A 144,179-nucleotide genomic window follows, 5' to 3' on the forward strand; every position below is an offset into this window, starting at 1 on the left:
TGGGTATGCTGTGCCTTTTCATCAAATTCTAGAAAGTCTTTAATTCCTTCGCTGTTCCTTCCCTGACCAAGAGATCATGGAGTGGAGAGTTGTTCAATTTCCATGAGTGAATATGTATGCTTTTTGGTGTTTCTGTTGCTTGTTGAAGTCCAGCTATAATGCATGGTGGTCTGATAAGATACAAGATGTTATTTCAATTTTCTTGTATCTGTTGAAGCTTGTTTTGTGACTACCTATATGGTCAATTTTGGAGAAGGGTCCATGAGGTGCTGAGAAGGTATATTCTTCTGTGTTTGGGTAAAATGTCCTATAGATGTCTGTTAGGTCCATTTGATTCATAATGACTGATAGTTTCATTATTTGTTTTGTTTTTGTCTGGATGATCTGCTGATTGGTGAGAGTGGGTGTTGAAGTCTCCTACTATCTATGTGTGGGGTTTGATGTGCTATTTAAGCTTTAGAATGTTTCGTTTACAAATGTGGGTACCTTTGTGTTTGGGGCATAGATGTTCAGACTTGAGATATCATTTTGGTAGATTTTTCTTTTGATAGGTATGACGTGTCTGGCTGGGAGGTGGTGGCCCACACCTTTAATCCCAGCACTTGGGAGGCAGAGGCAGGCAGATTTCTGAGTTCGAGGACAGCCTGGTCTACAGAGCGAGTTCCAGGACAGCCAGGGCTACACAGAGAAACCCTGTCTCAAAAAACCAAAAAAAAAAAAAAAAAAAAAAAAAAAAAAAAAAAAAAAAAAAAAAGTATGAAGTATGAAGTGTCTGTCCCTATTTCTTTTGATTAATTTTGACTAAAAGTCTATATTATTAGATATTAGAATGGTTACTCCAGCTTGCTTCTTTGGTCCATTTGCTTGGAAAACTCTTTTTCAATCCTGTATTCTGGGGTAATGTCTATCTTTATTGCTGAGTTTTGTTTCTTATATGCAGAATAATGCTGGATCCTGTTTTCACATATATTCTGTTAGCCTGTGTGTTTTTATTGTAGAACTGAGTCCATTGATATTGAGAGATATTAATGACCAGTCATTTCCTGTTATTTTGATGGTGGTGGTGTGCATGCACGCACTGGCTTTCCTTGGTTTTGCTGGTATGATATGGAATTACTTATTTCCTGTGTTTTTTGGATGTAGTTATCCTCCTTGGGTTGGAGTTTTCCTTCTAGTATTTTCTGTAGGGCTAGATGTGTGGATATTTGAATTTGGCTTTGTCTTGAAGTATCTTTTCTCCACCTACAGTATTTGAGTTTTGTTGGGTATAGTAGTCTAGGTTGGCACCTGTGGTTGTTTTAGAGGTTACAAGATATCTGTCCAGGCACTTCTAGCTTTTAGTTTCTGCTGAGAAATAGGGTGTAATTCTGATAGGTCTGCCTTTGTATGTTTCCTGGTCTTTTCCCCTTGTCAGTTGCTACTTTATTCTGTAGATTTTATGTCTTGATTATTATGTGTGGGAGGATTTTCTTTTCTGGTTCCATCTAATTGGTGTTCTATAAGTTTCTCGTGTATTTATAGGTATCCATTTCTTTAGGTTGGGAAAGGTTTCTTCTATGATTTTTCTGACAGTATCTTCTGTTCCTTGGAGCTGGGACTCTTCAACTTCTTTATTCTCATTATTCTTAGGTTAGGTCTTTTCATGGTATCCCGGATTTCCTGGATGTATAATGTCAGGAATTTTTTAGATTTAACATTATCTTTGACTGATGTTAATTTCTATTGTATTCTCTACACCACAGGCTCTCTCTTCCATTTTCTGTATTCTATTGGTGTTGCTTGCATCTGTTGTTCCTGTTTCTTTCTCTAGGTTTTCCATCTCTAAGGTTTCCTCAGTTTGTGTTTTCTTTATTGCTTCTATTTTCACTTTCAGGTCTTGCACAATTTTATGTCCTTCACCTATTTAATTGTATTTTACTGTATGTCTTTAAGGGATTTATTCGTTTCCTCTTTAAAGACCTCTATCTGTATGTGTTTTCTGTATTTTTTATGGAATCCATTCATTTCCTCTTTAAAGGCCTCTATCTTTATAAGATTGGATTTTAGATCATTTTCTTATGTTTCAGTTGTGTTAGGTTATCTAGGGCTTGCTCTATTGGGGTAGCTGTGTTTTGGAAGTATTATATTGCTGTCTTTTTGTTTGTTTGTTTTGTTTTGTTTAGAGACAGGGTTTCTCTGTGTAGCCCTGGCTGTCCTGGAATTCACTCTGTAGACCAGGCTGGCCTTGAACTCAGAAATCCACCTGCCTCTGCCTCCCAAGTGCTGGGATTAAAGGCACGAGCCACCACCGCCTGGCATATATTGCTGCCTTTTATTGATCATGTTCTGGATGGTTTTAGTCCCCTGGTGTTCTTGTTGTAGTAGATATTGGTAGGGTGCTAAACATCAATGGTCCTGGTGTGGCAGGCCTCTGATGGGTATGCTTGGGCTGTATGGTTCCAGATTTGCAGGTCTGTATGGTTCTGGACCTGCAGATCTATATGGTTCAGGAGTCTCAGGTCTCATGAAGGTGGGAGGAGAGATAGCAGGAGAATGTAGGTCCCCATGGGATAGCAGGCTACTCAGGGCTGCTTGGCTTGGTCCAGAGTGCTCAGCCAGCAGGGAAGATGGGTGAGGGAAGGGAAGCTAACCTGTATGGTTCAGGAGTCTCAGGTCTGATGAAAGTGGGAGGAGAGGTGGCAGGAGAATCTAGTGATTTGGTTTTAAAAAAACTGTTGATCAGATTCATCTGTCTGGCCTACAGAAGGAGTAGAGAAGGAGTACAGGAGGTGGGGGAATCTATCTCATGGGTGGCAGCTAGTAATCTTTAGCTTTACAAAGAGTCCTGGGTAGTGCTGATGTTCCTATGGTTTAAGTTTTTCTACTGAAAGTATCATCTGGGGACCAACAGCATCACCATCAGATGGAAATCATTAGAGATTCAGAATCTTAGCTCTGAAATACTGACATGAAGTACTTCACGAGAAGTACTGAGTCAGAACCCAGTTTTAAAAACAGAGTCTCCAGTGATTCAATACCATTTCAGCAATATTAGGAATACCTCGTGGGCTAGGCTCCATATTGGCATCTCTTGGGGATCTCTCAAGTACCCTAATGCCCCAGTTATATCTTCAATTAAGTAGAATTCAAGCATTATGGATTTTTGTTTGAATATTTGCTTTAATCTCCACTTATGATTTCAATGCATTAATCAGTCCTTTGTCAGAATTGGGCTTCTGGAACAAGCTATCTGATGAAAGAGAATTATTTGGTTCTCACATTTGGTTTTAAAAGTTTCAGTCCGTAGTCCTTCTCTCCATCCCCTCTGAGTCCATGATGCAGTGGAAGCATGTGGCAGATGTTATTAACATAGTGATAGCTAGGAACCTGAAACTGTCCAAAAGGATGTAAGGAAAGGATACTGATCCCTAGGACTTGATCTCATTGATTTACTTCCTCTAGCTAGCCCTTGATGTTATCATCACTTTCCAAAATGGCACTACCAGTTGGTCACCAAGCTTTCAATACAGGATCCTGTTGGAGGCTCCGTATATATAAACCACAACAAATAGGTAGCCAAACATGAGACTCATTGGCTTACCCTTTACTCTTGAAGCCTCAGCTGGATTCTCCACAGCACTGAATTTCTACAGTGAAGAGGCTTCAAACAACAACAGAAAAAAGAGAGTCCTATTGTATTCCTTCATGTCAGTGTTAGGGTTATACTCATGGACAGGGCCTTCTGGATGACAGGTGGGCTTCTAAAGCCACCATATCCCTCTTCCATATTCAGTTTCTCTCATTCATCCTTTTCCTTTTCCTCCATCACCTCCTATTTTCTCCTCTTCCCCTCTCTTAAGACATGCCACCATGTAACATCCTTACCAAAAGTAAACTAATGCAGGTGTTGTGCCTTTGAAAGTTCTAAACTGAGCTAAACAAATATTTTTTAAAAGTTAATTGCCCTGGTTACTGCACTGTAGTAATGCAAGGCTGACCCATACAAAATATAGTCTATTAAATCATATTTAATACCCCTTAATACCTTAAATAAGGTACTTGATCCTTATCAGTCTTGAGATTCATCATGTTAAAGAAATCATAGTAATATATACTTGTCAAAAATAGATCAAATAAAGTACTAAGCATATATGAATGTATTTTATAAAAGCTATAAAATGTTATACACAAGAAAAATAAATAGAAAGGAAAATACCACAAGGCATATCCTCTAGTTGGAGTGGCTGTATATGTTCAAACTGGATACTTCCAGAATATTTTGTTTTAAAAATCTTGTGTATGCATACACAGGTGCAGAGTCCGGACAGTGGTTCTACATCTCCTGTTCTTTCTTTTTTTCCACCATATTCCCTTGAGATAAAAATCTGTCACGGAACCTAAAGCTTGCCATTTTTTACAGGCTGTCTGTTCAGTAAGCTCCCAGGCTCCTTGTCTCAACCTTCCGTTTAGAATAGGTAAAAGCATGCCCAGATTTTTATATAAGGGCATCAGGATTCAAACTGCCCACATGCTTGGGCAGTTAATCACTCTTACTCACTGAGCCTCCTGAAATATTTTTGATACAAATACTGCCATGACAGGAACTCTCTGGTTAAGTGGTTTCTGACCAGGGTAAAATTCCTCAGAAGAAAGCATGGCAGTGAACATTTTGTGTAGCACCAATTTTATGGATCCATTGACTACAGTATCTGTAGAACTAGACATGACTTTGTGGGGTACTATCTTTCTACATTTTCACTATATATTAGTGACTGTGTTCAGTCTTCTGGCCCCTTGCCTTAAGCCAAGAATGACAGGCCATCACTACTATCACTCTAGCACATGAACTTGGAAATGTTTGTGGCATGTGACAGAGCATCAGGACTTATCAGTACCAGGTGGCTTATCTACTGCCCAGCCACATGACTTTGGACAAGACACAGCTGCAAAACAAACGAGACAGATAAGAAAAGCACTGAGTCCTCAAAACTCCTGTATTCTGAGATGCCCAGACATCCTTGACATTGCACAAGATGAGATGACTGACAACTTAGACACTTTCCTATGATTTCCTTAAAACAGAAGAAAAATTTAAGTACAACTCAACAGAAGCACACATTTGAAATAGAGAATTAAAGTTTTTTTGGATACATTTAAAATGAATACATAGAAAAATAGATGTTCAATTCAGAAATATTTTTATTTTCCACATAAAAATAAAATTACAATTATAAGCATGAACCAAGAAACAAACTGTAAGCATAAACTAAATCTTCCAAGGTAACTTGCTACATAACCATGATAATATTATGATTAAATGTCCCATAAGTTCTAGATTTTGCAATTCAAACACAATATTGGTACTTTATTATAGACAAATGGCATATTTAAAGATTCTTTTTCTTTTCTTTTTTTTTTTTTTTCGTGCATCTACAAGTACTGTGTGAAGGTGCACACAAAAGCCACAATGTACATAAGAAGGTTAGAGGAAACTTTGCGGGTTGCTGGTCCGTTCCTCTCACCATGCAGATCCCAGGGATAGAACTCAGATCAGCAAACTCCGAAACAAGCACCATTACCTGCCAAGCCATCTTACCCACTGGATGTCGAAATCTTAAAAATATTGTTCTCCACATTTTTCAGTTTGTTTTCAAAATAAAAAAAGCTTAGCATACAATTACAGGCATTGACTTTTTAAATAGAGATTCACAGTAACTTCAAGATATATTTACACTGAGATATACAGACAAAATAGTTGCTGAGTCGAAAAACCTTTTCCCTCAAAATGAATAAAATTGAAACTGTGAATATGAACCAAGGAGCACATGTCTCACAAGGTACCTGTGGTTTACTTTACGTTTGAAGATACAGACATGTACAATACTTACAGGCATTTACACTATTTTTTAAAATAGCTTTGTTGTCTAAGAACTGACTTTCAGTAATAAGCTTTGATAGACAACTGGTCTAGTGGATATCAACTCTGTCATAAGCAGCAGCAAGTACATATAATGGCTTCTTCTCTTCCCCAGAAAAACTACATAAAAGGAGACACCTTTAAAGAAGAAAACAAAACAAAAACAACAAAACCCCCACAACTCCTCCAAATGCAAATGATTAAGAACCAAAGAATATGTTTACAAAGAAATCTAAAAAATCTCAATTACTTTTCTCAGCAAATGGGTTAATTTACATATCTGCCCCTTTTACTACCTCTTGATTTCAAATTCTAACTTCATTCTTTATTTATTTTGCTAAATACTGGGAAAACAGACATCTTGTGGTGTAATTTTAAGAACTAGCTCTTGGGGGAAAAGACGAATCTTAGCTTACTCTGCAGCTTCTACAGTGTAATTAGTATGGAGACTACATGGCAACACCAAGGTGACAAACTGGATCTGCACTGTCTGAAACCTAACAATCACCTCTCACAAGCTATTAAAAACCACTGTGTGGTCACCAGTGTCAAAGTCCATAATCTCATCAAGTGTGGCCATTTCGGAAGATAGATAGAAATATAACTTACAATAATTATTTTTAGCACTAAGCTTTCAAAGTTAAAAAGTAAACGAAAGTCTACAGGATTTTCCTACCCTTCTACTTGTTCTACTAAACTTATTTCAGGAAATTAAAATATATCATACTTGAGAGAAAGTAAAGGGCAATAGAGTAAGAAGAAAGAAAATACAGGACATTCTAAGACATATGCTGATAGTCATGTTTACAGGTCTTGTGTTTACAGATGGAAAATCTTATAAAAGCAATAAATTCCATGTTCTTTAAGTCTCTTCCATTTAATTTACATGTGCTGTAGATCTGTCTCAATCTCTTTGACTCAGCCCTGGTGTGATGAGCTGGTCAAGGCACGTACTGCTGCATAATACTGTTCATACAATTGGCTCATTAAAAAGCAGAACTAAATTCCAGTGTCTAAAGCTGATCTTAGGTATAACTACCTGCCTTGTATCAGATCTTGGGTAACTGCCCGTTGGGGTGGCCAGGGAATTCTTCTGGTTGCAAAACATGGAGTCTGCAGGTGGGGCATGTGCCCTGTTGCATCAACCATGGTCTAATGCACTAAGGAGCAAAATGATTCAAGTCAGAGTTTCAAATTTAGCCTAGCAGAGGCAGCTACCACTCTATATACTGTAGACACCAACCATCACATCTTCTGGTGGACCGGAAAGCCGAGCCATCTGCTACATGTGTGGCTCCCTCTCTGGTTTGCTAAGCGACATACCAGGCAACTGCAGAGTATCCTTAAGCCAATCTCTTTGACGCAAATTTTGGTCTCACCCTATTTTAAAAATGACTGGTACGTCTTCCTGACAAACATGCCGGGGGAGCTTGCCATAGTCTCTCTTTTGTCAATTTTATTTATATGTTGTTTTCATTTATAATTCACTTAAAAAAAATCACAACTAAGCATATGAATGTTACCAATATCCTTCTGAGGCACTAAAGCTGAAACTCCCCGGAGGAAGTCTTCTGACTACTCTCTATGATGACAATGACAGTAATCTTGAACTATAAAGTATTTGCTTTGTTTTGACTCTACATATTGACACCAAACCCAGGTGTTTTTGATGTTTGAATAATGGAGAGCCAAATCAGGTTAGGATTATGTACAGGGACTGTTTGAGGCCTAATAACTAACTCGAAAGAGTAACCCGAAGGAATCATGTACTTGTTCACTGTGAAGTGGGTGTATGTTCTGTTAAACACTCTTTTATAAAAATCATCATACATTAAAATTTCAAAATGAAAAAGCTGGGTGGCTGTGTCATCTTGGAGACCTCTGAGATTGGTTATTTTTCATACCTCTTCAGATTGAAGAAGAGAACACAAATAATTTTGCATCATGTACCACACACTGTATCTTTGAAACATGGTTTGAAAAATCCAAGAAAACACTTCTTGTCTAAGATATCTTTTCTTTTGTCAAGTCACAGGAGGACCTGGACCATCCATTACATACAACAGTTATACAGCAGCAGCTGCAGGTAATACATGGGAATACCAAGAACACAAAAGACATGCCAGCCTTACACTTCTCTAGATTAGCACTCCAGGATCTGAACCTTCGCATGTGAACACAAGAGCTGAGAGAGATTACTAAGGAAGTCTTCTGCTTTAAAGTGAGAAGGGCCATTATTACAGAAGGACAACAGACACTGTAGAATTTATAGCAAGTCGGGGTAAAGTGGCACTTCTTTGTTGCTAGTCTTGTCACTCACTGCTATGTCAATCAATATTTCTCCTAGTTCTGTTCATGGGAACTGTATACTGTATACCATTTAAATCTCCAGGCTGTCCTCCTGAAAAACAGTAGCACAACCATGACTGTATACAGTGAAAAATTAAACGTTTTGTATGGTGCCCAGAGTGAAGTGTAGTTATGCCCAGGGGGACTGTGAAATGGCACTGGATGCTGATGGACCTTGTAAGTAAGGTAGTGATCTTGCTTAGCTGATTAATGGTAAAATGTTAACAGGACAAGCTTAAAGGTTTACCTGAGAGTGGAACTTGTGAGCACAAGGCAAAACTGAAAGGTTTTCTGGAGACAAATTCTCATGACAGATTACACAAGGCTCCTCTTCTTCCTCTTCATTATCCTAGAGAAAATTAGGATAAAATTTAGGCTATTCTTTTCCTCTCAGATCTAAATGTGTTCATAATTAACAAGTTCTGTCTCACCACATCTTTGGCTCCTTCCCACGTGGCAGAGCCCTGTGCTGACTTGGGGTCCTGGGGAACATTAGGCTGTGATGCAGTGTGGCTGGGTGAAGCACTGTTGCCATCTTGAGCAGACTTTTCTTCATTCTAAAAATAATACTAACTTTTAAGAATTATCCTAAAACAGTATCAATTTATAGAACTGAATAGGTTGTAGCAAAAATTACCAAAAGCATAAACAATATTCATGATAAATCTTGAAAAAATGCTGGCAATATTTCTTAGAGCTATGTAGAGTACTTTTAAATAAATCATTCCAGAAAATTAGAAACAAAACCAAACAAAATTTGCATTTAGACTTACTCAAGGAAGCCATTAGAAGATGAAAAACGATCAGGCTTATTCTAGTCTGATCAAAACCACTTCCATGTAACTTGTCAAGTAGAATTTGAGGATTTACTGCTAATCAACGATGTCCTATGATTAAGCTATTGATTCTTGATTCTTTAACATGTTGTGAAACTATTACAGAACTAAAGTTTGTAGTTTTTTACTTGTTTACCTCGGATTTTTTGGGCTCAATCATTTGAGAAATTTTGTAAACAATTTCATCAAATGTCAGTCGAGACACAGACTTCCCATGAGAATCCTTTAATTGTTGTAAGAAATCTGTTAGCTCCTTCCTGGAAGATATCAAAAATAGCGATGAGTTAGTTTTTCCTACTTCTTCAAGGTTGTGCCCTCAAAAATCAAATATAGAATTCTATTCATGAGACAGTCAGCATACAGACTAAACTCTAGTCTTGAATCTAAAAATATCATCTGCATTTATTTGCAACCAAAATGAAAACTGTTGTGTCCAGAAGTGATATTTTATGTATTTACCAGTAAAAGCTAACGATATTTGAATTTACTATATGAAAATTGAGTTGATTTATTTCATATTGAGAATTTTGTATCTAAAACTTTATTCAAGACTATATTATTCCTTTTTAAATAACTATTTTAATAGTTATTATTACTATTGTTTTCTCAACTTTATTATACTTAAATGTTTTACTTTTAAAAGACTCAGACCCCAAAAAATTAAATAAAGAAGGAAAGCAAGTACAAGATACCTTCATGACATGATAAAGTAACTAACTTCCAAGTATTTAATCAGTATTTTCCCTTTTAATCCTCTATTGCCATCTGTACATCTGACAGAAGAAGAAGAATGAAATAATTTTTCTTTTTTGCTTCATGATTTATTCATTCTATAATTATCTATTTATAAGCATATGATAATTCTGTTTTCTACTTATAATTATGAAACTTATTAAAACCATAATCTAATTTGATAGCAACAGGATATATTTTCAAATGAAAATACAAAGGGAAAACTAGACTTATTTCTACAAATATAAAAGCACAGATTTTAGAATTTTAGATTTAGTTAATTTTAAATCCTGTTAACGCCAGAAAAATCATGAATTATTATATTGAACTGTGTCTACTCACACAGAAATCATAAGAATATCAATAAAGTAGAAAAAAACCCCAAACCTAAAACTGAAACTTGATGGTGTTGGGGCTTAGACTCCAATTAACTGAGAATTTACTTTGGTGACCTGTTACTAAAATTATTACTGTAGCTGGAGGCATTCAAATTAGATAAGTTTACATCTAGTACTTCTAACAAATGAGCAAACATAAATTTAAACAGTTATCTTTATATGACTTAAGAGTAATAAAATGTAAAAATGTTTAGCATTTCTATTGAGCAAAATATCTTCTTAGTCAATTTTATTTTACTAAGGAAAATAAAGTAAGGAAATATTTGTCCTTGTATGTGTATGAAATATTTCATTTCTACAATTAGGGCTATAAAACTGAAAAATACACATGTAACCAACTAAAGAAAAATTAAGGTACCTTGTCTGTTGTGGAAAAGCAGTTTTCAGCCTGTCGGTAATCCTTTCCCAGTTTATCATGAGAGGTTCACTGCACAGACTTGCACTGGGTGACACAGTATCACCTATAGGTGTTGGCATAGCCCAGGTTATACCAGGCATCTGTAAAGGGCAGAAAGTTATAACCATCAGCTTCAGTTATCAGGCAACACTGCATGCCAACATAACACTTTGATGCTTTAGAAAAAAAGCAGAAAGAATGAAAAGTCATAGTGATACTTATATTGACTTCTTTCTTTTCTTTTTTTTTTTTTTGTAACAAATACAGTATTGCTAACTTTCTATTACTTAATTTTACTTACTTTAAAAACAGGGTGTTTGCCTAGCACATACAGAAACACATACAGAGTGCTTATTATTGAATTAAAAAAAATAGTGAAAAGTTGAAAACTGCTTAAAGCCTGCCAACAAAGGAATGAGTAAATAAATTACAGCAAATCAATCAAGTTCTTACAAATAGGTGTATACGTTTAGGTATTAGAGATTCCATGGAATATGTTTAGTTTTTTCAAAATAGTATATAGAAAAATATTTATGGTGTGATTCCTTTAGCATTAAAATTTTTAATAAATGCATGCATTTAAACATACAAAAGCATTTGTAAGCTACACAATAATCTTTAAATGTTGATTTTTACCCCCCTAGGGATTGAACCACAAGGTAATTTTACTTGCAAATGTCTATATTTCTCCATTATCTACATTTTCACAACTATTAAATATATGTTTATAATTAGGAAAAAATAAAGATAAAAATTTTAACTGTACATAAAGATGATGCTATTACTAAAAGCGCTTTTTCCCCATGTCTCAAAACTATCAGAGACAACAAGTGTGGGAGGTACAACAGCATATTAGAAAGAGCTTTGTTGCCAGGCAGTGGTGGCGCACGCCTTAAATCCCAGCACTTGGGAGGCAGAGGCAGGCAGATTTCTGAGTTCGAAGCCATCCTGGTCGACAGAGTGAGTTCCAGGACAGCCAGAGCTACACAGAGAAACCTTGTCTCAAACACCTCCCCCCCCGCCCCCGCACACACACACACACACACACACAAATCTTTGTCACCAACAACATTTTTTTTGTATATGTCATGGTTTAGAAAGCTGATTGGGTCACTAAGGCAATTACATCATTTACCTAAAGCTCTATGGCTCACCTTGAAAAGTGAGCAATGACCACCAGTGATTGGAATCAAACAAGATCTGCCTCAGTGTCTACCTTTCCTCAGGAACCTGAAGATAATCTTAGGAGGTTAAGAGATTTCAATGTTTTCAGTAAAATTACATTCCAGTCATTATAGACTAACAGCAAGCAAATTGCATAAACAACACAGTTAATATGGTGATAGAAGATGTACTACTTGCTTAAAATGTTGAGGCTTACATACACAACTTTTGTAGACAACTGGCATAGACATAAAGGAATCCAGATAACTATATATTTCAAAAAGAAACTGAGAGCAAGATACAAGAACCATATAGTACTATACATATGTGTGTGTCTGTATGCTACACATGCAAACACAGAAAAACACACACACACACAGACATGCACACACACATATGCAGGCACACATACTCAGGTTTTAAAATGCCCGGAAGTTCCTTTAAGAAAAGGTCAGGATTAGAACATTTTTTCCCCCTAGTTATATCTGACATCAATCTTTTGGAAGAATTTTTTTTCTTTCTTAAACTTTAGTCAAAATGACAAATAATAATTCCAGCCATTTTAAATGTCTTTATTCCTTTAGGTTTGAAAAAAAAAACTTATCTGACTATCTACAATTAGGAAGATTGGAAACATTTAGGGTTATGTTCCAAGCTAAGGTTACTTAAGTTGTTTGTTGCAAATACAGCTGAAACCTCTGGGTACACATGTAACATTAGTTTATTGCATTGTGACTTGCTGTCTTTTCCTTCTTTTTCTACACAAGTAAAACTGCAATTTCAAGGACTTGGTAGTATGAAAACAATCTATCTTAATTTCAAAACTAAGACTGATTATATGAGGCAAAACAAATATTTACTCAATTACCGTTTAATTGTCATCATCGCCAGTATTACCAACATTATCCTACCAACAAATGGAATCCCATTTTACTTATAAAACACTAGTTAATATTTCACCAGAAAAGGCTCTTACCAGGGGTGGTCTAGGTTGTACAGCTGCAGAGATGACTCCAGGGCAAACTGCAGGCATTTGAGGAACAGTAAGTATGGGTCTAAAGAAAGATTCCTTCACAAGGGGTCTTCCTAAGAATTGCTGTATCTAACATAAAAAAGGCAAAACAAAGCAAAACAAAATGAAACAAAACCCCGCACATATTTCTAGACTTACCTGGCCAATGATGTAAATTCACGGAGCTATGCAGGGTTTCTAAAATACTGGCTTGAAATTCAGATATAAAGTACATTAAAAGCAATGTGTGTCACTGAATATGACCATATGTTTTTTAGGTTTATAGTTGTGTTAAGAATCTGGAAATATTCGACAAGAAGAACTCTAGAATACTATAAGTAGAGTTTAATGAGTAATTCTAGTGGAAATTGAGAGGAACAGAATGGTTATAATAATGTGAACAGTAATGAATTACAATCATCAAGTTTTAGATATAAATAGGACTGTATTAGGAACTGGACAAGACACCATTTATGATACATTCTAGCAAATATGTGGTCTTTGTTATACTCAATGATGAGTAGAAATAAAGTTTACAGAATTACCAAAAGCCATCTGCCCCTCAACATCTCACCTTTCTTTACTTTTTAAAAAAACATTTCTTATTGAATATTTTATTTACATTTCAGATGTAATCTCCTTTTTCCCCCAACCAGGAACTCCTTTTCCCACCCCACTCCTCCTGCTTCTATGAGGATGTGCCCCCACTCACCCTCTTACTCCCACCTTCCCACCCATGATTTCCCCTACACTGAGGTGTCCAGCCTTCACTGGACCAAGGACTTCCTCACCCACCTATGCCCGACAGGACGATCCTCCCCTACATATACAGCTGAAGCCATGGGTCCCTCCCTATGTGCTCCCAGACCAGTGGTTTAGACCCTGGGACCTCTGGTTGGTTGGTATTGTTGCTCTCCTCATGGGGCCACAAACCCTTTCAGCTCCTTCAGTCTTCTTTCTAACTTCTCCATTGGGAAACCCTTGATCAGATCAGTAGTTAGCTGTGAGCATCTGCCTCTGAATGTGTCAAGACTCTGGCAGACCTCTAAGGAGACAACTATATCAGGTTCTTGTCAGCATGACTTCCTGCCATCCACATCAATGTCTACCTTTAGTGACTGCACATGGGATGGATACCCAGGTGGAATGGTCTACAGACGACCCTTCTTTCAGCTTCTGTCTTACTCTTTGTCTCCATACTTGCTCCTGTGAGAATTTCGTTATTCCTTCTAAGGACCGAGGCACCACACTTTGGTCTTCCTTCTTCATGAGCTTCATGTGGTCTGTTAGGTGAATCTTTGTTGTTTCAAACTTTTGGGCTAATATCCACTTATCACTGAGTAAATACCATGTGTGTTCTTTTGTGATTGGGTTACCTCACTCAGGATGATATTTTCTAGTTCTATCCATTTACCTAAGAATTTCTCAAATTCATTGTTTTTAATAGTTGATTAATATTCCATTGTGTAAATGTACCACATGTTCTGTATCCATTCCTCTGTTGAAAGACATCTGGGTTCTTTCCAGCTTCTGGCTATTATAAATAAGGCTGCTATAAAAATAGTGGAGCATATGTCCTTGTTATATGTTGGAGCATCTTCTGGGTATATGCCCAGGAGTGGTAGAGCTGGGTCCTCAGGTAGTGCTATGTCCAATTTTCTGAGGAACTGCCAAACTGATTTCCAGAGTGGTTGTACCAGCTTGCAATCCCACCAACAATGGAGGAGTATTCCTCTTTCTCCACATCCTTGCCAGCATCTGGTATCACCTGAGTTTTTGATCTTGGCCCTTCTGACTGGTGTGAGGTGGAATCTCAGGGTTGTTTTGATTTGCATTTCCCTGATAACTAAGGATAGATATTGTACATTTCTTTAGGTGCTTTTTGGCCCTTTGAGTTTCCTCAGTTGAGAATTCTTTGTTTAGCTCTGTACCCCGTTTTTTAATAGGGTTATTTGGTTGTCTGGAGTCTAATTTCTTGAGTTCTTTGTATATATTGGATATTAGCCCTCTATTGGATTTAGGATTGGTAAACATCTTTTTCCAATCTGTTGGTTGCCGTTTTGTCCTATTGACAGTGTCCTTTGCCTACAGAAGCTTTGCAATTTTATGAGGTCCCAGGAGGTCAGCATGTTGAAGAATGCAAATCAATCCATTCTTATCTCCTTGTAGAAAGCTCAACTAAGTGGATAAAGGACCTTCACATAAACCCAGATACATAGAAACTAACAGAAGAGAAGGTGGGAAAGACCCTTGAATACATAGGCACAGGGGAAAAGTTCCTGAACAGAACACCAATGGCTTATGCTCTAGGATCAAGAATTGACAAATGGGACCTCATAAAATTGCAAAGCTTTCTTTACTTTCTATACCCAGACTTATAGAAAACAAAACAAAACAAAACAAAACAGTATTACCTAGTAATCACCTCCTAAAAGTTCACAAAACCTTTGTGTGCATTTCTGACATTAAAGTACTCTTATCTCTAAAGTACACATAAGTACATCTGGTTAAATCTAATGGTCCCTAATAAGGAGAGAAGTAGTGTTAGTGGAAACTGCCCCTGTAGTCATAACCACAGGAGATTATAACAGCTAAAGAAAAAGAAGTCCAAGGTAGAAGTAGAGGGACTGGCTCTCTAGTTAGCTTTCTGGGGTATTATGCTCGAATATTTTACTTATACAGTGCTATGGAAAGCAATGAGAAAAACAGGTGTCTCTCATAAAGTATGTAAGTTTGAAAGGATGAAAATAACGTTTATAATTCAAATGCGTAAGTGCCAGCTTGAACTAGCCTCTGTCAAACTGTACCCCTGTTTATAGCATTAGCATGGACTGGCCATCAGTGGCAAACTGGTAGTTAAAACATGCACTTAGCTCCATCTGAGGACACACCAAACACACTGTATACTCTGTATTTTACACCTTGCCATTTATTAAAATGAAGACAGAAACTTCCTAAAACGCTATGCATCTTACCAGTATCTCAGGACTTGGTGGTGGTGGAGGAAGCTGGACTGGAGGCAAGGTACTCAAGGCAAACCCCTGCTTCACCTTGTTGATCTGTTCATTGTACTGTGTCTGACAGAAGATAAATATATTTCAGAGCAATAAAATTAACACACTTTAAACAAAGAATTGATATTCGATATCCATAATTTTATTTATATAAAAAATTACAACTCTGGCTTGCTCCAGTTCTATAAATGTCTTGTTCTCTTGGAATTTGGGAGTGGGTAAAGGGAAGGCTGGAAGAAGAGGGGAACAGAGGGTGAGGGGGAGAACAGAAAGAGAGGGGAGTGGAAGTCTAATTTTGGGAACTTTTGTGTTTTCAGTTTTTGGTATAGTTCCTAGTTTTCTTTATTCATTTTAGTGAAAAACTTATGAGAACAAAAAATACAACCTTTCAAACAAAGCATTTAGTAATTTCCAAGATGAAAATGGACGTGAATGAAAACAAGGACAGGAAATAAGGAGCTTTTGGGTCTAAAAGTCTGAATACACCTAAAAGAAATTCTAAGTAGCACTACGGACAGAAGGACAATGATTACAGAGAGAAAAGGCTCAAACCATCACTCTAAAAGCAGAAAAATATACAGTTCTCAGAGGCAACTTTTTTTGCAGCTGAACACCACTGCTTCATTTACAGATGTCGATGTAAAATCAATCAGTGTTCACATACAAGTCTGAAGACTATCTATTCTATAAATACTCACTAGTTTAGCCTTTTGATATTTTCAATTCAATTAAGTCAATAAGTAAGAGTCTGCAGTGTGGAACAATTATATATAATTTTAAGATTACAAAAGAATATAGCCTTATTTGATATTTCACTTAATTCTATACATATAAAATTATTGGTGAATTCTATAGCTAGTTAAGACACTTAATTTGTTTAAAGTGAAAAGAAAACTAGGTAAGGAGCAACTTTTGAGTTGCTTTTCCTGGGATAATGAACTAAAAAGTCACATATATGAGTCTATAATTCATATCTAACATTAATTATATGAAAATAATTACAAACCAAGAGGATAATTTTTGGTAACTGAGATGAAAAAATATACTTACGTTTCTTGAGCACTATTTGCTTTTAGTGTTAGATGTGCTCTCACATGAATTCTGCCAATGCAAATATACTCAGAACTTACCCTGAGGAATGCAATCTTGTTTCGAACATCTGCTACAATGGCATTCCAGCTATCGACGGCAGCCTTTAGTTGAAGTGATTCTAGGTTGCTGATATAGAAAAAGAGCCACAGAGGAACCTCAATTTATATATAACATTTAGATACTCCAAAATTTCAAGTGCTCTCAAGTATTTATATAAAATGAAAATTAACCTCAATACTAGCAATTACCTCAAAGGTTAAAAATACATGGACAAGGCCTGTTATTAATAAAACGAAATCAGTGATACATGCATCCTTCTTAAGGGAAAATATAACACATGCTTTTAGAAATCGTTTCCCCCCTATCTCCAGAATGTCATTTCTTTTCTATCTTGAAGTTACTATAAAATTTTTTTGTTTCAAAATATCTCCAATAAAGTAGGGAAGCAGAAAAATCCAAACAGGGAAGTTGCAGGTGCATTCTCATGAATGTTGACCCACCTTGGAGGCAGGTTTTAGATGACCTTCATTTTAACCCTGATATCACGGAGCCAGAATTGATTTATCTGGCTCTAATATAAATTAGAAAATTAAACTGCTTCTGAAATGACAAACTATAAAAACAAACACACACACAAAATACAAACAGACAAACCCAATCAACACTTTGCTGTGATGACGAATGCTGTCACTGTCCTGATGAAGAACATCAAGCGCACCAGTTCCCAACTGTTTACAGATGCACGTCATAGAAACACTTAAGGTAGGAACAACTCACAAAGCTTTAGCGCTTACTGTCTCTACAAGAAACTTCCCGTGGATTTCCAAAAGAGCTATCTACAGTAGCATCTACATCATGAGCCTAACAACTTACAAAAGCAAAATAAGCCATCAGTAATATCAGGCAAGAAGTAGCTTCACAGCACTCTAATTTTTACAATGTTCTTTCTCCTGGCAAGCAAAGACAGACCAATTGGTCACAATAGTACTGTCTCAGCTTGATTGTACATCAGAATTAAAGAATAATGACAATTTTAAAAATGATTATCATTATGAAATAATCCTTTGAAGAGATAATCAATTCATTAAAATTAAAAGGTATACCCTTAAATTTATAAATTATAAATTAAAAAAATTTCATTGAACTCATTTGAAAATTAGTAAGAGCACAGCAGAAATTGCCTTATAACATGTAGCATTAGGTGTTGTTACTGTATTTTTTCCCAAATATATTACAAAGGTACTTAAAATCAAGCATCAGTAGAAAAACAAATAGAAAGCAGTTTTCCAAGGAGAATCTATCTTGGACACTCTGCCCTTCACACATGCCTGCCAGTGGGGAGGAAGCTGCCCCTGGATTCAGTGCTTGTCAATAATTCAGCAGATAAAACAACATACATCAAGAATAAAGAAATAAACAAACCTGAGGTCTTAGCAGTACCCCAGTGACTGTGTTTCACATTTGTAAAATCCATCACAGTCAACCATGGAGACATCTGTCCCTCTCGGATGTCATGGTGAGTTAGGAAAGAAGAAAACCTTACCTTGCTGCCATGTGTGTTACCCTGGCCAGCTGATTGAGGCACTCCTTTTCTGTCTGCTCCAGGTGCAGTAAACCAAAGTCTCTACGACATTGTAAAAAATACACCTACAGAATTTTAAAAGACAAAGGAACTGAAGGAATTTTAAGTGAGCATTCTCTTTTTAGTCATCTTAAGTAAACTCAAAGTGACTTTTCAATCTTTTCCAGGAACTCTGTATTATCTGATAATCCAAGAAGCATCATAAACACTTTCTGATCAAAGCAATTCTGCAATTATACTTATTTCATTCAATAGTTACTATGTTAGTAAGGGTAAGAACATCACTTTTCAACTTTTTTCCGACATATTGGACTAATCTTGGAAACTGTGGAGTAGTGCCTTGGTCCCAGAGATACTAACTTGACTGATAATAAGATAGCATAGACGTCAGGAATTTTAAAGTCCTCACTAAGTTAATTCTAATATGGAGCTAAGTTTGGGAATATTTAAAAGAAAACCTGCTGTTTATATGTTCATGAAGGGCTATAGAAATAATTGGACTACAGAAAGGGCATAGTCCAAATGAACCTCACAGATCGGCTTCAGTATTTCTCTCCCACAGAAGGAAGACTTTCAACAGTACTACTGATAGACAATCATTTAGTCTAAAGCTTTAGCTGTTAATACCTGCTCTCAGAGAGTAATGTGGTAGAAAGTGCAGGAGACAGAAACTTTTAACGAAAAGCTCTGAAGAACAAACATGCATGCCCTTAAGATAAGGCCAGCCTTCCCTTTGTTATGGTAAAGCTGCAGCATCAATGCCTAGCACTGCTTGGATTCACTTCTAAGTTGTTGTGGAATCCCAAGAACTTGACTAGAAAAGAGAAATGACAGGTGACAGATTTGTAATGCTTTCTAATGTCACCAGGTTCTTCAAACAATGTGCTCTTACTATATAGCAAGTTTCACTAGGTATAAATAAAAATCGCATGCACACATACAATATTATTTCTTCTGAGAGACCCCAGCTGTGGTATTCTAAGCTAACTTTAACAGTATTAAGAGACTTTCTGGGGTTATGGGAAGTTGGCTTTTGATGTTGAGCTTATGATATGTATGTGTTTTTGGAAGATCTGTATGGGACACAGCAGAGAAAGTGGTATTACAGCAACAGATAAATGTTATTCTTACAAGTATGGCTTAAAGACCTAGCTTCCTGGGAGCTAGTCTCTAACTATAAATATTGCGATTTCTTGGAGTTGCTGAAGGAAAGCAACTTAACATTACAAATACTCAAGCAGACACGGCAGTGAAACACAAGGTCTGAGCTTAAGCGGTAGTATTTTGAATGATACTAAGTTTTATTTGTGTTTATTCCAAAGCCAATCTTTTTTCAACTCTTTAGCTATACTAAAGTAAAATTATCCTTCCCCTCCATCCCACCACTTTCCTTTTACCTCAGCTGTTAAGGCTCTGCTGGTTTCTGCATTCAGTTTGTTTAAATATGTTTTAACTGTGCTTTCCAGATTATGCTTCTCCATTTCCCACTGAGATCTGAAATCCATGACCATAAAGAATTAGCAACATTATAATGATAGCCTTTTCTAACTTCTCAGAAGGAGGAAGATAAAACCATTACAATGAAATGTTTTCTTGGAAAAGTATACATAGCACATGAAAACAAGAGAAGACATTAAAACATACAGTTATTCCGTTATTACCAAAAGTGCAGAAGTTTTAAAATTCCTAGTACAGAGGCTATGACCTATATTCTGAATCTATAATCATAAATGAATTTTACCTCCATAACCTATTAAATATAAAACCTTACTCAAGAACAACGGATGGAATGTTTGGGTTCTCCTGGACGTACAATTCATTTCTTGAAAATTTCACCCTGTTGTGTAAGTTTCTTTTGAGATTAAAACTACCATCTTGCAGGAAACTTATTGAGTAGTATGGTATAAACAATTCAAAACAGCTTCAGAAAGTTCCTGAAATCAAGCAGATTCACTAAGCCCCTCCCTCCCAGAGTAAGCAATAAAAGATAAGAGTCTCTCAGAAGAGCAGAACCAATGCCCAAAGAAGACTCATAGCAAGCAAAGTTGCAAAGACCAAAGTTGCCACCAGACCAGCACCAGGAAGAAGGTTAGACCAACTGAGATACCAGGAAAGGACATTCTCCAACCTGATGAGCTGCCTCGGACTGTGTAATATGGTCCAGGATCTCAGTTTTGTTTTCTGTCACTCATGCTGAGGTTGGCCTTTGTGATATAGTTGTTTTTGAGTCATTTCTGCTCCTATAAGCAACCCCAATAAAACTCATAAATAGAGCATGTTGGACTTTGGTGGTACCTGTACTTTGGTCTGTTGTGGATTCCCTATATTGGGTTGAGTAGATGTGTGTGTTCCATCTCCCCAGGATAAGTTTTGTTACATAACAAATCCCAAAATGAGGACCTTAGAGGAGGCAGTGCCTTTTCCTAATGATTTGTACAAAGAACTTTGGGATGTGGTATGATCATAAAGATGAAGCCTTCATGAATTGAAATAATACTTTATTTAAAATGGTGCTTTGAGATAGCTATGTTGTCCTTCTACTATGTTAGGGTAAAATGACAAGATAAGCAAGATCTTCTATGAAGCAGAAAATCTTTAATAGATATCACATTGGTTGTTATCCTGGTGTTGGGGAAATCAGTGTCTGCTGTTAATACCCTGTCAATAGTTTGTTATAGCTTATAGTGGAGGAACCACTAGAGCAAGGTGCTTAGCTCTCTACTTAGCTTCTGTACATGTGGAAATGCAAAGTTTTATTACTTTAAAAAACAACTGATATAAAAATAATTCAGAATATATATATATATATATATATATATATATATATACACATATATAACAATATATATAACACTCTCTGTTTGGCATTAAGTACTAAATGTTAGTTATTGTTAATAAATTTGATTTAATATTGTCTACTTCTGTGTCAACAGCAGAAGCATGTAATTTTCCTTCATTATAATAAAGAAAGTCACTGCAATCAAACAGTTTTCTAGTTATTTCAGTATCTGGGTTTCATACCTTAGAATGAAATTAAATTCCAGAGTTTGAATGGAAGAGCCATACGGATCCTGTGCAGGCTATTACTGATATTGGAACTTCTGAGGTTTCTCTCTATTTCCTCTTATTCTTTCTCAGGTTCCTATACTGAAATCTCAGAATCACATAACCTATAAACTAAATTCTGCCTTTAACAAGAACAACTGAAAATATACCTTTATAATAAGGAATATCACAGAAACCATTTTTAATGTTTTGTTAAGAGAAATACACACAGATGTTTAAAAACTTTAAAAAAATATTAATGGTGGAAGATGACAAATATATCCCATTAAAGGCAGTACTTATTAGAGACAAAAAAAAAATCATAAAATGTTTAAACTACCACAACAAATATAAAGTCTGCCTAAAATAAAAAAAGTTACATTCCATCAAAATTAAAAACTGTTGTACTTTAAAGATATTAGGCAAATGGAAAGACACCTTACAGAACAGGTAAACATGCCCACAGATCAAAATGTTATACAGGGCTGGTGATAGCTTATTTCTAGAGTATTTCCATACTATTCACGAGGCACAGAAAAGTATTACTTGTACTAAACATACAAAGAACTCAACGTCCTCAACAGTAAAAGATTTCCAGCTTTAAAATAGCTCAAGAAATTGAATACATTTACTCAAGAAGATACAGTGATTATTAATAAGCACTTAAAATGTTGAATCACTGAAGTCAGTGGAAAAATACAAACCAAAATAACTGACTGCTCTATACTTAACATGTACCAGGTAAAGTTAATACAATCTAAAATGTTGTGGTGAGAAAGGACAAAAAGGAGAACTAGCCCACCAACACTGCTGACACTTTCATTAAAAGGTATAGCCTTTTGTACAATAGCTTTGTAATTCTCTAAAAAGTAAAGTGTGAAGTTTATTGATGAGCCTGCAATTTTACTCTTGGTATGTAACAGGGAGAGAACAGTTCTAAGAATCCTCATATACGAGTGCATTTGTATGAGATGTTCAGAATGAGCAAATCCAAAAGACACATTTACCAGAAGCTGAAGAAATAAAGAGGGAATAACTTTAAAGTTAACCTAAAATGTCTATTCTAGGAGTGACAAACACGACCTGGAAACAAGGCAGTGGTGGTGGTTGTCTACTTCAGTGAATATGTTAAAAAGGCAGAGGGCCACATGCATTACCCAGGTGAGTTTATGCTATATGAATTGGTTCTTTGTAAAAATATTTACAAATTATGCTCAGACAGTAGGTGAATCTGGGTAAAACTCTGAGTACTACAAAGTACTTGCAACTAGAACTACTGAACAGAAGAAGTTCCTGGTTTTGGTAGTAATTTGTTGAATCTGTAATGTTGCTGACTGGGCTGTTGTCAGTTTTCTCTGGACAGAGCTATGATGGATATATCTTCCAACCGGTCTATACCTCTTTCTGATTTTATCTATTAACCAAATGGAGTTACTTATATTACTCAATCTCCTGTGCAAAAATGCTATTTGGATAATAAATGATTATCCCAGCTAAAGATGTTACGTTTCAGAGAGGGAGTAAAAGAAAATGAAAGAAAATGGTGTACCTTTTCATGGAAAGTTGGTCTTTAAGGTTCTTGATTTCATCATCTTTAGCATGGATTTGGCGCTGTAATCTAAGCAAATAAGGAAGTCATAAAATGTTAGAAATAATTTCTCATTAACACAGAAAAGCCCCACTGTAGCTGAGAAAGGGACCAAGTATATCCTCTATAAATCCTGACCTTGAAAACAGCAAATAAACTCCTATAGCTCATCCATTAGAAGTTTATCCCTGACTTTTTGTAACTTCTTTAAAAAAAAAAAAAAAAAAAGCAGCACATAGGAGCCTTTGTAATTCCTACTGTGCAGTCACACTGCCACCTAGTGGCTGCAGGTAGAATAAAGCTAAAAAAACCAAATTCTGAATTTTCACTTTTATCAAATTTTGTACTTACTTGGACATTTTATTGATTCCAAAAGCCACTTGTTGGTTAAGAGATACAATGATTTTTTCTTTCTTTTTGATCAGCATTTGATTTTCTTGCCATCGAAATGTCACTGTTTTCAGTTGCCTTTTGTAATCCTGCTCAATGAAAAATAGTTTCAGTATTCAAGTCACCAAAAATGGAAAGAACCAAATCCACACTGAGCTTTTTAATATAAACTTTATTATAAAAGTACTTGTAAATAAAAACATTATACACCAAAATTAAGCAGACCCAAACAAAGTCTATACACTTACATATGATTAGCATTAGCGTGAACACAGAATTAGGAAGCGTCACAGTACATATTCTACGTTCAGTACTAAACATTTTATGCACTTAAAACTACAAAAAGAACATCATAATCTCATTCATAACTCATGTCCATTATGTGCATTCAGTCCCTCACCATCCCCTTATTCGGTATGTATTGAAAATACATATTTTTCTCATATACAATATCCACATTATTATCCTAGTTCTTCTCCTCCCTCTACTCCTCCCAGGTCCTCCCCATACCTCCTCCAGTCTTGATCCACTCCCTTCCTGTTTCTCATTAGAAAATAGGCTTCTAAGGGATAATAATAAAATGTAGTATGATATCAACTAACTCATCAGAGTTAAATGGACTGCTTCCCAAATTTTTATGCTATCCTTGCACAGGAGCCATGCCAATCTTCTATCATTACAATTTTAGTATATGTGCCACCAAAGCAAGTACCACACCAAATTTCCACCATTCATTCATTCATTCATCCATCGATAGACAATAAGGTTGATTCCAATTCTCTGCTATAGTGAATAAAGTTATCAAGAAACATGGAGGATGCAGCTCTCTCTATGGTAAGGTGTGGTGTTCTTGGGCATATGCTCAGGAGTGAGAAAGATGAGGCACACAGTGGCTCTGTTTTTAGATTCCACACTGATTTCCACAATAGCTGCATTAATTTGAACTCTAGCAAAAATGGGTTCTTTCATTGAACTCTTTAAGACAATGCACCACAGAGTTTAACATTTGAAATATTTGTTCTCTTAGACAAAATACTCACTTCACATTCATACTGCAACTTATAAAGCTGATGCTGATGTGCAAGCCTTTCCTTTTCAGTTTCTCTGAAGTCTGTACTTTCCTTTCCAGATGAGCCCTTAAGCAAATTAACAAGATGTTTATTTCTCTAAAAAGACACTTATATTTTCTATTTACACATTTTCCACTGTATATAAAGTTGCCATTTACAATAACTCAGATTCAGGCTTTAATTCCCTAATAGCACTCATTAAATGACACAACAGTTTTAAATTGCTGCTACTGCTGATGACACTCATGCTTGTCATTTGCAGTCTCTGTACTGTTCTTAGGTGGATAGGAATCACAAAAAGGCACTTGTTATTCTCATGTCAAGGTATTAAAAGGAGGATGTAACTTGCCTAAGATTACAGATAGTAAATGCAAGAGCTAGAATTCTAATTCAGGCAGTACCAATTGTCTCTCCTAATTACAGCAGTACACTAACTTATTTTATGTTCAATTTCTCTACTATATTATAAACAGGATACTAACAGGAAACATACAATATAATACATGTTACTTTGCAGACAGTTCAATAGTTTTTATATAAGTGATTACACTTTTTTTCTGCAAATTTGTGCCAATTTGATTCTCATTTTGAATTCTTCTGGGTTACTGACTAACATTAATGGCTGAAATTTAAATTTTAGTTAAAAGCCAAAGCTATGTCAATTCAGTTAAAATATTCATATTGTAACAGTAACTGATTGTGACACATTCATATTTTATACCATGTAGCAGCTCACTGAACTTCAAACACGTTACATGTGTGTGTGTGTGCTTCAATCTTTTACCTACTTTGTACAAATTGTTCTTTTGAGGAGTAATATTCTTATATTCATAGGTATATCACTTCAAACAGTGGATGTTACCAGAAAAGGATCCAGAAAAAACTGCTATACACTAGAACTTTTTAGAAAATATTTCATCGTTGCAACCACATTTAATAAAAAGAAACAAATTAGAGTAGTTTTGATTGCTTAACATGTATTTTCATGACATATCAGTGGGATTGTGCTAGTTTTTAGTGTGTTGTCATCTCCTCTCTCTGCTCTTTCACACTCTTCGGAAACCTTTTACAAGAGGCGCACTTAAATGTGAAGTATGTAGTCTCAATAGTCTCAATTATATTTTAATCCCCATTTTTTTTTTAAATTGTTGTTGCTTTTCTTATCACGACAGCATAAACTGCTAGGCTTTTCAAAACATACTTTTCAAAACTAGGCTTTTCAAAAATACTGCTCAAAGAATCTGGAGAAAACAAAGTTAACAATTTTTTTCTATAAGAAAGCAGATAGGGCTAAGCCCTCTCCAGTGCTCACCTGCTCTACCATATCTAGAATATGCAGTTCGTCCAGGCTACAAAACTTGTCCTCAGCTGCAGAATCTTCTTGTGCATCACTTGTATCAGTTTTCATGTATGTACTGAGTGTGTTCACGTCTACTTGTTCTGTCTCCAGCTGGTCGTCCTTTTCTACCATATATGAGCTATAGTGGGAACACGATAATAAGTCCTTTCTCAATGGCATAGTGCTTTTCGCATAAGCTACTGCTTCTCAAATTAGCATTATTCTGCCTCATGAGACACTGCATTAGAAGGGTCCGTGGTCAAAGTCTGGACAGTGCTCACACTTTTCTTTTGAACATTACCAATGAATATCAACATATCTGACAAAGGAATTGCTCAGGGCCATTTAACTGTGCATTGCAATGTTTTAAAGAATTATGAGATCAAAGGGTTTATTTTTCAAATTATAGCTACAGATCCTAAGTGTTCAAACAGCTTTAATATTATATTATCATCACACTTCATAATTTACCCTAACCAAATAAATGTGTACATATGTCTGTCCTGGTGATAATAATGATCTATCCTTTGAAGTTATGCTTTAGTCTAAATGTACAGGTGTAACTATTAGTAAGCATTTAAGTCAGTCTCTGAGTGAAGGACTTAATGTTAGATGACTACTAAGGATCCTTAAAGAAAAACATCATAAGACATTCTTTTCTTCCTCAGTTAATAATGATCTGATCTACAGAAATATCACTTTATTAAGACAAAGAACTATTTTTCCCTTAGAAGTTTCTCAAAAGAAACTTATGTATTATTGACAAGACATACCTTATGAAAAACTTAAAATTTACATACTTACAGTTGCTCATCTTCTGAATCCTTATCCTAAAAAGCAGCATCACAAGAATTAGTATCTGTATCAACTACCTCAGCTCAATTTTGTATCATGATGCTATATGTACTTGTATATCTTCAGTTAACTATAAAACTCAAATGTGACTTCTTTAAAGTACAATCTATGCATAGAATGTGGTTTTTAAAATTCCTACTGATTCTGTTTCTCTTTTAAAATAGTGTTTGTGTCTCATTAAATTTATTTTATAATTCTGAAAATCACAGATTGAGATAATAGAGGTGAATACTGGATTTCAGTTTGTAACTATTAGGAAACCTGGGGACAGAGTGTCTGTAATACCCACTATTTCTACACTAAATAAAGGGATTTTTGAAAAAGAACAAGAAAAAAGAAATCAGCCTGACATGTGAAGACTAGACATGCAGAGGAGACCACAACTGGAGGGAAATTAAAATCCTTATGTTTTCTGTTTACTAAAATCAACTAAAGCAGCAACATATCAAATAGAACCCATTAGATGACACTCAATCTGCATGAATACAACCCAAATTAGAAGTATGAATAACTAGGAGTATTGACTTCTACTATCTCTGAGTCTGAGTTTTCTTTACGGGTATTAGGTTGTACATACAAATTTGATTTCTCATCTTTGTAAAAACAATTTTCTTTTACAAATAGAAATACTGATTTCCACCCTGGTTCACTTGAGTTGAATACTTGCTATGAAAAGACCGTTCATACTGAATGTATCTAGTATCGTTGATCATTTCTCAAAGTCCTCTATAGCTCTTCCCTTGAGAACTTGATGTCAATGCACTTCAGCCCCTTACTCAAGATAAATTATAAGCTAAATATAATTACTTAACAAAGAAAGAGAATATAAAAAAAATCCCATCTCTAAACATACTTAAGTGCTAGCTTATGGGGTATAAGCTTGAGACTTAGTATTGTTTTATAAAATGTTAATGAATGCTGTTCTACCACCTTACTAAATAGGAAATAGTAATAAAAATACTCATAATTTTATTTAATTTTCAAAACTATTGAGAAATGTTATAACCATGTCACTGATATTTTACTTGGTGGAGTAAAATATAAATTGTTTTATTCTTAATCGTAGTATTTTACAAACTAATTAAATTAAATTTAATTTAATTTAATTAAATTAAAGAAAGAGAATATAAAAAAAATCCCATCTCTAAACATACTTAATGTCTCTATATTTGGCACACAAAATTTGACAGTTTTCTTCCAGACAGTCCCGACAGCCATGTTTACGGCTGTTGTTATATTGCTATGTCCTTATGTTACAAAAGCAAAACAACAAAGAAAGGAGGATACAGCTTCTCACAGAGGCCTTGTCATCATTTTGCATAACACAAGCAAACTTTCATGTGCCAACCATCTTTATGAGAATTCTTGGTTAGAACATTACTCTGATGGCTATTCGGGGCTGGCTGTATAGACTACCAAGGACAACTATTTGCACTTATAAGAACAGTGAGTACACAAACATAAAATACATACAATAGGAATTTTTTGGTATTAGCATTTGTAAACTGTTTAAAACTTAATAAACATAAAATATAACAAATCTGTTTTCTAATGACTAAATGTCATCTTAATAAAGTCGTCATTTTCAAAAAGTATCTTAATTTCTTTAATAAAACTCAACTACAAAAACCAGAATGTTAAGAAACATTCATTAAATAAATGCTAGCTTATGGGGTATAAGCTTGAGACTTAGTATTGTTTTATAAAATGTACATCATTAATGAATGCTGTTCTACCACCTTACTAAATAGGAAATAGTAATAAAAATACTCATAATTTTATTTAATTTTCAAAACTATTGAGAAATGTTATAATATAACCATGTCACTGATATTTTACTTGGCGGAGTAAAATATAAATTGTTTTATTCTTAATCGTAGTATTTTACAAATTAATCTTCATTAACTAAAATGTTTATATATGTTCCAATGACTAGTAGCAAATCAGAAGACTGTAGTTAGAGAAACTACAGTCAGTTTTGATACACAGAAGCATCAAAACTTTGAATACACTCTAGATTAGAAAACCTACACTTTTTTTTTAATCACAAAGTTTACACTGAAAAAAATATGAGCACCATACTCCAATGCAGGGTCTTACCTTCTTATTACTCTTACTTCTTTTCTTTTTCTTTGTTTTACTTTTGACCTAGAAGACAAAAAATAAGGCAATCATTTAATATGTTATTCAAACCATACAATGGATTTTATGCAATGTTTCGTCTAACTACTACTATCTTTTTCTTCTAATACTTATTTTTCTAGATTTTTGTGTATTTTTCTGGATTGTATTTTTTCTACTTTTTTTATGGAAAAAGTATCAGAGTTAATGTAACATCAATGTTCTACCCTTGAAAAAGAACATAGAAAAAAACACATACAAAAGCCAAAACAAAAACACAGGAGAAATATATGTTTTAAAGAGCAACAATATAACTATACCTATAACTTAAAAGCTTCAGCCTGAGTAAGTCAGTATCTGTATGGTAGCTACTTATCTGCTTAGCACTCAGATTTCATCCTGATTTATTAAACTTTACTTCCGAGTTAGAGAAATTGAAGTATTTCATTATTCTTAGTTTTTCTCTCTTCTACTTGTCCTACATCTCCATTCTTGCCTTCCCAAATGCACTTCCATTGGTTGGGACTAATATACTCCAAAAGCTAACACAGTGCTTGACTTTTGGCAAAATAATTACTGAAGGAGAAGCTATGGTAATGAGGAGAAGTCATGTGGAAAGAGTCACTTCAATGCAAACTCTATGTGAACACTACTGCTTCAATGCTTGAGTGTAGTGCATGTAACACCGGAAAGTGCAGAATAAGTTCTTCACGGTCAAATATTAAACCTTATACCTCCTGAAGATCTTTAACAGATTCTGTTGAAGATTCACTAGGTATCGAGGCTACATCTTTATTTAATTCTGCTAACTGTATTTCAGTGTTTGATTTCACATCTATATTGTATTCCATCACAGGTGGACTCAAGTCTTCTTCGTCATTCTGTAACTCCTCTATGTCTATACCTAAGTAACAAAGAGAAAAATTCATAATTTAGCGGCAAAGTTCGAAAAAGTTTAGCCTTTTATTATAATTATAAAAATATTTGCTAGGTTGGCAAGCTAGTGCTATGGGTAAAGGCTTTTGCCTTCAAGCCTAAAGACCTGAGCCTGATTCCCAGAATCCACATGGTAGAGGGAGGGAACCAACTCCAGCAAGCTGTCTTCTGATTTCTAAAATTGCACTAAATGGGAACAAAATACAAACACTTCCCATTGACACATGAAAATTGCAATTCTTACCCAAAAATCACAGGCACCAATGAGCCTGGAACCAATTAGTATAAGACAAAATGATATAATATCTCATTGATATTTATATAGATTCCAAGTTTTAGGTACTTTAGAATGTAAGTACAATCTAAGTACTAAGGTATTAAATTTTGCTGTTGACCTTATCAGAAGTACAACTAACATTATTTTATAGAATAAAAATATGAAACATAAAGCAAGGAAAATCTAGATCATTTTGCATTTCCCTTTCATAAAATTAGTAACTGCATTAATTTTGTTTGAATCTTTGCGCTTTTTCATTGTCTCAAAGACTCAGCCTTAAAATTTCCAGAGATGACCCAACATTTAACCTCAAGCAAACCCATGGTACTGTTGTCTAAAAAATAATTTTAGATTGTAATTGTATTTTTAGTTTATATTTATTTAAGATTTGTGTGTGTGCATGCTTCCATGCTTGCATCTGTGTGTGTGTGCCCATGGAGGCAGCAAGAGAACGGCTTTTCTCGGAGCTAGCTGTAGAGGTAGTTGTGATAGCCTGATACGGGTGATAGAAATTGAAGTGGGGTCCGTTGCAAGAACAGCGAGTATTCTTATTCAGTGAGCATCTGATCATCCCCCAAACTTTACTGTTTAAAGTCTCTACATGGGAATTACTACACCAGGAAGGGAGTCATGTGTTGCAGTCACAGATATCTACATAGTTGGAAAGCTAACACAGGAAAGTTGCTTGAACATATTTGGGCAACACTTTATAAGAACAACAACAACAATAAAAACAAACACCAAAACAGGTTTAAAGAAAAAAAAAGAAAAAGAAAGAGGACACGAAAAACAGCAGTTCACCAGAGTCCCCTGAATGCAGAGCTATAGAAAATGGGTTATGCATACACTAAAGTCATACAGAACAGCACAGCTAAGCAGGCAGAGTAAACAGACTGCAGTTTTGTCTGTTGAAGTATGAAACTCTGGAACACCATCCTTGGGTAAGCACTAAAATCAAATCAAAGTAAAGCATATATACTAGATTTAGCTGCCCAACAGTAAGTTGATCATATGATTTTCTAAGCTTCTCGTTAATGTATAGCTTATGATATAGTTTATCTAAACACATGTCAACAACATATTTATGCCTTAGGGATTCTGAGTTAAAAGGAGAAGTATGCATTTTGAGTTTAAATAAACTTACGCTGACTGCCTGTTATTGACTGTAGAGTAATTCCTATGGCAAACAGAAAAAAAATAATTAGAAATGTAATTGCAAGCACAACGATCAAATATCTGATCATAATTAAGACAGCAGAAAACCTTTAAGGAGCATTAGTGTATTCCACAATTATCTAGAAAAGAACCAGCACTCCTGACTAATGCAGTTTAGATAAGGTATAATCTAGTCTATCATATAACAGCTATAAACCCATGGAGCAGCAACAAATACTTTATTTTTTTAAAGTAAAATAGTTCCATCATGGCCCCTTCCCTGTATTCCTTCCTATGCCAAACTCCCCCTCTCTCCTTAAAATCACCTCTTTCTTTAGTTAAGGTCACATATGTATACATATAAACAAAGCCTGCTTAACCCATTTAGTGTAACTTGTATGAGATTTCAGAGCTGACCACTTCGTACCAGATAAACAATTAGGGAACTTATTTCTGAGGACATTATTTCTCTCACTCTTAGCCGTTCGTTATGTATATATATAGTTTTTAAATCTAGAGGTGGGGGTTCCATGAGATTTTTCCTTTCCATGTCAGCATGTCTATTGGCGATGGACTTCTTCAGTTCTTGATTAAGTAGTTATATTGTTAGTGAAACTTCTCTGCCATTCCTATAAAACACAATCTCCCAGTAGTTTTCCTGGTCCATTGGCACTTACAATCTTCCTGTCCCCTCTTCTGGAATGTTCCCTGAGCTTTACGTGCAGGAGTTGTTTTGTAGATGCATCAGTTGAGGCTGTCCACCCATAGTCACTTCAATAAGAACTTTAAACTGAGCAGCAATTCTTATTTAATATTAGTCTAAGACTATGAAGAAATGTTCATGAAATGTACAGCGAGTTTCCACTGAAGGTTTGATTCTTTCAAGCCATACAGATTACCCTGATCACAACTCCATTCCTGTCCTTGCCTGTCAGTCTACTGAGCATCTGCAATATGCAAATGTAACAGGCTGTATTAGGTCCTACAGATTAAATAGTAAAGCTGAAAGAGAAAAAAAAAATCTTCACACAGACATAGTGGCGATAATGGATGTTGTTGGATCTGTAAATAAAAACTGAAATTTTAGTGATTAAGAGATAAAAAGGTACCATGAAAGGCACTATTAAAAGTATTTAACATAAGCTCTTTAAGTGAAAATTGCTTGAAATGGTCTGGACTTAATTAGTGCTCAAAGCCTTTTCCCCAAATGTATGCGTGTATATGTATGTGTGTGTATATGTATATATATATGTACAAATATATATATATACACACATACAAACACATGCACACATATCCACATGCATTATAGATATAAAACATTTTGGTTACATATATTGTTACCAAAACATTTGATTAAATGTATTGTTTAAGGCTTCCAAATTATACCTTAAGGATTCCTTTCTAATATCTAACATCATAAAATTTAGTGTCTTCTCATACTGAAAAAGGGCTCTAAAACCCTAAATAGGAAAACAAAGAATCCCTAAACACAGAACAGACACTCAAAAATGGTTTGCTGGCTAATGTAAGTAATTATTTAGTACCTTGTTGATAGCAGGATAACATCCTCTGGATGATTTCTGGTACTGGTATGCCTAGATAAATGGACAGCTGATGATAATCAAGGGAGATATTCTCAATGGGATTCTCCTTGACTTTGTCAATATCATCTTGTTTCATTCCAAGGCGCAGAAGAATATCAGAAACTTTTTTCCAAATTGAATTGAACTGTAACTCAGTGAGACCATTCATCAGAATCTCACTGAGAAGGATATCTCTGTACTTGCAGAGCCTCAGAATATCTGCAGACTTAGAGAGATCAGAAGATGGTGGCTCCATATCCCAGCCTTTCCTGGGTGCAGGGAATACATTCAGATGTTTAATGAGCGCTAATAAGAGGCATAAGTCAAACTGTTTGGACTGTGGTAGCTCCTTGTTTGGGGGATAAAGCAGATGCCATGATCCGCCCAAAGGGTGATTGGTCCAGAGATGATTGTAGTAGGGTTCCAGCACATTCTTGTGTATAAGCAGCTCTTTTTTCAAAAGAGTGGGTGGCATAGCCTCATCAAATATTTGCCGGACAATGTCAGTACCAGAAATAATTATTATATGAAGCAGATGATAGAAATAATTATAATCAAGTTTGAAGATAGGCACTTCATCTGAAAATGAATTTGGAGAAGTCAAAAAGTCCACATTAATGCTCTTTTTCTATGTGGTCTCTCACACTGCACCCTAAGCTCCTATAGGGCAGGAACTGTTTCAAGGAATGAAGGACAGTAGAAATTCACCATAGTCAGTGCTCAACAAGCATGCTGTTCTCTGGCTAGCTATCAAAAACTCTAGACAAAAAGAGCATGCTCCCAAGCAGAAGGAACTGCAGATTCTCCTAACCCAGAGGCTTTCAACCATCTGTGATTTTATCCAAGTAAATTAACATTGGCAACATAATGGCAAAGTAGTTCTAGAAATCCTGGAATTAGTCAGAAATAGTAATTTTTTAGGTATATTATAATCTACATAAATGATTCTATTTATATTTTCTACAAAATCATTCCATACAGAACTTTGCGTGTGAAAGTGGTGCATGCATGGTCTAGCACTCATTGAGTATTGCTGTCTGAGTGAGCAACACCTAAGCTTTAAAGGTTATTTCATGTTAAAGTACATATCACTACTGTCTATCATATTAGAAGGTTCAGATATATACTAGCCTATGTAGTTATCTAAGGAGCTGTGGTCAGCAGACCAGAAAGACTGGCACCTACTTGAGGCTTTGAGTCCTGCAGAAGTTTGGGTACCATTGCAAACATACCCACTGAATGGACATCTGCAGTTTTGTTTATTTGTTTGATTTTTTAAATCATCAGATGATAGAATATAAGAAACACTTATCTAATAAACTGAATAATTACATTTGTATTTCAACAATGAAATGGAATGAGACAGCAGACTAAACTATTTAGTATTTTCTAGTTTATTAGTACTTCAAGAGGAAATTGGGCTGAAATTAGTGGGAAGTCAGACTATGATAAAATTTAGTTCTTGAATGAGTAGTAAACAATATGTTTATTATAAAAAATATTATTTTATTCTTCATGGTTTCTTTTTAAAGAAACTTTTAAATTAATAATTTTGCTTAATATAATTGATATACACTGTGAACACATAATTTAATAGTAAATGTCTCATAAGGGCTTCTCTAAACTGTCAAATATAGAGCAGGTTAGCAGTAGCGTCATCCAGTCTCCCTAGTAAAAAGTGCTGATCAAAGTTGTCTTCCATGAAACCAGGGGCCTATATGGTCTCCAATGCTGAACAGACTCCTTCCTTGGACACTCCTAAGAGCTGGCATGTGCATTTAGACTGCCTGGCTCCAAGATCCAAAATGTTCATTCCTTGCATTTTAGATTGCTTTCGTACTTGCTCTCTTAAGAGAGAATGTAACGAGGAGAAGGGCTAAATGAAAAGTCTCCTGAGGTAAATCCTACTGTATATTCACAAGCATGTTCCAGAGTTATCATGTCTATCCAGTGCCAAAATAATATGAGCGCCATATACTTGCTGATTTTTTTTTGGCTATGAGTTCTAGTATGCAGTAAGCACTGTTCGGTGATATAATCCTGAAACTTGTAAAGGGTAACCAGAAATAATTGCACAACTGCTAACAGAATGATATTTTACAGAGACAGCAAAAAAAAAAAAAAATAGTTAATAATATTTTCAGCAGGAGTCATAAAAATAAAGTAATACCTTTTGTGTTTGGTTTTAAATTGAATTTCGGTCTAATATCAGTGTCAGTTAATTCCAGAGACATCAAATTCTTGTAACTGCAAGTGGAAAAAAAAATGTTATACTGAAAAAGTACCAGAGTTAGTCCAAAATTTTAGAATAAGCAACAGTGGATTTTCCTTTACTTTCAGATTAACAAATTAGAAGCAAAAACATAATCTATGTCATCCACAAAAATAAAATCAACTTTCAATGAGATATACAAGTTGAAATGAATGGATACAAAATAAGTGAAATGTTACTAATGGAAGAAAAAGAGACTTGATGTAGGATTGTAAGGGATAATGGGGATTTTATATACAGGGTTGCATAAATGATATGCTTTTAGCATCTAGCAAAATGGCTTAAAAATAAAGAGATAAGGACAAAGTACAAACAACACACAACTTTTTCAAAGTAAAGCAAGTCAAGAAAAGATACCATGCTCTGATGTTTCAGGCAATACTTTGCATAATGTGTACAAACTAGTAAGCAAGATCACATTCTTGCCCTCACTGAGATGACTGTCAACTGCTTATCTTCTAATAAACATCAAATGTTTTGAGGTGCATTAAAGGAATTATGAGAAACCCCACATTCATTAACAAGGCAAAAGTAAACAGTATCAGTGCTAGCTCTGAGGGTGAAACCAGTCTGCCTCCAGGTAAATCCCAGACATTACTTAAGATGACACAATCAAGATGCTAAAAGCTCATTATATGCAGTCAAAGCAGAGATGGCAGAAGATATAGTAAGGTCAACAAGACCTAAGGCTGTTAAGAGCAATGCGAAGTCTCTGAAATACTGTCAAACACAGAAATTATTTGTTTGCATTTTCACCATTAAAAAAGTTCTAGCGACAGTTAAATAAACAACAGGCTTTAGAAAAAAGCAAGGATAAGGACAGACTTGTTAAGAAGCTGTTTTAGAATGGCCATATTATGGAAAGCATCCTACAGGTTCAATACAATACCTACAAAAACCCTTTAATATTCTTTACAGAACTTGAGAAAAGAATCATAGAACTCACGTAGAAATAAAGAAGACCCTATAATAGACAAAACAATTCTAAGCAGAAAGAAGAATGTTGAGGATTTAGCAATACCTGGTTTCTAATTACACTAAATAGTCAAAGAAGAAAAAACATGGTACTGACAAAACAGACATATAGATTAATGAAATACAGCATAAAAACAACAAATAAACCATGGTAGCTGTACCCACTGGATTAATGGCAAACGTTCAAAAACATGGTAAAGAAAAAACTAGGTTCACAAACACATCTATCTCCAGCTCAAGGGGATTCAACACCTGTTCTAAACTCTGTACAGATGCACTCAGACATATAAACACCTATACAGACAGTAATATATACATATAATTTAAAAATAAAAACAAAAGTAAATCTTAAAAAACAACAACAACAAAAGGAAAACTTGACACCTACATGAATGAAACTAGATCTGTATCTGTCACCTACACCAAAAATCAATTTAATATGGAGTGTGTGTGTGTGTGTACGCGAGTGCGGGTGTGTAAGAAAAGGAGAAGGGATGAGTTAGAAGATCATTTTATATTACAGCTTCTAATTTCAACAGCAATATTCTCAGCCTCTATAAATGTCATGCTTAACATATATATCAGTATTATTCAGCAACATGTTTTTCTCACCCAAGAAACAGAAAGATCAAGCTTTGAAGCCTACATGGCTTTGAAAAATAAGTTTTTATATTGTAACAGTAAACTTATGTTATTTTAGGAAAAACATGTTTATATTCAGGAAATCATTAGTTTTATCGTTAGTGGTAACCATAGGGTTTTCCTGTTTACTTTTAAATGTAAATGTCCACAGGGGCAGGACTAGAGAGGAGCAAATGACAACTCCCTGGAATAGTTCTTCATACTCTTAACAAATAAAATGGTGCTGTAAAACTGGGAGAGCACAAGAGCAGCAACTCACACAGCTCAGCCTGTGAGCAACACATTCATGCTCAGAAAAAAAATGAACAGAAAGTTTTATTTCAAGCTTACCTTGCTCCTAAGTTTTCAATGGTTATATATTCATCCTTTCTCACCACTTCAAACTGTAAGTGATGAAGAAAAAGAAAAGTCCTAAAATAGTTCAATTTTCAAAATTTTTTAAGTTCGTAGCTTCCACATTTACAAAAAGATAATTAGAATAAAACCACATAGAGTATAAAACAAATGACACAATTAAAATCTATGCAATATAAAATGCCACTCAAATAACAAACTAAAATCATTAAGAGCAGCCAATTTTACATAATTCGTATGACTTGAATGCCAATGTTAAAATATGAAAGCATAAGTCAATAAACAGCATGGTAAATAATAGAAGTAAGATTCATTTATTGTCTTAATTTTATTTGATTTACCTTAAACTAAAAATTTGAGATATTCTATTACTTAAAACTAAAATGAATACTATGTTTTATTTAACATATTTATTTAACTTTTTTTATTTAAGATATGCAACAGGCATTAGGAAGTCATTTAAAGACTAAATAGGTTCCAGGTCTGGAGATACAGCTCAGCAGTAGGGTGCACTCTGAACATGCACAAGGCCCTTGATTTAACTCCAGGGCCATCAAAAGAGAAAAAATAAGATTCAAAATGGCTCAAGTTATTTTTAATTTAAGATGGCAAAAAAAGCAGTTAAATTATCACACTTTATCTTTCTTGGTCTATAATACATTACTCAACTGTAGTTCACTGATGGTGTATTTATCTGTTTATATTCTTACATTTTCTACATAGAACGCAGGCAAGAAAAAAACTCACCAAAATTTTGACAATTCCAGGCACATCACATTGTAGCATCCTGACCATGTCACCTGGACATCCTTCTTTCAAACATTTTTGCCCACTAAAACTCTAAAATTGTTCATAGAAAAACAATAAATATAGAAAATCAGTACTATACAAATCTGAGCCACTGAAAAAATGAAGCAGATAATGTCAAATGACAAACTGAAAGATGGGAACAACCAGTTCCAGACCGGCTGCTCAGAGCATTTATTATCAGTGTGTGTGTACGTTGCAACAATCAGTTATAGACAGGCTGCTCAGATCATTTTATATCAATGTGTATTTATGTTACAACACTTTAATTATGTAGACTTCAAACTCTTTAAGGAGCCATGTTACAAGTGCAAGTGTACATGGCAACTGTTCAAAGAAACTTAAAGCAACATGTACTGACTGAGCACAGAAAGTACTGAATTTTAATAAGCTAGGTAAGGATTCTAGAGAAAGGGGAAGAATAAAAACAGGGAGTTGTCTGGTTCTGATCCTGTGATTTCCTCTGGGTAACTTACTTCTATTTCCTATACTTCTCTCTTAAATACTGAAGAATATCAATTGCTCCATGAACCACATAATCTAAAAAGTATTTATCTATTATTTAAAAGGAGTTGCAATGCCTTATGTTTTACTTTTAATGTGTGACATACCAGTTTAATTGTCTTGTCTTTTCTTTCCATATACAAACCCTATGAAATATGTACAATATGTACACTTTACTATCATTTTACAGCTTAGAAATATTAATCATAGCAAGTTACCAGTCTAATGTAACAAAACTAGCAAGTAGCTCAAGCTAGACTTGATTCCAGATCCTCCACCCCATACCCAGTGTTTTTTATTGTATCATAATGGCTTAAGGGTTTTTCCTTGTTTTCATAAGATAAAATTTGTAGAAGTTATAAAGCAAATGACCACAAAATGAATAATAAAGAATAGGGCTCTGAATCTCTCTTTAATGTTAGTGGTAAGCACTCAATTTATCATGACTATCATAACTAAATAGAAGTAATTCCATATCTGAACACTAAATTTTCTTATTTTCAATCTTTAACATAAAACTTATGCATAAACTGATGGTGACAAGAGGTTAATCACTGGAGAACTGAGAGTGAAAGAAGGGGACTGAATGGGAGGCGAGTGAGTGGGAAGAAGAGCACAGAGCAACAGGGAAGAAGGCAGAGATGTGTGGTGGAGTGGCAGCTTTATGGAGGAAGACAGTGCAATACCTGATCACTTTCTCCTGGATACTTTAAGTTCTTGAACTTTTTCCAACAAATTTTATGGAAGTAAACACAACAACTTTTACTGCACATTAGCTGAAAAAATCCCTTTGGGGGAAAATAGAAATAAAGTTCAGATAAACAAAGAAATAACTTTTCTTATTTGTTAATTTATAGAATATTCTTTTTATAATTCCATTTTACACAACATTCAAAATTTCCTAGAAAAGCCCAGAGAAACCAAATGAACTTCTGATATTCCAGAATTACTAAAGTTAGAAAACTAAGATCACAAGGCCAAAACTGCTCACGGTCCTACCTTTTTTCCTCGACCAAAGACTCACAATGAGAGCAATCATTTACTTAGTGACATGAGCCCTGAAAATTTCCCACTTCTTAGTATATATGTCACTATTCTCAATTTCTACCATTTCTCGTTATAAAGTAGAAATTATAATCTTAGTTTTTGAGGACTTCATACATAAGCATTGCATCTACATTAGTCTTGACCCCCTCCTCTTTCCCAAATTTATCTTTTACTTATTACTATACATACATATGTACTTGTGTGTGCGCGCGCACACACACACACACACACACACACACACACACACACACACCTGTATATACAAGCTACTGGCTCCATTCAGTGCTGCAAGTTTATGCTTGTTCCCTGGGCTAACTCCTTAGGACTGGAAATCTATGCTAGAGTTTGGAAACTAATCCTTCCTTTTTCAGCAGGCATTGACTACAAGTAGCTCTTCATCTTAGGGTGGGACTATGTGGAATTTTCCATTTGCACTGGCAGATCAACTGTTGTTCATTATGCCAGTTGTGTTTAGGCAAGCATACATTAAGATCTCAAGGACGGCTTTTGCCCTTCAAGTCTACGGGACACTATGGAGCAGCAAGAGTTCTGAGCTTCAGGTTCCTACGAACTTTCCACCTCCTTTCTTCTTTATCCAAAGAAGAACTAACCATTGCCATTTTCTAACTGTATGACCAATATAATACCTAATTGTAGTCTTAAATTTTTATCCTTATTCCCACAGACAGTGTAGCTCTCAGTCCTCATCAGAGAAGCTTTTCTTTCTAACAGATTATTTCAGAAATCCACAACTGGTCAAAATATAGATAATAGATTATTTTACTGTATGAATAAAGGGCAAACAGTCATAACTTCAGAGGCAGATGAATATTATAAAACCAACCTATTCTACTGACTCAGAGTATAATTAATATTGATTGTGAATGGATATTCTCAGAAACAATTTATTTCTTAACTATATTATCATTATAATTAAAGTAAACACTGTTCTTTTTTTTCCCCCAGTACTGGGACAAGCTCCAAGAGCCTACACTTACCTCAGTACAGTAGAGTGCTGCCACAAAGCCACATACTACACACTATGTAGTATTTTGATATAATAATAATAAAACCATTTTAACTGTTTAATTTTATAAAATTTAAAATGAATAATTGGTTGTGAATAATATCAATAATAAAATGGTTAATAATTATGTTACCTTATAGTTGGTGTTCTTTAAAATGTCAGCTTCACAAGAACGCTCACAGTCAAGATAACTGCAAATGGTCTCTTTCACTATGTTATTTTCAGTTGTTTTGATAAAATTATCGAGACTATCCTAGAATTTAAAAATGCACATTCTTATTAAATAGCTATAATAAATTAAGTCAGTAATACAACCAAAATTTACTTTAAGTCACATATATAGAGATCCCATTATACATACGGTGTGTGTGTGTGTTTCTGTATAAATAGTAACGAGACGTATTTTACCCTTGTCAAAGTATATAAATAGAAAAGCTGTAAATTGAAAAGAATAGATTCCTTACAGGGAAAAAGTAGGCACAGGTATATTTGAAGCTATATTTCTTTTAATTATTTTAACTCACAGTATATTCCTACAAAGAACTGTATGTATTTGTGTGTATATTTGTCTGTCTGTCTGTCTATCTATCTATCTATCTATCTATCTATCTCAATTAAAAATGGAGCTAAGCAAGATACATTGACAGTGGAACCATTAGAGTAGTGTAATATGACAATGATATAGTAGGCAGAAGTATCATACAGAAATATTTCTACAATGTCAAGTACTGCCTGGAATACAATTTTTCATTTCTAAGTAACAAAATGTAAGCAAAGAACATTATCTTATCTGAGTTAGATTAAGGGCCTTAATGCTTTTTAGAGAGACAATCTTGTAAGATATCAAATGGTACTATTAGTAATATACCAAGAGTATATATACTATACTTTATATAAATAACCTTTAAAGGTTATTTAATGAGCAGCAGTAATACAACTGAAGATATAACAGTAACAAAAACAATAACAAAAACCATTATAAAAGCAGTAATATTAGTGAAATAGTCCAATACTTAAAGAGTATAGGCAATAAGCACCTAAGAAATTAAAAACTGATACTTTATCTTGAAAAATTCTTAGTAAATAAAAAAGTAAAATAGGTTATATGTAAAAGGTTAAAAATTAAAATAATATCAGATTTCTTTTAAATGAAATTAAAGGACAGAAAATAACAGTAAAAAATTATTAATGTGTCCAGATGTCTGGCTGATACGTATGTCTGTCTATCTGTACACCATGTGTTGGCAGTGTCCATGGAAGACAGAAGTGGACACTGGATCCCCTGGGACTGGAGTTACAGACAGTTCTGAACTGCCGTGTTGGTTCTGGGAATTGAATCTGGATCTTCTACGTGAAGAACCAGTGCTCTTAATCACTGTACCATCTCTCCTGGATCCAGTAGAAATTTTTAATAAAGAAAAATTAATTTCAACGTACAATTCTATTTGTAGATAATACATAAATAAAGTTCACAAAACACATGATTTTGACAACTGAAAGATCTCAAAAAAGTTACACCATTCAAAAATGGGAGAAAACCTAGAATAGGTAAAACTTCAGTTCTAATATATATAAACTTTTACACAAAGAAAGATGAAAGAAAAATAAAGAGTGAGGCCAATTTAATAAAAGCCAGGCAAGATGGGAGAACTGTGTGCATGTGTGCACAGGTGGACGTATATGTGAGTTTTAAGGAGATGTTATATACATAAAGGAGCTCTCTGGTCCTGCACCTGTTATACTGAAATGGCCACACACACACACACACACACACACACACACACACACTCAAATACTAGTATAGTTTTGTGTAGATAAGCGGGTGTGGGGCTGGGGAGGGGTGGCTAGAGACCAGGAATTACAGTTACATACAATGAAGGAAAAAGTGAATTTTTACATTTTAAATTCTTCAATAAATTGCTTCTATTAAAGTCTTTGCGTAAAACAAAATTTTACTGAAAAGTTTGTATATAAGGAAAATATTTGAAAGGAGAAAAACAGTAAAAATTTAAAAAAACTGAAAATGGTTTAGATACAAACAAAGTTTAAAATTACAAAAATAAACAAAATTATTATTTAATAAGTCAGTTAAAAGTTCTACTGATGTTGACAATGGCACAAAGTCATCAGCAGAGTCTACTGATTACTCGAAAGGCTTTTCCATTGTGATTGAACGTTTATAAAATTTGTCCTTTCAGTTCTGACAATCGATAATGGCTAGCTGACTCTGAACTTCTATGTAATATGCCTCTTTCTTTAGCTTTAAAGCCAGCTAAAATGTAATTATTCAGAAAGGTTTAAAGTAAAAGTTAAGGAAAAGAATTGCTCTTGGAACATCTACCAAGAGAAACATGAACAACAGAACTCATGGTTTTGAACAAAAACTGCCTGAAAAGTAACAATACTCAGAAGGTTTGTGGAAATAGAAGCTCTCATATTTTTTAATGAATAAACACTTGTCCAACTGTTCTAAGAGGAAGAATAGAACTATATACCAACTTTGTAAGCCTGTAAGTGCTGGCTTCTTGATTACCATTTAATGTTATTCTAATGAAATGGTATGAGAAATATACAAAGATCATTTTATATAAGAATGAAAAACTGAGTTTAGGTTAAACTATATATATATAATAATAAATTACTAAGTATATTAAAACAAGATACTAGCAAACACAAATAAAGCTCAGTGTAGGATGCCTAGCTACTTAACATTAAATATGCATTTCAAATTTAAACATAAATGCATGCGCCATTATATCAATTTTAATAAATATACAGGGAATTATTAGCATGTATATGCACATATATATAGAAATCAAGACAAAAATGGTTTCTCCATTGGAATAAAAAAATAATTTTTTAAATAAAAGGGTAAGTATTCTAAGCAAAGTATTTTGTATTTTGTAAATTAAGTTAAAAAATAAAATAATGCCAAATATAATTTAAAAACAAGCTCACTATTACATGTTGGTTAAAAAAGGCAAGTATTCATCTTGTTCAGCTAAGTCTTCTTAGGAATTGAAAATGATGATAGTGTTTCTTCTATTTGTCTGAGTGTACTCACACTCTGCACCAGGTTATGAAAATAAGGTTTTCTTACACAAATAACTAATTGCCAATAAAGGAATGTACTTTCTTTAGATTAATATTAGATACTTGATTTTAAGGTTACTTGCTAAAGATGATTCTCATTAGTCACAGGTGGCCAACTATTTTTAAATTCTTACTTTGAAGGTTGTAGGTAAATCTTCATCATCTGTAGGATCTACTTCATACCAATTATCATCTGTATCTCCTATTTCTTGTAAGCTTTTGTAAAATTCTAGTAGGGCTCCATTATATCTGCAAGGAAGTTTAAAGAGAGGTTAGTTTGAACTAGAATTTGGTACTATACAGTTTATGAATGAGGAAACAAGAAACCCAAGGAAGGTGGTGATAACCTCTGGCATGCTGTAGAAATACAAATACTAGGACTCTCACCTGTGGTAGACTGGGATGAAATACAGGTAGAAGGGGAGGCACTAGGTTATGTAGTAGCTCAAGCTTGAACAGTATGGGGACCATGGTAATTAAAGGGGTTGTAGAGTTGGCTGGCTTTTGTTAACTGTCTTGGAGGCCTTGAAGAAAGAGAATGACAGGTATAGGTCAGCCAGCTCTTAATTTAGCATGCACTTTGAAAGCCATAAGGCCTCTAAGGCAGCATTTAAATTGATTCTCATCTCCTATACTCAATCTGTGCTGAAAATAAGGGCCAAATTTAATTATAAGATAGGACAAACTGTAAGTGAGAACAAATGCACAGCCCTGGCAGGCTATTATCAACTCAGGACAGCCCTAAGTTGTAGTACTCAGTAGTAATAGTAGTAGTAGTAAAAGCTAGAAGGGTAGTATGCTATGGTAAATTTAAAGCATTCTAACAGCATATTATGCCAAACGTAAGGCCAGAATTTTATGATTAAAAAGTAAAACAATTGTAATCGAACCTCAGGCCCAGCCTCAATGGGACTACTTGCTAAAATCAGGGTTCTGATAAGTAGACAGAGATCTGAAATGAGGCTACGTTTATGAATGTGCTCAGAAATCGCAATTTGACAAGGAAGGATATTTTATTCCTTGCCAGAGGACAATGGCCTCTCTTAGAGATCATGAAAAATTGTCATTAGAGATTCACATCCCAAAAGAAGATGACCACCTTCTTCGGATCGTTCACTCTCTCCACTTACTGCCCCTGGGCCCAGGATATCTAGGGTCAGGCATAATGGCTCAAGACAGAAAACAAAGCCTAAGTTTAGGAAAAAGAAGAAAACCATATTCACCTAGAAAATGCACACTATGACTGACATGAAAGAAGAAACGTGGGAGTAAATCCTAAGGCTGTGAAACGAAGGTGCACATACAAGACTAGATGAGGAAAGGACAATGATATAGACAACTCACAGAGACATCACCATTCACTATTCGCACAGGGACACTTGTAGCCAATCCTAACATGCTTCCAAAATTGGATACAATTATGGTCAGCAATAGAAGAGGTACAAAGCACGGCTGCTATGTAAAACCCATCACTCACAGGGAGGGACTAAAGCCCGGAGTGAGGGAATTCCTGAGGGAATGTGGTCACAGCCCTGTCAAAGATCCCACAGACACAGGTTCAGAAGGATGGCAAAGCCTTCCTTAGAGGACCAAGTGTGAGTTCTGACAATCGTGTACAGAAAATATACAACAAAACTTTTTGCCTCTGGATATTTATAGCTTTAAAGACTGCTCCCCTCCAGAGACTGTTCTTAGTTACATTAGGTAAACCTTCTCCTTGATCCAGTTATAAACTCTGTTACTGATTATCTAAATGTAATGACCCTGCCTCCTTGTTCAGCTCTATGTAATAATCCTGCCTATGTGTTCAACTCTATATAATAAATGTGCTGAACTTCCAGGGAACTGTGCTTTCTCTAAGTAGGAACCCAAACCTCCTGATCCCAGTTTATGTCCATGTGTTTGTCTTTTTTATTCCCTTGCTGCCCCAGGTACGTGTGTTCCTGGAGTTGGGTAGGACATGCCAATCACTAGGCAATGCTCCTGGAAGAGACACTGATGAATGCTGTAGGAAATACAAAGGGCATCAATGACTTGGAGAAGCTCAGTTCTCGATATCCTCTAGAGTTCAGGGAAGGACCACAGTCTCGTTCCTTCTACTCAAGCTTTTACAATCTACTACTTCTCTTATTCACCGACATCTATTTTTGTTTATTTCTAATTTATTCCAAGATTAGTTGTATAAAATATTATTTTTGACAACTTGATTTATGTAATCTAGAGAGTCATTACTATAACACAAATCTCTGTAACCTACCATTTACAAAGACAAATCGCACTTGATTCATTGTTGAAATTCAGAAAAACAACTTAAAAATAAAAAGTAATGATTTTGACATTAAATGGCTTTTTAGTGCTAATGATATAGAGAATAGATTCTTTTCAACTCTAATCAAGGCAGAAGAAAAAGTAGTTTGCCTTTCTGAGGGAAGGTAACAACATACATCATTGTGTTGATTTGGGTTATGTTAACTATCTGACAGTGTCAGAAAACAATCCTTCCTGTTTTTATCTTTACATTCCACAAAACATCATACTGACCCTGGTACACTGAGGAAGGATGTCATTCTAACTAAACCCAGTGAACAGGAAGTGAGAAGTTCCTGATTCCCTAGTACAAGATTCATACTAGAGGATAGGAACTAGACCCTAAATGGAATAAAAACTACCTTCTATATGGTGATTTTAGTCATGCAGGGATTCTTCCCAGCTGCAATCCTTTCACAGTAGCCTTTTATATCCCAGCCCACAATTTCATCCTCAGACATTTGTTAATTTTCTAAACTGATTTGGAATACCAATAAAAACCTTTGATTATTCACTGTACTTTCCTCTATGGCTCTTCAGCATGTTTTATTTTTCATTGAGTATTTTTCAATAATTTTTATATTAAAATCTATATCCTTCACAATACTTTTAGTTCTGAGGACAACTGTCTTACTTTGCAAATTATTATATTCCTGGGATCCAGCACAAAAATCCTTGGACTATAATAGATGCTTAAGAGAAATATAATGAATGACTGATGCTACAAAAGCTATAAATATTCACAGAGGAAGTGAACGGAGACTTTCCATAGGATATGCTGTATAATTTTACCTTCCTAAAATATGTAACATTCAGGATTCTCACAGCCACAACTTGGACCTTTCAGATTGCTTGTTTTCATTTGTCTTTAAGTTCTTAGGAAAAAGTCTGACTTTATGGTTGAGGCTGACCATGATCTCATGATCCCACTACCTCTGCCTCTGTACTACTGGCACTAAAGGTATGTGCAACCATGTTCAACTATCTTCCAATTCAGGCCATTTATACTTAAAAATCTCAGTGGTGAGAATGTCAGTAACTACAATCATCATTTGTTACGTACTGTATTACTGTTTTGTGCACCAGGCACTATGATTTGCCCTATAAATATTTTATGTATATTTTTTGTGATATAGATACTAATTTTTGTTCCAGTTTAGATATTAGAAAATTAGGCTTAGCAAAACTGTTTCTTATGGTAAATGATAAAAAAATATATTTGAATCCAAGTTTGTCAGATTCTAAAGCCCATATTACTAATGTCAATGCTGGGCTGCTTCACACTGCCAAGGCCTGTTAAGGTCCATACTTAATATTTCCAAGTGCATGATTAACCACCAGAAATTAGAAAAAGGAAAGGAACACCACAAGACCACAAATGTTATGATCAATTGTATTCTGTGCAAAGCTGATTCCTACTTTACAGTATTGAAAGGTATATGTAAAGATATACCTATAAACACAATGCTTACCTCTTCTGAGCACATCGAAGTAAACCACGTCCAAAATAAACTAAACACATAAAGTTTTCACACATCTCACTTTCTTGGATCACCATCTTCATCACCAGAAATTTATTTTCAGCTTCTATGCAGTCCTATAGTGGAAAATGGGGTTGGCTGTGTGAAAACTAGTTTTATTTTTTTCCTTTAAAATAGATATTAATTCCCAAACTAGAAAATTTAGGACACATTAAGAAAAGAATGATGATCCAGTTATATGGTCATGTATTAATATCTGGAATCTTAACATCTCTAAAAATGACTATAAAGATGAGGTACTAAGTATTTAATATCATTCAAAAACACTAAATCTTTAACTCTAGATTTTTAACCATTTCAACAGAAAGTGTAACAATTTGGGGATAGAAAATCACAAAAAATTGTCAACCAAAGAGAAACATGTCTGACAATTATAAGAATGTAATTATCATATTTTTAAAAATATCTGATCACTGCATAATCTTCCTAGTTTTTCAAAGAGGAAATAGGCAACTCACTGATTATAGGTATAGTTTCTTCTTAGGGGTAAAACACAATATAGACTTGTAACTTAAGACTAGAATCAATTCTAAGATGCTTCAGTTTTGGGTGTGTTTGTGAGCACGTGTGCATGTGTTTATGTGTGTGTTAAAAAAGTATCAAGGCTACAAAAATTTAAATAAGACAATAAAAAATTAAAACAGTAAGATCTTTAGTTAATTTCCAGATTCTAGTCATCTGGTTTCACTTTAATTTGACAAAATAACAAACTGAGCCCAGCACTGTTGTTGATGCGTGTCTTTAATCCCAACACTAGGGAGGCAGAGGCAGGCGGATACTGCCAGACTGCTCTACAGAGAGAGTTCCAGGAAAGCCAAGGTTACTCAGAAAAACCCTGTCATAAAAAGCCAAAAAAACTAACGAACAAAAAATGTTGAAGTAAAATTTGTATTTCACTAGAATAAGATTAGAAAAAAAAATTAAGCTTCATTTGAAATAGAATATGTGTTATTAAGAATACAAATAAGCATTTAAAGATAAAAACTGTCTTAGAAAAGAAAGTTTAAGTATAAGCTAATATTATTTATTCTTTATGTTTAATAACAACATAAATCTTCAACATAATTATTCATAGGAGTAAGATAGAAAAGTTATAGGAAACCTTGAGTTCCAGAATTGGTAGTTTTCAATCAACACTATCAATTGCTACAATGAAACCAAGGTATACAAAAAGAGTTATAAGGTAAGTAATACATGCTACATACCTCTTTCTTTCCTCTTTCAGTGAGTGCCACTCCATACAAAAACAGTAATGTCAAGTAATACCCAACATTAATTTGTTGTGCCTACAAAAAGATGTCAATTGGTTATTTATACCAAGCTACAGGACCAATTAACAGGATTAATTGAAAATCCTAGAATTATTTAATAACTATAAAAATGGTAAAAAATAAAAAAAAATAAAAAAGGTGAAAAATTTCATTTTATTACTCATCATTTGCTAATAACCACTGAGAAGCATGTCATTTTTATTTGATAAAACTAACTGCAATAAAAGCACATTTAATCAAAAGTCCTAAAATTTAGCTTTTCAAAAATAAGCATCCTCACTTTAATTATCTAATATTCTGGTTATCAAAAACCCTTATAGGGTAACAAACGAAAGCCCCGTGTCAAGAATCGGTTACCTCTTTATGTTGCTGACCAATGAGTTTCTGTAGACACTCAAGAATTATAGGCTATAGTCATTGCTACTGGTTGTTTTTCAGAACCTTACAGTATTGCTGAAGACACCATATACTTGAGTGACAGAGCATGGTATTATCTAGAACCATCATGTCCAATGGCTAGCTTTCACAGTGCTGGGAGGTGTTATGCATACTACTGGAGGAGAAAAGTAATCATCAATGCTTCCTAGCTGTGAACTCTATGAGCTACAATAATGTCTGGCCTGTCAAGACATATCCACTGGTTCAATCTGGCATGAACATCTTGTGAGTAACCAACAACTTTCCAATTGTATTTAAGTCCTGCTCCACAAGATGATACTCGCCTATGGCACAACTGTCAGGCCAAGAACTTGTGGCCAGACAGTCACAGGCCCTCATTCCTTTATGCTCCTAAATGGACATAGTATTAAGCTGACTCCTAGTAACTCATCATTATAATAATAAATCAATGGATTTCTCAACCTTCATCAGAGAAACTTTTATTTGCAGTAGACAGTAATTAGCATGAAGATCTACAATTGGCCAAAGTGCTAGGAATAAAAGACCATGGAATGTTCAGCCCTGAATGGGACATCTATTTCACATCCCTTCTCCTAAGACTCAACGATCTTTGTAAGCAGAGCAGAAAAATGATAAGAAATGGAGGCGGTGGCTGGATAAAAGGAAATAGTGTTCTGCAGACACAGAGGAGTAGTATAATAGAAGTATAAGTAGGGAAAGGAGGGGGATTAAGAATATTTTTTTAATTGACAAATGTACATATACTTATAATTTACAACAATATTTGAATTACATATATATTGCAGAATTCAATATATGTAAATATATGCAATAAATATGTAAATATCATTTTTGGTAAAAATTTAGTCTACTTTCAATCTTAAAAATGTAATTCATGGCTATTAACTTGTATCATAATAAGGTTTACTAGCTCTTTTGAACATTTTTCCTCCCATCTAACTGAAATTTTGTATTGTTTGTTCAATATCTCTCGGGTCTTCCCCTCCACCCTTCCCTGATGACCATCATTCTATTCTCTGTCAACATTTTTGACTCCTTATGTAGCTGTTTTTCTGTTTTTCTAAAAGATTTTCTGACGTTTATGACTGTTTGTAAACTGGAATTTCCAGTCCCACTAGTTGAAGTGTCTTTTAATCCAAGAAAAATAGAAATATGCACATGCTGCTCTTCTCTCAATAAAGAAAATGTTATACAAGCCCATGAATTCAAACATTCAACGTAAAACACTCACAGTATAATTAGAAGCTTGAATGTTTCTAAGTGCTGTTTCCAGTTGTGTTATCAAAAAATGTAATGTTAAAGCAGGAACAACTTCTTCCCCAGTCTGGCTATTAGTTGTAACTTCCCTCTGTGAAGAATAATTGAAATGATAATTTTTGTAAATTAGGATTTCTAAATACATAATACAAAAAGAAAAATGTATAACCCATGTTGAAGACAAAGATTTTTTAATTACCTTAGTAATATACATTATTTACATATTTGTTTATTAAGCTTATTATTAACCAATCTAATTAGTCTCAGTAGGTATTTTCTTAACACCACACACACACGTACACACACACACACACACACACACACACACACACACACACCACACACACACACTTTAGAAAAAGTATGGATCCCACTTTCTTCTAATGCCTCGCATTTTCTAGCACACACACAATGTCTGAGATGCCAGGTAGAGCTTTCAGCAGCTTTGCATCTAGAGAAACAGTTTTGCATGGCTGAGACAGAAAAGAGGCCAAGGTTAGCACCCTGTTCTTTTGGTAGTACTTCTGGTATGGATAGACACCAACAGGCTCTGTTGTCTGTGTCTATTTTCTATCAGCAATCTAACATCGCTAACTATAAAATCAAAATACACAGCCAGGCATGGATTACATATCTTTAACTACAACATGTGGAAGGTTGAGGAAGAAAATCTCTGGGAGTTGAACGACAGTCTTATCTACAAAGGGAGTTGCAGGACAGCTGGGCTAAATAATAAGATCTTGTCTTAAAAACGAAACAAAACACCCCCCAAACCACAAAAGAACAATACGTGTATTGTTTTTAACTATGGAAAATTTAACTGTATAGTAGCAAATATTCTGTCAAGATTTAATTCTTTGTATAAAAATGAACATCTACCTTATTAGAATGCAAACGTACTACTATTTTTAACAAATGTCAAATTACATTTATACCAAATAAATTTATGTTTTATTGCTATTAACTATTTGATATGCATATTATATATCCAGATGATGTAAAAATTTCTCAGGTAGAAAGTGATCAAAAGATGAAATGTTTAAATTTATATATTCTGTTTGGAATAAATTTTATTAATAAAAACATTTTGGAAAAAATGTCATTATTTTTTAAATTAGGAAAACAATATCAAAAGTAGTTCCTGGCCAGGAGAGATACATTTATGTTACTGCTGAATCAAAATAAACACAAAATTCCACAGTTTACTATTACAAACATATATTCCTATGACTTTTAAAAGTTCTGTTAACAAATCTATAGTCCAGGTTGACAGCAAAACCTTTTGCAACTATCAGATAGAGATTTTATGACTCCAATTATAACATATAGCTTTAAAAGTCATATGAAGAAGTGTTTACAACTTCACTAAAGAGAAATTATGATGTTACCTGTATAGTCTGGAAGGAGAAATCTTCTTGAATGAACTTTTCAATGTTAGGGAACACACCTTTGGGAAGAGCATTGATTGCATTTAATACCTTCTTTACTTCTAAAAGTGGGTTAAGAGGCTCAGGATCAGTAGAGATATCCATTTTCTGTTTGTCCTATAAGACATTTAATTTATTAAATTATTTAATGTAGTTTCATTCATTCTAGTGATAAAATCATTAAAAGTATTTTTAAAGAGGTAAAGTTCTTGTGTATTTGTGTATGTGTGTCTGTATGTGTAGTGGTTAAACCACAAAATGTAAGAATAAGACTGTCTCTGTTTAAGAAACTTATGTAGATTATTCTACACCATAGTAGGAAAACTGTTTTTTAAGTGGTATGGCTGATCTTTCAGATTCTAGATCCATAGAAATTTTGAATGAATTAAATTCCAGGACTTTAAATTAAAAACAGAAATAGAATGATTTATTTGAACTCAGTCAGAACTGAACAATTATCAATAACTTTGAGATTTAAAGAATTAACTTTTAAAGACTTAATATAGCCATCATTAATGGTTAATTGTTAACTAAAGAGTCAAACCCTGATAGATTGATTACCTACTAACATTAGTTGTGAAGAGCCAGTGAAGAACAGAGAAAGACACATGGACACAACTGACAGGTGGCAGCCCCTCCTCAGGAGAGAAGCATTAAGAATATGGTGTCATGGTTAGTGTCTGAAAATCAGAACAAAGAGCTTACTACAGACCTACAGAGATCGAGTTACTAAAAATGCTCATATGTGGAATGTTTGATTCTTGGATCCCTAACAGAGCAATAATCAGACAGAAATGCAGTTAAGAATCAACAGAACCTACTGCAGCATTGTCTATACTGTCTCCTCTAAGGCTGAGTCTCAAAATTACTCTTCCATCGACAGCCATTCTGAAGAAAGTATACATGTTATACTCCACAGTACCTTCCACATGACAATTATGTCCCAAATTGTTTTAAAAGTATGCAAAATCTCTTTGAAAAGTGTGCAAATACTTATTACAGAACTATTGACTTGAAATTCTTCAAAAAGTTTTAAAAAGCCCACAAAGTAGATTTAAAAATCTTACAAGGAATGATTATTACCTGTAGTACATGTATGTCAAATTAAAAATCAACTCTATACCCAAAAGTTACTAAAGAATCTGACATGGTTAACAAATTTACACACAGACATGATTATGGCATGAATACACACTTCTTAAGGAAATTTCATAGATTCAAGGATGTTAAATATTTACCTTGTATCACAATTTTAACATTTTAAAATTTGCTATCAAAATTTTATATGCCTAATTCATTTTAAGAAATTTATTTAACATCTAACTCAAGCTGAGATTGAACTGTATGTATTTTGAATGAGAAGAATTAGGAGGTGTAGCCTTATTGGAGGTGGTGTCTCACTCTCTGCTACCTGTCTGTGTCTCAAGATGTAAGCTCTAAGCTACGCTTCTTGTGCCATGCCTGCCAACCTACCAAACTCCCTGCCATTATGGCCATGGCCACTCACTTCTGAAACTCCAGCTCTCACTAAATGCTTTCTTCTTTAAGTTGTCTTGGTTACAGTGTCTTATCACAAAAATAAGAAAGTAGCTAAGACAAAGTGTCTACCTTTTCTTAATTTTATAATCCTAATATTTATTTACAACTTTTTTTTTTTTTTTTGGACCTAATAGCCCTGGATCCTGCTTTTGCTCAATTGTATAACCTGTGTATAATAGAACACATTATAACTATTCTGAACTATTTTCTAGTAATAAACTCATCCTATTATGGTTATTTTTATTTTCCTCATATATTATTAAAAAACCATTCAAGTTGTATTAGCATGTGATATCAATCATTAAGGAAAACTTATAGGGACAAAACTCTATGAGAAGTAAAATTGTACTAACAAAACAAACTTCTCTTCAATTTTTCCTTGAATATAACATATTCATATAAATATTTTAATCTTCTATAATTATACTCACTGTTGATAAATTTTAAGTTTTTAATTTAAAACCTTTCATTAACTGAAGAGATGGCTTAGCTGTTAAAAAAAAGCTAGGCTTATAACCCCCCAAGAAAATTATACATATTTTCCCCATATGTATGTATGGATACCATGTGTGTGCTTGAATGTACACAGAGACAAAAACTGGGCATGGGATGCTCTAGAATTAATGTTACAAACAGTTGTGAACTGTTATGTGGGTGCTGGGAACTAGATCTATGTACTCTGCAAGAACGCCAACTGTTATCATCATTAAGACATCTCTCTGGTCCCTCATCATCAATAAGAGCTTTAAATTAATGTACAACTCAGGCTCATTATCTTTATACTTAGGAGTTCTAAAAGTAAAAATAACAAAAAAGAAAATTAGTTTCAAAGATAAATCAACACAACTTTTCCCTAAGAAAATTCTGGATGTGTATCTTCCTTCATACATACATATATGTTGATTTTGCTTGACTATTCCTTTTCATACATAAATGAGGTTAAGAGGATATAGTGCTTGCTTGCCTAGTATGGCCTCATCTACATTATTACAAAGAAAAAAACATTAACAAATGAAGCCTGATTGTTAAGATGTTTCTGAGTGAAACAGTTCATTTTCAACAGATTTCAACTTCTCCTGAGGATTAGCATACAGCAATACATACAGCAGCAATAATCCCAGAAAAATCTTAATTATGAAAAAAATCATTTTTCAGAAAGTGACTTACTAAAATTTTACAACTAGTCTTTGCATTATAACTTTATATACAAATGAATCAACTCCTTACTAATTTACTAAACATTAATCAATTTTTTCTTACCAGCTGGCTGACTGGTTTCTCTACTATATTCTCAGTTTCTTCCTTGGTCTGTTCCTCCACATCAGGATTTCCACTTTGAAAGAAAACATATATATTAAGGGCATGTCCTCACAAAGATCACAATTGCAGCAATAAAGAATCAAGGAACTAAGACACTATCTCAAAGTTTCAAAAGGATCACAAATGTGTATCAAAGCCTGAAATAGGAATGGATACCACATCTCTTTGGAGGCTCAAGTTAAAGAACAGTTATGCTAAGCCCTTGCTTGATATAGGAGAAAACCTTATTAACAGAACTAGGGAAGTGGGTCAGTGGCTAATATGCTTGCTCTGCAAGATTAAGGTCCTAAGATTGGATTCCTAGTACTCAAATGAAAAAGTCAGGCACGGCAGCACACTCCTATAAGCCCACTTTGCTGTGGTGGGGGATGAATAGAGCCCCCTGGCCAGCCTGCAAAATAGAAAGAGGAACTCCATGTTCAGCAAGAAATGCTGCCTCAAAATTTAGGGAGGACAGTGATAGAGAAAGCCACCTGACATTGATCTCCATCTTTTACACACTTCTCAAGGGCTGAGACGACACACCCTCAGACCACACACACTCACAGACCATACATATAAGCTCATAGCATTATATTAAGGTAAAGATGTCTTTAAAAAGGGTTATTTTCTTTTTGCGTGTAGATGTATGAAAATCAAAACATAAAAATGGCTAGGAAGATGTGTGTATAATACACATATGAATATATATGTATGAAGAAACATATATGCATATATACATATGTATATATATGTGTATATACACACACAAACACCTATTTTGTTGGAATGTTTTTCTTCTCTTTTAATTTTACACAATGTTATTTCCTTCTCCCAGTTCCTCCCTACCTTCCTCCCCACCAAACTTTACATTTTCTCTCTCTCAAAAATAAAATAAACAAAAATCAAAACAAACAATTAACAGGTATATGCCACAATTAAAAAAATAAATAATCTCAATGTTTCATTTAAGAGCTTCTAAACTTAAAATTGCCCAGTTTTTCAAAATATATTAATTTATGGAAACTATCACATTTAGAAATCCTAAGTTGCTTTGGTAATAAGCAATACCTCGACAGCTTTTCCTTTTAATACTGACTCCAGTTTTAACATATGCAGTATACTATAATGATCTAAAAGATTTACAAAATTGTTAGTAGCATCATGTAGGATCTCTAATATAGGATCATACATGATTTCTGCGCTCTTCGTACTTCAGTAGAGTGGTACATATAATATTGAGATGAAAAACACTGATTTACATAGAATTAGAATTTATAAAATATTATTACTTCGTGTGTGCATGTGATGGTCATTTTTCATTTATTATGTATAATATGATTTCATCTGAGGAAACAAAATTTAGAAAAATATTTCAAATTATGACTCTCAGCACACTTAGTATGTCATGGATAAGAAAAACATAATTTAATTAACTAAATTAATTAACTTTTCTTTAATTTTCTAGTTGCTTAACAAGCTCATATTGTCTGGGAATGAATGCCACAGTACTCTGAATCCTTTCAAGACCTGAGGGAATACAATATGTCATCCAATAAATACTTGCTAAATCTATTTCATGATCACTCACTCTTTAAAATAATAGTTATCACTTCCAGACGCATATTAAAATCAACTGCGACAGCTTGGAAACATCTAGATGCCCAAAGCTGTCTGGGCTGACTAGTTTTACATCAGTTTGACACACAAACTACAGTTATATGAAAAGAGGGAAACTTAATTGAGAAAATGTCTCTATAAGATCCGGCTGCAAGGCATTTCTGAATTAGTGCTTTATGGGGAGGGGCCATTGTGGGTGATGGAATCCCTGGGCTGTTGGTCTTGGGTTCTAAAAGAAAGCAGGCTGGCAAGCCATGGGAAGGAAACCAGTAAGCAGCATTCCTCCATGGCTTCTGCGTCAGCTCCTGCCTCCAGGTTCTTGTCCTGTTTGAGGTCCTGGCCCGATTTCTTCAATAATGAACAGTGGTGTAGAAGCATAAGCCAAATAAGCCCTTTCCTTTCCAACTTGCTTTCTGGTCATTTCTGGTGTTTCACTGAGGCAATAAAAATCATAACTAAGACACTTGCTTAAGAGCTTCTAATACAAATATCATTAGCTCCTATATTTGCTCCAAGTTCCACAGTAAAACTAAGTACATACCCCAATGAATCCTGAATCCTTTACAGAAAACTCCCTATCAAGTACAAATCTATCATTAGTACTCAGCAAGTAAAACACCCAAACACCTAAAAATACTGTTTTCAAAGTGATGACTTTGTATCTTAAAAAAAAAAAAAAAAAAGTCTCCAAATATGGCACACTATTAGGCCCTTAGTTCTTTAGCTAACGGAGAGTCTCTAAAGAACTCTCCTGAAAACTGGACTTCACTGAGTCTATAATTCCCCCTAAAAATAGTTGCTAAATTGCCCTGAAGCTTAGTGGCACTTATTTCACAATAGTTTTCAAAGTTTATGGAGAAAAGTCTAATGCTATATCGTCTTTTGAAATATTAACAAATGCAGTTTAGTGGTGGTAACCCACTCTTTACCTTACAAAAAATTCTTCTGTTAGAGAATCCATGTTGCACAACGTTCCTTTACAAGAGTTATTCCAATGATTGCAAACTGACTTTTGCTATGGTCATTAAGGCTGCAAGAAAAAACAGTATTTTTAATAGGAAGATCCAAAGATTTTTTTACTCCTCTATATAGACCAGTATATAACTATTTATAAAAATTTTCAGTGTTTCCATAAAATAATAACATAGGTTCAATACTCAAATATAACCACCATCTAGAATTTACATTTTTTCTAGGCATAGGAATATTTTATCAATCTATAATTATATTAAAATCATCTATTCTTTTGCAGCACTGAATGCTATATCAAAACCATCTTTTATGGTATTTTAGTTTCCAATATTAGAAACAGTTATTCATTGTTTTTCTAGTACTGGGAACTATGCTTAGAACCCTGTGCATACTAGACAAGTGCAGTTCCACTCAAGTTCCATTCTCTACCCCTATTTGGTATTTCATTTTTAAAAAAAAAAAAAATTCTATTAGTTCTTTGGTAAAATTGCACAACACACTTTGATCATATTTACTTCCCAAATATTCCAGATCACTCTTCTTTCTCTACCTAACGTTGATGACATATATGTATATAAGTATTTACACATATTACCTACTGTTCCCCCACCCCCATATATGTATTTAAACTCATCAAGACCAATTTATACTATATAAATACTCATGGACTTGATTCAAGATCTCACAAAGATGCTCAGGTTAGCTTTGAGCTCATTATGTAGTATAGGCAGGACTTAAATTAGGATGATCCTGTGTATAGGGGGTGGTTCTGATGTTTTCATTGGGAATCCGAGTGTGAATGCTGAAGGTTCTGTTCCCCAACTGGTTCTTGATTGATCAATAAAGATGTTAGTGGCCAATGGCTGGGTGGAAGAGGCAGGACTTCCAGGTTCCCCCAGCAGGCTAAAGGACACAGGAGGCGAAAAGAGAATTTGCATGCTTCAGAAGGAGAGAGAGCCACCAGCCATGTGAAATCCCTACTGTGCCCGGGGTAGCTGGAGGCAGATTACAAATGCAAATAAGCTGAGGCCAGATTTAGGGTAATGAGCAAGGAGAATGAAAACATGCAACTAAGTTGAGGGATGATTTACAGGTGTTGAGTTAGGACTGAATGTAACTGAGCAACTAAGCTGAAAGGTGTTGAGCTGGAAGTAAATGTAAGGACACGTTAGCCGCAGGAGGCTTAGAAGTGCCAGGCCACTGAGATAAAAAGCACATTAAAAATAAGCCAATATGTATGTGTGTGTCTTTCATCTGCGGATCCAAGAGAACCAGGGCCACTATTGGTAGCGTTGCTTGCCAGGAGCTTAAAGTAGGCTAGTAGAAACTACTGGCTACAACGTGCTGACTGAATGCAACAATGTTTGATTATGGTTTCCTTGACCATTTTCTTGACCATCGTTTTGGTCTATAAGCCTTTTACTGTATCAATGGTATTTCCTTACAGTAAGTTCACAGTAGAATTGCTAAAGATATATTATTGAGTTAACTAATGCATATTGTCAAATGGCTTCCCACAGAGGAGTATCAGTTCCTGCTTAATTATACATTTCTTTACTGTAAAATTTTCCTTACTATAAAAATGCTACATAGCCACATTTCTCCCAAAACCATACTATACAGTTCCATAAAATAAGAAATGAGTTGTAGTAAGCTCTTGTATATTCTCCAGCTCAAACATCAAAGAAGTTTTGTAGATCTTTCTCCTCTCTCAACCTTGTTAAAGACAGGATCTCACTGTGTAGTCCAAGAACTCACTACAAAGACCATGCTGGCCTTGAACTCATAGATTCACATGCCTCTGCCTCCAAAATGCTGTCGTTAAAGGTGTATGCTACCATGTTGCTCTCTTTGTGGATGTTTCTTGAAAGAGCAAAAATATACAGACAATATAAATGAAACAATATGAGACTAAAGTGTATTTTTGACTATTTATTTAGCTGTATTCCAAGAACAACTTTTCTAAAATTAGTCCCACTTGATGTCTTCCTTGGTTGTCCATGACTTTAGACTCAGGACCCTCTGTTAGGCTGGCTTTCTTTTTCTGATCCCATTTGGTAAATTCAGGAACAACATAGCATGTAAATGTAAAACTGTTGCTAGATGCTCTGGAACAAAGGAAGAAATAATGAAAAAAAAAGGGGGGGGGGGTGACTGAAAAACACCAAAACAAATATAACAGGATCTCCATTTCTTTCCTACAGAATACCAGACATGACAGTACCTCATTTGTTGCATTAGAACACTTATTTCAGTAACTAGGTATTTTCTCAAACAGCATATTTGATACATTGAAGATTGGTAAGTTCTCCTTTAATTAGGAACTGTGAAGATCATAGGAAAGATTTATGTAAAGAGGGAAGAAAATCTTTTGGTTACAAGGCAGAAATCCTCTCTAAGCTGTCTGTATTGATGAAAAGTGGTGAGACTTTGTAAACCAAAAGACATTTAGATGCTGAATTTAAGAAAGTCTGGTAGCTCTTCTGCCTGTTCAAAATACAACATGAGACAATCTGTATGAGGAAATTTCCAGGAGAGCAGATTATCAATGTTTAGAAGGTAAGTGCAGGTAGCAGCAGTAGACAAATTTTACAGCCTCTGCTGGGAAGGCCTAAGTGCCTAGCAACTAAAAGGAAGCAGCCCAGACTAAAACATTACCAGTGTCCAACTATAATAAGCAGATACTTAACTTTCTAGAAAAGGTCAGAAGAAACCTTTAAAGTCAGGATTAACATAAAGGATAAAAATCTAGATTTCCCCCAATGCATTCATTTCAATACTTTCCTGTCTTAGGAAAGACAATTCAGTGTTTTCCTACAACTAAGACTCTTTTTTGCCAGAACTTTTCAGCCTTTTGCTTGTTCCACTGTAAGAAAATTGACATACTACTATCCTAAAAAAGGATTAACTTTTTTAATTCTTTTAGGAGAGAATTAAGCTTTTGGATATGAAAATTTCCTTTCATATAAAAATATATTATGTGATTTCATTATAAGATTTCATCAGTTCCTGTGTACAACACTATGGACTGTCTAAATATGTACACTGAGTAAACATTGGTCTCCACACAACTCTGAAGGATATTACTGTAATTCATTATTAAAAACTGCAAAACTAAGACTTAGAATTAGTCATTACTAATAAATAACTGAGAGCAAACATGCAAAATGCATGTTCTTTCCACTGTTCTCCATGACTTCTAGACATACTTAAATTTATATAAGCTAAATATGCAAACTGAGTTCAGCTAGGTCTGCACATGCACAATCAGAAACAAAACTATATGAGCCTGATATTGGCCAGCAAATAATATGCAAATATAATTAATTATATGTAATCTTTCATAGTGAACTAGTCATATTCACCTTTGCTAGGGATTTTTCTTAACAATGAGGTAAATCAGAACAATTAGTGCCAGACAGTTACCTGTAGTACTGGAATGAATAATTGAAACCTATCTGAATGATCTCTCAAAGTTAACCAGTTTTTTAAAGAGAAATATAAATTTTATTTGCTCACATATCCCTAAAGCATTAAAAGTTTGAGAACATACTGAAAACATAAAAATCAATTAACTTGTTAATTATATGTAGGTATTAAGCTTACATAAAATAAGAAAAAAACTAAAATTTTATTATTTGTTCCTACAATTTCTCTACATAGTTTTGACATCTCTACTGCTTGCTTGGAAAAAGCTTCTTGTTTTAATTCACAAAACAAGAATCTACTTATTCCATAAATTTAACCAGAAAATTTTATGAGCCATGCAAAGGACCTTACTCTATTCAAAGAAGCAGGCCTTCAAAAAGCTATTAAAAATGATTATTAAACTCTGACATGTGACTCTCATGTGTTTTTACTTTTAGAAACTGAATTAAAAACGTGTATTAATTGTGTGAAACAAGCAAAAGTCAAGGCAATATTTGGACTGTAATATATAAAATTAGATGCGAAGATGGGGGAAAACATTTATTTAAATTATTAAGACTTCTACTCTTAACACAGATATGAATTCTGTAAAATGTATGGAAAGAAAAGTCTTAAGTACATTTCAAAAGTGAAAAGTGAATTTTATGGCTTTACCAATAAGGATAGCTAAATTTTAATACTTGTCAGTTGGTAAAGGAAACAATATTCATATACCGCTTATTAATAGGGATACCAGATATATGTGTCATTGAGTTATCTCACTGTTGCACGAATATTGTAAAAGACCATCAATACACACTTATAAGGCATGACCTCAATATAACAGATTGTATGTGTATGTTGGTAAACAACATACATATGAAGACACTTCTAGTTTTACATGGCATTTACTATTAAGCTTTTTTTGGATTATGAATACTAATGGTAATGATAGAAGTATGAATCAGTAAACACATGAATCATTAGTGGTTTATTTGTGCCATGCATAACAGTATGTGCTATACTTTCATATGATGTCACTATGTGATGTGTTGCATTATGACAATGACAACCAAGATGTCACTGGTTCCTGGGAAGAGAACATTCAGTTTTCAGTTTCGTATGATCTTACTGGACCACCATCACACACACATCAATGATCAAAGCATCATTATGGACATGTGCCTGTTATGTCAATGGAAGAGATGATTTTTTTTCTTTTTCTTTTTAGCAGTTGGCTTTGTAATAAAGGCTAATATTTCTGAAAAAAATTAGGAATAACATTCTAAAAATTTCATTTAGGAGGCTCTGAGTAAAGGATCAAAAGCTCATCCTGGGTAAAGTTTAGGATCAGTACTTGAAAAGTTTTTGTTGTAACAGGGACATGCATGGTTCTAAATAACCACATGCTTAAACATCTGCCATGTTCTACTGGATTTCTCTGCCATTGTATTTGCTGTAAATGCCTATGAATAAACCCCTTGTTTTGGAACTTAAGCTAATGAAACATTTGTTCTATTTCCAGTTGATATCTACTAATAATCCCCTTGTTTTAGAATTTAGACAAAAAACCCACCATTTGTTGTCTCTACTTACTATATAATTCCTTTTAGATTTGGCTCATTAGAATGTAAGTTTTGCAAGTCAGAAGGTCATTTGTAATCTGACATAATTTACACACTCAATATTCACTTAACACATGTTACCTATCTCTCTGCATACATCAAAACTTGTAAAAGCAGAAGATACTGGCAAGTAGATTAAGACTGTTCTGCTAACCCAGACTTCTTTAGTGGTCAAAAGGCAGTAAATAGGCTCTTTTAGAAGTAAGATGGGCATAAGCCAAATAAATCCTTTCCTTCCCAAGTTGCTTTTGGTCTTGGTGTTTCATCAGAGAAATAGAAACCTTAACTAAGACAATCCCTTTGAAATATTTGATGGATATTTAACCTAGCAGGTTAATATGATTATACATGTTTTAACACAAAGTGAAAGACCATCACTTGAGCTAGTGTCTTTAAAAATCCTTTTGATACTGAAAATAAAAGTTGGTTATAACAGAGCATGCTAGTAATCCCAGCACTTTCAACAGGCAGAAGATACAGAAAAGAATCCAAAATCATTCTTGAGTAAATAGTAAGTTCAAGGCCACCTGGGCTACATGAAACTCAATCTCAAAAACAAACACATATATGTACACACATTATACCTATAGAAACGTACTACACTTCCAATTTTTACAAAACTGGAAAAGAACAAGTAATGACTGTGTGTTTGTCAGAATAAAGACCAAATAAAACTGGTAATTCTGGAACAAAAAAAGTACTAACAAAATGCAAGAGAATGCTTGTAAAATTAAGTAAAATCAATAAAGTCCTCAAGGTAACAACTAAGAGAACTAGTCAAAATGGAGATCTAAAATTAGAGACTGAGAAAATAATAAATACAACTTTATATCAATAAAAATTTAAATACGGAGAAAGAGTTGACATTTCTCAAATTTAGTTTACAAGGACAGAAAACTAGAACTTGACATTTGCTGAAGTTCTATTAATGAACATGCTATGAAGCTTAATTTTACAGGCCAATAGATTCTGCCAACAAGGATCAGATAATTTTGTGTTTTATAATTCCATGTCATTAAAAAAAGATAAAACGAACTGATTGAGGCTCTTCCTGGCACAGTTGTCAGCTAGTCAGTATTTCCTCAAGTAAGTGTGTGTGTGTGTGTGTGTGTGTGTGTGTGTGTGTGTATGTGTGTTTCCAGTGAGGTCTATTCTGACCTTTTCTTTTCCTGTTCTGATCACCATTATTCTAGATTATTTTTTCCTTATTACATTTCCTGATGTTTTATTTATTTGAAGACATAATATTACAATTTTATTAAAAATTTCACAGATGAGTTTACATACAAACTCATTCATTATCTTACTACATTAATCTATTACAAGGGACTATGACTTTTTTTTTTATTCGATATTTTATTTATTTACCTTTCAGATGCCAACCCCCTTCTCCATTCCCCCCACCCATTAATCCCCTATCCCATCCCTCCTCCTCCTCTTTTGCCTTTATACTGTTTAAATTACATGCAAGTATTAAGGTCAGTTCTAGGTTGAGGAACTAGCAATACATTTTTTACTACCAGAACATTAAACCCAATGCCCAGATTAAGTACACAGTGACCAGGAACAGTGACCATCCCACTATTAACGCTGAAAAAAGAATTTATTGGATAAACTATCATGTGAAACTGACTACTCTTCGATTTTACCTCACGAAACGACCAAAGCCGTAAAATGTAGACACAAAGACAAAAGGTGCAAAAACATTTTAGATGCAAACTGGCTCTGTGTTTTATTGATGACGCACTTCTCATTTATGTAGTGAATGCCAACAGTACTTTTCTATTTAGACTATTATTAGATGGTTGCTTCTCCGCAGGCACCACGTCCTCATCTTTGTTCTGAGTGACAGTCAATCCCTAGCCCGTTATACATACATGTTTAAAATGGAATGAATGAATACATTAGCTACAAATTCTTACGTGAATTATCAACAGCACAATCATCTTCAGCCATCAGTTAGCTTTGCTTTTACTTTTTTAATATGAAAATAAATGACTTCTTTAAAAGGTACCAATGCAAAACAAAACAAAACAAAAACGTTTCCTGAATTCACACATTTCAGATGATCTTAGTCAAATGGGCTATTTACTCTATGCCTCAACCCAGCTTAAGCTCCTGAACCAGTTGCTGACTCGCTTCGTTAGACATATACCCGGTGCACATTGCCTTTGATTAAAAAATAAATAAATAAAAAATCTCAACAGTGCCATTTTTTTTTTTTTTTTTTTTTTTTTTTTTTTTTTTTTTTTTTTTTTTTTTTTTTTTTTTTTTTTTTTTTGTCGCCACAGAAATGTGCGAAACAGTCATGCCAGACACGACCGGGCCCCTTTGCCTACAGACATCAACGCTGACGAGAACACACTGGGGAGCAACATTGGGGTGCTCTCTCTAGGGAGTTTGACAAATCCTATTGTAAAGCCACGGCTCACTTGTCACAGAACCCCGACCGCCACTGGTTTTCCTCTGCGACATCAGTGGGCACAGGGACCCGTGCTGGGGAGCCTGAGGCCCCTCCCCCTCCAAACCTAAGCCCCACCGATACTGCTCGGGGTTCCTCACCGTGTCTAGACTAGGGGGATGCGACCGTGTCTCGGGCAGAGGCTGAGGCACACACGGAAAGCCGACCCCGCAGCGCCAAGGCCGAGGAAGCCCCGGGAACCGAGCCCGCGCGGCACAGGGACCCCCGTGCGCCCCGGAGGCCCTCCACAGCTTGAGCCGCACCAGCGTGTCTCGCGAGATCGTGCGTCTTCGCGGACCTCCAGCTGAAACCTCGCGGCCTCTCCGCCCGAAAGGGGGCTGCAGGGGGGGCGGCTCCCTGCCAGCTTCCCGCAACCCCCGCGCCTTGAACCTACGCCCACCCTGCCAATCACAGACAGCGGTCCCAGAGGCAGCTCAGAGATTTCCGGAATCCGACCGGAACAGGAAGCGGGCTGGCGCGAGAGGGGTGGAGCTTAAAAATCAAAAAAAGCGCGGCGACGGCTGGAGAGTGAGGTTGTGTTGTGTCGGTGGTCGCTGACAGTCCGGCTTGTCGGGATGGATTCCACCGCCTGCTTGAAGTCCCTGCTCCTGAGCATCAGTCAGTACAAAGCCGTTAAGTCGGAGGCGAACGCCACTCAGCTTCTGAGGCACTTGGAGGTAAGGAGCTTCGGGGTGCGAGTGGGTGTCCCCCTTCAGTAGGCTGTGTTCCTGTGGGGCCGGAGAGTGGAGGGCTTGCCCGGGACAGCCCTGCCACTTCGCTGTCCTTGCATTGGAGGCTTCGGCGTGCATGCCAGCGCAGTGTGTGTGTGTGTGTGTGTATTTTACTGATCTTTTTTTAAGGTGTTTTTTTTAGTCAGGGTTCTCTAGAGTCACAGAACTTATGGAATATCCCTTTATACTAAGTGGATTTATTGTAGTGACTTAAAGTCTGCACTCCAACTAACCCGACAACGGGAAGTTGTGAATGGGAAGTCCAAGAATCTAGTAGTTAACACTCACAGTACTAGTTGTTTCAGCTGGTCTTCTGTATAAGTTGGAATCCTGAAGAAGTAGGTTCTAACTGGAAAGTAAGTGTAAGCAGGCACAGAAGAGTGAGACTTCCATCTTCCCTTGTCCATGTGTAGGCCTCCAGTAGAAGGTATAGCCCAGATTATAGGTATGTACCACCACATCTGGATTTGGAACTTGCTGTATCCCGGGCTGGCCTTGAACTCAGGAGACTTACCTCAGTCCCCCTTGCCTGGGCCTAAGCTTTGCATGCCTCTTGGATGCCTCAAGATCTGGATCAAAAGCACATGTCAAGATCTGGGTCTGAAGCCTGTGTCTTCCAGCCTCAAGATCCGGGCAGATGTGCCCTCCATTTCTGGATTGTTGTTCATTCCAGATGTTGACAACCGGAATAGCTATCATAAGTTCCTATTTTCGAAGTCCATTTTGTTTTCTTTGTTGACTGTTGAGTGGCTTCATTAACCCAATATAATTAGGGCAATTCATTCAGGTTGCATGTACTAACAGGACTCTTTTTTATGTTACATGTAATTACATTTATGTAGATATTCCACGGATCCAAAAATCCATTTGGATTTTTTCCAGAACTGGATGGGATTATGAATAAGTGCATTCCAGTCATACATTTTTATTATGGTTGAATGCAATCACTTTTTATAAACCTACCAGTAGAACTATCAGGTCATAAAGGCTTATGTTCACCTTTTGTTCACAACGGGAAGCTGTGAACGGGAAGTCCAAGAATCTAGTAGTTACTCACTCCCACAGTACTAGTTGTTTCAGCTGGTCTTCTGTGTAAGTTGGGATCCTAGTTGGTCTAGTCTAGTATTTGATAATGGTGTTTCACATCACTGACCGTGTGACTAGTTATTAAAAGCGTAGATTCAACTCTTTGGGGTATAAATCTGAGTTGTGCTTCTTTATCAGCATTGTATGCCTCAGTTTACTCAAAAACAATCAGAAAGCAGTCAGAAGCACCTGTCTTACCAAATTATGAGGATGAAAAGGAGTTACCAGGTGTAAAGCACTTAGGTCAGTGCCAAGGCCGGATTAAGTGCTATGTATTATCATGGAAGTAAACTAGTTTCCATTAGTAAGAATTTAATTTTTACCTTATATTAACTAATTAGTAGATGCTAGACTATTGTTGAATTACATGTTTGATCCCAGTCATGTTTAAAGCAGAAAATGTCTCATCTTCTAGAGAGCTAAAAATAGATGAAAGAAACCATGTTCAGATCACCAAGTTGTTGACTCCAAGATAAGTTAACAGTTTGTGTGATTTTTTTTACTTTGGACATATTTTTCCACCTTACAAACTAATTAATCTTAAAACACATTCTACCAGGGAATAGGTAATGTGAAACTCCAAGAACAAAGCTTGGTAAGAAAGTAGGAAAATAAAAGGGAGATACAAAAGGAGGTATTAGACTCTGTAGAGGGTTACTGAAGCAGTCTGCTTTAGATGTGACCTTTTAGAGTATGTATATGAGATGAGTTAGTCTAATTCTAAAATAGCAAACTGTTTGACATTAGATACCAGGTTTGTATAGAATCTCCCTCACTAAAATAACTGAATTGAAAAGTAAAAATTATTAATTTATCTTTGCTATATTTTAAAATATTCTTTATTAACTTTACTGTTTCTGCATAATTCCCTAGCTTCTAGATTCAACCTGAAAGCAGCCATTAGTTGTCCATTGGGCTTCAGATTTCATATCAAAATAGATAGAATGAGTATACTGGGCTTCAGAATAATATAGTTGGTTCTAGTACACATTTTAGTCTGTGTTCAATATCATATAGATAATATAGGTAATTCAGCTGGAGAGGGAGGAATTTTGTATGTGGGCAGAATGAACAAAAGATGTGAATTTTCTAAACTGGAAAAGAAAGAGCCAAATAGCACTTTAGAAAATTGGTTTATTTGAAATGGAATTGAATAGAAAGCACCAGCCATTAACGCATTTGCTTCCCATTTTATAGGTAGTTTCTGGACAAAAGCTCACACGACTGTTTACATCACATCAGATACTACCAAGTGAATGCCTGAGCTGCCTTGTAGAACTTCTCGAAGACCCAAACATAAGTGCCTCACTGATCTTAAGTATTATCAGTTTGCTGTCTCAACTGGGTAATGTATTCATAGTTTCTTATTAGCGTTTGGAAGACTATAAAAATATATTTAAAAGGCAGATAGAATTATAGAATTTCTTCAAGAATGATCTACATTCAAAAAATTTCTTTATTGTAGAGCCTTTTAGCGTTAGTATTACAGATCTCTCAAAGTCCCTACAGACAGACAGAAGGATAGATAGATAGGTAGATAGATAAGCACATATATGTATATATATGTACATATACATATCATGTTTTAAAATTATTGGGTCAAAGAGTCTGCCACATGTCAAAGAGTTTTGTGTTCCACAGAAAAGAATGCATATAGAGAAATGACATTCTATTGAATTTTAAAATAACCAGAAGCCACATGAACATAGTTCCAATATTAAGGAGAACAATCAGAAAGACATACCTGCCAAACAATTATCCTTCTGTGATAGACTACATTTAACTTAGAGCCAAAGATAAACTATAGCTGCTTTTCTATTCCTTTTTATGTTTCATTTTAAATGTTCATCTGTTAGTCATTTCTCCCTTGATTTGTGTGTATGCAGAGGTATTGGTATTTTTATATATGGCTATACTATTCAGGTATGCCTAGTATTGAAGTTTTAGCAGAGACTGACATTGCATTGTTTAGCAGAACAATCAAAGTATTATTGGTGATAAATATTCTGAGTTTGTATTGTCCTTCCCTTATAAGCTTCTTAACATTTAAAGTCTAGGAAGCTGAATCTCATTCTAATTGATCTTCATTTAAATAATTTCATATTGACAAGTAGCTGTCATATTTGAAAACACAGATAAGAGTAAAACGGTACTTTTTATTTGTTATTCCAGCTTATCATTTCTACCTTTAGGAATACAATCATAGTTAATGGTTTGATATGTATCTTTCTAATTTAGATTGTATTTTTTTAAGTAGTAGGCTTTATATTTTAAGTATTTGGATTCATAAAAGAACTTAAAATGATAATCTGACTGTTCATACTATGTAACCCAGACTGAGCTAGAACTCAAAATTCTCATGTCTCAGCCTAAGTGTGGGAATTACATATATCACCAACCCATCTGTTATATTATTTTAAAAGCCATGTATCTATTCATATGTTAAACAAGTTTTTTCTTTGATATTCTATGTAGAAAAATTATTTGTTCTTTGAAATTAGGGAGCACTAATTAAAAAGAAAAGAAGAAATCTGTCTTAACCAGCCATGGAAGATTAATCCTGTAACCTCAGCACTCCTGAGGGAGAGACAAGAAGAATTACTATGAGCTTAGGGCCATTCTGGGCTACAGAGTGATTTAAAACCACAAAACTGAACAGTTAGCTCATGTCCTGTCTTTAAAGATGGATAATATAACAAATTATTTTACTTCTTGTTGAATGATTTCTACGTGTAAAAGTGATATATTTTATGCCATTTTATTTTAACTTTTAGCTATAGATAATGAAACCCGAGACTGTCTTCAGAATATATACAATCTGAATAGTGTGCTGTCCGGAGTGGTTTGTCGGAGCAGCACTTGCCACAATGATTCAGTGTTTCTACAGGTATACAAATCCTCATAGTACACTGTTACCTGGTCTCCCTTCGCTTTCCTCAGACCAGAATTGCTAACACCTTTTACTGCTGTGTTGCAGTTGATGATGACATAGCATGATCATATACAGTTCTTGTTAGGATTTGTTTGGAGACATACTGAATTTGTAACTATTTCTCAAGAAGGGAACAAAGGAAACCAGATCTGCATTATCACCACTTTAACATACGACACTATAACTAACTTAAAAACAAAGATGTATGCATTTTGAAATGTGAACTATTTGTCTTAAAATTACAATTTGGTTTGATATGTAGTATCAGATCGTTGAAAAAAAATCAACAAAATTTAGAGCTATGGTTTTGCTTGTTTAGCGTATTTTGAAAACTTTCATATCCATCATTTTATTGAATGTAAGATTTAATCATCTGCAAAAAAAGAAAAGCATCAGCAATTAAAGTGACAGGCAGTTATAGAAATAAATTGTGGAGGGAAAAAATATATCCTCAAGTTAATTCAACCCACACTCAGTTTTAATGTAAGTAAGGGAACAGGGCAGATGACTGGTCAGGTGTGGTTACCACAGCTGAGTACTTGAAATAGTCCATTTGATAAAGGAAAAGATGTATTTATCCCATAGTTCGTTCAAGTGCATGCCATCTACATAGTCATAGATCAGTAAGAGGCTCTTCCGGCTATAATCATGGCAAATGGGAAGGGTGGGAACGTGATCATATCTCAGGTAAGATAGAGATACTGGGACCAGGTTTATTCTGTTTAAAACTTTCTGCTCTTGAGAACTACCAACAGGCTCACATGGGAAATACATCATTCCTCCAGTGACCTAAGAACCTCTATTCAGGCCCTAACTTCGAGAGGTCTGCTCCCTGCAGTATTACCATCCTGAGGAACTAAGGCTAAATCACAGAACCCACCCTTTGTAGACACAAATGGTTACCACTACAACCATAGCAATGACCGGCCTTGAGATAAAATATGCAGAAATGAATAAACATGACTTCCAACATTCTTAGAAAATAAGTTTCAAATAGAATAAGACTTATGAAATGACATGGTTCTTCCTCTGTTGTTTGGTTCCTCAGTGATGTGCTAAAATGTTTACAATAGTCTTTTTTTTTTTTTTAAGTAGCCAATCTGTTTTCATCTGTTTACTTACAATTATTTTCTCATTTTCAGTGCATTCAACTGCTGCAAAGGCTAACATATAATGTCAAATTTTTCCATTCTGGGGCCCATATAGATGACTTAATTACATTCTTGATTGGTCATATGTAAGTATGCAACAAAACATATAGTTAGATAATTTGTTGGTTTTAAACTGAAATTGTGGTAGATAATTTCTCCTTGAGTAATGTTCTCTATCTAGCTTTTTTAAAAAAAAAAAAAAAAAAAAAAGATTTATTTACTTCTTTGGTGTATATGTTGTACCTGAGAGCATGTTTGTGATACACCATGTGTGTGCAGGTACCTGTAGAGGACAAAAGAGAGCTCAGGTTCTTTGAAGCTGGAATTACAGGCAGCTGTGTGCTGTCCAATGTGTGTGCTGGGAACTGAACCAGGGTCCTCTACAAGAGCAGAACATGCTCTTAACCCACCGAGCCATCTTACCAGCCCCTGATTTCTTGTTTTTTAAACTAAGATTGCTGTTTGTTTACTCCACTTCGGTGATTTCAAGGTTTGAGTATCATAAACCAGGTTTAATTTTTATAGGTAAGATTTAGCAAATTTATTTATAAAGAAAAATATTAATCAAGGTGAACATTCTGTCTCTTTTATAGGTGATCATGATAAACTATCATGGTCATTCTGACAGTTATCTCTGTGGCACAGTTAAGTAGGATAATTTAGTTTCAAAACATAAATAGTATTATTCAGAATATGATCATCTTGTTTTTACATATAAGAAGGAACTTAGATATATTAACTCCTTTCTAGTTTTGACTAATTAGAGTGACCACCATGCTTTCTGTTCTTACAACAGTCAGTCCTCTGAAGATGAGCTAACAATGCCTTGTCTGGGACTATTGGCAAATCTTTGCCGGCACAATCTTTCTGTTCAGACACAAATCAAAACTTTGGTAAGTCTGGTAGTAGCTTCTATCCCTAAATTCTCCCCAAGCTTTTGTTTCCTCTTTTAAGCTTGTTTGTTTGTTTGTTTGTTTGTTTCTTCTTTCCTTCCTTCTTTCCTTCCTTCTTTCCTTCCTTCTTTCCTTCCTTCCTTCCTTCCTTCCTTCCTTCTTTCCTTCCTTCCTTCTTTCTTTCATTTTTTTTTTTTTTTTAATTTCCATTGCTGAGTGTGAAACCTGGGGCTTGCATGTGCCATTTGGGCAACTTTACAACTAAGAGAAAACTTTCTGCTAGATTCTGTATGTTTCAGTCTTTGAATTTCTATTCATCTCTGTTCTAAAATTTTGTTTCAGAGCACTTGTTTTTTAAGATTAACAATCATGCATTGGAAAATTCATAGTAATGTTTAATAAGTTTGTCTACTGTGTGCACTTGGAATTCATTTTCTTTTCTCCTTCAGAGTAATGTGAAATCTTTTTACCGAACTCTCATCAGCTTCTTAGCACACAGCAGTCTGACTGTGGTTGTGTTTGCACTTTCAATATTATCCAGTTTGACACTAAATGAAGAAGTGGGGGAAAAGGTATTTTTTTCTATTTATGAAAATAATTTTGAGCTCATAGTGTTTGACATTTTAAAATTAGTAAGATGTTAACTTGTAGTTTCTTGTCTACAATAAAGTTTTCCTATTTTTTTCAAAGCTATTTCATGCTCGAAACATTCATCAGACTTTCCAACTAATATTTAATATTCTCATAAATGGCGATGGTACACTAACAAGAAAGTACTCAGTTGACCTACTCATGGATCTCCTTAAAAACCCTAAAATTGCTGATTATCTGACCAGGTATGTTACTTATTAATAACACGTCTTTCTTTCAGATTATTTTCAATATTGTATACATGAGTGTTCCACCAGCATGTATGTTTGTATGTGCACCACATGTGTGCCTGGTATGTGTGAAACCAGAAATGGGCCTTGCATCTCTGGAGCTGCAGTTAGAGACATGTGAGCTGGCTGCGTTGTAGGTCTGGGAATTGAGCTCAGGCCCTGTAGCAGAGAGCACTCCTAATGGTTGAGCCGTCTCTCCAGCTCAGCAGCATTTATGTTTGTCTCCAGGTCTTTCTTGTCATATATGTTGTAAGAAACTAGGGAGCATTTACTTTTGAAGACTTCATAGCATTAGAGACTTACCCATAGATTTTCAAAATTGTTTGCAGTTTATTTTTTCTTTTTTGGTATTGGCTTTTGCATATATATATATACATGTATATGTATATGCATGTGCTTGTTCCCTGTGGAGGCTAGATGAGGACATCACATCACCTAGAACTAGACCCATGAGTGTTGTGAGCTACCCAGTGTGGGTACTGACAATTGACCCCTGCACCTTTGAGAAAGTAATACCCATCCTTAACTACTGAACCATCTTTCCAGACCTTGATTTTAATATCTTATTTCTCAGTGCTTAAGTTGTATTGAGATCTTAAATTAAGAAACTGGTTCAGAAAGTTTAAAAAGTAACTCATCTCCAAATAGGAAAACATTTATTAAGTACCTGCATTGTTTATACAGTGAGAAAAATTGAGTCTTAGCACTGGTAGGATGTTAAATAATTCTTGATTTTTCAGAAACAAAATCAAGAAGTTTAATAAATAGACCTAGAAGAAACCCTACCTCCGATAGCTAGAGTTCTGCAAAAGAAGAAACATTTTTTTTCTTTCTTTCTTTTTTTTTTTAGCATTCCATCTTTTCCTAAAAGTCTGTGATAAGAGTGTGTATTAAGTCAGTGGTTCAAAGATAATGATATTTTGGTTTTCCCTTTAGTTATCTTATTTTTATCTCTTGTGAGTTTTTCAATACCCATATGTTTTTATTCTGGCTGTCACATAATGCTTACTTAAAAACATTGAGGTAAATTGAAATTTTCTCTTAGATGTGCTCCCTGGAGACCAGAGAAATGACTATGTGTCCTATCAGTGTGAGAGTACAATCAATTCCTTTGTCTCTCAGCAGCATTCTTTTCTTCTCCCTTCTGCGCAGAATAGATTCCAAGAACCACATCTAGCTTATCCTCTTATTTTGATGCCATACCACTTTGTTAAAACCCCAACCTTTATTCTTTCTGAAGTCTTAACAGTATTGGGTTTCTGATGAGATATGAGAGAATCACAGCGCTTTCCCTGGGCCAGACCCCTGATATTTACTCTGTTCGCTTCCTTTCTTGACTCCTCCATTGTCTCACTCACCTTTCATGCACAAGCTTGCTTTATCATTGCTTCAAATCCAAAAAAGAAGACAAATTCCATCTGCTTAGAGCTCCCTCATACTTGTACGTCTAGACAAATTTATTTTTATATTTTTTCTGCTATACTTTTCTATTCATAAACATTTCATTTTGTGTGCTGTGAGCCACATTCTGTCATCTTCAGCAGAGTCAATGCTTCCTATTCACTTTTCACTTCTTTATATTTATTCATGTATTCAAGCTTTAACTGTTTTCCACCATTATGTCACTTTGGTAGGGTTCAAGGTAAACACCCAGATCCAAGCCTTGGTCACACTGCAGCTTGATTTCTGGCCTTATAGAGTGCTAGACAGTGGCTGGAAGCTGCAGCTACAAACCAGCCCTCACACGATGGTGAACAACCAGCTAGCTACGATGTACTGTGTTGCTATGCTCTGAGGTTGTAGGCAACATAATTTTTACTGGAGTAGTTTAAGTTGAGGTGGGTTTATTGGTATAAAACTGTCATAAATCAGTGAGTGGATATCTGTGTAAACATTGTAGACATTTGGTGTATCATTTTTTTTAACTTGAGAATTGTGTGTAATAATATCTTGATCAAATCATATTTCCCTTGCCCACAGTTCTTCCCCTTTTGTCACTTAATGTGTACCCTTAAACCTAGGTATGAGCACTTCTCTTCATGTCTTAATCAAGTACTGGGACTTCTAAATGCGAAAGACCCTGATTCTTCTTCAAAGGTATGTAGCAGCATTACATTTTGTTTTATACTTTTTAAAAAACTAAAATGTACAGGAAAATCTAAGTATGGTGCTCTCTGCATATTTAGAAACTTTCAATTTTTCTTTCAGAATGTTGCATGTGGCATTTTTAGTGTCATCATATGCTTTATCAAAATCCCAATGAAGTTGGTGTTTAATGAAGGCTTTATATTGCACAGGTTTTAGAATTACTTCTTGCATTCTGTGCAGTGACTCAGCTGCGCCATGTACTCAGTCAGATGATGTTTGAACAGTCTCCATCCGGCAACAATGTTCTGGGAAGCCGTCCTAAGAGCTTAGAGCCTATCGTGGCTCTACTGCGCTGGTTAAGCCAACCCTTGGATGGATCTGAAAATTGTTCTGTGTTAGCATTGGAGTTGTTCAAGGAAATCTTTGAGGTAAAGGAATGATTGACAAGTAGACTTTTGTACTTTCATGATGCTCATTAACATGTTTTATAACTTTCATGTTATAAGCTTCCAGTTGTCCACACATGGGATAAAATTAGCAATTATAAACAGGACTGTCTGGAATTCAGCTACTAAGGATTTTTTTCCCTGCAAACTCACATGTATCATTTTGGTTCATGTTTCTACTGAATTCTTTGTATTTATTTGTTTTTTATATACATACATATGTACATACATATAGTTTGTTAAACTATATCTATATGATTTCTTCTTGTGTGGATATACGTGCTTAGATTGTTTTCTCTTTATCTCAGATTTTGTCTACTGTTCATTGTTCTGGACAATATGGGTCTTAATTAGTAAAATGAGACAGAGCATGCAGACAGCATGTAATACACTTAGATTGAAGATAAATAATCTTAATAATGTTACTGGGCAACTTATCTGCTGTTTACCAGCTTTTATTTTATATGTATTTAGCTTGTCCCAGTCTTCCAAATTTTTTTTTCTTCTCATAATTGGATTCTATGCATGTACATATATGAGTGACTAAGTGTATTTATTAAAATTTATATATAAGCTGCTTTTGGTATTTTTTTTAAAGATCTTATTCATTTTATTTATATAAAGACACTGTATTTGTCTTCAGACACACTAGGAGAGGGCATCAGATCCCATCACAGATGGTTGTGAGCAGCCACTATGTGGTTGCTGGGAGTTGAACTCAGGACCTCTGGAAGAGCAGCTGAGCTATCTCTTTAGCCCTGCTTTTGATATTTTAACTTGATCCTGCTGTAACTGATTTTAGAATTTTAGAATTTAAAAATTTGTAATTTTACACTATTTGTAAAGTCAGACAATCTCTTACTATTTTAATTACATTTAGTAAATTTGGGGTATTGCTGTTAAATTTAGTATTGCTAGATACTAGACATATTTAGAATAACATTTAAATTGTGGAGTCCTTTAAAAGTGTCTTTTTTTATAAAGCTTTATTTGATTGACTTGAGGAAAGAATCCAAGATCAGTCTGAAAGCTGGCTAAAATAGTAAAGTGTAAACAGTAGTTTTCAAAAAGGAGACGAATAAATGAATATTGAAATAAATGTAAAAAACTTGAATATGTTATAGATCAATAATGACTTTTGTGTTACATGTTCCATCTTTAATTATACTTGTCTAATTTCTAGGATGTCATTGATACTGGTAACTGTTCCTCAACTGACCGTTTTGTGACCCTTCTGCTTCCTACAATCTTTGATCAGCTTCAGTTCACAGAACAAAATCTGGATGAGACCTTAATAAGAAATAAATGTGAAAGGATGGTCAAAGCCATTGAAGTTTTATTAAATATCCTTTACCATAAAGAAATGAAAAATATAAAAACTCAAGTTTTCTGTCTATTTGTAATCTTATAATATCTCATGTTATATCAGAAATAATACATTGAGGGACTGGTGAGATAGCTTAGTCAGTAAAATGTTTCTCCTGTGAGAATGGGGGCTTGAGTTCAGTCCCCAGCTGCCACATGAAAATATCAGGCAAAAATGATGATGTGGCTTTGTACTCCCAGGGCTGAGATTGCAGAGACAAGAGAATCCCAGGGGTTTTCTGGCCAGCATCTAGCCTAATAGTCCTGTAAGAAACCCTGCTCAAAGTAGATGGACTATGATTCTGGGGATGGCACCCCAGTTGTCCTTTGGCCTCCATATATGCATGTGCATATGTGCACACTGGTATACAAACCTATGAATATCTACATATATATCCAGAAAAAGGATATTGAACTAAAAAAAGTTTCAAGAATACCTGGTTTGTTTCTCTATGTTTAACATTTAAGTACATTTAGAACTCATTATTTTTTTCTAGATACATCTTTGGGTGCATGTGCCTACTGCAGAGGATCGAACTCAGGACCTCAATAGTAGATCAAGCATTCTAGTGTGTCCATTCCCAACCCAATAAATGTGCAAAAGATAGGACAGTTGCTGAAGTAGCAGTTTGAGCTTTGAAGGTGCACTCTGCGTGGAATATGTGGCTTTGATACTTACTGCTCCTGTGAGTCACTGGTTGGCATACCAGTGCATAAGCAGATAGTAAGAGGGGTTTTTTTTTTTTTTCATGCTTTTGGTCCCATACTCTGTTTGTTTGTGATTATTTAACCCACCCACTTGTTTAACATGAAGCCAAGGCTGGAAATCACTGCTATAGAGGTATGCAGTTGCTCTTTTTAACCTTAAAGTACTTCATAATTTGGCCTTTTTCTCTAATAGATATTCATAGTAACATATATTATGAGAAAATAACTCCTGATAATGCATCCAATATTTATTGAAATATTATAATCAATGCTAGCATAAAATGAAATAAACATCCAGTGAATAAGTACCCTTTCTCTGGTTTTACCATGTGTCAGACACTTGTATGAATTCATCTCTTGCTATTTCCCAAGCACTTCAATACTTTTGAGTTCCACTTTTGTGACATGTCTTAAAGCAATTAAAATAATTACACTGTATTGCAGTGATAAGGTAACTTATTTGGAATTAGTTTGAATATTGTAAGTTATGTATGGCCACACACTATATACCAAGTATTTGAATGTCTGTATCTTAACCAAGTTTAACCTCTGTGTGGCGATGACACTCTGAAAATGCATGTTGTAAAAATACTGACTACCATAAAGTGCACCACGCTTATAGAGCAGCAGTTTGCATACGGCAAGATTGACCTTGGGTTTGGAACTAAAGTAGCGGATTCTGAATTGTGGTGAGTATCTCAGATCTACAGTGCATACTATAAAATGTAGTTACCATATTTAAGAATCATCCCCAGTTATGTTCTGTTAACTCTAAGGAAATTTTTTTAATTCTTGAATAAAAAATTTAATATTTGGATTGTATACTTCTGAAAGGCTTTGACAGCTGTAGCTTATAAATCTTTTGCACTTTTATTTTTCTGTGTGTATGAAAGAGAAATTATAAACCTCGAATATTTCTCTTCTGAAACTTCCTTTTGACATTGCCTTGGTAATTTAATTTTGCTTCATTTAATCTTACATTTTTTTAAAGAGAAGAGCAGGACAAAATGGATTTTTTTTTTTTAAACAAGAAAACCAATCCCTGCTGAAAGCTACTTAATAACAAAGACAGCTCTTCGCCTTCACACTTCAGCGCTTTGGTTAAAGGTAGACGCTCACTGAGAGCACGAGCAGTTTATTTATGCCCTTTCCTCTCGTGAATAAGGCCTCCTAATGAATATTTATTGAGAACCTGATAAATTCCAGACACTATAATTTGTTCACATTTCCATAAATGGCATAACTGTCAGCAGTTGTGTTTTTGAAGAGCAAGAATTATCTTTTCACTTGTAAAAGTTTTTTGGTGCATATGTGCGTACGTGCGTGCGTGCGTGCGTGCGTGCGTGCGCGCGTGCGCTTGGCCACAGCATGTGTGGGTGTCAGGACAACCTGTGGGAGTCCCATGGATTGACCTTAGGTCACTAGGCTTAGTGGAAAACACCCTTACCTATTGGGCCGTCTAACCAGTCCTCTTTAATTTTTAACTTTCTCAGATGCAAAGCAGGAGCGTGTGGTCATGGATCATTCAATCTCTACATATTACTTTGGGTTTTTGTTTTTTGGTTTGTTTTTAAAAATAGTTAGTAAGAATGAAATGAGCTACATTCTAATATTTGTACTTCCACATTGTAAGACTTGTACTTCATTCAGCAGGAATCTGAATCACATTGGAATTTTTAAAGAGTAGATAACAGCTTGAAATTTAGACTCAATACTGGGTTGTTTCTTTTGGAACTTGAATACTAAAAATATTAAGTTTTTTATATTTTAATTCTTAAAAGTAATACTTTGTCTTCATGTCTTTGTTTTTGAATATTTTATTTACATTTCAGATGCCATCCCCTATCCCCAATTCCCCTCCCTAGAAAACCCCTATCCCATGCCCCCTTTTCCTTTCTGCTTTTATACAATTTTTTTTTAAAATGTTAATCAAAGGCTTTATAAGTTTGGTAATGCTCAATCAGAAGTGTAACCCAATACCCAACCTAGATATATAAACTATCTTTGACTGGTGGAGACACGTGAACATCTGCCTCCATGCCCCCCTCTTTCTCTTTCTTTCTCTCATCACCTATCTTCTCCTCTCCTTCTTCTCCTCCTCTCCTTACTCCTCCTCTCCTTACTCCTTCTCTTCCTTTCACCTTAGCTCCTCCTACATATCACCCTTCCTGTTAAAGTAAAACTTTTCTCTCAAAATACAGTTAGAGCATAATTATTCCTAATTGTACCAGTGAGGTACAAGATAGTCCTAATACCCAGGCAATCATTTTGTTGACTAGCCAGAACCTCTGTCATCTCTCCTAACTAAAACACTTAGTTTTGATCTTGGCTTTTTTCTTGGCTTTAGAATGAATGTCAGCTGAAAACCATCTACTCAAATCTTTTCTCTCAAAGTAAATAGCCAGGATTGGCTATGAGACTATATGTTTTCAACCCTGTCAGAAATCCAGAATGACTGAGTTAACTGAAATTATGGGAAGCACAAAACATAGCTTCTAAAACTTTGCCAGTTTATAGATACCGCTGAACACCTGGACAGTTCGTGTACTACAAAACATTGGAGCATCTGATCTTCAGCCTTCTGGCCCAGGATCATCTGACAGACCTTAGTGCTGCAGAATTATAAAGGGCTGATTACTCTGTGTAGGCAGATATAATCAGTAGACTATTCTGCAAGTGTGTCCTTTTCTGGACTTTAATTTGTCTGTAGATGGAAAGAGGCAATTCTTGCCTAGTGGCTGTCTCACCACAAGTGGAGTAACTCCAAAGATGCTCAATTTCTTCTTAGAATCCAAGACAGGAAGCTGTCAGGAGCAGACAGGTCTTTAATCAAAATGAACATTAATACAGAAATGTTTGTAATGTCAATTCTGTGGACTTCTGACTTTTTGAAAACCAACTATCCATGTAAGGTAATCTGGACTGTTGTCTGTTAACTCCTCTCAGCTATTTCTAAAGAAAATATAGAAAACACCCTAGCAATAAACTCTAAGCCATGAATTTGCTATAGGCCTTTAACTCACAGGCTAACCGTCTCAAATCAGTTAAGAACATTAAAGAAGGACTGGGTCTAAGCCTTGTATTCCTAAATGTGTTATACAGGCACAGTGCCTATGAAAATAACATTTGTCTCACTTTTGTATCAATAAGAAGCTCGTACCAATGGAAACCTTAAATTTGAAATCAAAGTAAATTTTGTACCATTTAAGAAATTATAACTTCATCTTGATATTAATTATACATATTTCTACCAATAGGTTCTGGCTATGAAATAAATCCTAGCTAATCCTCCCTGTTCCAACAGAACCACTACTTTCCCTAGAAAGACAGCTCAATATTAACCACCTTAGTCCCCAAGCCCAGGGCATAAGGGTGCTGACTCTTCATTAACTTATTCAAGCTGATTACGGGCGTTGAGATATTAGAAGAGGGGCGGGAGGAAGAGTAAATTGATAAGCCTCTGACGCTGTGTCTTCACTGCATCCAGATGGAATTCCAGGACCTCAGAGGTTTGAGCAGGTCTGCTCAGCTTGCCTGATGAGTAGATACACCAAGGCTATGTATTCTGCAATATACAATTCTCAAAACAAATTTTAGTATCAAGATAATTTTTTAAGAGGGCTGACATTTTATTAAAGATGTTGGTTCTAACAACTTTTTTCCTTCTTTATTTTTATTGTATTTTATATTTACATTTTAAATTTTATCCTCTTACCCCATTCCCCCCACCACCCAGGAGCTCCTTTTCCCATCCCCCCTCCTGCTGCTTCTATGAGGGTATACCCCACCACCCCCCACTCCCTTCATGTCTTAAAAACAAATTTTTTAGATTTTTAACTTACTTTAGATGTATGGGTAAAAATATGCTAATTTTTAGTTACCTAATTTAAATGTCGCTTTTATTTTTAAAGCAAACTTGCTGCTGATGTAATTTTGAAAACTCTTAATTTGATGAACAAACTTAAACAATTGGTTCCTGGTATGGAAGTAAGCTTCTACAAAATCCTTCAGGTAACTTCAGACTTTTCATGCATTTTATTACTGGTTGCTTCCTTGTGTGCAGGTGTGTGTGTACGTGTGTGTATGTGTGTATGTACACAAACATGCACATATACATCTGTACCTATGGGAGATGTATATGTGTGATAGCCTGGAGATGACTTTGAGTGTAATTCTTTAGGCCTTCTCCAGCTTTTTTTTTTTTTTGACATGATGTCTCTTCACTATTCTGAACCTTACCAAGAAAGGTAGGGTTGTAGCTAGTGAACTTCAGGAATTTTTGGCCCCTCTCCAGCATGGCGGTTAAAAGCACATTTGTTGTGGCTTCTCCATTTTAAATTCAGATTTACTAACTGGGCCATCTTCCCTAGGTGAGCTTTGAGTTTTAATCAGAGTTGGTTACATAACAAGTTTCTTACAAGTTTTTTGTTGTTGTTGTTTTGGGTTTTTTTGTTTTGTTTTGTTTTGTTTTGTTTTTTGCGACAGGGTTTCTCTGTATAGCTCTGGCTGTCCTGGAACTCACTCTGTAGACCAGGCTGGCCTCGAACTCAGAAATCTACCTGTCTCTGCCCCCCAAGTGCTGGGATTAAAGGTGTGCGTCACCACCGCCCGGCTTAAGCTTGCGAGTTTTAATGACAGTAGCTGAAAAGGTCTAGATGTTTTCAGAAAGCAAAATTATAAGGCTTAGTTTATAATTTTATTTCATACTCCCTCTTGTTTCTACCACAAACATAGGACTTAAAATAAGCCACACAAGTACTCATTTGTAGGGCTACACTGCCAGTCCTCATTTGCTCTTCAAGAATCAGGGAACATCTCATTTTGTCAGTCATAAGTATTTTTAGCTGAAGTGGAGGAGGTGAGTTTTATAGGAAGAAGGAAGGTTTCATCAAAAGAAAAGTGTCCCTGTCTGTTACTTTCCTTATAGGAAAAATGTCTTCTTATGCAACTACAATATATTTTGTTTGGGGGGAAAATGGAGCCTGACTTTAGTTTGATTGTGTAATATTTAACCGAAAGGACTTCATCTGGTTCTATCTGGTTTTCTGTGCCTAGTGCAGGGTTCATTATTACCCACGTTAATATCTGTATTACCTATCTTATAAGAATCATTTAACAAAAATGCAAATATCTTTTTCCTGAATTAAGTTAATAACGCAGCATAGAAAGGGTGACGGTGACTATTCAGGTAGAATAGAAGCCAGAACTAGAGGCAGCGGCCACATGTGCACTGTAAGAGCCTGACACTTGAGAGGCCTGGTTCTTAGTGGGATGAACTAGTTGCTAGTCAGGGTAGGCTTGAGCAAGTCATTTTTCATGTTTGTACTTCAGGTACCTTTACTACAAACAGTATTTAATGATTCTCCACTCTGGGAGAACTTGTGGCACGATTTTTTTTTCAGTTTTGAAGGTTGATTTATACTTAAGTAAAAGTAAGCATTTAACATTTGAGTTATAAAGGCTTTACATATTGATATTTTCCTCATTAACAATTTTTCTCTAAAAAGTTGAGTCAGGAATGAGGAAATGGCTCAGTGAGTAAAGTGCTTAAAATTTAGATCTTCAGAACCCACAAAAAAAGTGAATGTGACAGAGTACATGTGAGTACATTCCAGCACGGAGAGGCAGAGACAACAGTATATCAGAGGCATTCTGGCTAGCTGTTCTACCCAGTTGCTTAGTGCACTGGGTCTGCCAGTGCAAGGTCAAGCAATCCTCTGAAGGGGAGGGACGATGATTATAGGAAAGATAGAAAAGTAGACTCAGAGACAAAAGTTAGAAATCGGGAGGGTTATTCAGTGAATACTGAAGCAGCCCCAAGTTTAATTCTCTTAGGCTTCATATACTTACTTTATTGGAGATATGAGGCCATCCTGTTCCTTCATCCAAAATTAACAGAACATTCAGCCCCTTACCTTGAGCTTCAAGTGTATCATCTCCATGCATCAGCAGGGCAGGAAATTTGCCAGTAGACCCAGGCCTGCCTTGACTTTGCCTGCCAGGCAGGCTTTCACAGAAGCAAGCATAGTGGCCCCTGACAGGTTAACTCCAGGTACAGTGAGAGACTTTGTCTTAAGAGAAAGTAAGATGAAAAAAAATGAAAAAAAAAAAAAAAAAAAAGAAAAGGTAAGATAGAAAGCCGTAGAGAAAGACATCTAACATAGACCTCTGGCCCACATATACATATACATATACATATACATATACATATACATATACATATACATATACATATACATATACAAGACACAGAAGAGTAAGTTGGTTTTTTCATTTCAGCGTTTAGTTTTTTTTTTATAATAGATTATTTTAGAGCCTTTGGTACTAGTGTGAAATACTGACACAACTTTGAAGTTGATTGCTTCAATCAGTAGATTTTCTGATTTGCATTCACTTTAATAATTTATTTGATGCCTTTAATTTAGAAATGGTGGACCAAAGTTTTATTTTTTTAGAAATACAATAGTAACTAAATACCATTTGATTTTAAAAAATTAAAATTCATCAAAATATATAAATAATTCCAAGAGGCATTATTTTAAAAGACTTCATTATTAAAACCTTTTTGGTAGGTATTTTTAGTTTATTAACATGGGTTGCAAACATTGAAGCCTTTTTGGTAGATACTTTTAGTTTATTAATATAGGTTGCAATATGGTATAAGTAGCTACAGGGCAGTAAAGTGTAACTCCATGTAAAAATTAAGTAGGAATCCTTCCGAATATGCTCACTTTTGACTAAAGACTTGGCAGTATGTGTGCTCTTCCTGCCTCTTACTTGCTGTTTCTGATTTGTTTAGGATCCACGGTTGATTACTCCTTTAGCTTTTGCTTTAACATCAGATAATAGAGAACAAGTGCAGTCTGGATTGGGAATATTGCTGGAAGCTGCTCCACTGCCAGATTTCCCCGCCTTAGTGTGAGTTGTAACCATCTGCAATCTCTCTAAATGCAGTTTGAATGTCATCCTATGTTTCTTTATCATCCTTCATGCATACTTATTAATAAATTGAAGAACTGCAGAATTTACTGTAATTGCCAGTAATCTCTCAAACAATTAAAAATTTGATTCCTTTAATAGAGAAGGCCAAATGTTTACTTTCTCAAAGAAAGCATAGATGCAGGTTAGTCATGTTGGTTTTGTCTCCTAATTGCCTCTTCTGAACAGGGACTCTAGACACTTAAGCTTGAAGTTTTAGTTCCTTTTGTCAAAAGAACTTTATCTTTCTGGTGTATTTGCCAAAGACTGTTAAGAACTGCATGAATTCAAACTACTGGGAAAGGTCAATATGAGGATTCTGAAATATTAAGTGTTTTATCATAAAATGCAGTAGATGATGTGCAGGCAAAAATATTTACTATATTTAATTTCAGATAATAATATATTTAAAATGGTGTGAGTTTTGTTTGTTTGTTTTCATTTATTTTGTTTTTACTTGATTTTGTTTTAAATTGGGTTAGAGTATCAGAAGATTCCCTCCTTACCATAGTCTGTACTTGGGATTTAGTTTTTAGAGCTTGGTAATTTATGTAATAGAATTTATAAAACTCACTTGAGTAATTTGAAACCAGAGGTCAGTAAGCAGGCCAGTGAACAAGCTGTTCCTTTGTAATAGTTTTATCACACCAAAGCCACCACATTCATTTTAATATTATCTCTCTTGGCTGTGCTGTTTTCACTCTCTAAATGTAAGAGATGAGTTTGCTAATCTAGGCTGTCTGTTGTTGATTGACTTTAGTTGCATTTTGTAGAATTATTCATCTAGGTAATCAGAAATTAAGAGTTAAAGAACTATGAAATGTAAGCCCAATATCAGTTCAGTAAAAATTCCACTCCTTATTGTATTTGACGGTAGTGGTGTGGAGGGAGAAAGCAAACTCAGTGCCTCCTACATGGCCTAATAAGTATTTATAATAAAAAACCCAACCAAAGAGTAAAATTTTAACAAATATGTTTAGCAATTTTTTTATTTCTGAGATTATAATGTAATTATATTTCTCCTTTTCCTTCCTTTCTCTAAGCCTCAGATATCCCTCTCTGCTCTTGTTCAAAGTCATAGTTCCATTTTTCATTATTTCATTAGTTATTATTGCATTCATTATACATGTAGTGTGTGTGTGTGTGTGTGTGTGTGTGTGTGTGTGTGTGTGTGTGTGCATTTAGCTTTATAAGGACATGACAAAGTGCACTGGGAAAAGCCCACAAAGTCTCAACCCTAGGCAACTGAGGAAAGCTGGGAGTGGGATAGAACTTAGATAGTGGGAGAGTGAGTAGATAGCCCAGGATCCTAGGGTAAAACCAAATACTACTGTTCTTTAACCCAAAAAAAGGCAATAAAATGACTCCTAATCTATTTGCTTGTACATCAGTGCCTTGCTCAGCAGTCATTAGAGAAGCTAGCTCCTCCAGTAGATGGGACAAATACAAATGGAGAGCCATAGCCAGACAGTATGGAAAGACAGTGTGAGCAACCTAAAACAGGATGTCTCCATTAAATCCCTTCCCTCAGACCTTAGTGAATCTTGGAAAGGAAGAGACAGAAGGAATATAAGCTAGGGGGGCGGGGCAAGAGGGGGTTAAAGGACATCAAAAAAGTAAGGCCCTCTAAATCAACATAATCTAAGCTCATCTGAGCTCAGAGACTGAGGCCGTTGCTCAGGGCCTACACAGGTCTGTACCAGGTCCTCTGCTAATATATTATGGTTTCCAGTATTTTGGTGGGATTTCAGTATATGAATGAGTTGGTCTCTGATTCTTTAACTTCTCTTGAGCTCTTCTTTTGTCCAATTCTGATGTGTTAGCTTTTGTTCTATCTTATATTTTATTATGTTATTATTTTAGAAAATTGAAAGTTCTTATAAGGCCTATCACTGTGGAAAGAAGTGACTCGTTTTTCATGTTACATGGGGCATTAATGAAGGCCTCTGGGGTGGTAGATTTAATCCAAGATCTTAGGGTAAGAAGGAACCAACCCTATTCTGGTAGGAGTGTTTCAGATGATTGGCTTTCGGTAGAACAGACTAGAAGTCAGTATGATGAAGACATATTGGGTGAGAAAAACAAGTGTCAGGGGAGAGAATAGATGAGACCACGGGATAGCATCTATGAATAGAAGGTTCTGAGTGATTATTACAGCTAATCCACACTCACTAAGTAGTGCTAGTATGCCTCCACACTAAACATGGACTAGTTATTGTAAAGGATTCTAAGTAGAAAAGAGCTCTTGGAAAATTGAGAATGTTTCTCCAAACGTTATTTTATCCTAGTTGCCAAAAAGATGATTTCCACTATATTTGGAAACTTATAGTTCCCAAAAAAGCTTTATTCCAAATGATACCCATAGTTCTGCAACAGTTCTGACTTTTGCTCTGTTTTTGTGATTGATTTTTTTCTTTACTCTTATTCAGACTTGGAGAAAGTATAGCAGCAAACAATATATACAGACAGCAAGAAACTGAGCATCTACCCAGGAAAATGTCTTTGCAGCCTTTAAATCTCTGTTTTTCAACATCAGCAAAGTGTTTAACACCTCCTCTTTCAAAAGATAATGCTTCTGCATTGAACATTGAAGACCTCATAGAGAAACTTCAGGCTGGAGTGATGGTGAGTGAATAATAGTACTGTAATGGGCTTGTGCTTGGGACCAGCCAGCTAAGTGTCAGCTCTGATTACAGGTTAGTTAAACAACTTCACGTGCGAATTTTATCACTGTAATTTTATGCTTTGACATAAAAAAGTAAAATCTGGTCATTTTGCAGGGGAAAATAATTTACAAAATTAAACATTAAAAAAACAAAAAGCCAGCTATCATTTCTTATTCTAACTCTTTCCTGTCCTGCCCACAGGAATAGCAAGTATTTTTAAATCACTGTATGAATGCTGAACTTCGCTCTGATATCCAAATTAGTGAATTATGTGTAACCTGCCTGATACAACATACATTTTATTCTTTAGCTTTAATGATTTAGTTACAAAGTAATTTTCCTTCTTTCATTAAATTTATAATTTTCTGAATTGAATTCTGTTAAAACCAGGTAAAGGATCAGATTAATGATATAAGAATATCTGACATAATGGATGTTTATGAGATGAAACTTTCCACATTAGCCGTGAGTACATGCTTGTTTTAACTGTATAATGATCTATGCATTTCACACGTTTTTCTAAACAGTGGACATTAACTGTGTGTTTTCTTCTAGGCTAAAGAGAGCAGGTTACAAGATCTCCTGGAAGCAAAAGCCTTGGCTCTTGCCCAGGCTGACAGGCTGATCGCTCAGTATCGCTGTCAGAGAACTCAAGCAGAGACAGAGGTCTGTAAACTGTATCAATAAAGCATGTCTGACTAGTAGAAAACTTGATTAGTGAAATGAAAACCATGCACAGTACTAGTTACAACTGTGTTACTAACACATGTATCTGAGGTGGTAAGATAGAGCAGTAGGTAAAGGTCTGTCACCACTCCTGATAAGCTGAATTGAATCCCCAGGATACATATGGTATGTTCTCCACAAGCTAATCTCTGACCTCCACATATGATAGTATGCATATACCCAGACATAAATGTACTCACACACCCCCAAAAATAATTCAGTTTTTAAAGGTAACTTTGAATGCTATCATGATGTTATAGTTGAAAAATGCTTCCTATGGAACTATTTTATACACAAATTTAACTTCTGTAAAATTACCTTCTGCTTATGTATATGAGGAATGTGAAATACAAGTTTTGTGTTTAGATGTGAGTTTCATGTATATTATATATGTGCAGATGCCTGAATTGGATATGAAAGAACTAAGAATATAAAATGGATATAATTTTCTAAACTGAATAGATGCTGAATTAGATATTTGGTAGCTCTTTTAAATTGTACAATTTATCGATTATAATGTGTGCTCATATTACACACATGCATTTTTTAATACAGTTGAGAGTAGTGTTAGACAGTTTTGTTGTGCCAACATCACATAGTGTACTTAAGCTAAGATGACTATATTATAAGTAGGCAAAATAATGCAGTGGAACTACCACCACCATGTGATGCATTTACTCCAAGCATTACAATATGATGTATGCATATGTGATAGTGGAAAGTGCACGTTTCGTTTTCTCTTGAGGCACGAACACTTGCGGGTATGTTACGGGAAGTTGAGAGAAAAAACGAAGAGCTTAGTGTGTTGCTGAAGTCACAACAGCTCGAGTCAGAAAGAGCCCAGAATGATATTGAGCAGCTCTTTGAACACAGTAAGAAGTTGGAGTCTGTGGCTGAAGAACATGAAATTCTGACAAAGTCCTACATGGAGCTTGTTCAAAGGTAGAGGATCCTGTGTAAGGTTAGAACCTAAATGAGGTTTGAAAGTTATAAAAGAAAACATTTTCTCAACCCTGAGTTTGAAAACATTTCTTAAGTTGATGTGACACCATTAGGTAAGTAGTTCGTAAGAGATTTAAGACCTCCTAAGCATGCTGAATGAGGACACAGACAAAAGACATGAAGTGATGATATTTTAGAAGTTATAGCAAATGAACTGTATTTCTCTAAATCATTGGCAAAGTTGGAAAAAGTCAAAACCTCATTTACTTTTTTAATTTATTTGTAAAATCACAGATTATCTGCGATGTAAGATTCTTAAGAACAAGTTTCTTTGTTTCAGTCACTGACTGGTCCCTATGACCTAAAACAAATAGTGCTTGATACAGAGACATTGCTGTGCTCCATCATTAAATGAGGACCAGCAAGACAAGTCAGGTTGTATCCAAGCCTGACAACCCAGGTCGGTTCCCCAGGACATTCATGATTAAAGGGGAGAGTCGATGTGCTCACACATTCTCACATTCACACCATGGCACGGACGTACTCTGTGTACATACAAATCTGCATAAAGAAATGATTGAATCATTTAGTTGTCACAGTATTAAAACTGACAGTTGGTCATTTTAGAAAGTTTTGTTAAATATTGGGAATTTCATGTCATTTTACCTACTGCCACAGAAATGTGTGTTGCTATTTAATTTGCCTTTTATTATCATTGAGTCATGCAGTGAGCTTTTTATATAAACTGTGTATGTAGTTCAAGAGTGTAAGTATAGCAGTTACATTATGATAGGTACTTCCAGATGTCCATGCTGCTTTCCTCCAGGAAGACACTAACACATTTCATTGTCTTCTTAGAAATGAAGCTACCGAAAAGAAGAACACTGACTTACAGACTACCTGTGAATCCCTGAATAAACACATTGAGACAATGAAGAAGTTGAACGAGTCGCTCAAGCAACAAAATGAAAAGTAAAACCTTTAGTTCCATATTCTAATTATTTATAATTTTGAAAGAACAGTGACTCTCTCTTTAAAAAGAATATTGGTTTTTATTGATAGCTAGTAGAACTCTTCTTTTAGATAAAAATATGAATTTGTCCTATTTGTGGGTAATTACAGTTCTTATGATTTGTACTTCATACTTTTGGAGGAAAACCAGCATAAGTAATTTGATTGAATAATTTTTTCTTTTATAACTTCAGAACTATTGCTCAGTTGATAGAGAAAGAAGAACAGAGAAAAGAAGTCCAGAACCAGTTAGTAGACAGAGAATGTAAACTGTCAAGTAAGTTGCTTTGTTTGGAACACTGAAAATGTTTTCAGCATATTTTGCTTTTGAAGAAAATCAGAGCATGGTTTATCCTACTTAATTACTAATATTTACTTTCCTATTTTATTTTAAGGATTTTGTCTTTATTATTCTTATTCTTCCTGTGTATATGGGTAGTGGGACTATGTGCTTGTTGCAAGTGGCAATGGAAGAGGTGATGGATAAATTTTCTGCAAAAGTAGTGTCTGTTCTTAACTGCTGAACCATCTCATAAGCCCCAACTTCTCATAGTTTTTAAATTTTAAATTACTTCCCAAACAGTTTCCCTTCTCTTTGAACCTTTACAAAAGCATTTTCATTTATGGGATTAAGTAGCAAATATGGCTTTCTATTTCAATTCAAGGGGTTATAAGAAATGATGGCCCTGTTAAAAATAAAATGTTTAACATGACAGCAGGTGGCAGTACTGGGTAATGTACAGTTACTAGTCTCTAAGTCTGTGAAGTGACTTACACAGCCAACACTGTTTTCTTTCTTAGTATAGAGAGGCCGAGCCATGGTATTTTTTTGTCATGATTTTTGCTCTCAAGTTTCTAGTAGCCATTAAGCTCTGTGTGTTTCCCTCCTCCCTATCTCCAGTGCTTGCTTACAACAGAGACAAAGACTTGCTGTTTTATATAGAATCCTGGTCAAAGGAAAGAATTTGGGGGTATTATGTTTATTCATTTACTTATTCTTTACATGGATTGGGTGGGATAGGGGCTGCCCATGTGTAAGAGGATAGCCTAGGAGTTAGATCTCTTCTCCCACTGCGTAGGTTCCAGGGTTCATTCAGGTGGTAAGAACTTCTACCTTCTCAGCCATTTCTCCCTCTCTTGAGCTGTTTTTTTTTTTTTTTTTTTTTTTTTTTTTTTTTTTTTTGTAAATTTTATGTAAAAAAACAAATAAGTTTTCAACAAGGCATTTGATTTTCCTCATTTCTTTTATACTATCTACTTAACTTTTTATAAGTATGGTTAACTGTTTGTTTTTAGATTTGCATAAAATAGCAAAATCCCAAGAAGAAAAAATTAATGTTTTACAAAAGGAAAAGGAAGATAAACAGGAAACCATTGATATCCTTAGAAAAGAATTAAGCAGAACAGAACAGATAAGAAAAGAATTGAGTATTAAGGTAAGACTCCTCAGTTTTCCTTGAGAGAAAAATGAACATGGGTAGATTAATTTCTTTTTCTTTTCTTTTCTTTTTTTTTTTTTTTTTTTGTCATTTAAAGTCATTAAGGATTTCTTAAGTGTGTACTTACAACTTTTAAGTGTGTAGAGACTGTAGAAAAGGTTCATAGGTTTTCATGAGGCATGCTGGTAACTTTATATAGGTTGATAACTCAGTCTCTACTTAGACGAGTTGTTATGATTTTATATTGTTTAGAGCCTTTTTATTTGCAAAGAATTTTTTCTTAATTATCTTTTCTTTGACATATATAAATATCAAAATATTAGCACTTATAACTTACCAGTGAGAAAATGGAGTATGAATTTATATATGACCCAAATAATAGATAAATACATTGTAAATTTTAATCTACTGTTTGTATAGTTATTATGACTGTATAAATTGTGCTTTCTAGCCCATATACTGTCAAAAAGGTAAGACTAACCCAACTTCAAAATTGAACTTTTGTAGAGCAAATGTAACACAAGGAGCTTTAAACCTGAGAGAATGTTTAAGCCTGAGAGAATGACAGTTTGGAGATAATCTGCATTGACATAGTGATTTTTTAAAGTACTACATAATATGTAATATCTTGCAGAAAAAAAAATGTACTGCTATATTGGCTGTGGTGTGTGTGTGTGTGTGTGTGTGTGTGTGTGTGTGAGAGAGAGAGAGAGAGAGAGAGAGAGAGAGAGAGAGAGAGAGAGAGAGAGAGAGAGAGAGAGAAACAGGTCTCATTTTGTAGCCCTAGCTGGCCTGACACTTTGTATGTTGACTAGTCTTGCCTTGAATGTACAGAAATCCACCTACCTCCTGAGTGCTTGCTGTTATCATTAACTTAAAAGATTATTTAAAAGTTTCAAGTTCTATTATTTTTGTCTTAAATCACTATATAATTTTATATATATATATATATATATATATATATATTCTGTTCAAAAATGACACAAATAAAAATTAAAGGACACTTAAAATATCTTAGATGAAAAACCTTTCTGACGTATTTATTCTCTATTTTTTGTCATTCTTTCCTTATGTCTTAGGCTTCCTCCCTAGAAATGCACAAGGCTCAATTAGAAGGTCGTTTGGAAGAGAAAGAGTCTTTGGTGAAACTTCAGCAAGACGAATTGAACAAACATTCTCACATGATAGCAATGATCCACAGTTTAAGTGGTGGAAAAATAAGCCCAGAAACTGTAAACCTTAGTATATAAAACATTCTGACTTTGGGGAATTTGTGCATGGATACTTTTGTTGTACTTAAATATTGTAGGTGGCAGTAAACGAAGGGAATCGTGACTTCAAAACAATTATCATTTGTTTGCTGTCTAGTAACTTAGTAAAAATCATAATTTCATTGATGGTTTATTTATTCTTTGGAATTGAATTTTTTTTAGATTTTTTTCTATCTTTACTCTTATATGTCTTATATATTCTCATTTATAATTATAGTCATGGATTACTTAATATCAACCATGAATAAATTTGCTTAAATGTGCTTTTAAGCACTTTATTTATTCTGTGAACATGCTAGAATAGACACACAGACTATGAGGAATACAGGGTCACTAGGCTGCATCATCTTTATGATCAACTAATAAAAAATGTTCTGATACTACTAAGGAAATTTTTCTCTAAAGTTAACAGAAAATAGATTGAGAAAACTTTATGACTGCATTGAAGATGAAATAATACATAGCTTAAACTCTAAATTGGAAACAGTGCTGTAGCTCTAAGAAATAATGTTTTAAAATGGGAAAGTATCCATTACATTTCATAGTTTCCTAAAATTAAAAATTTGTATGATTATTTGCAACTTTAGTTTGGCTTTTGTTGTTGCTTTTTTTTTTTTTAGATCTCATAGAGTAATCTGAAGTGGTCTTTAATTCTCTCTCACTTTCTGTTTTTATTTTTTGCTCTTGTTCTTTAATTTTGTTGCTTGCTTTATAAAATGCAGTTTCTCTCTGTATTCCAGGCTGATCTTGAACTCACTATGGAGCTCATGCATATCTTAACTAATAGTGATCTCCTGCCGTGGCCTCCCAATATCAGTATATATATTAAAAAAATAACTATTTCTTAAAATGTTGTATATTGAAAAACCCATCCTCATTTTCAAGAGTAATTGGATTTCTATTCTAGCTAATCAGAAATGTTAAATGTCAAATGTTTTCTTGTAGTACAGTACACATTTAATGTATAAATAGTTTTCAACTGAACCATTGAATTTTAAGGAAAAGTTATGTATCCTTCTTTTGGTATTTCATTCCTACAAGAGAATTTTTTTAGTATTTTTCATTTGAATAAAACGTTAGGTGTGGTGTGGTTAAGAAAACATTTTAGATCAGTACTTTGGTTTTTTTATTATGCTATTACTCTGCATTCTTCTCCATATATGATTTAAGTGAACTTAGTTTTCCTGACTTTTTTTTTAAAGAATTGTTTATTATATTTTATGTATATAAGTACACTGTCTTATAATTGTTTATTATATTTTATGTATATAAGTACACTGTCTTCAGCCATACCAAAAGAGGGCATCGGATCTCATTATGGATGGTTGTGAGCCACCAGGTTGTTGCTGGGAATTGAACAATTGAATTGCTCTGGAAGAGCAGTCAGTACTCTTAACTCCTGAGCCATCTCTCCAGCCCTTGCTTCTGTCTTTCAATCATAGAAAATATAAACTTGTGTTTAGAAGTTAATCATATATTTGCATTTTAATGATTGCATTAAGAATTATAAAGAGTTGCTGGGCAGTGATGGCGCATGCCTTTAATCCCAGCACTTAGGAGGCAGAGGCAGGCGGATTTCTGAGTTCGAGGCCAGCCTGGTCTACGGAGTGAGTTCCAGGACAGCCAAGGCTACACAGAGAAACCCTGTCTCAAAAAACAAAAAAAGAAAAAACCAAAAAACAAACAAACAAACAAACAAAATTATGGCCATGCTGTGATGGCACACACCTTTAATCCCAGCACTCAGGATTCCACAATTAGAATAAAAAGTTAAAGAGTAGAAATTAGTGAATTAACCAAAAGTTCTAAGGACAATAAAATAAAACTATACAATATTTTTAGGCACTGTGTGTGTGTGTGTGTGTGTGTACATACATGTAAGCCCAATTCTATGTTACTTCCTAGAATTGTGTGTGTACTACCTAATACCCATTAGTTATACATTCTGTTGAGCACTTAAAATGTGGTATATGGAACTGAAAAGTTGGATATTTAACTTGTTTTAATAGATGTTCTACTGGATATCTTGACATTGTGATATGAGATCATCTACAGTATTTTGAGCAGTATTCATAGCAGTCCTGGGTTGAATGCTATCCATGGGACCCAGATTAGACTTGCCTAATGTTTCATTTTGTTTCCTATAGTTTCAGTTACAATGATAACCTTTGAAAAATAGAAATAATAATACATAAGTTTTAAATAGCACATGATTCTGATTGATGTAATCTTCTGTCTTCTCACAAAGAAAGTAGGCTAAGTATTCAATAGTATTTTCAGATGAATACTATAATTAAATAACTTACTACATGCCCTTTTATAATTACTATTTTTTTAAATGTCAATTGTTATTTCCTCTTAGTACCTTATTTATAAATTAAGCTTTGTTTATAGCTAGGTATAATGATAGGTCCTATGACTCTCATACTTTGAAAGCAGAGACGAGTGGATTACAAGTTTAAGGTCAATCCAGCTGCACAGTGAGGCCTTATTTTACATAAGGATGAAATGTTGGAGGTTGGTAAAATAGGAATTAGCTAAGCTTTATAATAGGTATTTTGTTTCTGGTTCTATGTACCTCAAATTTGAAAGCCAAAGTTTGTAGAGTGTGTGTGTGTGTGTGTGTGTGTGTGTGTGTTTATGGGTGTACATGTATATGGGTGTGTGTATGGGTGTGAGTGTGTACTTATACATACACAAACATACACACTTTTCTAAAAAGTTTTTAATCAGTTTCATGCTATTTTACCGTAGTTCAGGATTTAGAGTATATATACCATGACCCAAAGGGGGGAAAAAACAAGAAATTAATTACTAGTTTATACAAATCTGCATATTTTTGTGGGATATTTTCTAAAATATACAACTATTATATTTTCTTTTACTATTTATAGTCAACAACTTAAATACTTCTGTGGTAGTGTGCATAAAAATGGCCCCATAGGCTCAAGGACTGTTACTACTGGGAGGTGTGACCTTGTTGATGTAAGTGTGGTATTGTTGAAGTGTGTCACTGTGGGCATCCTTTAAGGTCTCAGTTTTTCTGCTGCTTACAAATCCTGATGTAGAACTCTGAGCTCCTCCAGCACATTGTCTGGTTGCATGCTTCCATCCTTTTTAGCATGATGACAATGGACTAAACTCTGAACCTGGGAGAGAGCCCCAATTAAAGGTTTTTCTATATGAGTTGCCGTGGTTATGGTGTCTCTTCACAGCAATAGAAACTCTAAGACAGTGCTCTTAAAACTTGATTGATTAAAGTTTATTCTATGCTGTTTATTAATTTGAGTCTAAAGAAAAGATGGAAGGTTAATGCTGTATCTTTAAGAAATCAGATTGATGTTTTTTTGTGGTCTTAATGTCATAAAGACTATCTGATGATTGGAAGGAGATTGTATTATAGGTAAAGTTTGTTATTTTAGGATGTGGGAGACAGAGTCACAAGTCACACTATTAAACCCTGCAATAGTAGCACAAAAGAAGCCTTGGGCAGTACATAAGTAAATGTTCCCAGCTGGGTTCTAGTAAACCTTATTCTTAAAACTGTCAATGAATGATTTGCTATTAAATGTTGTATTTACCCACTAAGAAATTTGGGGATCCTTCTGTGATATGTTTTATTTACTAATAATTGCTACTTAATTTTTGTATTTTCTCTTAGCTGATATTGCTTGGAGTCATTTATTTCTGTGCATTTATATATAAAATGCATGACTTGTAAGTACTATATAACTAGGGCTGACTTCTTACTCAGTTCTGACAATAACTTATTTTAATTTCATTCTCCACTTAAGAATTTAATATTGTAACTCAATGTGGTTTGAATAGGAATAGCCCTCATAGACTTTTGTTTGAATGTTTGGCCATAGCAAGTCGTGCTATTAGGAGGTGTATCCTTTGTAGAATAGGGGTAGCCTTGTTGGAGGGAGTGTATCGTTGTGGAAGCAGACTTTGGATCAAGTTATGCCCAGTGTGGCACAGTCTCCTGCCTTTGCATTAAGATGTGGTCCTTTCAGCTCCTTCTCCAGCACCATGCTCACCTGCAATCCACCACGTTTCCCACTATGATAATAATAGACTTAATCTCTGAAACTATAGGCACGTCCCAATTAAATATTTTCCTTTATAATAGTTGTGGTCATGGTGTTTCTTCACAGCAATGAAACCCTAAGACACTGAACATTCCAATATAGAATGCAAAGCTTCTGTAGAACTATTTATCACATCATTGTTTATGTTATAGTTGATTGTCCATGTACATAAATAATTCCTGTACAGTTTTACTATATTTGCATTAAGTAGATAAATGGAAAAACTCCACTTATCAATAGTATTTTTATCTATTTTCTTGGCGTGATGCAGAGTCATTTTTTATACCATGATTTGTGGGTTTGGGAGTAATAACTAAGTTGTAGACAGAGTCAGCCAATACCTTTTTTCTCTTCCAGGTTTTATATATTTAGATTAGACCTTCTGTTTCTAGTTTTTACCTAAATCAATTATTAAATTGATGGTTACTAATTTTTTTTCTTATTTTTAATGTCAGCAATTAAACATGGTTCAACATACTTAAATAGATAAATGTAATGTACCACATAAACTTGATCACGCATTAGATGTTCAAAATTCCTTTGACAAAACTGAAGACCCCTTCATGGTAAAAAGTTCTAAGATTAGGACATGTCTCAACATAATCAAGGCAGTTTACAGCAAGCCTACAGCCAACATCAACATAAATGGAGAAAAAAAGAAATTCTACTAAATCAGGAACGAGGCAAGGTTATCCACTCTTCTTTATACCTATTCAATATAGTACTTGAAGTCTTACCTAGAGCAATAAAAACTGAAGGAGGTCAAGGGGATGCAAATTGGAAAGGAAGAAGTCAAAATATCTATTTGTAGATGACAAACTAGTGACATAAGTGTCCTAGAACTACAGCTGATAAACACTTTCAAGAAAATGGCTGGATACAGAACTAACACAAAAATCAATAGCTCATATACAAATGACAAACACTATTAATGAAATTAGAGAAACAGCATGTTTCATAGTAACCTCAAATAACATTTATGGGGTAATTCTAACCAAGCAAGTAAAAGACTTGTATGATTTTAAAAAAAATTAAGACCTTAAAAGAAATTGAAGAGGATATCAGAACATACTCCCATGCTCAAGGATCAGTAGGATTAATATAGTAAAAATGGCAATAGTACCAAAAGCAATTTCCTCATCAAAATTTTAACACAATCCTCACGGATCTTGAAAGGACAATTTTCAGTTTCATGTGGAAACAAAATGGGATAGTAGAAACAGTCATGACTAATAAAAGAACTGTCTAGGTATCACCATCCTCGATTTCAAGTTGTACTACAGAGCTGTAGTAATAAAACAATGCAGTATTGGCACAACGACATACACATTGATCTGTGGAATCTATATTAAAAGATCCAGACATGAATCCACACTATTAACACCTGAATTTTGATAAAGAAGCCAGAAACATCCTAGAAAAAAGAAGCTTCAACAAATGGTGCTGGTCAAATTGGATGGCTGTATGTGGAAGAAGCCAAGTAGATCCTGGACACTACAAAATTCAACTACAAATGGTTCAAAGATCTCAGCATAAAACCAAATACACTGAACCTGCTATGAATAAGAAAATGGTGAATACCCTTGAACTTATTGGCACAAAAAAAGACTGAACGAACACCATTAGCATAGACTCTTAAAAAGGAATTGAAATGCAGTATGGCAAAGGACACCATCATTCAGATAAAGAGGCAGCCTACAGAAAGGGAAAAGATTTTTACAAGCCACACATCCAATAAAGAGCTAATATCTATAATGTGTAAAATCAAGAAAACAGTCCAGTTTTTAAAATGGGTATAATATAAACAGAATCACAGAAAAGGACACTCAAATGACTAAGAAAGAAACATTCTTAGCCATTAGGAAAATGCAAATCATTACTTTGAGATTTCAGCTTACACCTGTCATAATGGCTAAGATCAATAAAACAAGTGATGGTTCAAGCTTGTGGGAATGTGAAGTAAGGGGAACACTCAATCTTTGCTGATGAGAGTGCAAACTTGTACAGCCATTATGTAAAATCACTGTGGTCAGTTTACTCAAAATAGATCTACCTCAAGATCCTGCTGGCATAGGATGCTTCATCCACGGTAAAGATACCTGCCCAGCCGTGATCATTACTGCTCTACTTCATTATAGGTACAAATTGGAAACAACCTAGGTGTGCCTCAGGAGAAGACTAGTTAAAGAAAATGTTCCATTTACACAATGGATCATTACTCAGCTCTAAAATATATATTAAAGAAAAAAAAACCTGAATGTGGTGGTGGTAGTGCATGCCTTAAATCCAGCACTCAGGAAGAAGAGGCAGGCAGAGATCTCTGTGAATTTGAGGCCAGCCAGGTTTGATCTTGTTTACACAGCCTGGTCTACAGGGCAAGTTTCAGGACAGCCAAGGCTATACAGGGAAACACTGTCAAAAAAAACTAAAATTAATGGAACTAGGGCAAAAGAATCCTGAGTGAGATAACCCAGACCCAAAAAGACAAAGATGATATGTACTCTTATATGTGGTTATTAGGTGTAAAACCCATGATAAGCTACAATCCATAAAAACACGTAAGTATAGAATAAAGGGCTAGAAGAGTGATATCCCTAGGAAGAAAAATAGGGGTTGATTCAGAGTGAGGACAAGAACATGAGGGAAGTAATAAAGGCTGAGACAGCTAAAATTAAGGGCAATTTGAGGGGTAGTCCAGACACCTAATACAATAAAGCATCCTAAAATATATACATATGTGATGGTGACCTAAATGAAATTGTTAAATAATGGGGGAGGTAGAACCCCAACTGGACATGCCTTGTTACCAAATGAACCTTCATTACCAGGAATGAACTACAATACTTAGTAGTTAGCTAAAGGAGTCCCACAGGAACACCCCAAACAACCCAGGCTGTTTTCAAGATTATAGATTGCTCTCCACAAGCTAACAATGCCCTGACTGCTACACAACTCATTGAGAGTGGAGTAGTCAAGCTGGTACTTCTATGGAGTCTTCACCCCTGTGTGCTATTGTTGTTACAGGAAGGTACCCTGTACACTACCAAAAGAGAACTGTACTTGCCCTTAGATCTACAATGGTGTCCTGCCTGACATATATGCTAGGATAATGGCAGCACAAACTTGTGGGAGCAACTGATTTGATTGAAGGCCCATTCCATGAGATGGAACTCACCTGAAACTTCTCGGGTGGTGATGAACCTGATACCAAATAGCCCAAAGACCTAGCGTAATACAATACACTGGTTCTACTAAAAGAACATAGCAATAAAATGACCCCTAATTCTATTCTGTTATACTCATAGATCAGTGCCTTGCTCAGCCATCATCAAAGTACCTTCTTCCTGCCTCCTGCAGCTGATGGGAACAAATACAGAGACTCACACCCAGACAATGTGCAGAAAAGTGATAATCACTTTCAGAACACTCACTGGTAAATGGGATGTCCCCATCAAATTCCTCCTCTACATCTCAAGGAGCCCTGTAGTAGAGGAGGCAGAAATAATGTAACAGCCAGAGGGGATGGAGAACACCAACAAAACATGGGCCTCTAAATTAGCAGGATGGATATACATAAATCCACAGAAACTGAGGCAACACACATAGAGCCTGCATGGATCTGTACCAGATCAGTCCTAGAGTTGAAAGAAGTGGGCACATATCTTCATCCCTAACCCAGAAGACATCTTCAATTGATAACCACTTGCAAATAAAATTTTACTACTTCAAGGGAGTCTCCCTGGGGAAACAAACTACTCTTAACTATAGATGGCATGCCCAACAGTAGCTGGCCAACAATAAGCAAACTCAATGGTATATTTAGAAGTTCCTTCTCTCATAATGCTCTGTCAGGACATTTTCTTTTCAAACTTTAACTTTATTTCATTTATATTTATTTTTTGCTCTTTTTACTCTACCTGCCTTTTTCTATATCTTAAAGATTCAAGCTTAGCATTTTTATGAGATAGCCGAGTGTGCAGACAAGTGGGTCTCTGCATCTACATCAGTTTGATTGTTCCTTTTTTTTTTTTTAGCTCCGTTCCTTCTGTCTGTTTTGTCCTATTCCAGTGTGTTAGTGTTTGCTCTGTCTTATTGTTTTTTTAGAGACTTACTTGTTTTCTAATGAAAAACAGAACTGTGAAGGTTCTAGATGGAAGGGAGGTGAGGAGAGACTGGGAAGAGTAGAGGGAGTGGTAAACATAATCCGGATATAGTATATGAGAATAACATTTATTTACAATAAAGAAAAAATTGAATGTTAAGGATATTTTGTTTTTCAAAGCCATGCTATCCACAGTGTATTAGTTTTTCACACTGCCTAGTTTAAGGATTATTAAATCATGAAGTTTTATATATTTAGGTATCACATTCCTTTGTTTCTCAATGATTACCAATAAATATTAAATGTGTATATTTTTCTCTTGTAGGTTAAGAAAATAACCTACAATAATAATATATCTTTTGAGCTTTCATTGAACTTAAATTCAAAATAATTGTTTTTTTTAAGTGTGGACAATATAACTGGGTATTTTGGTTATGTAATTTCCCAATGACCCAGTCTTTACAGTGTCTTGCTCTTTCAAAAGAAGATAGATAATCTTATAATACATTTAAAAGGGCTTCTAATGTGAATCTGATAAGAAAGTGACATTTTCAAAATTAATAGGGAAGATTGAATCAGTTTCATTGTGTTATTAAAAACTAATCTTCCAGTAGCAGCATAGTATTTGGCAGTATGTTACTACTCAATATGAGTTTACTCTGTGGTACTTCATAGACTGATATTTTAAGAGTTGTATTTCATCTTAATCTCAACAAGCCAAAAGATTTAATATATTAGGTAGTGTATCTAGCCTTATCCTTTTCTCAGACTTCAAATAGGACAGCTTATGACTAAGCCCTAGGAAAAAACAACACTGTTCCTGTTCAATTATACCCACAAAGCCTATATAATTTGTGAAATGCCCATAGAAATGGTTCAAAGAAAATAGTGTGTCCGAGCTTCTTGTGTTAAAAAAGATTGTTAAAGTTCGTTTTGTATATAAGGAAAAGTACCCCCATAATTTAAATACAAAGTAATACATGCTCAAATGTTATGAATATTCTTTAGTTATAGGTATTTATTTTGAATTAGAATGTCCACTAAAGTTTAATCACAGTAGTAGTATTCATTACCAATATTGTTATGATAATTTTAAAAATCTATATATATAGTAAAAGGAAATTAATTGATCAGTATTAAATACAGTCACCTAGATTTTTGCAATATATTTAGGTATGTAAAATTGTTATGGCATATGGAAAAAATAGTAAATCAAGTATTTTGAAAATGAGCTATGTATATATATATATATATATATATATATCAGATATACATATATATAAGTACATAATAAACAGTGGTAGGTTCTTATTAAGAAATGGCTGACTTTTGTCTATGTTCTAAATACGTGTAATACTTTAAGGTATTTTAAAAACTATAATATAAATTTAAAATGTATTTTGTAATCATCTGTATTTGACAATTATGAAATAAAAATATTGACTAGTTCTAAAAAACACAGAATATCTTTTATATCCTGGTATATCCAATACTCAGCCAAGATTTAATCCTTTTTGTAAAACTAAGAAGGTACATTCATCTCATTAATATTAAAATTTTCTTTCATCTTTAATAAATGGTAAAGTTATATGTATACCAAATATTTATTCCAAAATAAATTTTTTATGAATTATTACTGCTAAATGTTTTATTTGTGTATTTGTTTTTAAAAACTTCACTTCCTTATGAGTGTGAGACTGGAATGTGGTAATTTACTCAAGTTCCAGACCTTCCTTCAAGTTTCACCTACAGGAAGAAAGGAAGAAAACAAAATTTTGTTGGGAATAAGAATGTATTTTGTTTTTGAGTCCAGCCTCTAACAGCTGAGCCATCGCACCTGAAATCCCCATCAAAATTCCAATACGATGTTTCACAGACCTTGAAAGTACAAATATTTTCAGCTTTACAGACACACAGTAAACCCAGGATAGCTAAAACAATTCTGAATGATAAAAGAACCGTGGGAGGTATTATCATCCCCAATTTTAAGTTAATCCAGACTAAAGTGATCCAATTAAAATTTTTCTAAACAGAATTCTCAAAAGAGCAAATTCAAATGGCTGAGAAACACTTAAGATGTTCAACATGCATAGCCTTAAGGGAAATGCAAATCAAAACTACTTTGAGATTTTATCTTATACCTATCAGGATGGCTATGATTAATAACACAAGGGACAGCTCATGCTGGTGAGGGTGTAGAATAAAGGAACACTCATTCATTGCTTGTGGTTGGAATGCAAACTTGTATAACCACTATGGAACTCAGTATGGCACTTCCTCAGATAGGAACTAACAGAAAGATAGGAATTAATGTACCTCAAGGTCCAGCAATGCCCCTCTTGGGAGTATATTCAAAGGACTCTTTGCCCTATCACATAGACTCTTGTTCAACCATTCTCTATTGAATTTGAAACAAGCGTGATGTCCCTCAACAGACGAATGTATTGATTAATGTTGGTCATAAGTGCTACAATAGAGAGAAAAGGCTCATCAAGATGCAAAACCTTTGTTTTCCAAAGGAACATAGGGGTTCAGGCTTCTTGAAAAAGACTGACACTCAGCAAACTCACTCCAGTTACTTTATTCAAAGCCACTATATTTTTTACGAATGGGAAAGGCTCCAACTACCAAAGTTATCTTGTGATTGCTGACCATGAGAACAGACAACCCACACAAATCTCAGTAAAAGTAAGAACTCCAGGTTTGCCAAGAGGCCCAAGATCTGTTCAGCCGCAGGCTCTCACATAGAACCAAGTGCAGACTTTCCAGAGAAATATTTCTTCAGGGTTCAAAAACTCCCAAAACAAGTTTCTGTCTCTACAGATTAACCCAATCATAGCGAAGGCTTTGCTGAAACATTTCACTCAGTGCCAGACACAAAGGCTTTACTATACATTTCATTTAAAGTGAGATATAAAGTCTTAGCACATTACTTCATGGATGGATAAAGAAAATGTGGTATGTTTATACAATGTAGTATTACTTAGCCATGAAAAAATTGAAATCATAAGTAAATAGTTGAAGCTAGAAAAAATAATCATTATGAGTGAAGTATTCCAGCACAGAAGGACAAATATGGTATGTGTTTGCTTATGTGCGGATATTAGCTATTAGGCCAATAAAACAAGCTGCAGTCTATAGAATCAATAGGATAGGTATAGAGTAAGGGATTATATAGGTCTCAGGGAAAAAATAGAATACACAGTTATGTGTGGATTGGGGTTGTGTATTGGAACTGGGGGATCAAGTGGGAGGAGTAAGATGGAATAAAGAAAATAATGCAGACAGGGCTAAAATTAGGGGCCATTTGAGGGGTGGTGTGGAAACCTAATACAGAAGAAGCTTCCTAAAATAAATACACATGTGATGGCAATCTAAATGAAATCTTCAAATAATGAGAAATGACAAAGATGACAGAAGAAACCACACCACACAGTAGTTACAACTGTATTCTATGTATTGAAGTGAAATTACACGCCAGAGCCTGGGATTACTGTTCTCATTCATGAAATGTTGGCTAAAGAACAAAAAAATCATAGAATTCAGTGGAATTCAGCTAAGTAGCATTGCTATAGGTTACTGGAAAGAGTTGAAGTTTTTCTTTTTAGCAAAATTCAGCATGAAAATACTTTATTTTTAGAAAGGTTGAAAGATAATGAGATACAAGATAAAACTGAAGTAGTGACCAAGAGCAATTATAGGGATGAGTTAATTAAGGCAGCAGGAAAATGAGCTATTTTTTCAACTCAAAGGTCCGTTGTGAGAACACAGAGAGATGTTTTTAATTGGTGGTTTATTATTAACAGCACCCATTAGTAACAAGTTCATACTAAGAATTAAATGTTGGCACTAAGGAAGCTAATTATTCTAATAGTGCCATAGTATAGTAGAAACTAGAACGGGGGAGGCCTACCACAGTTGATAGGGGAGCTTCATTATCACAAGAAACTCAGAAGCCTTCAAAGGGAATAGAGCAAGTGGAGAGAGTCCTTGGACTTTTTCTTTGAAAGGTGAAATGCCTAATAATATCGAACATTTGTCTACCACCTCCAGAGCCTAGGGGTTTGTCACTGCCACAGCAGAGGAGGGATAGAAGACCTAGAAATAGAAATTAAATATTTTCTCCATTGATTCTAATCAAGAAGGTATGATGTGACATGTTTAGTATTTTTAATTGAGCATCTGTGTGCCTACATATTTGGGCAAGCATTCTGAATGTGCTTGTGTATATTCTCCAGCCACACCTAAAGTATTTGGTGGAACAGGAGTGCTATTAATAAAGATTGTCAATTTAACCTAGAAAATGAGCTTGTGTGTGTGACTAAGGAATTTTCTCAACTGGATTAATTGAGATGGGAAGATAAACCCTAAATTTGGGCAGTGCCATTCCATGGGCTGGGGTCTCGGACTGAATAAATAGGAGAAAAACAGATGAGTACTGACATCCATCACTCTGCTTTCTGAGTGTAGACATGATGTTCCCAGCCACCTGTCATTCCTGTCACCATGCTTTCTTTGTGCCATGATGGAACATATGACCTCACACTGTAAGCCAAAATAAAATCCTTCTTCCTTAAATTTCTTGTCAGATGATGGTCACAACAGTTAAAAAAGTAAATAATACAAAAGTTTGTTGTTGTTGTTGGTGGTGGTGGTGGTGTGTGTGTGTGTGGGGGAGGTTTGGTGGTGTTGGTGTTTTTGGTTTTGCTTGGTTTGGTTTGGTTTTGTCTGTCTGCCTGCCTGCCTGTCTGTCTGTCTGTCTGTTTGTCTGTTTGTCTGTCAGTCTGATTTTTGCCTGATTTTAGTGTCTAACATAGCTGTGGTGAGCCTGGAGATTACATTTCTATTTCAGCCTTCTGAGTGGTGAAATTATAGGTGTGTGTCAGTGCATCAATCATTTAAAGTTTTAAGTAAAATTTTTATCGTGCCATTTGATTGTTTAACTTTAAATAATATTAACTTATATATAAACAAAAATTGAGCACATTTTAATTCATGTATACATCGTGTAATGTTTAACACACACTTAGGATGCACTTATCTATCAACATTCATCATTGTTCCTGTATGATGAAAGCATTCACAATCCTTCATTCTGGGTTTTCTGAAATATACAATACTTTGTCATTATCTATATTAGCCCTGCTATTAAGTAGTTATCCCAGTTTCCTTCCCATTGCTGTGATAGAACAGTCTCACCAATAGCAACCTGGAAGAGGAAAGTGTTTAGTTCAGCCTTTACCTCCAGGTCATAATCCATTATTGACCTAAGTCAGGGCAGGAACCCAAGACAGAAGCTTGAGATGGAAACCATAGAGGAATGCTACTTACTGTCTTGTTCTGTGGCTGGGCTCTCCCACATCAATCAACAATTGAGACTCATGGCTACCAGCAAATGTGATCTGGGCAACTCCATAGTTCACCTTCCATCTTTCCAGGTAATTCTAAACTGCAACAATGAATACTAACGGTAAAGAAGGAGCAGAGACTGAAGGTAAGGCCATCCAGAGACTGCCTCACCTGGGAATCCATCCCATATACAGTCACCAAACCCAGACATTATTGTGGATGCCAAGAAGTGCATGCTGACAGGAGCCTGATATAGCTGTCTCCTGAGAGGCACTGCCAGAATCTAACAAATACAGAGGCAAATGCTCGCAGCCAACCATTGGACTGAGCATGGGGACCCCAATGGAGGAGTTGAAGAAAGGACTGAAGGAGCTGAAGGCATTTGCAACCCCATAGGAAGAACATCAATATCAACCAACCAGACCCCTCAGAGCTCCCAGGGACTAAACACCCAACCAAGGAGTACACATGGAGGAACCCATGGCTCCAGCTACATATGTAGCAGAGGATGGCCTTGTCAAGCATCAATGGGAGAAGAGGCCCTTGGTCCTGTGAAGGCTCGATGGCCCAGTGTAGAGGAATGCTATGGCGGGGAGGCAGGAATGGGTGGGTGGGTGGGGGAACACCCTCACAGAAGCAGGAGGAGGGGGATGGGATAGAGAGTTTGTTTGGGGGTGGACCAGGAAAGGGGATAACATTTGAAATGTAAATAAAGAAAATATCCAATAAGAAAAGGACAAAACAAACAAACAAAAGAAAAAGTGCACTAGAATGTTTAGCTCATGTCAGTAACTTACTATCCGTTAGCCAACCTTTCCATATTCCAGCCTCCTTCCTTCTCTTCCCCATCTCTGATAACTCCCATCCATACAAATGACATCGTGCTGTACCTGTCTTTCTGTGCCTGGATCATTTATATAACCAAACCATCTTTGCTTTTTCTATATGTTTCTACATAGTATGTTAAAAATTACTTGATTAATATTTTATTATGAGCACATTTTGTTCAGTTAATATTCGTCTTTTCAGCTTTGCTATAATGGAAAGTGCTACAGTTCCATTGGCCTGGACATCTCAGCCTACTGATTGTATTTCCTTATGATGAAACATATGAGGTAGCTCAACTTTTAAGTGTTTGAGAAAATATCCTTACTGTGTTGTTCTAGTTTTCTCCTCTTACATTCCCATTCACAGTGCACTTGAGTTTCATTTGTACCATAGATTCACTAGCATGTTCGCCTTTAATCTCTTATATAACAGGCGTTCTTAGTAGGAAAGTGATATCTCATTGTGATTTTTATTTCCCTTTATGGATAGCGATGATCAGCGTTTTTTTCATGTCTCTCCCACCCACGTGCAGATCTAATTTTGGAATATCTATTTAGATCTAAAGCACATGCTATTTTTTTTTCCTTTTGAGTTTTTGGCACTTTCCTGCAGATCCTTGTTTCAAAATATTTTCTCCCACTGTGTAGATTGTTTCTAGATTCTGTGGATTGTTTTCTTTGTCTGCAGAAGCTTTTTGATACAATATCTCGCTTGTCTGAATTTGATTTTATTCCATGTGATTTTGATGTCCTGTCCCAAAATTCCTTACTAATTTTGGTGTTTTGAAACATTTCACTTATGTGTTCTTTTACTGGTTTTGTAGTTATGTGGCTTAAAGTTGCCATTAGCTCTTTTAAGTTTTTTTTTTTTTTAACTATTGAGGAATACGTGTCTACTTATCATTTTTCTGCGTGTAAATATTCAAGTTTCCTATCACTTATTGAAAAGACCACCTATTCTAAAATGTATGAAGACAGATTAAGGAGTATTCTTCCTGAAAGACCTAGGTACTTTGCAAAGCCACAAATATGCAAGAATTGGGGCTCTATGTGGGAAGACAGTATGTATGCATTATACAGAAATTTCCTCTGAACTGCAATATTCCCTCCTGGACCACAGAACCCTAAGTTTCTGAAAGTTCTGAAGGGAGGCTCCTTAAGACTTAGGAAGAAAACAGCTCACAAATCTAAAGATATCCCTAACACTTAAAATTCACAAGATCCCTCACTCTTCAAGATTTTGTATATAGTAGAGTCTGCTAGTGAAAGGGACTCTCCAACCTCCTGAGCTGCCTGCAAGTTGTGCAGAGAATTCTAGGTTTTCAGATTCCATGGGTCATCACCATACTGGGTTGAGGTGTTTTGTTTTGTTTTGTTGTTGTTGTTGTTTTGCTTGTTTTTTTTTTTTTTTTTTTTTTTTTTTTTGGTGGGGATAACTAGGTGAATACTATTCCATTGCATATACGTGCCACATCTTCATTATCTTTTCATCTATTTTAGGACATTTAGATTGTTTTGATTCCTTGGCTATTGTGAATTCCTAAACAAAGAAACTATAAGCAATAATGACTTCTGGAAGAAGGAGAATAAACCTCTCCCATGGCTGAGCCCTTTTATTGATTGTCCAATGAGAAGGGTCATCCTTGAAACAACAAAAACAGACTCAGCAGGTTGAGTGGTGTGTGTGTGTGTGTGTGTGTGTGTGTGTGTGTGTGTGTATGTGTGTTACACACACATTCATATATGTGTATGTACCAATATATACAACATAAATGTATGTAACATTAGTAAAGGAAAAGAGGTTAGCAACTCGAGAGTTGGGGATATGGGAGGAAGTAAAAGGAGGATAGCTGGGAGGGACTGGAGAGAGAAAAGTATAATTTATTTTTTAAAAAGGAAGAAAAAGAACAGTACTGTCACTGGGCAAATTTTGAAAGCGCAGGTTGAGAGATGTCTCAATAGCTGTGAGTGTCCATTGCTCTTCCAGAGACCCAAGTTTCTGGTCTTTAGCACCTGAGTTGGGCAGCTTCCAATTGCCTTTAACTCCCACTCCAGGGGATCCAACACCTTCTTCTGCTCTCTGAGGATACATACATACATGAGCACACACTTACACAAACACTTTCTTAGTGACCTTTGCAATGCAATGAAGAGACACCATAACCAAAGCAATTTATGAAAGAAAGCATTTAATGGAGTTTTACTTACAGTTTCAGAGCATTAGTCTATGACCATTATGTCATTGTGTCAGGGAGCAAGGCAACAAGAATGGTGCTTAAGCAGTAGCTAAGAGCTTGCATTTCATCCAAAAGTTTGGGAAGAGAGGGAGGGAGGGAGAGAGAGAGAGAGAGAGAGAGAGAGAGAGAGAGAGAGAGAGAGAGAGAGAGAGAGAGAAGAGAGAGAAGAGAGAGAAAGAATATATGTCTGCTCCTGGAATGGGTTTTTTGTGATCTCGGTGTCCACCCTAATAACAGCTCCTTGAACACAGCCATACTTCCAACAAGGTCACACACCTTTCCAAAACAGTTCCATCAACTAGAGGCCAAGAATTTAAATATCCGAGCCAATATAGAGCTCATTCAACCGCAACAGGCATAAAAAATATAGACATGAATAAAAACCAAAATAAGTATTTTTGAAAATCTTTAAAGCTATTCTATACTTCAAAAAATACTTGTCTAATTTGCTATTATAGCAGTTCGGGAGAAGAGATATTAAAAGTGGGGCTCTGTTGTTTATGACATCATGTTGTTCCTATACTACACTGACAATGTCTATTTATTGCAGTGTCTGAAGCTCGTGGGGTTCTCATTGTGCCAGAAAAAATAAGTTTCTATTTTAGTCTGCAACATTGCATCTGAGAAAACTATTGCCTGTCCTTAAAAGCCTCGAAGGACTCAGCCTCTGTTTGAAGATCAGTTCTTTCAGGCATCATTTCTGGAAAGGCAGAGATTTTGTCTACTTGGTAGATTTTTTTCCTCTACTAAGCTATTTTCCTCTACAATCACATAATTTAGACTTTCTAAAACTTGGTTGCATTCATTACAGCACTCATCACTAACTTTCACACTGTGATATGAGTGACGCTTGAATTGTTTAAATCACCTACAGATAGCAACAAGTTCTTTACTGCAGCTTAGTCCAGTCTTTTATTTCAGCAACTGAAACATTTGCCTTTCACCATGAGTGCCCCAATGCAGAGCGAGGTCCATTTCTGTATCGGTCGTTGTAAGTCTCTAGTATCTAATAAAGGTTCTACTTGACAGTTTGTTATGATCTCTCAATGTCAAAGAATAAAAAAAAGTATGTTATGAAAAGATAAATTTACTTAACTTCATTAAAATATAAACCAAAACATAAATAAATTGAGATGGTAAGTTATAGAGTTGGTAAATTAAAACAATACTACTGACAGAGATAGGATTAGGATACAAAGTGGGGCTAGAGAGATGGTTCAGCTGCCAAGAGTACTTGCTGCTCTTGCAAAGGACCCAAGTTTATTCTAAATATTCACACCAGGCAGATCAAACTTGCCTGGAACTCCAGCTCTTGGAGTTCTGACACCTGTTGTGGCCTCTTGGGCAATGCAAGCATGTGCCCATACAGAGACACATATGTGCACTTGAATAAGTAACAACAATTTTAGAAAAAATACAAAATTGGCAAAAGATAATTGTATTTGAAAAAATAAAAAGCAATGCCCTAATAGAAGAATGAATAAAATAAACAGATAACTCAAGCAATACAGACAAACAGCAATACATGAATGATAAGTATATGAAAAACATTAGTAGGAAGATAAAATTAAAGTAATAATGATATATTATTATTTGAAGTGCTAAAAAGGTTTAAATAATGTTACCTTAGATGCCATGCCCTATCTCTGAACATCTCAGCCTTTCAGAAATGGAAGAAATAATGTTCTGTTCTTTATAAATTACTCAAGTGGACTCTTTTGTTATAGATATATTAAGGCAGCTAGAGCAAAGGCATGCTCTGGATGAGAAAGCAACATCACAGAAAGAGCAAAGAATACCACTAAGTTCAAGAAGAAAAGGTGGTATTTATACATAAGGAGTCTAGCCTCCGAGGCTATCTGCTTTCTCATAAGGCAGTATAAAATCTATCTAAGTGACATAGTTTTATAACCCTTCCCCAAAGAGTGTAATGCATATATTGAGAAATTCTGAGATATGTTCAACACAAAATAGTACTGATGAAATACACCTCAAGAGTTGCATAGGTATGGGACAGGGAACACATAACCACTATTTAGAGCAACATAAAATCATAATCTTTCTCAATAAAACTAGCTCAACAGCTGGGTGGTTTTTTTTTTCAAAGAGAAGGCTATAGAAATATTTTTATGGAGACCTAGGCTAAGAAAAGATTCACATGAGGAGCAAGCTTTGCCTCTTTTGGAATGTGATGAAGTACTGGGAAGTATCAGTTTCTAGGTCACTGGTAAAAGGCTAGACAGGGCTGCTTTGTGGGGTGGGCTGTCTAGGCAGATATACTGAGAACTTAATAGTAGTCACTTGCTTAATGGGATCTCTTTGCTTCTTTATTAGAGGAAACACTTCTACTTTAACATAGTTCAGAGGACAATTGCTGAGAAGAAATGTAAACTAATTATGAGTCACTGCATTTGATCTATTTTCTAAATCTTCTTGATGAAGTAAGGGAACCAGAACCTCAGTCCTCACCTTTCCCTCAGCTGCATAATCATGTTCCTTGACATCAATCAAAACACTTTGGGATAGATCAGATGGGCTCGAGTTTTTGACTAGGTGTCAGCAAATTCCTTCCACTAGAGAAAACATTTGAGCGAGGAGGGCAAGTACTGTGTTGACACATGAGTAATTCAAATTCTGCTCTATGATTTTTTTCTAATTAGCTGGAAAATGTGAGTATTGCAATTATCAGCCTGTTTCAAGTAATTTGCAGAAGGCTTAAGATCAGGTCTAGGTATTTCTGCTCTGGGGACTGATTTTCCTAAGGATTCATCCTGTGATAGCTTTCTGTCACAGAGACAAAATGGCTGAGAAAGTAAAGGAATTGACTCAAAGCTACAGACAATTCAGTCCATGGTTAAGTAGCTCAGTGCCTTTGGGCCTATGATAAAGCAGTCTACCATGACAGAAGTGCGTAATAGAAGAAAGATGCTCACTTCATAGCAGCCAGAAAGCAAAAGGAAAAGAAGGGGCTGGCGACAAAATGTACCTTTCAAATGAACAGAACAAACAGCTTCTTCAAATGCGGGCCCATCTCCTGAATTTTCTATAACTTCCCACTATTCCAGTAAATTATGAGTACATAATTAAATTAATCCTTTCACCAAAGTCAGACCCTGCATGATTCAGTCCCCCTTGCTAAGGCCCACCTATGAACACTGCCGCTGACACTGGCTAGGACAGCTCTCCAACACATAAGCTTCTGTGGTATTAGAGATTTAAAGCAAAACAGACGCTTACCTTATTTCCTAGTGTTCATTGTGTGACAGGCTAAGCGCCAGCTACTCGATAAAAGGATCACGGGTTAAGATGAGAGATCAGAGAATATTAACTACACAAGAGAATAGAAACAGGAAAAGGAGACCAAAAAAAAAAAAAAAAAAAACCATAGAAGAGGAACCTTATTTCCAGACTTGGAAACATACATAACCTTGTCGCTTAGTATACTCTATACATTAAATACTAATGAAAATACTGTATAGTACTGTCTGCCTCACAGCATATTTGGGGGGCCTGATTTGTGTGTGTCAAAATCTAAATGTGCTAGTTGGTGACACACATTGATTACTAAAGTGTGTTGGGGAGTGTTATTTGTCAGGACTTTGCTGCATGAGAGTTTATGTGGCCTATTCCTCCACTGGTGTTCAGCTTCTTCATGAGAGAAGGAGTCATCTTGCTGAGTGAAAATTTTGAGAGATGCTGGAAATGTAAATGAGAAGTTTATAACTGATAATCACTTTTTTAAAACATTACTTACTATTAGGCAATGAAATAAGAATCAAATAAAAAGAACCATGTTTACCCATCATATCGCCTTAATTCTGACTATAAAGTATTTTAGTAACTCAAAATTAGTGATTTGCTTTTTTTTTTTACAGTCTGTATACTTTTTTAAAAAACTATGCAGCAGACATTGGTGAAATCTAATTTGAAAATCATCTTTTAGATCCAAAGACAGACAGATAACAGCCCACATTATAATTTATGGCACATGTATTTTTTTTATCTCTTTACTTCTTGAAGATAAAACCAAGTATTTTTATTTTCCAATTTGTAAGGTTATTAGACGGACATGGAAACACTTACCAAAATGACTCCTTCACATCTCACCACTCATCTAAAACACATTTAGCAACATCATCCCTGCTAGCTGAAGAGTGGGTTTTTGCTGTTACTTTGTTTTCTCCCAGCATGCTCTTCTTTTGCTAATTCTACCTGCTTCTCAATTGTTGAGATCACCGAGTTGAAGTGTGGACAATTGACAGCTGCTGTCTATGAAGCAGTAGAGAGCAGAAGGACTTTCTTTTGTTTATAGTGGTTCTGGTTTACTTTTGTTTGATACCTTCCAAGTAAGCAAGCAAGCAACACCTATTAAGACATTGATGCCTACCTGACTGTAGAAAACAAGAGGCTAAGAGAGGTAAAAACACTCAGGAAAATACTATAAAGAGAGCTCAAAGAATATATATATATACATATATATATGTATATATATATGAAATCGTATATATTTTATAAAACATAATTTCATGAAAACTTATATACATATGTTTTACACCAAATTATTAGTCTAAAAATTATCACTTTGAAATTCTTTTGCAATGCCTGAATTAATTTTCCTCCTTTTTTTTTTTTTTTGTTTGTTTTTTGAGACAGGGTTTCTCTGTGTCCTGACTGTCCTGGAACTCACTCTGTAGACCAGGCTGGCCTCGAACTCAGAAATCCGCCGGTCTCTGCCTCCCAAGTGCTGGGATTAAAGGTGTGCGCCACCACCGCCCAGCCTAAACAATCTCCTGACATTAAATAGGCTAAAGTTCAGCTGGAATTAGGCCTGCCTCTGTCAACCGGAGGCACACAGGCATCCTGTTTGTTTATATGATATTAATGCAGTTGGTGGACAGAGGCTGGGCAATAGTCTTGGAAGGCATGGCTCCTTTTAGTTATGTTTTTCTAAGTGTAAGTAGACAAAATGGCTGGATCACTAACAGAATTTAAACTGTAACTTTATCCAGGGAATGGAAGCCATGATTATAGATCATCAAGATAGAAGATACTTGGCCCCTTATACATTTAAGAGCCCTGGCTTATCTCCTTCCAGATTTCATCAAATAAATAAACTTCTGTCCTGCTTGAGTCATTGTTATTTTGGGGATTTCAGTTCTTGTGTACTGGCAAAGAGCAATTCTGTTATTGTTAGCCATTCCCCTTGGTAACTAATACTGGACTACCCACAATCACTGACTAAATATAACCGTACATAATCCCCCTAGGATAAAGAGGGAAAAATTACACTATAAAAAGATAGATGTGCTTAATTTTATTGATATAAAACAAAACAAATAAATTCAAATGAACAGAGTTGGTTAGTTAAAATAATAATGACAGAGATAGGGTTAAGAGACAGAATTGAGGAAAACACCATAATCTGTTTACTTGTTTGCTTAGAGAAAGGATCTATGTAGCCTTGGGGATGGAGAGACTTAAGAGCTCTTGCTGCTCATACAGAATACGCAAGTTGATTCCAAGTGCCCACATCAGGCACCTGCTTATAACTCCAGCTCAGGAGCTCCGACACCTGTTCTGGTTTTTTTGGGCACTGCCAGCCTGTGAACATACAGAGAAATACATGTGCATTTAAATAAATAATAACATTTTTAGAAAACATACAAAACAAACCAAGGACTACTGCATTTGAAAAAAAAATCAGAGGAATATTCTTATAGGAAAGGAATAAAAATAAACAGGCAGCTCAATCCACATGACTGATAAGCATTTGAAAAAATGTTTAAAACTTTTCATAGGAAATTGAAATTAAAGTAACAATGAGATATTACTATGAAGTGCCCCAAACAATATTTTAGTGATGACACCTCTCAGACTTTTGGCTCTGATCAAGTGTAGTTTTTTGTTGTTGTTTATCACACTACTGGGCTAGTGAGGGGACTCAGTGGGTAAAGGGGCCCGATGATGAACTGACTGATTCCCCCAAACCTGTGTGACTGAAGAAGTGAGTGGAACTGACTCCTGCAACATATTCTCTCATTATCACATGGGAGCCATGGTACATGAGTATTTACAACCACAACACACACACGCACACGCACACACACACACACACACACACACACACAAATATGCACACACATGCACACACATTCACTCACTCATATATGCAAATACCCACATAAAATACATAATTTAAAATTTTAAATGAGAATGCCTATGACTACTAATAACAGAAGAATAATTTTGTGTGATGTACTACCTAGATATAGAAGTGTAAATAAAAATACTGAGGAATTCATTCTAACTGGTTCACTGGAGAATAGGAGGGTCAGTAGTGGGGCGCTTGCCTGGTACATGTAAGACCTTGGGATCTACTGTCATCAGCACAAAATGAAGTAATTAACTGGCTTCCTGTATGGGAGGGGACAAAGTACAATAATCTTCATGGAAGGCTCAAGGAATCCAAGGTCTCTTTTGAGTTGTCACAACAGAACAAAACCAAGCTAAGCCAAGAAACCTTGAGTTTTAGAGTGCTTCAGTCTTAGTTCTATGTAAAATTTCCAAGAAATTTTGACTGGAATGATTTGTGCTCATCAATATATAAACCACCTTCAAGACTGATATTAAATTTTACTGTCAAATCAAATACAGAGATTTGATTATTTGAATATGGCAACTCAAGAAAATTTAGTTTTTCTTCAATTGTTTTTTAAAAGACATTATACTCAATATATGAGCTTCTGTTTTATCCTTACTCTCTATTCAGCCCAAGGATGAATTACCTATCTTCACAACCTCCTGGGATTGGCATAGTGCTCTAATAGGTCAAGTCTGAATTTTCAATTCTATTACATGACTATCTACACCCATAGATATGGCAGTTACCAAATACCAACTATTCACAGCCCTGTCCCACAGATTTTGTCCTGCTTGGGATATATTTTCTAGACAAAGCCACCACCAGCACTATGTATTCTTCCCTGCGGCCTCAGAATCCTGGCTGATACCCCTCCTGACTGGTCAGAAATGGAAACAGGCTTATAATCTTTAACAGCTGTCTCTCATCCATTTCAAATTAAACCCTTCTCAAAACCAGTCTGGTTAGTTTCCTCTGCCTTTTGAGTCATCAGCTCAGTGAGGGTTGATGTAAGTCAGGTTGTTGTGTCTGTTTTATCTGGATTAATTCTTTTTTTTAAAACATCCAAACACAACACACCCCTCTTTTTTATTTCCAGCCTTAAGCACACATCACAATGGCTTCTGATCTCCCAAAGGCCAAATGGGGAACTTTAATGTCTGTGCCTTTCAAATCAGCAGCCAGCCAAAAGGGGCTTTCTCAATGTTCCATCCTGACTATCCTGGGTTTCTGTGAGGTTTTCGCTGCCAGCTTACTCATTCTAACGAAAATCACATTCCTGTTAAAAGAAACAAAGTTCATCACAACTAGAATGCTAAATTGGCTCATTTTCTGTTTAACTGATCCCTTGCAATGTGCCGGGCTTCAGCATTTATTGTTAGCTTGTTTCTGTCCCCAAAACTTCCATACTAGGAAGGCTTCAGTCCTGCGTATCTCTAATATTTTCTTTACCTTGTCAATGGGAAATGGGAAATTTATTGGTTTGGTAAGTTGAATAGTTCTGTAGAGCTGGCCCACCATTAGTAAGAACTAGTTACATGAACTATTGTCTATTCAGGGTTTCACATTTCAATCCCATTTCTACATTATTTTAGTACAACGTAGTTCAGAAAAATCTTTTGCTCCAGAGACCATTTCAGGTTTCACAAAACACTTTCAAATATTAGAATAGTGACTGGAAGTGAAGGACACTGGTTGCCTATTTTATTATTATGATGATCTTTTATCAGAACCATTAGATAACTGCTTCACCTAGAGACTGAGAAGAAAAGGATCTTACATGTTGGAAGAGACATAAATAGCAATGGATTTCCTTGGGTAGACGGAGTCGTTTTTAAAACTGCAATTGTGGTTGGGGAGGAGAAAACAAAAATAAAAACTTTATATGACCTTTGAGTTGATAACTATATACCATAGTGGTTAGAAAAGAGAAAGCTTGACTTTCAAAATTTTCGGTTCTAATCTTGTCTCATCAGCTCAGCTGAGCGTGGCGGCACTAGCAATCTTACGGACTTGAGGTTCAGTCAGAAGACTCACAGGTTACAGGCCAGGCTGCACAACATGGTGAGAACTGGCTTCAAAATTTAAAAGTAAAGAAAAGTATGCATGAGGATCTCAGTGCTGGATCACTTGCTGAATGTGCGTGAGACCCTAGTTTTAGTCAATTGTCACACTGAAGAAGTGAGTGAATAGTTCTTAGTTTATCATCTCGACCTATTTCTTTATTTATATACTAGGAATAACAAAACCTTCTTTGTACTTTGTTATCCAGTTTAAGTGGGTGAGGTCATATTTGCAACATAGACTAGCGATTGGGACATAGTGTACCATTAATACATTTTATTTCCTAGTATTCCAAATATGATCAAAATATATAGTAGAGAATTGCTAGTGAGTATTTTCTTGCAAGGATTAAACATTGCTGAGACCATTAACTGTTGGGCTCACTAGAAGAAGCGACTCTAGAGCCAGGGACTCTCTTGTTGCTTCTCTTTTTAATATTGCCTAATCTCATTATGCAGCAAACATTTGGAGAATGGGTCAAATTAGCCTGTGGATTTCATTTCTGTAAATGGAATTGTTTTCTGGCATCTCACAGACTTGTCTTAGAGACATTTTGGGTGCCAAATTCATATCCATGGGTTCAACTTCTCAAAAAACAGCAGACAAATTTAGAAACAATGTCAGAATTGACTGAGGTTGTCCCTGTTGACCTTGACAGAAGTGTATAAAGTCTGGCTTAGCCCTGGTCTATGCATTTCTTTCGCTCTCTGAAAGGTAGGTTTTTGTCTCTCTCCAGCAGTATATTGAGTAGCAAGTATGAAAGTTTGCTTTACTTACTAGTCTTTTGCCCATGGCATTATTCATTATATGCAATATAATATACTAATACAATTTATTTATAAAGGTATGATTAATCTGAGGTAAGACTTTTAGCAACACAACTTGTTTTCAGTTATAACAATGTGAAGAATAAATATATTATTGTACATATACAATACCATCTGTTGACAAATCTTATCTTCTGCTAGACTTAAGTACATAAAACAAGCCAAATCTTGATAGTTCTGGTACCCCCCCCAAAATAGTTAATTTTTAACTATTAACATTTGATATATATTGTTAAAAGTACTTGTTGAATTTCATTGGAATTCATTACATATTACCCTATTATATGAGAAGTAATTGTACCATTGCATATCTGTGAAGATATGAATTGCAGCTTTACTTAATAAAAAGTCCCATAATTATCGTGAAATGAGGCCACAGCTTTGAGAATATGTTAAAATGAGGAAAATGATACAATAATAACATAGGTTTACATGAGCTTTTAAATTCACTAAAGACACCGAATGTGTGTCTTTTTCTACTGAATAATAACAGCAGCAGCTGGACTATGCAGATTATGAGTTCCTTCTCTTTAGGAATATCATCATATTCTATTACTACCAACATTTACTTATCTACTAATTTGTGTTTTGTATGTGTGAGAGGGAGAGAGAGAGAGAGAGAGAGAGAGAGAGAGAGAGAGAGAGAGAGAGAATATATTGGCTGCTGTGAAGAACAGACTTAAAAAACTCTTAGTCTTACTATTCCCTAGGTTTTGTTTTTACTATATTTAAAGTATTTTTTCTCTAACATGTGGATACTTTCTACTTGGCTCTACTGCTGCTGGATAGTGAATTTGGGACAATAATTTATTTTCTAGTCTTTGTTTACTCACTTGTAAGTTACAGAGCACTGAGCTAGCTGATCTTAAAATTGAAAAATCCATGAAAAATCCTGAGATAAAACTGACTCTGAGGTTAGATTCCTGATATATCTGTACTTGAGAGGCTGAAACGAGAAGGTGGTGATCTCCAGGATTGCCTGGAAAATACAGTGAAACCCTGCTTGAAAGGGAAAAGGGGAATCTTTGGGTAATTCAATGTATCTTTGTTGGGTTGAATATATTTATTTGAAAATGAAGCCATTTGCTTAAATATGTTCTTCCAATTCAGTCTTCTTGGTGCAATCAAGCAGTTGATTTTATCATTTTAAAAATTATATTTATTTATTCACTTTACATCCCAATACCAGCCCTGCCTCCTCCCAATACTCCTTACTGTATGTAGACCCTCCATCAGTTCCACCCTCACCTTGATTTTATCTTTATACTTACTTTGAGTAATTGAATCTTGGATCTAAAAATAATTCTTTGTATAATCTAGAAAATAAGGTGGTGATACTTTTCAAATGCATTTATTTATGTGGTGTGTGTGTGTGTGTGTGCACATGTGTGTTTATGTGTGTGAGGGTGTCTCATGGCTTTCAAGGCACCTATATAGAGGTCAGACACCTCTGTATGTGGGTCCTTGCCTTCTACCATGTTCGAGTCAGTTTCTAGTTTTTCTAGTTTTTTTTTCTGCTATGTGCTTGGAGCTAGCTAGGCTTGAAAAGTCTAAGCATTCTCTTGTTTCTGCTTCCAAGCTCCCTGCAAGAGTTCTGGTTTTACAGAAGTTTATGCCATGGGTCTGGCTTCAATGAGAGCTCTGGTTTTAGACGGGTTACAGAATTGAAACTCAGGCTCTACTATCTGTGAAATGAAAGCTTTTATCCAATGAGTTGTCTTCTACCCCTCTCCACCTTTAAACTAAACACATCTTGCCTGTCTGTACAGGTTAGAGATTGTTTAGAGTGTTTGGAACCAAGGGCGTGATTGCTTCTTGCCATGGCTAGTGCAGTGATGGGCAAACCAGGGACCAGAAGAGAATAATTGTACATAGAAAAACAAGACACTGGGTCCTCTTCAGGAATGAACAATTTTTAGTTTTTCTTGTGCTGTTTAAGATAAACATTTAGCCAGGTACTAAATAGAGGTCTGCAAGCAGAGCTGAAGAAAATCATCTTTTTGACCTCTTTTCTGAGTTCCTCCTTTAACACTTTCTTATCCTTGTGGTCTTAACCTTCACCCACCCTTGTTAAACATTATTTTAAACCTGAAGTTTCTGAGTCATATAGCCAAGTTCAAAAGAGGTTCGTACATAAGAGAGGAACAGCTGACAGTCTAGACCCTAATGCCTCCTAAACTATATCTTGGCTAGGAAACACTACAGTGTGGTGTTGTGAGATGGATTAATCTTTATTAGTTGGTTAATTCTCTAGATGTTCATTAAGATCTTATCCTTTGAGAAAGACTGCAATTTACTCTAAACGTGTCTTACGGCCAGACTAGGCAATGTAAATTTAATATCTGACAAAATTTAATCAGAATTTTTCCTTACATAAATACTAAATTAGCAGAGTACATGGACCCAAGATCTGAATGAGAGATGGAGAGATGAGAGAGTGTACAGAGACTTGGCACTATACTGGATAGAAGACCCAACAGATGCTGGAAGACAGGAATCAGAGGGGGGAAATAGCTGAACAGACATGTCCACAACATCAATAGGGGTAGGTCCTGAATGTGCTAGACAGCCTTTTGTCACAGGATACCCGAGAACAATAACATAAGAAAGGAAGGACTTTTGTCCCACAGCTTCAAGGCTTCAGTCTGTATTAGATAGCCCCATTTTCTCTGGGCCTATAGTGAGGGGATACAGCATATCAGAACAATATGACAGAGCTGAGCTGCTCACTTCATGGCAGTCTGCAAGTAGGGGAAGGGAAACCAGAAAAAAAGCATGTCTTTCAAGGGCATGTTCCTAATGATCTTTTTCCCCCTAGTAGGCTCCACCTCCCAGTAGCCCATTCAACTAATCTCAGATAAAGCTCATCAATGGATTCATTCATGGATAAAGTTACAGCCTTCATATCCAATCACGGCTCAATGGCACCATCAACTGGAACCAAACCTTCAGCATATACGTCTTTAAGGACATTTTTATACTCAAATAATAACAGTTAATTGGTGATCCAATTATTTATTCAGAATTCTTCATCTGCAATTGAATCAAACACTTTCACATTTCTCTTTAAGAAGATAACCCGCTGGAGGCACCTGTTTTTATTGAGATACCCATTGTATGTGAGTAAATATAATATAGATACTATAGCTGCATGAAACACAGTAGATTTCTTCATACAGACTGAGTACTTATGGGTTTTCCATCCAGTAGGTCTTTCTGAGGGAAGGCAAAAATGGGAATATTCAGCAGCATGAATGTTAGCAGGCATCAACATTGTTGTTTTACACAGTACTGTCCCTAATTAAGAGCACTCCCCAGATTTGTAGTCACTAGGCCTTGTATTTCAAATGTGTTTCATTTCCTGCCTGGAGACATATATCCTAGTTTGTCTGGAATCATTTACATGCTTGGTAATTCTCGTCTTCCTCTGTTGACATCGGAGAAATTCATTCTCATTTCTTTTGGCATGTTGTCTTCCGTGTGAAGAATCAAAGCAGCTTTGCTAAAAGATATTAGTGTTTACTCACTGGATGAGTATTTCATTTTTTCTGCATTATTTGCAGCATGGTTTCCTGGCATTGGAAAGCTTTAGAGAGAAACATACACAGAAGATCACAAAGGAATCCAATAAATTATGAGAAAATCAACATGGAAAACTATCAAGTCAGGCTGCTGATATGAAACTCATTCAACTCGTTTATCAGTTTCTTAAGAGGTATCAAGTACGTTTAGGTTCGTAGTTAGGCACTGAAATTCTATCATCGTATACAATCCTGCATCCCTTTCCTATGAAACTTACAGCTCAGCTTCAATCAGGAGAGACAGGAGCAACTATGACCATCAGAGGGAGGACTAAAGTGAAGATGATCTAGGAGAGAGTACAATCAAAGCAGATTTTTGCTTTATTGTATTGACATCTACTTGACTGTAGTGGCTGTCTTTAAATTTTCCTTCTTTATTTACTGCTATGGTTTAAATATTTGTGAAAATTAGTTTCAAGCTTATGGTGATTGCACTCATGAATGAATCAACATATTTGTGGATTGTAGAGAAAGGTTTATTTATTTTTAATCATAAAAGCTGGGTTTTTCTTTTGGCATGTCTGCTCTATCACATGAGATTTGTCATTTCAGGACACAGCAAGAAGGCCCATACTGGATGCTAATAATGATGACATTGTGCCCTTAAATTTCCAGATATCTAGAACCACAAACTAAGTAAATATGTATTTACTCTCTATGAGATTGTGGTATATGCAGTTACAATAACAGAAAAGAAACTGAAACACCAACCATTGCTGCTATCCTCTGTTAATGGTTTTGTGTACCTTAGATCCACAAAATAATTTAGGAAGTAAAGATACTCTCCCACATAATTAACATAGCACTCAGAAAGTGCACAAATGTCTATTGAGCAAGATTAATGAATTAATACTGTAAACTTTTATTATATTTGTGTGTGTGTGTGTGTGTGTGTGTGTGTGTGTAGACATGGTGTGTGTGGAGGCTAGAGAACAACTTAAAGAAGTGTAGTCTCTTCTCCCATTATCTGGATCTCAGGGATCCAACTCAGGTTGTCAGTTGTCAGGTTGTCTCAGGTTGTCAGGTGCCAGGTAAGTACCCTTACCACATACTGAGGCATCTTGCTGCCTACAAAATAATTACTATTGATAATAATGATGGATATTTACATGTATCAAACAATGCACTGACTCTTATAAATGTCCTACATTATTTAGGACATAAAAATAAAAATAAGTAAGTGTGACAATTATTTTATTTAAAGGTATTTTGATAGGAAATAAGAGAAACACCCTCAGGACCACTTAAGTTGAGGCTTAAAAAGGAGTTGGTTGAGAGTCTGTTGAATTTATAGGAAGCAAAACTAAGAACTGGATCTAAGTGTCTCACCAGGTACCATTGATAAGAAAGCTACCTCTTGTTTTTCTTCCTTGCTCTCCTGTGCTGCTTCTCCTCAGTCTTGTGACTTCCTCCTTACTGATACCTCTAGATTAGAAGACATATGACACTGGTAATCAGACTGAAGTGCCAACCTCAATCCTCACATTTGTATCCCTCATTTCAAGCGGTATTGTGTCTTAGAGTGGCACCTAAATTCCAAAGTCACACTCTTGGAAATGTTCTGGCTCTCCATTTGGAATAAGTACTCAAGCATTATCCAACCATGTTGGCCTAGACACACAGGCTGCACTACAGACATAGCTACATCTAGCTCATTAGTAATGAGGCCAGGCACTTCTCAGAGTTTGGGTAGGCTCTGTGCTAATCTAAGCTGTGCCAAATAAAAGTGGATAAGGGTTTAATAACTATGGAAAAAATACAATATGGAGATTCATTGAATATAGACAAGACAAGGAAAGAAGAACCAGAGATGACACCGAGGGTTCTATGTTTGGGACATCAGAAAACCAAGGTCAAGAAATGGACACTTCTATTTGAGTTTCAGGAAAGGAAGGAGGGAAGGAGTATGTTTTAGAAAGTAGAGAGCAAAAATGTTTACAAGTATAAAGCAACCCCAGCAAAAGCTTCACTCAGGGCATGAGTTGGGGGTTTTGACTTTATGAGTACATTTCGTCCTATTACTTAGTCTCCTTACAGCCTCCCTCATTCTGACCTTGCTGCACCCCATTCTATGGTGGGTGATTTCTCTACAAAAATTGCCTATAATATAACCATAATTAAAGAAGAAGGAATCCACAGACTTTAGGCGACTTATTTGCCTGGCAATTCAGTCTTGCCAAATATTTTTTGACTCAGTAAATGTTTTCACTCATACCTCCTTTTCCCCTCACCCCAACCTGCTTCCCACTCCAGCTCTTGCTTTCCCTCTGTTGCTTTTGTTATTCCCTCAGTGTCCACCTGCCTCTGATTTTGTAAACTATACAATCCAGATAGTCATTTCTGAAAGGACTCTGACATTTTTGTTACTTTATACTCACACTGAAAACATATCTGAATACTGTCTGTGTATAATTCTGTGTATAATATTTGATATACCTAGAGGCAGTTGAAGTCTATTCTCCATTCATATCAAGGGGTCAAGTTTCTGCAACTTGACATTTGTCAATTTCACCGATTTTCCCCTTGCAGAAGTCAAAATTCTGTGGCCCAAGGTTATAATTTGACCTCTATCAGACTCAGAAAATTTTGCCATTTTAGAGGCCTTTCCTCTACAAAATTATTAAAATTTAATTTTGAAATCTTGTTAGCATAAAGACAAAGAAAACCTGAGCAATGGTTATTATATTCTATCAACATTTTATTTATATTTTTCTTCTGACATTTAAAGTGATATATTTTAATAGGTTCCTGGAAGAGAATGACCTGCCTTTGATGGAGTTAGATGTTCTTGAGTTCAGTTGTGCCAAGAGACAGACGTAGAAGAAACTTTTTTGGTCTATTATGAATGATTTGTTATTTTAGAATGAGTGCCTCAATTCTTTTTCTCCTCATATCTTTTTGCAGAACAAGTCCTTTCAGATTACCTGTAGTCCTGCATTTCCCCTGTCATCAACCTCCAGTGGATATTTTAAGAATGATGGATCTGTCTGAGTTTGGAGATGCCACCGCCTTCCTCAGAAGAAATAAAGCTGACCCTCTGTTCCAGCCACCAGCCTCTGATGGTAAGACTTTTTAGAAACTGTTGCCTTAAGTTCATATTATTACTTCGGGGTGGCAGAACTATTTCCTTGATTGCAATGTACCATCAGGTCTGCAGACTTACCTATTTAAATGGCATGCAAACAATTGCCATGAATCTATGAACAATTGAAGACATCAAAGTGTCCAGGCCAGGTATAGAAATTTCCAAGAAAAAGGAAAGAAACTTGGAGGAATTCCAGGTCCATACCACATTTATGTAGCCCTTAGACTAGTATTCTCTTCTAGGAGTTGCCATAGGTCAAGGCTTCCTTAGGAACCTATTAATTATCAGCGAGCACATATTTTAGCAGGGAGAGGTCTGTGGCTTGGCTGAAAGTTGGCTTCTTCGAACACTGTGAAGAAGGAAGGAAATGATGCTTGGGGCCTGCGAGGCTCGAGGTGAGAGCTTGTCTCTGTCTGCAGACATTCCTGCTGCTGGAACCTGGCCTTCTGGCACAGGTCAGCAGGATTTCTCAGCCAAACTAAAAGAAAGATCAGTGAGGAGACTGACACTGAAATTCACAATTTCTTTCTGCTTCAAGCAAGGCCAAAGGTTAATGAGGATTTAGCTTCAAATAAAAAGGCCAACTTCTACATTAAAATTTCCAAATAAAGGTAACCTTCACCCTCATTCTTTTTATATTTTTGGGCTGCATGACCATTGTCTAAATTTCAGCTAATTGGAGATTTGGAAGTCAGATTCACAGTGTGGTTTGGCATCAGGTCACCTACATGTCTTAATTCCAAAATTATTTAACAGTGCACAATAAAAACTGAACATTGTTCTGGTACCCAGAATTAGTCAACATTGGACTTTAATGTGACCAATTATAATACAAGCCAATTATGAAGGAAATTGTATTTCCGTCACAGACCTACCAGTCCTGGATCAGCTCCCAGTTTTCCATCCTTGTATTTCATTAGTGTGATTGCATTTCAAAGTACCTAATTATAATCCTTCAGATCAAATAGAATAACAGAACACTCCCCAAAGTCAGAAGTTATCATGCAGAGGCATTTCACAGGCAGTTAGGCAACTAAGACAAGGTGGTGATAGTGCTATGAAGGAGGAAAAAAAATCAAAATTGGGCCAACACAGGAGCAATATTTCATCGATAGAATCAACACTATAAATGATTGCTTAAAATAGAGTAATCCGTATAATCTTGATTAATTATTTAAACACATCATCCTTCTTTATAGATATTCCCTGGCAGCAAACAGATTAAAAAAAAAATTACCAAAAGTTCCTTATCTCTCTGGGCTAGGTGACAGAGTTTGTATTTAGAACTCAGGCCAAATGGAAACAGTTTAATAATGAGTATTTGGCAAACTTGGATTTCAATTCCCTGTTTGTGATCATCTATTACTTTATCAGTAGAATAAAGGATCTTGCCTTACTGAGCCTTCTTTCTATTCATCTGTCAAAGTTAAATAAACAAACACCCCTGTCTATCCTACTTTCCTTCTTTGCTGTTAGGACCAAATAGTGCTATAAACTTGAAATTAAGTTTAATGTAGTAAAATGATACCCAGAAAAAAACTAGAAGTACTGGTGTTAGGGAGGAAGACTAAAGAATGACTATCCAAAACCAAACCACTGATTTTATCCTAGAAGGGGTTAAGTTTCTATTAATATGACTATAACTTTGAATATAATCTCACCATAATTTTCTCTCATACCATAGAACAGAGCCCCATAAGACATTATACAAAGAAACAACAATGGTCACTTGTAAGCTTGTTTATGGTTGGTTTTAGTGTTTTAAATTCCTTTTATACACCTCAAAATTTCTCTAGTAATCACTGACCATCTTCATATTATATGAGATACATAATTAGAGATGGTTAGCCCAAAGGAAATAATATGGAGGAAATATCCTTCATTTATATATGAAAAAAACCATAAGGCAAAATGGTTGCTAGACAACTCCTTAGTAGCAAGACCAGTACTAAAGTCTAGATGACCCAATTCAAGTGCAGTGACATCTGCATCTGGAGTCTGCATTATTAATGGGCAGAAGGAATTAAAAGTTGACCCATTTCATCTACTTTACTTTCTAAAGAAAAGATGCTGCTATGGACTGTATCTCCGAGAAAGACTTGTGAAAATTCTTGACTCCTACTGATTCTTGAATGATGATGCAAAGAGCTTACTGTGAGGTGGTAGGTGAGCCCTACTTCAGAGAAATACAGAAGAGAATAAAGAAGCTAAGCACTTGTTAAAGGAAGCATGAGATAATGGAGCAAAACTAATTTAGGAGGATGGTGATTTGATTTTTAGAGTCATTAGTCTAATCAGTGCTAATAATTAGCCATGATACTGTTGGCACTGTGCACAAGTCTTATTCTTCTTTCCAAGTTCAGAGACAGACAGGGAGACAGACAGACAGACAGACAGACAGACAGGAAGTGACAGAGAAAGACAGTAACAGACAGAGAGAGAGAGAGAGAGACAGAGAGACAGAGACAGAGACAGAGACAAACACAGAAAGACAGAATCATCAAATTTCTTTAAGTAATAATATGTTTTAAAATTCATATAGCCTTTAATATACTAAAGAAATATTTTTAAAAAATCAAATATGTTTTCACATACCAAGATAAAAACATCAGTGTTTGCATAAAAAGGAGCAAATAATAAGTGCAACACAAAAAGCAGTATTCAAAAGCATAAAAATGCAGAAAGGCAATGAAAATTGAGTTACAAGGGATTATCACATCTGCTTACCACTCAGTTTTCAGGGGAGAATTGTTTGTAGTTAGGGAAAGGGAGAAAACAGTGCATTGTAAACGTCATAGTAGGAAAATAGTGAGCAATGCATTTCTATGCAGAGACAAGAATGGGGGCAGAAGAGGAGAATGGTGCCCAGTTCCCTTTCTTGTACACATTCATCACTGTGACCCATAACCCACCTTTAGGGAAAATATCTGGTAAGCGCCACCTGCCTGCAGCACTGAAATACCTGAAACTTTGGTAATTCATATTTTAAAGGTGATGGTGGTAACTTAGTTTTCATTCCCATTAGCATCATGGTAAAACGTGGTTTTCACCAGTGTCCTCTCCTTGCCACTTTTTCTATTTGGCTAGGGAACTCTTGTAGCATGCTAAGACTCATTTTCTTTGAAGAGCATATTTTTTATTCCTTTAAATGGCTAATTGCCCCAGGTAGACACCAATTTGGTAAGTATTTAAATGAACCCAGAGAAGCTTTTTCTTGTATTCATAGGACTTCGAACTTATTTCACTTAATGGTTACTTTTATGAAAGACTTCTTTACTTAGGGATAAAGCATTGACTGAGTGAACAGCAGAAAGAAAATAATATATGATGGGAAATATAAATCAATTTTATTATATAACAAAGTAATGGATATTCTTCTTCAATCTATTCAATTTAGCATGCCCTTCGCTTAACAGACTTTCATTCAATGATTTAAATACAGTGTATAGAAACCCTTAAGGACAAGTCCATTAACATACAGTTTTCCATAGATGTAAGTAGATTATTTTTGAATGAATCTTTTGAGGAGATCTGGGAAAGAATAGAATGACCAGGAGAATATCCAGGGGTGTAGTGTTGTGGTAAAATGGGGAAGTCGAGTTAGGTAGGCAATAATAATTTAAGGGTCCATGATGCTGGCAGATATCTGCTTGCTGAGATTGATCTTGTTTCTTTACAAGCATGCATGAGTAAGCAGTCATGGCTATCATTCATGTTTATATATATATATATATAATTTTATGACTTATATTGATAGCCCCAAGACTTGGTAGAAACAAGATTACATTGGTATGAAAATGACCAATGGAAATGCCCGTGAGTGCTGTAATTATAATCTATCTTTTCTCTCTAGGGAAGAAGAAATGCTGGGTTCCTGATGTGAAGAATGCTTATATTGAGGCTGAGGTTCAAGAAAGCAGTGATAATGGACACGTAATTGTAGAGACTAGCGATGGAGAGGTAAAGCAGGCCTTTTCCTTCTCGGGCTGTCTGTGCTTTCCTCCTAGTCAGGGCACTAAGTATATCCTTTCTCTAATACTGTGCTCTTAGGGTAAAAGATGCTGCTGAGATACCTTGGAGACCTCACTCACGTGTTCTTACTCTTACCATGAAATACATCGAATGAATCTAATAAGGTGGTTATAGTGGAAAATATAAACTCTGGACTTCATAATTGTTTCTACTTCTTTTGTTAACTTTTCAAGTTCCTTCTTCTTCCCCCATCCCTTTCATTTCTTCTTTCCTCCTCCTCTTCTTCCCTTCCAGTAACTTCTGCTGCATATTTTTCTTGATACACAATGAATGTCAATCTATATTTTCTAGTAAGACCTCGAGCTCATGATACTCTCTCTTCCAAGTGCTGAATCTAGCTATGTGCAGCACCAAGGAAAAGGCAGTTTGGGGATGGAGCTCTTGCATACCTACCATGTATGAAGACTTATGTTTAATTTCTAGTACTTTCAAAATGTTTTTTATTAGAAAAAGAAGATGTGTGATTTTAGTAAGATAACATCAAATCAGAATAACCAAGAAGTACGTAATGTCTAGTTGGGCTGAATTCGAGAGAACGAGAATAAAAGCTTAGATGGCAGAGGAAAGCTGTTTACCTTGCAGCACCCAGGAAGCAAAGGGAAACAGAGACAAATAGTGCAGAGAGAACATATATGCTTTCAAGTCCTATATTCATAGTCACATGTTCCTAAGCTAGGCCTACTAGCTATAGTACAACCAGCTGGAAACCCATCAAGAGATCAATGTATTGATGAAGTGATATCTTATGAACAAATTACCTCTGAATAGTGCTGCTAATCAGAGATCAACTCGTCAAAAGAGCCTTTTTTTTCAAACCATGACATGAGTTTAATTATTCACAATTTGAAACATGTTCTCTGTGTCAGCTTAGCTATGCTGAGAATCTTAATGGGGGATGGCAACTAAATAATGAGAGTGTATGAGAAAGAGAGACATCACATATCAAGATATGGAACAAATAGGCTGGTGATTGGCCAAATGTCTTTCTTTCTTTCTTTCTTTCTTTCTTTCTTTCTTTCTTTCTTTCTTTCTTTCTTTCTTTCTTCCTTTCTTTCTTTCTTTCCTTCTTTTCTTCTTTCCTTCTTTCCTTTTTCTTTCTTTTCATTTCATTTTCTTAACTTAATTTTATTTTATGTTTGTATTTACTTATTCACTTTATATTCTGCTCACTGTCACCTTCCCGGTCACCATCTCCCACAATCTTTCTCCCTTTCCTCTCCCCTTCTCCAGTGAGTGGATGGGGTCCCCTCATATCCCCTGTCTGGCACTTCAAGTCTTTGCAATGCTAGGTGCTTCCTTTCCCCTTGAGGCCACACAAGAAATAATAGTCACAGGGGATGGAACAGAGACTGAGGGAATGGCCAACGAAATGTGTTTTTCAAAGCAATCTTTTCATGAAAATTGAGAGCCAGAAGAGAACTACCTAAGTCCACCCAAGTGCAGAATCTCAGTGTCCTAAACAAACCTTCTTTAGGTTGGACCTCTTCATTGTCCCCTACCACCTCTCTGTAAATTAAGCTTCCAAAATATATACCATTGGGGGAGATTCCCAAACTATATTCCAAACTGTAGCATCCTCTACTTGTTCCCAAGGTTCTGATCTGGAATACAGTTCAAAAGGAAGTAACTCTATATTAGGAGTTGCTTGCAGGTGGGGCGGGACCAGGGCAATACATTATGGTGAGAGCAGCACAAGCAGTCACAAACCTATCACTTTATGGTCTGTAGACCAAAGAATGTGAACTGGGTGCAGGCCCCCACAATACCTTCAATATCCACAACTCTACAATGATGTACGTTTAATCACCTAAGAACCTCTCTGTAGACCACAATTTATAAAGGGCCTACAACCTCTCTATAGTAATGGGGATTTAACATATGAGTCTTTCAGGGAACACTAAGGATTAAAATTGTAACAGCCTTGAAAACTATAAGGTGTTTGGTTGTTTGTCTACTTTGAATAGGCATACAAAAACATATATGCATAAGGGGAGATAGAAGAATAGTATCTTTGCTTGTGTGTTGTTGAGATATCTTTATGTAGCCCTGGTTGTCCTAGGCTCACTAACACTTACTATGTATACCAGGCTATCCTTGAACTCACGGAAACTCCTCTTGCCTCTGCCTCTGCAGTGCTAGGATTAAAAGTATGTGCTACCATGCACTGCTCAGAACATACCCTTTCTTTTTCTGTTCTCTGCAGAGTCTGAGAATTAAGGAGGATAAAATTCAACAGGTGAACCCTGCAGAGCTTGAAATGATTGAAGATCTGTCAATGCTGCTTTACCTCAATGAAGCATCTATACTGCACACCCTGAGGAAGCGTTATGACCATTGGATGATCTATGTATGTATACAGGCTTTACTAGAAAAGTCTCATGCTGGGACTTGAATTAACTGTCTCATCTTCTTTTTAGTGATATCTTACATTTAGTTATAATATCCTCATATGAACATCCATTCAGAAGTCACTGTCTCAACATATACTTTAGTTTTATCTGGGCAGCGTGCATGCCATTTCTCAGAGGATGCCATACTAAATTGAAAGTATGAAGCTTAGAACCTGACAGAGTAGAGTCCTCATGCCAGCTCAGTTACTTATTAGTTAAGGCATGTAGTCTACCAAAATTATTTGTACAGGAAAATATAATTGAGATGTTGTTCTTCCAACATAGTATTGTATAAAGATAAGACCAGGACATGCTTGTATTCATATGCATGACACTTGTATGTACATACACAAATGTGCTAGAATTAGGAATGGATAAACATATATTACATGCTCACATTGCTGTCTAGAGAGAGCTAGATAGTCATTGAGCATCTTCCATGGAACTCTATATCAGTGTTTTCAGGAAAGAACAGCTGAGTATTTTGCAATCAAGTCACAATTGTTGCTATATGTGCTCTTTGTAGGAATGCTTGATTTCCCCATTCAGTGTTCAATGAACCTTTGGGTGATAAATAAGTTAATGAAAATCATTAAAAGGCTGGGCATGGTGGTGCGAATTTTTAATCCCAGCATTTGAGAGGAAAAGGCAGATGGATCGTTTTGAATTTCTGGCCACCGTGATCCACACAGTGAATTTTCAGACAGCTAGAGCTATGTAGAGAGACGCTGTCTCAAAAAACAAGCAAACAAGTAAGCAAACAAATAAAAGATAAAAATGCTCCATTTACGGGCCTGGAACACTACTAAGTCCAGACATAGACAGATATAGATTTGCTAAACATGGACTTTGATTTGTATTCGTCATGTGTATATACCTATTACTTAATGCATGGAGATTCAAGAACAGCATTAAGGCTTGTCCTGACACTGTGAAAGAAACCTGTATTCAGAAGGACACTATAGAAAACCCTTAGGAGCTCTCCTTTAAGACACCCTATCCATGTTGTTGAGAAATTACATGTAGTCCAAGGTGAAGATGACTTTCTCCTTTCTCCATATTTCCAGTTTTGCTAAACTCCCTGTTGTTACCTTTCTATAAAAAATTGGATATTAATATTTGACTCTTCATATAATTTAGAAGGTTACATATAAAAAATTAAGCACAGGAGGTAATTCACCAGCACTTGTGAAACCAATTGGTTTCTCTAGTCATTAAGTTTCTGATGGTTGGCTGGTTGTTTCCTCCTCTTTTTTTCCAAACCTATGATTATTAGCAACACTGGGAACAGGCTAAGGTAGTGGCCCTAGGGACTCGAGACTGTGACAGGCAACCATCCTAGTTTTCAACTATCTGACTTATCAGGTGACTGTTTTAGTTTCTCTGAAGATTTGTCTCTCAACAAAATTGACACTGAATGGGCACATTTTAATTTTTTTATTATTATTAAACCATTTTATTTATTTACATTTCAAATGTTGCCTGCCTCCCTGGTCTTCCTCCAGAGTACTTTACCCCTCCCCTTTGCCTCTTAGAGGGTGCTTCCCCCACTCCCACCTTACCCCTTCAGCATCCCCTTTTCTGGGGCATCAAGCCTTTACAGAATTAGGCCCATTCTCTCTCACTGAGGTCAGACAAGGCATTCCTATTCTACATATGTGCTGGGGCCCACAAATAAGCCCATGTTTGCTCCTTGGTTGGAGGCTTAGTCTCTGGGAGCTCAGAGGGGTCCTGGCTAGTTGATACTGTTGTTCTTGCTATGGGGTTGGCATCCCATTCATTTCTTTCAATCCTTCACCTAACTCTTTCATAGGGGTCCCCGGACCTCAGTTCAGTGGTTAGCTGTAAGTATCTGCATCTGTCTCAGTCATCTGCTGGTAGTGCGTCTTAGAGGATAGCCATGCTAGACTCCTTTTTTTTGCAAGCGTAACATGGCATCAGTAATAGTGTCAGGGTTTGGTGCCTGTGCATGGAATGGATCCCAAGTTGGTCCGGTCACTGGATGGCCTTTCCTTCAGTCTCTGCTCCAATTTTTATCTCTGCATTTCCTTTAGACAGAAACAATTCTGTGTCAAAACATTTGAAGATGTGTGGGTGGCCCCATCCTTCCACTGGGAATCCTGTCTACCTACCAGAGGTGGTCTCTTCAGGTTCTATCTCTATACTGTTGGGACTTATTGACTAAGCTCTCCCGAATTGAGTCCTGGGAGTCGCTTACATCCCAGGTCTCTGGGACTTTCTAGAGGTTCCCTCCTGCCCCTAGCTGCATTTTTCTATTCATTCTCCTGGCCCACTGGGCTTCTCTCCTGGGTACTTTAAAGTAGTATCAATTCACATACAGTCCTGAAGGACATTTGTCTCAATGTGAAAACACTGCTGTTGTACTTCTTGTGAAAACACTAGAGGAAAAGGCTTTCTTGTCTTCTCAGGCTTCTTTTGGCTACAGGTATTCACTGTGTTGGTTTTACCTCCATCTCTCTTCAAGAGTTACATTGTGGGCGCTAGAGAAATGGCTCAGAGGTTAAGAACACTTATGGATTTTGTAGAGGAACCAGGTTTGGTTTCCAGTAACAATATGGAAGTTCACAGCCATCTATAAATCTAGCTTAAGGAAATCCAGTGTTATCTTTTGGCCTCTGCTGGCACCAAGCACATATGTGTGCACATTCATACATACATGCAAGCAAATGCTCATACACATAAAAATAAAACTCTTTTTAAAAAGAGACTTACATGTGTCAGATGTTTTAGCAGTTAGTTCATCTCCCAGAGATCGAAGGCAATCCGAGGTCTTGATGTGGGCCTAACCCAGATCTGCTGCCTTCTGTTAGAAATAACTTCTTCACAAAAACTCAAATCTTTCATCTTCCACGTTCCCTTACAAATAAATAGTCAAACTAGCATTATATGACAGGGAAGTCCTGGTAAACGTGGAATCATTGCTAGTCTATTTTCTGAAATCCACTCTGATCTCTCCTCAGACATATTCAGGTCTCTTCTGTGTGGCTATAAACCCTTACAAGTGGCTCCCAGTGTATCAGAAAGAGGTCATGGCTGCCTATAAAAGGAAGAGGCGATCCGAGGCTCCCCCTCACATCTTTGCTGTGGCCAATTGTGCCTTTCAGGATATGCTTCGCAGTAAGTAGATGCCCTACAAAATGAAAAGAGAGAATCTCTAATCTAAGTTTTCTCCGTGTCACTGAAGGACACTTAGGTATTGTGACAGGGCATGGCCTCACAGCTGCCTCGTCTCTTGAAACCTCTGTTTCCTTCCAGATAAAATACAGGCAACATAGTATGGGCCTCCTATGGTTCCAGGGACAATTAGCTTGCACTTCAGAGTGAAAGAATGCATTTGTAGTGCTGGGGCTGGAGGCTGGCCCAGATAATGCCCCCTGCAGATGTCTGCTTTCATTACACCAAGCATCTGCTACACCGTCTGACACAGAAACCATTCTATAACTGTTACTATGTGATGATTCTTAAAAGGCTGAAATTGTCAACCATTAGTTAGTTACTTTATATTTAGAGCAAGGAAATAGGCCTAGAATTAATATGTTCCTGTGACTAGTAAAAATAGGGGTATGTTTTATACTGTATTTTTTAAAATGAGAGGTTTGCAAGTGTAGATAAAAACAGATCCATCTCCCTTTTTCTAAGTTGAAACTGTTACTAAGAAAATTGTTAATAAATTCATGCCAGTACATTAGAATCAAGCATAAAACTATCCCAGCATTTTTCTCTTTTTTATAGATGGAGAGAACCAGTCCATACTCTTCACGTAAGTATTTTATTTTTCTTTTTGCCCTATGTTAAGTTTCACTGGAAATGGATACTTATATTTCACTGAGAGTAAAACTTAAGTTTGTCAAATTTGACTTGTTTAATCTTTGGATACAAAATGCATTTCAGGTAGGCAAAGGTACTCTGTGCATAGCCATACTACTTTGGAGAGTTCTGCAAATATGATTTAAGGAAGTCTGCTTCCATCATTTAAAGAGACTTCTTAAAAACCGTATTGTACAAGTTAGTGTAGTTTCTTCCCAGGGAAGAGCCCTTCAGCCTTGCAAATAATCAACTTCAATGGTCTCTATGTTCACCGATTAAGCCGAGAGGCTGAATGTCCATATGTTGGGGGCCGACTTTTAGCAGAAAGCGGCTATCAGCTTTGCAGCCATCTTGAGCCATATACCCTGACATGTGACTTGGATTACAATAACCTACAACAGCTGAGCACACTCTGATAATCTTGGTTTAGATACCTTGAGATTAAAGGTTCGTGAGATTAAAGGTGTGTGAGATTAAAGGTGTGTGACTTAAGAGTGTAATTTAGAGATAAGATTTAGAGACAAGACCTAAGGGCATGATTAAAGGTGTGACCAAAAGGCATGGCTTAGAAGTGAGACATATAAAAGGCAGAGACAGAACAGAGTCAGAGAGAACCAGACACAGCAGAGAGAAGACAGGTAGCAGGCACTTGGAAGAGAACTTGGAAGAAGTAACTTGGAACTTGGAGGGACTAGGAGCTAGGGACTAGGGACTAGGAACTCAAGTCTTAGGACTTAGACTGAAGAACAAATGGGATTGAATTACACTCTGTCTGGTCTGCATTCTTTGAGTCCGTCGTCACTCTCGCTCTTACTGAACCCCGACCCACGGACTGGAGCGGCAGCTTGGGCCGGGATACAGTGGCCACCCAAACGTGGGTCGGCCCGGGCCTCAACATTTTGCTCGGGCCTCAACAACCATAGAGTATGCCCATGAAATAGATAACCTTCTTCTTTGAGTAGCCATGGAACAATACATGTAGTAATATATAATGCATCTTTGGAAGATAACAAAGAGGGTGAAGAAGCCTTCAGGATACCTTATTGAGGGTTCATGTTGATGGAAAGAATACCAAGCAGGCTTGTTACTGTGAGCAGGTGACTGAGACTCAAGGGGTAATGAGATGTTGTGTTATTGACTCTCTGTTGGTTTCTGTTATCTTAAAGGGAATGATACTTTTTAGAGCCCCGGAACTAAGTGGCTAGTTCAAATTCAAATCTATGCTCTTTTCAAATAGCAATTACTGGCTTCTGAATTTCATGTACCTAAAGGCAGGCTTGAGAAAATGTAGTTGATTATCAAAGTGAAAGGAGAAAACTAAGGCACAACTTTCTGGTGAAATGATTAGCAAGTCGTTATCTAAGGAAAGAGGGTGGCTATGATCAGAACTAGCTAATGCTCATTACATTGATCATCAGAAGCAGTTAACTGTTTTCAATTTCAAATCACAGAGGAGAATCTGGCTCTGGAAAGACGGTGAACACCAAAGTAATCATTCAGTATTTTGCCACCATGGCAGCTATAAGTGAGCCAAAGAAAAAGCTGGTAAGTGTCATAAAACCATGAAAGGTGAGGTGGCCTCATCTACTGAGACATTGAAACTCTTTCTTGACCAGTATAGGAAATGTGAGGAAGAGGAAAGAACCATAAAACAATTAGCAAAACTGTAGTAATTACTTTTCTCATTCTGTGACAAAATATCTGATCCTGAAATTGAGGAAAAGAAAGTTTTGGGTTTTTTTTTTTTTTTTTTTGTTTGGTTGTTTTGTTTTTTGTTTTTTTTTTTTTGTTTTGTGGCATACAATTTGAGAAGATATGCATTTCAGTATGATCTAGAAGTGGTGGAGGCAGGACCAGGAACAGGAGGCTGGCTAGTCACATTGTATTCTTCTAGCCACACTCTGGTAGCAGAAAACCAACAGGAACTGGAGCTGAGATGAGGCTATAAAATATTAAGGTCGGCCAATAGTGGCTCAGGTTGATCAGGAAAGCTCCACCTCCTGAAGGGTTCACAGCTACCCAAAACAGTGATACTAGCTAAAGATAAAGTTTTAAATACACAAGCCTATGGACATATTTCACATTTACACCACCACAGAAACATGGAAATCCAGAGTCAGATTCTGCCTGAGATTATCAAAAGAGCATTCTATATCAAACTAAAAGTGTGCATTACAAATTTTTTCAGTTGCTTCAAAGAACAATTTTTGGCTGAGTCTCATTTGGTTTACCCCTCTGGTCAATATGACTTCAGGATCCAAACCTTTGTATACCAAGGGACCATAGCCCCTAATGTCCTCTTTTGATATTTCTAAATCTCTTTAGCTATGATGCTATGTTAGATACACACACACACACACACACACACACACACACACACACACACTCTGTCTGTCTGTGCATCCGTCTATCTATCTATCTATCTATCTATCTATCTATCTATCTATCTATCTATCTATAAAAGATGGCATATAGCATAGATAACAACGTAGTTGCTGGGTTTGGATTTCTTTCTTTGCCAAAACTCCTTTATCAGATCCCAAGTGCCCAATTAAAAATCCTCAATTTTAATCATGCAACATTGTCCCTAAACTTTACCTTCTCTATTAAATTGTTTTAGCTGGAGTCTCTTAATTTCATTTTTTGTTTTGTTTTTGTGATAAAAATATCCAGACTAAAGTAACTTAGAGATGAAAGAATTTGGCTCATAATTCTAGGTTGTGGTCATTTCAAGGAAGTGATGGTGCTAGACACTTGAAATAGCTAGCTAGTAGCGAATCCCGCTCCGTCCCGTTTGTCTCCTCCCGCGTCTCATGGGGAAAAAACAAACAAACAAACAAACAAACAAACAAAACGAAACGTTAGCTGGGCGGTGGTGGTGTACACCTTTAATCCCAGCACTTGGGAGGCAGAGGCAGGCGGATTGCTGAGTTCGAGGCCAGCAGGGTCTACAAAGTGAGTTCCAGGACAGCCAGGACTAAACAGAGAAACCCTGTCTCGAACCCCCCCCCCCCCCAAAAAAAAAGAAATAGCTAGCTAGTCACATGACTTCCTTATTTTAGTCACATGACATCCATAGTCAAGAAAACAATGAGTTAATATATGCATGCCAGTGCTCTTCTCACTCCCACCTTTTCCTGCAGTGCAGGATCCAGCCCATGAAATGGTGCTACTCATATGCAGGGTGGGTCTTCCCACATTAGTAAACCTGCTCAAGAAAATCAAACTAAGCTAGACACACATTCAGACTCTCTTTCCAGGTAATCCTGGTTTGTATCAGGTTCACAATTAAAATCAGTCACCACACTTGGTAATTTTAGCTTCAGCTTTACTTGTGAAGTGAGCTTTTATAACAATTTGGAAATAACTACACCAAATAAAGCAAACCTAGGTAGTGTTGAGTGGTTCTTAGAACCATTTGTTACTGAGCTGATACACTTCTCATCAGTCCATGTCTGATATTGTCACTTTGTGTTTTCAGTCCAAGGATATATATCACCTGCTGGTTTTGCTGTCACAGTAAGAAATATGGAAAAATACTGACCTACTTTGTTTACATTTTAAACTTCAAAAGATTTCTTTTCCCATCACACCATTCCTGAATTTGGTTGATGTCCATCAAGTATCCTTAAAGTCTGATGTCCCCTACATAAAACTTCATTTCAGTGGGCATAGTAGTTTTGTCGTTATTTGGTGTGGATTAGATGGTTTTATCTTGACATTGAGTCCTTGCTTGTACAGCCTTTTATAATTCTTCGGGAGACAATAGATGCATATTATTCAAAGGGAAATAGTACCTATACATAGGATATTCTTGAACATCATAAATATATAATCAATCCCATAAGACAGGTCTTTGAGGATGAATTTATAAAACTCCACAGTTCTGAATTGACGTGGAACTAGCTGGTTTTTCAGGGTTATTTTTCAGGGTCATTCTGTGTGGACAGCCCATATTACTGAATATGCAAAATCCAAATTCAAGATCAATATTATTACTAGTCACTGCTTGTTTTGAACCTCTAGATTACCTAGAAATAGTGTAAGGATAATATAACTTAATCATGGCAAGAAACTGAATTATTATTCTAGGACAAATTTCTAGTTTTGTTTTCTGCTCATTAATAAAAATTTTTGTTATTCACTTAGACTCAAACAAAAACAATACTAATTAATGCCCACCTGAATAATTTCTTTGTAGGCAATATATGAAACTATGATCTTTAATCCTTCCATTTTTCTAAATCTCAGGTCCCAAAGTAGTGTTTTATAATCTCACTTGGAAACTATAGGGCACTAGTTACTATGGCAGAGATGGGGCTGAATGTGCATTTGGAGACTTTGTTTCAGTGTAGAATCCTGGTGAACTTAACCAGCTATGCTTTTTTTCCCGTGAATTTTAGGGAACTTTAGAAGATCAAATTGTACAAATAAATCCTATCTTGGAAGCATTTGGAAATGCCAAAACTCTGAGAAATGATAACTCTTCTCGTTTTGTAAGTACCACGATAGCACCTCAGAATCTATAACTTTTAGGCCATCATAGAATTCATGTCTGAGCACATTGGTGACAGAATTCTAGAAGAAGGTTTTTGATTAAATCCTATCATTTTGTTACATCACTCAAAAATGTCTTACCAGTTAGAGCTGAGGCAAAGTTGCCTTTGTCTATGTATCTGTTTGGAATTTGCATTGTGTTTGGAAGAACACATTCAGGAGGAATGTAGTTATCTTAAATCACATTTCTTTACTTTGGAAGTAGGGAAGCCCATCTAGTGAATTATGATAGTGTTTTATATATTTTACATATTTGAAATAGTTTCTTCTTAATTTCCTGTGTACTTAAGTCAATTTTGTAGCCATTTCCTAATTCTGTTAATTATTCTTTCTGCTCTTGATTATGGACTCCTTCTTTCATATTTAACTTTAACAGGATTTTTTTTAAATTGGACAAGGTGTTCCAATGTGTTTTGATAACTATAAATCCCACAATGGAGGACAATATTTGGATTTTAAAATCAAGTCTCATAAATCCATTTTGTACCAAGAATGAGTGGCAGGGATCCATTGTATAAGTTAAGGAAAACTTAAGGAAGCTTCATGTTTGACTATCTAAACATACTTAAAAAATAGACTAAAGTAGACTAAAAATAGACTAAAAATAGGCTAACTACCTAGTTTCTGACCAAAGTCTAGTAATAATACATTTGTGTTTATATTAATTTATACACACTTGCACATTAAACAATTGCTACTTCAAAGATTTGTTTATAATATCTGTGCATGTTTTATAAAGTATGAAAGACAGAAATATTGAATAGAGAAGAAAAATCAAAGCAAAGAGTAAAGACTGGGGAGATAGCTAAACAGTAGGTACTTTCCTGGCATGTTCAAGATCCTAAGATGAATCCCAGGGTGGAGAGAGAGAGAGAGAGAGAGAGAGAGAGAGAGAGAGAGAGAGAGAGAGAGAGAGAGAAAGAGAGAGAGGATATAAATGAATTAAACAACATAAAGGAATAGGAAGGGCAAAAGAGAGGGAGAAAATTAAGGAATGAACAAGAAACAGAGAGATGAAGAATAACGAAAACTAGGATAAAGTTGGAAGGATGATAGGAAGAAGCAGAGAAAAAGAAAAGATTTTGTAAAGTGGGAGGAAAAAAGACAAAATGACATTCAATAAAAATGAAGAGATCCATTTAGGCTTTAAAGATTAATATTAGGTGCATTTATATTTGCTTTCCACAGATATGTGTGCATAAAGGCATGTGGACTGTCTGTAGCTGACAGTGTGCTAGCTCAGTCCCCTGTTGTAGCCACTCTTCCCCACTGGAATGATGGTTGGCTGTGGTGCCTTCCCAGCATGGGAGGACCTCAGCCCACCTTCAATTTTCACTCTCAGTTTCTCATCCCATAAAACATGGATGCTATTGTACCTAGCATTGTGTCATGACATTGGCAGCACTGGCCAACCTTTATGCCTTGATAGATTATTCTTTTACACTTTAACAAAGAAAGAAGCGCCCCTAGCCTTTTTGTCTAACTCCCCTTTCTCTTACTTCCTAAACTACGGCAAAAGTGGCTCTTAGTTTTGAACAAAAATACTCCAAAATGTTCCTCTGAATACTTCATAAGGGTCAGGACCATGTGTTTTTGTTGTTGTTGTTGTTGTTTGTTTGTTTGTTTGGTTTTTGTTTTTGTTTTCATTTTTTTTTTTTTAAATAAGGTGTCTTTAATTTCAGGAGTTTCCTAGATTGTGGCAGCTAGTGAATACTGAATGAGTGAATGAGCATGCTGAGAAGACACTACTTTCTTCCTTTTCAAATAAGAGCGCTGAAGCTCTCATAGATTCTACAGTGCACATCAAAACATACAGGCAAAAACTAAGAGTCTAGCAGTCAGGGCTACTGTGGTCTTGCTAATCAATTGTAGTTCCCTCTGGGCCAGCGGTTCTTTACCTTTCTAATGATGCAACACTTTAAACTTTAATACAGTTCTCCATATTGTGGTGAGTCCAATCTATAAAATTATCATTTTTTGTTGCTACTTCATAACTGTAATTTTGCTACTGTTATGAATCATAATGTAAATAACTGATGTGCAGGATATCTGATATACAACCTCTGTGAAAAGGCTGTTCAATCCTTAAAGGGGTCACTACCCACAGGATGAGAACTGATGCCCTAGACATTATCTGGTCTATCTCATCTCAAAAAAACTTCTTGCATTTTATTTTTCAATCTTTGGAGGATGTAGTCACTTTGAGGATTATGCACATGAAGAGGCCTTTGCAACTGCTCAACAAGAAACCTGTGTTCTGTTTTTACTTAGGGAAAACTCATTCGGATACATTTTGGTGCAAGAGGGACACTGTCATTTGCAGATATCCAGATCTGTAAGTAACCAATACGCTATCTTGTTGCTTTTCTTCTAAGTTTTGTAAGTATGTTGAAATATGAATCTTTATTCATTTTAAATCTTCTTAGATTTCCTTGAAAAATCTCGGGTGGTTTATCAGCAGCCTGGAGAAAGAAACTACCATATCTTTTACCAAATTCTGTCTGGAAAACAAGAACTTCAGAGTAAGTACTAGACTGATTTATTCTACCAAAAGACAAACAGATCCCAGTGAATGAAGAATACTTTTTTGTAAGTCTCTTAATACTTTTAGACTATGGTTTATTCATCCCACAACAGGGAATCTGAATACTTGTACAACCAATGAGACTAGAATAAATGGCAACACTGTTTTTTAATTTGAGATCAAAAGCAAGATAAGAATTTGCAGTGAATAAAATGATTTGGCAAGGTTAAGTGTGTGGGGGTAGGGAGAAGAAAGAGAGAGGGAGACAGGGATGGGGAGAAGGAGTGAGGAAGGGAGGGAGAAAGAAGGAGAAAGGAGGGAAGGAGAAAGGGAGTAAAAGAGGGAAGGAAGGAGGAAAGGCGGGAAGAAGGGAGGGAGAGAGATAGATAATTTAAGGCCTTTACTGTTTAGAGTTATGTTGATGTCATAGGTAAAAGAACAGAAAGTCACTGTTGTGTCCAGTGGGAATTTTATAAAGAAAGGTTACATGGTTTTGAATAATAAGACCAGATAGAGTCAAGAATCAAAGGTATTTTCTAAAACTATATATACAAGGTCAGGAGAGGGCAGATGAAGAGCAGGAAAAGGATAAAAGCTGACTAGATTGGGAGATCTGCTTAGAGGAACAAAGGGAAGTTATTGTGGTAATTCTGCTCATCCAGAGGTGAGTGTAAGGATGGGTGTGTTTGATGCTCAAGCGTGTAGCTGGGATAATAGCAGGGTACCAATTTTGTTGATGTCAGTGTGTAGTATGATTTAGCCCAATATGGTGTTATGGAGGCATTAATATTAGAGAGGGGATTGCAATAGTACTAGGCTGAGAATGATAAGACTGTTACCCGAGATAGTGTCTATGGGAAGTGGAGAATGACTTCATATTACATGGGTCTTTCTCACAGATGACTGCTATGGCTGCTAAGCAACAGACAGAGCTATTTAAGCTTCAGGGCTAAAGGGAACATAGGAGTCCTTGCCTTCTTTATCATACATTCTAGACTGAAAGATTAACACCAATCAACATACAAAGAAATACATAATTGCAGATTATTGGTAGGTCTAAAAATATAGATCAGCAGATTGTGAGAGAGAGTGAAATTTGGTGGGTCTGTAGGCGATTGCCTAGGTTTAGATGAAATAACCAGGTAACTTATCTCTGGGAAGACACTACTTCTGCAGACACATAAATGACAGGGTGATTGAGTACCAGAGCGTTCCAGGAAAGCATTCTCAAAGGAGGGAATGGTAAGTGCAAAGGTCCTGAAGGCTGACTCTATACTGATTATTACAATAGGAAATGGCCAAGTGGAAGGCTGATATAAGGGGGAGTTGTCAGGGTCTAGACCATGTGTTATATATGGTTTATTTCACAGAGTTTAATTGCTATTTCAAATGCCATTGGAAGTCATAGTAAGGGAAGGATGACACTCTATTCATTTTGCATTTGAGGAAAACATTGAGGACAGTCATGTACCCATAGGAATGATTATGATTGAGGTAGCTGGTCCAGGTTGGCAAATCGATGGGAAGAATTCCTCCATGTTCGACCAGAATAGTATAAACTTGGAAGCGTTTTGACTACTTAGTCTTCAGATCCTGTATGTTCACAATCTGGGAAAAGATGTGGGAACTAGTCAATTACTTTCACATTTGTTTGCTGGTGATACGTAAGCAGCAGCTGTTTGCGACAAGTAAACCTAAATTTTGTGTGTGTGTGTGTGTGTGTATTGTTGTTGTTGCCGTTGCTGCTACTAGAGTGTGTTGTTGTTGCTGCTGCTGCTGAGGATCAAATATGAGACCTCACATGTGCTAGGCAAGATGTGTACCACTTACGTCTATCCCTAGCTGTAAGAGACATGAAGTTTTGTCCAGCAATGGGCATCTGACTCACTGTGTCTAACATAAGAAGCAGCTGAGGCCCCCCAGGATATCTATAATTAATAATGTGCAGAACCATTTCAGGGCATCCTGACAATTGATATAAAAGAGAACATCCCAATACCGCTCCTAAACTATGAGAATTTGCATGCATTACAGAAAATTAAGCAGGAAAACTCACAGGAGAGCCTGAAAGAATCTGGAAGTGCGGTGGTATGTTAGCCCCGGGCAAGCTTCATCTGACTTCTACACATCATGGAGGCCCTTCTCCCCTGCTTCCAGTTGTATTTCTAGCACAAGTGTCTCATCAAGTTCTATAAGGTCACCAGAGCAATGGCAAGAGCTTGTATCACTTTGGGGAGCCTCCAAGGCTTTCCTGACTAACAACTCCCAAGGAGATACCCTAGCCTGGCCCTGGATTTCTCTTGATAATCCCTGGCTTTGGGAAACTGTGCTCTCTAGTCATGCAAGGAAATTTTCTTTAAAATATTTTTTTTTAAATTGTAAACTATGTTATTTTAAATTTGGTTATGAGATGGTGGGTTATGAGATAGGAGGTTTTTTTATGTGTTTTATTCTCATAGCTTCTTTGTTTAGGTTACCCATTTCCCACTCTCTTCTTTCCCCGTCCTCTCACACATTCCCACTCTGTACT

The 144,179-nt window shown here is 35.8% G+C and overlaps 3 protein-coding genes and 1 non-coding gene across 7 annotated transcripts in view; 2 read left to right on the forward strand and 2 right to left on the reverse strand.

Moving 5' to 3' along the window:
• Positions 1–5,355: 5,355 nt before the first annotated feature.
• On the reverse strand, positions 5,356–65,023 carry Dzip3 (DAZ interacting zinc finger protein 3). Of its 4 annotated transcripts, none has more exons than XM_034514804.2 (32): positions 64,804–65,023; positions 57,166–57,266; positions 54,578–54,650; positions 51,740–51,895; positions 50,326–50,442; positions 48,609–48,689; positions 47,335–47,459; positions 43,690–43,804; positions 40,596–40,715; positions 39,075–39,176; positions 37,825–37,917; positions 37,054–37,106; positions 35,005–35,081; positions 32,796–33,413; positions 31,238–31,270; positions 29,615–29,784; positions 28,860–28,907; positions 26,709–26,734; positions 25,878–26,043; positions 24,536–24,631; positions 23,457–23,584; positions 23,067–23,135; positions 19,870–19,966; positions 18,434–18,537; positions 16,929–17,016; positions 15,760–15,861; positions 12,749–12,874; positions 10,570–10,709; positions 9,218–9,338; positions 8,677–8,802; positions 8,493–8,594; positions 5,356–7,056 (listed from the first exon to the last, which is right to left on the reverse strand). In XM_034514804.2, exons 2-32 carry the CDS (start codon positions 57,195–57,197, stop codon positions 6,946–6,948), a joined length of 3,615 nt encoding a protein of 1,204 aa, XP_034370695.1. In that variant the 5' UTR covers positions 57,198–57,266; positions 64,804–65,023; the 3' UTR covers positions 5,356–6,945. The 4 variants fall into 4 exon arrangements, with proteins under 4 accessions (XP_034370695.1, XP_034370696.1, XP_034370697.1 ...); XM_034514805.2 differs by having other exon boundaries at positions 5,356–8,297; XM_034514806.2 differs by having other exon boundaries at positions 32,796–32,846; positions 64,804–64,947.
• Positions 24,105–24,207, reverse strand: LOC117718371 (U6 spliceosomal RNA). Its single transcript, XR_004608056.1, has one exon. It is a non-coding gene; the product is annotated as a U6 spliceosomal RNA (small nuclear RNA).
• Positions 65,024–65,157: 134 nt separating the features above from the next.
• On the forward strand, positions 65,158–92,343 carry Cip2a (cellular inhibitor of PP2A). Its single transcript, XM_034514808.2, has 21 exons — positions 65,158–65,379; positions 67,717–67,864; positions 69,294–69,406; positions 70,594–70,688; positions 71,399–71,495; positions 71,945–72,067; positions 72,186–72,331; positions 74,398–74,473; positions 74,674–74,892; positions 76,094–76,253; positions 77,531–77,672; positions 80,895–80,994; positions 83,783–83,901; positions 86,391–86,586; positions 87,018–87,092; positions 87,183–87,293; positions 88,099–88,295; positions 89,154–89,267; positions 89,501–89,583; positions 90,603–90,742; positions 91,825–92,343. The coding sequence occupies exons 1-21, from the start codon at positions 65,278–65,280 to the stop codon at positions 91,993–91,995; spliced, it is 2,727 nt and encodes a 908-aa protein (XP_034370699.1). The 5' UTR covers positions 65,158–65,277; the 3' UTR covers positions 91,996–92,343.
• Positions 92,344–124,141: 31,798 nt separating this feature from the next.
• Positions 124,142–144,179, forward strand: part of Myh15 (myosin heavy chain 15) — a 117,137-nt gene continuing 97,099 nt past the window's right edge. The window contains exons 1-9 of the mRNA XM_034514859.2: positions 124,142–124,295; positions 128,172–128,278; positions 130,554–130,697; positions 133,722–133,878; positions 134,494–134,521; positions 136,020–136,113; positions 138,972–139,064; positions 141,397–141,460; positions 141,552–141,647. Coding sequence (XP_034370750.1) covers positions 124,208–124,295; positions 128,172–128,278; positions 130,554–130,697; positions 133,722–133,878; positions 134,494–134,521; positions 136,020–136,113; positions 138,972–139,064; positions 141,397–141,460; positions 141,552–141,647 — 871 coding nt within the window. The 5' untranslated portion in view covers positions 124,142–124,207. The remainder of the gene's footprint in view (positions 124,296–128,171; positions 128,279–130,553; positions 130,698–133,721; positions 133,879–134,493; positions 134,522–136,019; positions 136,114–138,971; positions 139,065–141,396; positions 141,461–141,551; positions 141,648–144,179) is intronic.

Source organism: Arvicanthis niloticus, chromosome 12, assembly GCF_011762505.2.
Source record: "Arvicanthis niloticus isolate mArvNil1 chromosome 12, mArvNil1.pat.X, whole genome shotgun sequence".
Taxonomy (NCBI): domain Eukaryota; kingdom Metazoa; phylum Chordata; class Mammalia; order Rodentia; family Muridae; genus Arvicanthis; species Arvicanthis niloticus.

Bases quoted from the DNA above. Each gene is read 5' to 3' on its own strand.
- Dzip3 (XM_034514804.2), bottom strand. From the start codon at position 57,197: ATGGATTCTCTAACAGAAGAATTTTTTGTAAG. The intron at 47,460-48,608 runs GTATGTAGCATG...TTTCCACTATAG, and splicing joins CTGAAAGAGGAAAGAAAGAG to GACTGCATAGAAGCTGAAAA. The intron at 12,875-15,759 runs GTAAGATGCATA...TTTTTATGTTAG, and splicing joins CACCAAGTCCTGAGATACTG to ATACAGCAATTCTTAGGAAG.
- Cip2a (XM_034514808.2), top strand. From the start codon at position 65,278: ATGGATTCCACCGCCTGCTTGAAGTCCCTGCTCCTGAGCATCAGTCAG. The intron at 74,893-76,093 runs GTAAAGGAATGA...TCTAATTTCTAG, and splicing joins TGTTCAAGGAAATCTTTGAG to GATGTCATTGATACTGGTAA. The intron at 80,995-83,782 runs GTAACTTCAGAC...TGATTTGTTTAG, and splicing joins GCTTCTACAAAATCCTTCAG to GATCCACGGTTGATTACTCC.